Source organism: Myotis daubentonii, chromosome 17 (assembly GCF_963259705.1).
Source record: "Myotis daubentonii chromosome 17, mMyoDau2.1, whole genome shotgun sequence".
Lineage (NCBI taxonomy): Eukaryota > Metazoa > Chordata > Mammalia > Chiroptera > Vespertilionidae > Myotis > Myotis daubentonii.
Genome location: NC_081856.1, coordinates 23,163,488 through 23,307,666, shown reverse-complemented (window position 1 = coordinate 23,307,666; position 144,179 = coordinate 23,163,488). Strand labels below are relative to the sequence as shown.

The 144,179-nt window shown below is 41.9% G+C and overlaps 1 protein-coding gene and 1 pseudogene across 1 annotated transcript; both read left to right on the top strand.

Moving 5' to 3' along the window:
• The first annotated feature begins 64,400 nt into the window (after nucleotides 1-64,400).
• Nucleotides 64,401-135,566, top strand: RAB2A (RAB2A, member RAS oncogene family). Its single transcript, XM_059673116.1, has 8 exons — nucleotides 64,401-64,713; nucleotides 92,883-92,954; nucleotides 95,188-95,255; nucleotides 103,202-103,284; nucleotides 103,714-103,806; nucleotides 112,940-113,051; nucleotides 132,210-132,278; nucleotides 134,260-135,566. Exons 1-8 carry the CDS (start codon nucleotides 64,668-64,670, stop codon nucleotides 134,353-134,355), a joined length of 639 nt encoding a protein of 212 aa, XP_059529099.1. The 5' UTR covers nucleotides 64,401-64,667; the 3' UTR covers nucleotides 134,356-135,566.
• LOC132220162 (large ribosomal subunit protein eL29-like) lies at nucleotides 97,728-99,935 on the top strand (annotated as a pseudogene).
• Nucleotides 135,567-144,179: the final 8,613 nt, after the last annotated feature.

Here is a 144,179-nt window from a genome sequence, read left to right as displayed (position 1 = left end):
CCTTATGAGAGAAATAAGAGAAGACACAGACACCCAGACGTGGGGCAGGCCAGGTGGAGCTATATCACTACTCCCATGCAAAATCTATTTATCATGGTTATTGACTTTCTACCTAGTAATGTACAATCCACAGGAAGGCAGAGATTTTTTTATATCCGTTTTGTTCACCTCTGTATCCCAGAGTCTAGAGCAGTGCCTGGTTTCAGTATCTGTTTGTGTTCAATAAATACTTGTTAATTAGGAAAACAAACAGATGAATCAATGAATGAGTGACCGGCCTCCGAATGTTGTACCTGTGTGACTAGCAGAAGGACGAGTCTATTGATAAAAAGAGAGAGTAGAGAAAATGAATAAATTAGAATTGAGATGAAGGTAGCTAGATAAGTTTAATTTATGGCTTGGTGCCATTTTATTTAACATCATTAGAAATAGAAATGTCTACTCCCTCATTAATTTATAATTTCTTATCAAGTCAGCTCTAAAAGAATTTTGGAAGACTTACACTATTACTTTAATAAGATAACTAAAAAGACATAATAGGACAAAAACACTGTGATATTGAAGTTACAGAACTGATTTGGGGGTGAAATGTGTATTGAACGCACATGGATTAATGATTACATTTCAAATATAATCCTTTCTAAGTCCCATTTAAGCAGCCTCTCTTGAACCAGATGTTTTGGTATATGAAACGAAACTGATGTCTTGGTTGACTGAGGAATTGGTTTCACCTCCAATCTTTCCCCCTTCCTATGTACCGAGGCAACACGAGCGGTGAGGAAAACAGCCAGGATCCGGGCTATGTGATGGATAACGACATCTCTGGACAACTTCAGGGACCCAGAGGAGAAGCTGAAATCGCAGCTCCCACCAGCACTGGCCTGGCAGCAGCCCGTCCTCCCTAAAGAGGGGACCACCCAAGCCCCACTGAGGGAGGCAGACTGATAGTGGGCGCCCTCGACACAGGGGACCCCGTGCGTGCATGTGGGAAAGGGTGCGTGCCCAGCCTGGCCGTCTTATTTCCCTCATCTCTTCCTGTCCCATTTGATGAGGCACTTCCCTAGTGATATTTTCCAGAATGGTCTTTGCCATGCTCCCCTTGCTTGTTAAGAAGAAAGAAAAAAGGAAGGGAGGGAGGGGGAAAGGAAGGGCTACTCACAATTCTTCATAGACACTAAAAGTGGGATAGATCTCACTCACCTCACCTCCCTACACACCCATTTGAATTTTTATGACACCTTTCACCTGACAAAATGTTGGTGAGAAAGGTACATGTCAGAGTCAGTTTTCTTTATTTTCCAAGGTTTGAAGAGCCTCGGGGGTATTTTTTGCAGGGGCCACAGGGCCCAAGGGGTTAACATTTCATCAGCACCCTTCACAGATGCCGGCTGTGTGGCCACGTGGGGGCTCAGACCAACCTCGTCTTGGCGGCCCCAGGAGGCAGGCAGGTACCCTCCCCACTCAGGGTCATCAGTGTTTTTGAAAACATCAAAGTTGAAAAGTCCTCATAAAATCTGAGAAATTGGCTTCCTGGTGAACTCTGTATTTGGTATTGGCTTTTTAATGGGCACTGAGTACCAGATGCGTATTTTCTTGCAATCTGGTATGCACTGTATATCTCACTGCCCTGACACATATAATAAGCCATGCTCCTTTTTTTTTCTTTTTTGCTCCTGAGTTCATTTTAATTCTAAAATTAAAACAAACTGGAAAGCCTGAGTTATTCTAAAACATCCTGTTTTCACCATGCGTGCTAGATTGCACTTGCCCGTGTCACGTGCCTTTGGGCTACTTTGCCGTTATTAACATCTCCTCTGTGACAAAGATGTTAAGATGTTTTGATTGTGGAAGGGCCTACTGTGGAAGAGAGGTGACCTTTGGCATCGCAAAACATTTTTAGCTAAAAGTAGTCACTGTACCTCGCTGAAAAGACAGGAAGAATTACTTTGTACTACAACTAGCCACAGACTGGATGAGAAATAAGATCCCCTTAGGGTTGAATTGTAAGGATAATTTTTTCACTAAAAGCAGATATATCTACATTAATAAAAAGAAAAACATGCAATTTGGTGTCACTCCGCTACGGCCACCAGCCAATCAAATGAGTATGCAAATTAACCCAACAAAGATGGTAGTTAATTTGCATACGTAGGCGCCCAGCGGCCTAGGTCCCGGGAACATCATCAGCACCCAGGTCACTCTGAGGTAGGCCCCATGTGGGTTCTGAGCAGCCTAGGAAGGGCCTGAGCCAGGGGGCTCCTGGGCAGGGGCGGAGCCGGCGATCAGAGAGAGCTGGGGGTCCCCTGCCCAGGCCTAAAGCCTGGGCCAGAGGCGTTAGGCCTGGACGGGGGGCGGAGCTGGTGATCAGAGTGAACTACAGAGGAAACACCTTTTCTGACTGCTCATTGACTAAGCTTCCTGTATGCCACTGATAATATTCTTAGTAACTTGGGTAATAAGAATCCAAAAAGCTGATCTAGGGTTTTTCACCACACTCCTGGAGAAAAAAAACGAAGGTCCACTGCTGGAGGGCTAAGAAATGTCACATCCTGCCCTAGCTGGTTTGGCTCAGTGGATAATGCCTCGCCCTGCCGACAGCAGGGTCTGGGTCCAATTCTGACCAAGGGCATGTACCTAGGTTGCAGGCTCCTCCCTAGCCGGGCCCAGGTCAGGGCTCATGCAGGAGGCAACCAATCAAAGTGTTCCTCTCACTTTGATGTTTCTCTCTGTCTTTCCCTTTCTCTTCCACATTCCCTAAAAATCAATAAAAACATATTCTCGGGTGAGGATAAAAAATAGAAAGAAAGAAAGAAAGAAATGTCATAGCCTATGAAAGACACATCTTGAAAATGCCTAAATAAAGTTGTCATTTTTTCATGGTGAAGGGACTGGAGTCCGTGTTGATGAAAACACCTTGGTGGCTGTGGTGACTGGCAGTGGCTGCAGCAGCGGGGTGATGGGGCTGGTGCCTTCCCCTAATCAGCCCGGTCACCTCCCACAAAGGGAGGCCAGACTGCGGCTTAGGCCCACTCCCCAAGGGGAGCAGGGAGCGGGCCTAAGCTGTCAGTAGGACATCCCCTGAGGGCTCCCAGTATGTGAGAGGGGGCAGGCTGGGCTGAGGGACGCCCCCCCCCCAGTGCATGAATTTTGGGCACCAGGCCCCTAGGATGTCCCCCAAATATGTATATGCACTTTAACAGCTGATAGCTCAATTTTGAAAATGAAATGTATTTTAACAAACACTGCAATTATAATTATTCAAAGTGTGTGTTTACAATTTTGGGATATATATGGAAAATAATACAATAATTAATCAAGAATAAACTGTTTTGTGTACTCACAACTATAAACCTACTTTTGCCCCATCCCGTATATATTGAGAAAGACAGAGAGGTCTATATGCAATATAGATATTTCCTTTATAATAAGCCTTACTTCTCAGACCATATTTTTTAAATAAATTGTAATTTTATTATATATCTTCTCCATATACACAGATCTGAATTTTGAGAATTTTTTTCTAATAAAAATTATGCTTTTGGCCCACTGGAAAGCAAGACTGTGTGTTGGCAAGTCAACAAATCTTTGTAGAGAAGAGGCTACATGCAAAGCATTGAGAAAGACATACTCCAAGCCCCCAATGCCAGTGCTCAGGCGCCCCCACTGGGATTGATCCGGACCTGTGGACTGTGTGTTTCCTCCTTCTGGGCATTTGCTGAATCATTCATGGGTGACAACAGAAGTGTTATCTCTGCAGGGAATTTGTATTTTTTACTATTGGTGGATTTCTAATTGGCAGGAGAAAGGAATTCTCCAGCTGTTTGATCAGCCTAGAGGTGACCTGAGGGGCCCGGCCAACTCTAGTCCTCACTGGAGGCTTTCCTCCCTGACTTCAACACTGAGTCCGACAAGAGAAGCAGTGGCAGCCGCCCCGAGAGCTGCAGACCACCAGCTACCCTGACAAGGGGGGCACCACAAAGGGTCTACACCTCATTCTGGTTAAGTGGCTGGTTTAGAGCTTGGAGTTAGACTGATCTGGAATCAGTTTCCAGGTGACGGCCACTTACTAAATCAGTGGTTCTCAACCTTCTGGCCCTTTAAATACAGTTCCTCATGTTGTGACCCAACCATAAAATTATTTTCATTGCAACTTCATAACTGTAATGTTACTACTGTTATGAATCGTAATGTAAATATCTGATATGCAGGATGGTCTTAGGCGACCCCTGTGAAAGGGTCATTCGACCGCCAAAGGAGTCGTGACCCACAGGTTGAGAACCGCTGTACTAAACCTTAAATCTGTGCCATCAGACACATCTTTAATTTCTCTAGGTCCCCGTTTCCTCAGGTGTAAATGGGGATGATATTGGCGAGGGTTTTGTTAGAATTCAGAACAACAATGTCAAGATCTCAGCACAGAGCCTCAGACCCTGAAAATGTCCAATAAACGGTAGTTATTATCCTTTCACCTTACGACTTGAGACCAATGAGTTCTGGAGTCATGACATCTCAGACGGAGGGAACTTCCAGGTCCCCCAATCCCACCACGACTCGCCAGCACCCAGCCCAGCCACCGTCTTGGCAGGAGATCTTCCAAGATTCTCCACATCTGACCTAAAACCCTTTGGGGGGACTATTACCAAAAGGGGGAGGAGACAGGAAAGTGGCGTGGAGGCAACTTGCTAAAATGAGTTGTAAGAAAATACAACCTGGTGTGGGTCTTTTGTGTTTTTTTAAAAATATATTTTATTGATGTTTTACAGAGAGGAAGGGAGAGGGATAGAGTTAGAAACATCGATGAGAGAGAAACATCAATCAGCTGCCTCCTGCACACTCCCTACTGGGGATGTGCCCGCAACCAAGGTACATGCCCTTGACCGGAATCGAACCTGGGACCCTTGAGTCCATAGGCCAACGCTCTATCCACTGAGCTAAACCGGTCAGGGCTGGGTGTGTGTGTGTGTGTGTGTGTGTGTGTGTGTGTGTGTTTTCAAGTCTGGTTTTTCTGAGCACAGAAGTGTTGGAACAAAATGGAAACTCCAACCGAAGGAGACACTTTCTGAAAGGCACTTTGAAAACAAACCCCCCTCCCAAACCTCTTATAAGACACAGCTGTTAGAATCCAGCGGTACCCAGTCAGGTATTAGAGATTTCTTTCCAACACAACTAATAAATGAGAGGCTGCTCCGAAGGCCTCGGCGGGCATCACTGGAGCCTGGGAGTTGTGCTGTGACATTCAGCTGGTTCCTGGCACCGACGGAGATGATCACTGAAGCCGTGAAAGCTACGCCAGGAATCACAATATCGCCACCTGCATCCTGGCTGGGAATGACGAGCTGCCAGGGAAAGCCGGAGCGCACCTTGGGTGTCCAGCCCAGTGCCAGAGGCTGGGGGATACAATCCGCCGTCCGCTCCACCTCCCACCTGCCACCTGACCTTGGCCGTGACGCGTTGCTCTCCCAGAGCCTCGGCGTTGCACCTGCCAAGTCATGACAATTGTGACCACCTGCCTTCCTCACCTTATTAGTCGGGGCTTTCACGGATTTCATTTTCATAAAGTGTTTTTGTATCCTTGGTAGGACATCGCTACCCAGGGTAAGGAAAAAAGCCATTATCATTATTGACCTCAGAGCTCACAGAGACTTTTTCGGGCTTACTTGCTAATAAAGTGGTAGTATCTAATGTGTCTATACTGCTTTGCATCACACACACCCTTACAAGGTCATGATTTTGAAATGTGAATTTATTGTTGCCGTTGCTGTCTCTGAAAGGCACTGTGAGCTGCCCCGAAGATGCTCAGTTCAGATGGCCAGCGCCAGCCGCTGACTCCCCCTTCATGACACAGCCTCCCTTTGACCAACAGGCCCCTCATTGTAAGCAGCCCGGGCCTCGGCTGATGTCAAAGCCCCATTCTCTCCGGGATGAACTGTTCTCAGAAAGCGTGCCCCCATGCACTCTGCAGCAGGCAGGGACGGGCGAGCTCTGCAGATGGCACTGCCACCGCCCCTGTCCCTTTCCCCCTCACGCGATCGTGGGTCTCCTTCCAGACTTGCACAAAGCTCGATTCAGAGTTTGCCTTTGACCGGTGCACCCTCGGCCTGCAGATGGACGCGGGAGAGGAAAAGGCTCCCCAGTGTTCCTCCCCGCTCGCTTGGGAAAGCTTGGGAACTCCTGCCTGAGCTACCAGCTTCCACTCGGGCTGGACAACAGGTCAGCAAGTCGCCAATGGTTCCATTCACTCTTTCCAACCGGGTTAATGAGCCTCTGTGTGAAACCATCAATGCACAAAAGTCAGGAAATCCAAGGCCGCCGTTCCCACAGCCCAGGGAGGCCTTGCGCACACAGGTGACTCTGTGCCCCGGCCTGGGCCCGACTGCATCCTTGCCAGATGGCAGAGCCAAGGTGGAGGCCATCCCTGGGAGTCTGCCCGCCTCGGGGGTTTGGTCAAGGGGAAAACGGTCTCTACATTCATTACGTTACCATTTCTACTCTGAGGGTATTCATTTATTCTTCAGTCAACTATTTACCAACGTATCATAGATGGACTAAAAAGTGCACATTGTGGCAAACGCACGATAGCTTTTTACAGCACAAATGCACCCATGTCATGAACGTTCAGTTAGGAAATTGAGTGTTGCCAGCATCCCAGAAGCCCACGCCTCCTTCCAGGCTCTAATACGATGATCCATCTGATGATGAAAATTAACAAAGGAATGTGGTGTAAACAGACTCTGAGACGCCAGAGGAGACGAGGCGATCTTACTCAGCGGTATGTCCTGGCGTTGAGCTGGCCTCTGGCAGCACGGGCTGGCGCCCCCAGCACTGGCCTTTGCACCCAGCACAGCAGGATGAAGGATGTGGTTGCTATGAGACAGGCGCAGGCCCTGTCCTCAGAGATGGCCGTGGAGCACCCAGGGTCCTTCTTCCTGGAGGCAGGTACTCCTCGTCCGGGAAGCACACAACAGATGTTCTTATACAGGACGCACCTGAGGAGCCCTGTGCCGGGCTGAGTGAGTCCTGGGCCCTCCCCAGGCCCCTGAGTCCGAGCTTCTGACCCTCAGCTCCGGCCACGTACATCTCACAGACCTCCCAGGAGACAGCGAGGTGCAGCCCTCGGTGAGCACAACTCTTTCAAACTGTTGTTGTCCTCCTTCATGAAACAAGTACCTCTGAGCCCCTTCCCTCTGGCAATAGAAGGAAGAAGGCCAGCCCTGCTGGTGTATTTCACTGTGTGAGCGTGGACCTGTGAATCAGGAGGTCATGGCTGACTCCCGATCTGGCCACATGCCCGGGTCGCAGGCTCAATCTCTCATCATTGACGTTCCTATCTCTCTCTCACTCTCCCTTCCTCTCTGAAACCTATAAAAATATTTTTTTTAAATAAAGGAAGAAGTCCAGGAAGACACAGGAAGGGACAATGAGGGGGCTCAGGTACCTCCACATTCTGGTTTTATCTGGGCTGGTCCTGCCTCATCGGGTGCTGCGGCTGCAAACACCCACAGAGCCTGTCAGACTCCAAGCCTCTCTCTCCCTCCCCAGGCCTCCCAAGATCACTTCCTTCTTGTACGTAACTCCAGGCCTTCGCATGTACCTGAGATGCTCTCTTGCCCCTCATCCACACAGCAAACTCCTACACATTCTACAAGACCCAGACTGAACGCTCCCAACCCATATACATGTCCTGACTTGGGCCGTCTGTGCCCCTGACATCCCAGGGGGGCTCTCACCAAACCACACTGTAATCTCACGGTGATGCCTGGCCCACTGAATGGACTGAGACTTTTCCTCTTCCCACCGCTGCATTCTCGGCACCAAGAATGGAAGCCGGGCCCTGCCGAATGCATAAATAATGTATGGGTGGAGGGATGCATGGGTACTTGAAAATGCTTGGTAAAGTGCAAACTGTTCTATTTCCACTTCTTCCTTAACTACCGCACACGAATGTCTATCTGGAACTGAAACGCCCCTTTTTACCCAGACTCCCATCCTTCCCACCTTTCAAGCAGATAGTCAACCTTTGCCCTTTCAACAGCAACTAGAAACCCTACCCTCACCATGTCATTGTTAGCAAGACTTTATCTTTTCTTAGCATCATTATTCTTTCACACTCACTGCCAAAGTCCGACATCCGAATGTCCCTTCTGCCTCTCTCTCCTCTTTTTTTAACCCAAATACCAAACAAGGAGCAAAGAGAGCCCTTGGAAAGAACAACTCAAAAGCGTGTCTGAGCACTGCCCCCGAGGGTGCAATGGCAGTGAGGCCAGTTCCTCGTTGACGTCACCATCCCGCAGGTGGCTCAGTTCCCGCCAGGTGCGTATGCACAGCAACTGCTTTCCTGGGAAGAATAAACTACACACAACCAGGGCAGCGATGACAGGCTGAGCCCTTGGCACACGGTGGTCCCCAGGAGCTGGTCCTTTCCTCTGAAATGTGTTGGAACCACAGTCCCAGCACAGGAGGCACTGGCTACATTCCAGGAGCAGCCACGCGGCGAAAGCGTAGTCAAAACAGGGATATGGCCTGGCCAGTGTGGCTCAGTGGTTGAGCATTGACCTATGAACCAGGAGGTCAAGGTTTGATTTCCCGTCAGGGCACGTGCCTGGGTTGTGGGCTCGATCCCCAGTGTGGGACGTAGAAGAGACAGCCGAACAACGATTCTTTCTTATCATTGATGTTTCTATCTTTCTCTCCTCTCCCTTCCTCTCTGAAGTCAATAAAAATACTTTTTTTAAAAAAAGATAGGCATTTGAGTATGTGAAGCAAGTAGGGAAAAACTGTAAAGGTTAGAGGAAGAGAGAATTGAATGGCTGGAGATGGGGATGAGGGAGCCAGCATGGGACACAAGCAGTTCAACAGAGAAAGCATGTAAATCGCATCATGAACAGTGTATCGGAATGTCCGAATGGTGGATGGGTTCCAGAACTGGGCAGATATGACAGGCCACGCACACCAAACCCAACATCTTACATGTGAGGCCATGGATTTACCAAGACTAACAGTGAACAACGTTCCTGTCAGTGTCCACTAGTATAGTTCAATCTGCGTGCTGCCGGAAGACCCATCTACCTCACAATATTCCCACCTGGTGTTGGTGATGGTGTCTCATATACACCCACCATTGTTTCCTGTGAAGTTACTGTTTCCCAGAAAGGGCACACTGAACACAAACCTGTTTTCAAATTGAGGGGCAATCTACAAAATAAAGGGCCTCTACTCAAAAAGTGTCAAAGGCATGAATGGGGGGTGGGGGGATGGGGGGGGAAGGCTGAGGAATTGTCCCAGATGCAAAAGACTAGAGAGAGCCGACAGCTAAATGAAATGTGGGCCCAGGTTGGATCCTGGGCCAGAAAATAATTTTCCTTTCCTATAAAGCACATTGGTAATAGAGTTGGCAACATTTGAATAAAGTCTACAGATTAGATGTTGGTTAGACTCCTGATTATGATTACTTAACCCTGGTTCTGTAAGGGAACGTCCTTGTTTTTAGAAAACACACACGAATGGGGTAAGGAAGGATGTGTCTCGCACGTTAAAAATCATCCTCGTGAGTCTTGGCAGGAATGTTATAAGTACCTGCAAAGGACAGCGTGACCCAACCGGAGGCGCTGAGGAGCCCGGGTAATGCAGGGGCCGGATGTGCCCACCTGGATGTCCCCTTCACGATGGTACCTGGGGCGTTGAGCAAATCGCTTAACATCTCTGCTGTCCTTTGTTTCTTCATCTGAAGTTGCTAAGAAAAATACTAGCAACTTCTTCAAGGAGACCTGAACCTTGATCTGTGCCAAGCACTGTGTCAAGCACTTCACGTGTGTTAACAACAAGCCATGACAAATGACCAGACTGGGGCACAGAGAGTCAAGTAATTTGATCACGGTCACACAGCTGCATAGTAGTGGTGGCCCAAACGGAACTGCGACCTCATACCATCGTCTCGTCCACTGGTGTTTCTACGAGACCCAAGTGAGATCTGCCGCGCACTAACTTAGTGCCTGTGCCACGGGCAATGCTCACGTAGGGTTAACCCATCCCCGAATCAACCTCATCACCACCATCAACGACGCCCTGCAGTACACCTGCTTCTGCTGGACTCTCACTCATCCGCTCTTAGGTTCCTTTTTTCGAAATCTTTTGCGCAGTTTCATCAATAATGTGATCTATAAGGTAAACACCAGATATCCCTGAAGAGCTAGAGAGAAAGTAACGGTAACATAAGTGAAGATTTTTTTTTTCTCATGACAATTGTTAATTTGGTACCTTGGTTCCATAAATATTGGCTGTGTGATTCATTTAGACTGGAGGACATTTTTCACACTATGGTATTTGGAATCCTTCCATAGGATACCACAGAGCTGGGGGGCGGGGAGGAGAGGGGGAAGAGATTCATATTCAATCATAGCTGCGGTGTACATAGTTTGGGCATGTATTTGGGCTTTTCTCCAGAAATTATGCTCATATATCTTGTCTAGTAAGTGATACTGAATTCTTTCAAACCAGATGCTCCTTCACAAGTCACTTTCCCGTCTGTCTGTTTTTAAGATGTTTTAGTTCCTTACAGAGAGGCCTTTCACGGTGTTCATAGGTTGTGTTGAGACTGAATGGAGGGGCCATCCAGTCATGTCCCCTAAATTCAGGAGACCATTTTAGAGGCTAGGGCTGCCATGACCAAGTACCGCAGACTGTGTGGCTACAACAGCATGTACTTCCTCACAGCTGTGGGGCTGGAGCCGAGGTCAAGGTGTCGGCGGGGCTGGTTTCTCCCGAGGCCTCCTCCTTGCCTTGGGAGGGGCAACTTCTTGCTGTGTCCTCACACGGTTCTCCCTCTGCCCGTGTCTGTGTCCTAACTTCCTCTTCTTACAAAGACCCCGGTCATGTTGGACGAGGGACCACTCTAACGACCTCACGTTAACTGAATTACCTCTTTAAAGGCCCGATGTCCAGATAAAGTCACATTCTCAGGTACTGGCAAGGTAGGACTTCCACATATGAATTCTGGGGGAAAAGAATTCAGCCCTGACAGAGACTTAGAGAGCATGGCAGAGAGAGCCTCCATATAAAAGGCCCCTCCAGTTTAAGGCACCGCTATTCCTCGAAGCCCACTGTTTGTGAAACGCTAGGAGTCTGGCTTCTGATGCTGCCTGTCTCTTCAGTAGCAGCCTCCCTGGGAACGAATCCAATGGCGCTTCCACCCTCGCCAAGTTCCAGCGCCTGCTCTTGCATTTTCTCCTCCACACCCCACGCAGCAGACTCGGTCCCATCTCCAGTGTGAGTCTCGGTGCCCAGGAATCCAAAACTCCAAGCATAATATGCTGGCACCCGTGCTGGATTCAACGCCGCCAACACGGCTCTGCGCCTTGGAAATAATCCATTCTCTTAATAGCTGATATAATTTTAGTGCTTTATTTACTGCAAACATTGCATTTTGCCTTCAGGCCTCATAGAGAACAGCACTGACAACTTCCAGAAACATATTGAAATGCCTAACACGGGGCGCACGGCTGAGTAGAAACGTTCCCAGTGTGCTGAGGCAGGAACGAGGGGAAGGAGAGGGGGTGGGGCTCCAGGGCAACCCCGCCTCTCCCAGCCCCGCATCGGACTTCGGACTCAAGACCCAGAGGCCTGTAACCCTGACTCTGCAGAGACTTGCGGCCTCGCTCTCGGTTTCCACGTCAGTAAAAGAGAGATGAAAAGTAGACCATCCTCTTCGCTTCAAATTCCTATAAAAGTAAGAAAATGTGGTGAAACTTCAAATAACACTTGAGAAACGTCAAAATGGATTCAATAAATAGAACTTTCATTCTTAGCTGCTCAAAACCGATTTAAACCCACTACATTTGTTCTTTTTATCCTGGCATTGTCTATTAGTGTATGCTCGTTACCAGATCAAGACTGAACGGTTCCCACAGTAAAACTTCTGTCTTCAATCCCGTAAGGAGGTTTTAATCTATGCTTTTATTGCCCTTAATCTATCTTTGATTCTTCTTAGCTCAAGGCTTTCATACTGTGCAATAGAAGAAAGGAGAGCGGTTGTCATTTTACACTCCCGGGGGCTGGCTGCAGTATAATAGATGACCACCAGGGGGCAGCACAGACCAGGTGCTGCTTTAGGCTTTCTCCCTGGTGGGCCCACAGAACAGGTGTGGGTAAAGATAGCGGGCACGGGCATCAATACACAATATGCAGGCATCCAAGCCACCCAAATTTATGTTGGCGCCGAACTCAGTTTCCCAGGCTCTTTCTAAAGTGTCAGGGAGCGGAAGGAGCAGGCGTGGGGGGAGGGGAAACACCTGGGGCAGCTGCAGGAAAAAGAAAAAAAAAAATCCCAGACCAGGTCTGGAGAGAACAGGAGGTCCCACAGGCCTTAGGAAAGGTTATTAGTAAAGAGCCAACAAGGGTTTCTTATTTACATTATTTCGTATTTTCAACATGTTTCATCCTCACTCTTACTCATTATTAGCTAATAATTCCGGACCATCATGCTCATGTTATTGTTGAAAGGACGAAGCACGAGACATCAGCACTTGAAGCAGAAAGCAGTGAGATCAAAAGGAGAGCCCCGGACTTCTACCCTGTTTGTTGCTGAGTATCCGTAAGCACATCACCTCCAGCGGTTCAAAGAGAACTCCAACCTGGAACCAAGACACGAGTGGAGCCCTGCTGGCGAGGCTCCGTGGTTTAGTGTGACTCTGTGAACCAGAAGGTCACGGATCAATTCCCAGTCAGGGCGCATCCCTGGGTTGCGGGCTCCATCCCCGGTGTGGGGCGTGCAGGAGGCAACGGACCAATGATTCTCTCATCAATGACGTCTCTCTCTCTCTCTCTCTCTTTCTCTCTCTCTCTGAAATCAATAAATATATATATATTTTTTTAAAGGTGCAAGTGGAACCGGGTAGAGAGATGGTGTTACAACAGAAACAGAAACTTCGCACGCTGTCCCAACCGTGGGGCCCCTCTGAATTGTGTGGTAACCAGCATAACCTGTTCCGTCCCCCAAAGAGGAGGCCAGGCCACCAGGCGCCGAGGGAGCTAAGGAAGCATCCCAAGGATAGATGCGCGGTGACAAGGTCAGCGGGGCACTGCGTGTTCCCACACAAGGACTTCCCACCCGTCCCTGATGGATGCTCCAGCGGGGAACGCTGTCTGTGAGCTAATTATGGGGGTGACCTGCGGCCGCGGGACAGGAGTGGGTAAGTGGATCGTAGGTGAGAGCTGGCTATTCACAAGGGGGCAGGCTTTGATGCAAGAGGAGCAGAAAGTTTGGCCGAAACTCAACACCTCTCAGAAGCACAGATTAGCCAAGAGGAAGAAAGGAGAAGGCATTGTGGACGTTTTCAAGACGGGAACAAAGATGCCTGTGTTCCGTATCGCTCAGCTGCCTCAAGAAAATGTCCATTTGTTTTCCTTACACTCCTTTTACATTTTAAGTGGAATCGAGTGAATGTGTCTTTTCAGTGTTCCCAATTCCACCGTTTCCACTACACCTCATGTTGCCATTTTAATGAAGCATCGTTTTTCCAGAGGGTGTGGGAACAAAACTTATTTAATGACCTCTTGGAGCAAACACTGGGTTCTTCAAATGTTTCCCTGAATTAAGACTCCCCCTCCCACAATTCACTTCCTCTTTAAAATGCCAGTTTGCCAACTACTGCAGGCCACAGGGATCCCGAAGCGTCTCATGCCTGGGGAGTCCATGAGAAAGCCAGGGCTCCCAGGGCCGCGCCGAGGGCGGGAGCGCTCGGTGGCAGCAGCGGTCCCCTCACAGTCCTGCAGCACCCAGGTCAGGGGACTCAGCAGACACCGGGGATGACCTTAGAGATGACCTTGGACCTAGTCCAACCCCTCACTTCACAGATGAGGAAACTGAGGCTGGTTGGGAGAGGCACGCAGAGGATGCATAGGTGTCCCTGGGAGACGGAGATAAGCAAGATTCGCCCCTTATGGTTCCCTACCCCCTGCCCCAGCATCGCTTTGGGCAACTGTGCAAAGTGCATATTCCTGAGCCTCTCCCCAACCTGCTGCGCTGGCCTTCCTGGGGGCGGGGACTGGAAATGGACACTTCACCCCACCACCGCGGCTGTGATACACACTGGCTTTGGGAAGCACTAGGAGTAGAGGGACTAGGCGTGGGGGCAGACAGATCTGGGTTTGAATCCCATCCCTGCTGCTCCCTAGCTCTGCACATTTGCAAGCTGAAGTCTCCGAACTCCATCTCCTCAGCTGTAATGGAGGGGTGTGCTGCGAAAGCCATCTGGACGGTGCACAGAGGCACACTCGGGCCCAGGGCCCGGCCCCGGAACATAGTCAGTGTCACCTGTCCCCTGGAGGTTGCTGGGCTTGAGTCCCAGAACCCCTGTGCAAGGACAGCATGGGCTTGGGCACATCACTTGTCTCCACAGGGCCTCAACTTCCTTATCTGTACGTGAAGGTCATAATAGTACCTCCTCCCGGGGGTGTGGTGAAGGCTGAACATCACAGTGCAGCATGTTCCAGTCATGAAACACAACCACTCCAGGTCCTTCAAATAGTCAGAATTCGGGGAGGGGATTTGGTTCCACAGGGGATGGAAGAGCTAAGGAGCGGAACGGAATAAAGAGGCCACCCAGATATTAGCTGCTGAAAGGACAGAGGAAAAAGGGGGTTGTACAGGAGTCAGGGTGACTAGCATGAGCTAGGACCACCCACAGTCAGGGCAGGAGAGGCAGCGCCACACAAGGCAGCGGGAAGGAGGAGAAAGACCTTGGCTTCCCACCTCCCCCCACTGCAGTCTCCTGCCAGGACCTCTCCTGACCCAGAAGGTGTCAGAAGACAGGGTAACCTGGGAAGAGCACAGTTGGCCCTCTGTATCCACAGGTTTTGAATCTGTGGATTCAACCAATTGCACATCGAAAATATTTAGTGGGGGAGGGAGGCAGGAATCCCAGAAAGTTCCAAAGAGCAAAACTTGAATTTGCCACATACAAATAACACACAGTATTTATATTATACTAGAGACCCAGTGCACAAAATTCATGCACAGGTAGGGTCCCTACGCCTGGCCTGTGATCAGGGCCAATTGGGGACTTCCGGCTGCCAGCCAGGGCCTTCCTTTGGTCTGCGCTGCCCCCCTGGTGGCCAGCACATGTCATAGCAATCGATCAGTTTCCTGGTCGAACTCCCGTGGGGACAATTTGCATATTAGGCTTTTATATATACAGATTATTATTATTATTATCTGATTCTGATATTCACCAGGGAAGCTCCTGATTATTCTTTTACTGCCCAAGTACAGCTGCCAAGATAAAGATAATACGCTTGTCATATCTCAGTCAAAGGGATACTGAGTTCTCATTGCAAATACTGCCACTTTGATTTATACATCATTCTCCTGTTGTCTGGGTTAATGGGAGTCTGTCCCCTGAGATCTGGACCCAAACCAATTGTATTTAAAATTTTAAATATTTGAAGCTCCAAGGTGACAGCTTGACCTAGTATTGATAGTGTGGAATCTACAGAAAGTAAATGCCAATTGAGGAAACATGTGGGAACTGACAAAACCAACCTTCTTCAATAATATCCCAATATTGCTAAATGCCATCATTCAAATTTAAACAGATAGTAGTATTGAGTGTGCACGCATCAGGTCACCTGAAATGCTGCACAATGTAAAACAGCATGAATCCTGCAAAACTGGAGGAATTACTGTCGTGGTCCAGATCTGAGCTGCAGAAAAGGACTCAAGGTCTTTGACCTGTAAATAAATTCAGTAAAACTGGGCACTAAATAGCTAATGTCTACAGTTCAGCTACGGTGAGTCACAGGGGTCAGCACAGTGTTCTATGTCCCTCCAACGACATTTCCTCCAGAACGTCGCTTAGACACCTCTGAGACTTTGCCATTTCTTAGCAATTTAAATTGTGTGTAATAAAAACTAATAAAAATCAAATAGCACTCTGACCATAAACAAATAACCCATAATATCTGTATTAGAATCGGGACATCCTAAAAGTCAAGAAATAGGAGACAGTATAACTAAAGGAACTAACAAATTTGACCCATATAAAAGTTTCACATTTCTGTGAACATACCTGGCAATATTCATATTGTAAAGACAAATAACAGATTAGAAAGATGTTTGCAGCAACATGTCAATAAAGAGGGGGGTAAACATTTGATTTTGATGTATCCAAACTTTCTAATAAATAAATGAAAATGGGAAGAGAGAAATTCTATTATGCACCTATTTAAAAGTAAGCAAGAATACCTAGCAAAAATTAAGTAAAGTCGAGAAGAAAATAGATTCTCACACACTGCTGTTAACAGCACATATTTATACAATTCTTCTTGATTTCATTACACAGCAAGAGTAATGAGATCATTTAAAATTTTTTTCTTTTTTTTTTTAATTAAATCTTTATTGTTCAGATTATTACATTTGTTCCTCTTTTTTCCCCCCATAACTCCCCTCCTCCCAGTTCCCGCCCCACCCTCCGCCCTCACTCCCCACCCACTGTCCTCATCCATAGGTGCACGATTTTTGTCCAGTCTCTTCCCGCATCTCCCACACCCCTTTCCCCCCCAAGAAGAGTCAGTCCATTCCCTTTCTATGTCCCTGATTCTATTATGATCACCAGATTATTTATTCACTTGATTCTTAGATTCACTTGTTGATAGATGCATGTTTGTTGTTCATAATTTGTATCTTTACCTTTTTCTTCTTCTTCCTCTTCTTAAAGGATACCTTTCAGCATTTCATATAATACTGGTTTGGTGGTGATGAACTCCTTTAGCTTTTCCTTATCTGTGAAGCTCTTTATCTGACCTTCAGTTCTGAATGATAGCTTTGCTGGATAAAGTAATCTTAGTTGTAGGTTCTTGGTATTCATCACTTTGAATATTTCTTGCCACTCCCTTCTGGCCTGCAAAGTTTCTGTTGAGAAATCAGCTGACAGTCGTATGGGTATTCCCTTGTAGGTAACTGAATTTCTTTCTCTTGCTGCTTTTAAGATTCTCTCTTTGTCTTTTGCTCTTGGCATTTTAATTATGATGTGTCTTGGTGTGGTCCTCTATGGATTCCTTTTGTTTGTGGTTCTCTGCACTTCCTGGACCTGTAAGTCTATTTCTTTCACCAGGTGGGGGAAGTTTTCTGTCATTATTTCTTCAAATAGGTTTTCAATATCTTGGTCTCTCTCATCTTCTGGCACCCCTATAATTCTGATGTTGGTACGCTTGAAGCTGTCCCAGAGGCTCCTTACACTATCTTCGTATTTTCGGATTCTTTTTTCATTTTGCTTTTCTGGTTGGGTGTTTTTTGCTTCTTCGCATTTCAAATCTTTGCCTTGATTCTTGCGCTCCTCTGGTCTGCTGTTGGGAGTCTGTATAGTATTCGTTATTTCAGTCCGTGTATGCTTAATTTCTAGTTGGTTCTTTATCATAACATCAAGGGTCTCATTAGTTTTCTTGAGGATCTCACTACATTTATCAGCGGCTTCTAGACAGTTCTTAAGAGACCTTAAAAGTGTGGTTCTGAACTCAATAACCTCCATTGACAGTTTTGTCCTGTTTCTTTGTCTCCGCATTTTTTATGCTTTCTTGGTACACCCCCTAGTGGTCTTTGTGCGCAGTCTTGTTGCCTTTAAGCCTTGATTGTTGTCGGCAATACCAGGAGTGATTTGACCTCCAGGCTAACTGGCTATGAGAGTCTGCTGTGTCTGCAGTGGGAGAGCTTCTGTGCTGGATCTCTAGGGCGGTGCTAATCTAGCGTTTGCCTGAGGCTATCCGGCAAATGGCTCTGCGCAGGGCTTGGGCAGGGCGGGTCCCCTGGGATCTACAGGGCGAGCCGGAGCGAGCAGTTATGGCTGCTCTCAGTTCCGTCCCTAGGGGCTCTGCCTCACAGAGTCCCAGCAACCACTGCAAACCTCGGAGAGAAAGCTGCCTTCGAGTTCTGACTGAAGCCAGACAGTCCCGCTTCTCCCGTTTGAGTCTGGGTCCTTAGAGACTCGCCCGGATCTGGAGCTCAGAGTCTGAAACTCCCTCCCGATTGAAAACAACAACCGCGCCCTCAGCCACCAGCCCGCTCCGAGCGTGCACTCCCCACCTGAGTATTTCACTTCAGCACTGCGCCTCCTCTGTGTCTGGGTATGATATTCTCTTTCCTCCTAGTTGTAGAATTTCCACTCATCCAGCCTTCCTGTGGTTCTGGATGATGTCCACTCTGTCTTTAGTTGTTTTTTGAAGTGGTTGTTCGAGGCAGCAATCTCTGGCGTTAACCTATGCCGCCGTCTTGGTTTCTCTCCAGGCAGTGTTTTTCCATTTAAATTCTTTTATAATTAGTCTGATTTTAAAGTTTTTATCCTAAGGAGAGAAAAAATTTTAATGGAAAAAGCTACATGCATTAACATAACATAATCATACATAATAGAAAAATGGAAAACAACTTAAATTGCCAACAAGTGAGAAGCAGTCAAGCTGACTATTATACACAACTCAGTGGGGTGTGATACAGCCAGTTAAAATTCTAATGTTTAGTTCTGCATAATACTTTGGGGAAATATTTAGAACAAACTAAACAAAAATCTAAGTATCTGATTTTAAACCTGTCCCAGCTATGCTATTGCAATATGTGAGCATGTGGCCAAAGTCTGGGAGAGAACAGGAAACAAGGAAGCACTTGTGATGTATCTGAATCTCAGCTCTACCACATACTGGCTGCAAGGCACTGTGCCTCAGGCTTTCAGTCTGTAAAGTGGGGAGAATAATAATCCCTACTTAGCCCTGGCCAGCTTGGCTGAGTGGATAGAGTGCCAGACTGTGCATTGAAAGGTCCCAGGTTCGATTCCAGCCAAGGGCACATGCCTTTGTTGAGGGCTTGATCCCCAGTGGGGGGCGTGCAGGAGGCAGCCGATCAATGATTCTCTCTCATCATTGATGTTTCTCTCTCTCCTCCCTTCCTCCCTGAAATCAATAAATATATATTTTTAAAAATAATTCCTACTTAGTAAGGTCAGTACACAGATCGAATGAGTTACTGCTTAGAGAACTGTGTGTTTTGTGTAGAGCACAACAAATGCGTTATGCAAATGATTACCCTTAGTCATTAGAGTATTCTCCCATCATATGATTACCGTAGCCTTTATAATAAACAAAATTTAGAAAGGACACTTTAAAAATTTTCTCTCCCTGGCCAGTGTGGTTCAGTTGGTTGGCCGTCATCCCATGCACTGAAAGGTTGCTGGTTCCATTCCAGGTCAGGGCGAAACTGAAAGTACAGTAAACCCTTGCTTTTACGGACCTCGATTTAATGGACTTCTGATTTAATGGGCAAAACTGTCGGTCTGTATGTCATATGTGAAAATTATCACCCTGCCAATTTTACAATGTGTTTAACCAAGGTTTGCTTGTAATTAAATTAACAGGTTATGCTTTTTGTTGCTCATGCACTGTTATTTTTAACAAATTTTAGTGAACAGGCCATATGTTGGAAAAAAACACTGCACTAATTTCGCCAACAAATAAAGATTACATGTCTATAGCTACACTCTACCTGCTTAAATCGAGGAGTCACCGCTGGTCAACAACGCTGGGGGAATGATCAGCATGTGGTCACACTGCACCCTGAGTGGTAATGGCCCTGCTGTCCCGAGGGAAGACTTTCTACGGCAGCAGGCCGATGGGGAAGATGCTCCCACCAACTGAGCTACCGGCCAGGGCCTGCTTGTTACTTAATATTATGAAACGTGTACCCTGAAACAGGATGTGCTAAAACGAAAGGCGGATCGTGTTCCAGGAACTGCCTCTTACGGTGCCAACGCAATCCACAGATGAACGCCCCGAAGCGCCCCTCCTGTCTCAGCCACTGTGCAGTCCTGGCCGTGTTTGTGTGTAAGTAGGTTTGCTGCTGGTGTGTGCATTCGTTTGGGATTTTTTTTTAATTTTTTTATATGAAGAGAATATACATTAATGGTCATAACAATCTAAAATTAGAAATGGAAGCTACTGGGTATTCTTTTATACTTGACATAAGATTAAATATAGATATTTTTTCTGTTTTTTAAGTGCAATTAGAGATAAACTGACTGGAGAAAACGTTTATAAAAATACATTCATTTGAACAGAAAAAAAAAAAAAAGCAAAAGCCACGGTCCTTACTATGACCTCTCAGCGCCTGTCTGATCAGTGCCCCTGTATTTCTGCCCTCCCGCTCTCCCCATTCCTGCACCTCACTCCAGCACTAGCTCCCTGCTCTTCCTAGGACATGGCAGGCATGTTCTACCTTGTATCCTTTGGCCTAGCTGTTCCCTGGACTTGGGACTCTCTTCTCTCAGTTACTTGCTAGTTCCCTTGTCTTCTTAAATCTTCGATAAAATCTCAGCAGGAGGCTTATCAGGGCATATCCTTTAACACTGTGTACAGCCTGCCCCTGACACCAGCACTCCTAGTCCTTCTAACTCTGCTTCATTTGTCCCATTTCCCATATCCCTCTCACCTTCAAACATAGCATACACTTTACTTACTTGTGTTTGTTTGCTGTCTGTCTTCCTCTACCACACACACCGACAAACACATATACACTCATAGAAGGTAAGCTTGCTGGAGGCAGGGGTCTTTGTGTGTTTTGTCATTAATGTATCTCATGCTTCTAAAACAATGCTGGCCCTGGATGGGTAGCTCTGTTGGTTAGAGCGTCATCCTGATACGCCAGAGTTGCGGTTCAATCCCCTGTCAGGGCACACCCAAGAATTAACTAATAAACGCGTGAATTAGTGGAACACAAATCAGTGTTTTTCTCTCTCCTTCCTTCTCTCTCTAAAATCAATCAATCAATAAATTAAAAAATAAAATGAAAACAGTTCTGTTTTGTTTTGTTTTTTTAGAGCAAGGAAGGAGTGAGAGGGGGAAGAGGGAGAAAGAGAGAAACACTGATTTTTTCCACTTATTTATGCATTCATTGGTTGACTCTGGTATGTTCCATGACTGGGATTGAATCTGCAGCCTTGGCATATCTGAAAAATGCTCTAACCAACTGAGCTACCCAGCCAGGGTCTACCCCGTAGCCTTTAAATGTTTCCTTGCGTTTTGGCATAACAAAATGTCCTAGGCGTATCTTGCATATTTCTTGCTCCAGACTTGGAATCAGCGATTTCTCAGAGGAGCTCTGGTTTCTTTTATTGGGAAATAGCACTCACAGAATTCAAGCAGGACACCAGGGGTGCTCCTTGCCCCCGGACTGCCATTGCTTCTAGGACTTTCAATGGACAGAGCTACTGGTAAGAAATACGAATATTTTCAGAAATAGAAAATATTGCCTGCGCCCTCTCGCAATCCTGGACCCCTCGGGGGATGTCAGACTGCTGGTTTTGGCCTGATCCCCGCAGGCCAGGCAGAGGGACCCCACTGGTGCACGAATCCGGGCACAGGGCCTGTAGTATGCATATAAGATCTTTGGTTAATCTCTTCCTGCCCACCCCCCTCCCCCTGAGATTCATCGGTTTGTTCCATGTTTCCATGCCTGTGCATTGAGCGTCTGCCCCCTGGTGGTCAGTGCGCATCATAGCTACCATTTGGATGGTCGAACGGTTGACCAGTCAGCCGGTCTCTTAGGCTTTTATATGTATAGATACTGTCCATGCTGTACATTAACTCTCTCACAGTTACCTACTAGTATTGTATACCTGGAAGTCTGTAACTTTCGACCATCTTCACCCATTTTGCCCACTCCCTACTCTCCACCTCTAGCAACTTCCATATTTCCTTACACCTCAATATTTTCTTAACCACCCGACCGGACAGAAAAGCAACCTGATGCCTGTAAGTCAGAGAGCTGGTAAATGTTAGAACGAAAATGCAAACACTGGTGTTCTGATTACATATCTCAACTTTCCCACTAACCCATGAAAACCTTGCATTTCAATTCCATACTTTTAGAAGATTAACACCAGAATGCTTTGGGACTATGTGAAGCATTTTGAATCACAGATAACATTTTGGAAAAATTTAGTATTTTTTTTTTCATTTATTGATTGATGTTAGAGACAGAGAGGAAGAGAGAAAGATCAACTTGTTATTCCACTTATTTATATATTCATTGGTTGTGTGTGCCCTGGCAGGAGATCAAACCTGCAGCCTTAGCGTACTGGGATGACACTCTAATCAACTGAGCTACCTGGCCAGGGCTGGAAAAGTTTAATTGGAGTGATTCTGAGTTACCAGCTTGGAGGCAGGAAGTAAGAGGACAAATGCAGAAATGTGCACATGTGGTCCCAAACTATATTAGATATTTGCCAAGATTGTAATTGTTTTACTAAGAAGCAAGGAATAAGTGAAAACAGCTTATTCTTCACTGTCACAAATGAACATTCAAGCAATATGCAATTAATCACAAGCTGTTTCTTATGCAAATATTATTTCAATGTGAAGTCACTTCCATAAGTGCAACTGTGAAATCCTTCAGGAAATTGAAACAGAACACAGTTCAACTGTTACCAGCGAGCCATACTCTCTAGATATGTTTCCTAAATGAGCTGAATTTGCAAATCTAGCTTCTCATTGACTTTTATTACAAATTTAAAGATGCTTTTCCATTTTCTCAAGTAATATACATATTTTCCATTGCAGACTGTGTTACAATATGAATGAAACTGTTTGCCACTATATACAAAGGAACACAGCCTGACCCATTTTACAATTAAAGTCAAAAAACAGGGCAAGGTGCTTTTAATAGTGACTATTCTATGATGGCGATTAAATGTAAAAGTCACCCTAGCTCTGTGACTTTAGGTTATTTCAGCTCTCTAAGCCTTAATTTCCCTAACTGTAAAATGGGGATAATACCTACTTAATGGCATGATTGTGATTCTAACATGAAATGCCAGATGCAAGATGCTTCATCCAATAAGTGCTCAATAAGTAATAACAGTAGGACTAGGAGGGAGAATAGTAGCAATAGTGACTGTAGTAGTAATACAGCAGTAATGGTAGCAGTGACAGAAATCATCAGAATCGAGGAGACCACTGGCAAAAGGTGAGATCCTGAACTCAAGAGCAATGAGCGGAATCTGGGGGACTCTCCTGAGAGGAAGTGGGGAGAGGAAGGAAAGAGGAGGGATGAGAGAACAAGGCGAAGATCTGGGCTATTCAAGGGTAAAGGCGAATTGAGAAACCCCCTGTGGTGGGCCAAGCAAAGGACATTTAGAAACAAAATTTCTAATCTGTTTTCCTGCCGAATTTGGCCAAGCAGTATGCTCAGTGGGATCCCTCCTGGTGACCCCTAAATGCTAAAAAAAAGTTAAGTTCATAACAAATTCTTTGTGTGAGTAGATTTTTGTAGCAATGAAGGAAAGGGCAGAGCTTGACAGGGATGGCAGGCACCAACCCAAGGCCGGTCTCGGAGATGTTGAGGTAGACTTTGAACTTCTGCAGGATGTGGAATGGGCACCAGAGTTCATCCTAAAGAGATCTTAGCCGAAGGGAGACATAGCTGACATCTGTTAGACATTTGCTACCTAAATTCTTTTTAATTCCCATTCATCACCATCACCACCAACTCTAAATTCCCTTGGTTAGCTCCTTTTCACTGTTCTGATTGTTACTGGTCCAAAGTCCGTGTGTCCAACACTTTGAAAGACCAAAACTCAAAACGTCAGCGTTTTGGAGTAAGGAAATGTTTATTGATCAAGAGGGCGCCAACTGAGGAGATGAGAGGCCTAATGGTGCCTCGAATCCAGCTGCAGAAAAGACAGAGTTCGGGCTCCTTTCATGTCAAGGGAAGGGAAAATGGGAGGGGCAAGAGATGATTGACAACCACAGACATCTGGGCATCAGCAGGGGTCTGAGGAAGAAATCTCCAAATCTCTTTGTTCCCTGTAGGTTCCCTCCAGCTGATCTGAGTCTGGGCTTGTGGCTCCTGCAACTCTTTGATAAACAATCATTATTTTGGTATATATTCTCCCCTCCCCCCTGGAGTGACACCTTCCAGAGAAGGGCTGTTTTTGTGAAAACTCAAGCTGCAACAGAATTCCTCTAAGGATTCGCCTATCTGTATGTAAGAACACAGCAAGCTTGAAGAAGATGGGAGTCAGAGAGGCTAAGCATTTCACTCTGTTACAAGATCTCAATTTTCAAGCTACGGAAGGTCCTTCCTGACCCTCCTATGTCCAGGTTAGGTATCTCTGCTGAGCTCTATGATAGCACCCTATATCCTTACCCTGGCATAGCACCTTCCACCTTTATAATACGCGAGTCATTGACTCTCCCCCCAAATAGACTTTAAACTCTATGAAGACAAGAGCCGTATCTTTTTGTGTACCTCATCCTCTTCCCAGCACAGAGCACTGAGCTCAGTAGGAACTCAGTACATCTTTAAAAGGGAAAACAAGTTGAAGAGGGAAGAAGGGAGCTAACACCATTGTAATAATCTAGTTGTAAATAACTGGGAAGGAACAAAGGGAAGGCCAACGAGGATAGCCATACCATTTGTGCAGCTCTGCAGGAAGCTGCAGTTTAACACTCCCCAGGGTCCCACAGGTTTGTCCCCTGCAGGGGGAGGGGACTAGACAGGGGAAGAACAGACACGTGCCCAGTGAAGTCTGGGTGACATAGGGAAGGTACTTGTTTGTCAGTCACACCTGGGAACAGGTCATTGGCCGGAGTAGGTGTGGCCACTGCAAGCATGGGAGATTGGATGATGTAAAATTAAGGAAGTTCCCCCTCCAAGGCCCCGTCTCTGTCTGTCCCACCATGAAAGAAGTCCAATCTTGTCTTTACCAGGGCTAGAATTAAGGCCGCTGCCCAGAATTTCTGCTCCATGTTCAAGTCTAGTCCAGTCCAGCATCTGGCTAGCTTAGATTGTGTTCCCAGCTGCAGGTTATTGTCTGTGGGGTCCACATGGCCCATGGCTGCTGAAAGCCTCATGGCTATAGAGAGAACACAGGAGACCACACAGGCAAGAGCAGGTCACAGAGCAAGAGAGAAAAGGGGGGAGGGAACTCTTTGGGGATTTTAACTTTCCAAGATTTTTCGAGTTTCTGATGGGGTCTACCCCCAGCCAATCCATTGTTCGCAGGCTAGACCAATAGGCAAGCACCTTCCCTGCGTCATCCCGACTTCACTGTACATGCGCCCTTCTCCCTCTTTGCTTGGACCCTTCCCCCAGGGATATGCAGGGAATGGATTGGTAGTTTCCTGGGAAGCGGGAAGCTGTAGCTTCCTGGTGAAGCTGCCCAGGTGACCACGCTTACAATGTCTAGTCTCCCCTTGGCTCTCTTCCTATTATTGATATTAATCAACTAGTTAATCATGATGATAACGAAAGTGGGTCTCAATTTCCCCCCAGACTCCCTTCCTTAGTGCTTACATGAGAAATGGGTGAGATTTTGATGGCCAGGAATAGACAGCTTGGGTGCCCTGCAGCCATACACCCCAGTAAGCTCTTCATCGACCTTCTGAGCAAGTCTGCCTGCTTCAGAACTGGATTTTAGGAGCGATGCTGGTACACGGGAGAAAGCAGCCCAGGAAATTTAGCCTGGGGAGACTGCAGATGTAATCTTGAAGCAGCACGGAACACGGGAACCCGGAGCGCTTGTGAGACAGCCAGTGAAGAAGGGAAAATTAGATGCCTTCAAAAACATGAAAGGCAGAGAGATGCTCTCATTTCTTGCCTGGAAAGGTGGCTCTGAAGCAAAAGGAGACAACTGGGCGGGAAAATCACTACCACTGCCTGGCACCTGGGAAGACAGGCGTCACGGGAAGGATTCAGCCTCTCGGTAGTGTGACCTGAAATGTTTGTACCTTTCGACCATCTTCACCCATTTTGCCCACTCCCTACTCTCCACCTCTAGCAACTTCCCTATGGAAGTTGTGAAGCGCTGGAAGAGGAATTCATTCGTGTGTGTAAGGTGTCATTCTTCCACCCCTCCCCCCCGGCCCCTCCCATCCTTAGAGTGAAGAGACCAATTCAGACAAGAAAAATGTGAGGAATTCCTGTGCTGCGTCTGATGAGGTCAGCATCTGCCTACTGTTCAACATGGCGGAAAACCTGCTTGATCTTTATCAAGTGATGCGATAAACAATTGTATAGTATCTGTAGGTTTCCTTTTTATTTGGGGGATGTTTTTGTTTGTTTTATTCTATTTATTTTATTTGTTATTGTACACTTCCTTCGAAAATAATTTTAATTTAGTAATTGTATATCAAAAGAGCTAGGGAAGTTTAATTACTGAGGTACAGAGCATTTTAAAAATAATTTTGATGAGGTTATTACAAATTTGAGAAATTGAGGGAGTATAGATGTGGAAGTATTAAGTAATAACCATTTTTTTGATTCGCGGTAAAAATGAAATAAATAAAAATGAGTCAAAATTAATTACAAAATTAAAATTAGATTTTTTTTAAACATTGCCTATAGATATGTAATACTAAAATTGAAATACAAATATGCATGGGCCTTCAAAATGATTTCCATCTATTTATTTATTTTAAATATATTTTTATTGATTTCAGAGAAGAAGGGAGAGGAAGAAAGAGATAGAAACATCACTGATGAGAGAGAATCATCGATTGGCTTCTCCTGCACCCTTCCTGCCCCCTACTGGGGGATAGAGCCTGCAACCCAAGCATGTGCCGTGACTAGGAATTGAACCTTGACCTTCTGATTCACAGGTTGATGCTCAATCACTGAGCCATGCTGGTAGGGCTATTTCCATCTATTTACCTGATAAATACTGACTCAAGAAATTGCTATGTTGAATTCAATCAATTACCTTTAGGTCCTCTAGTGACAGCTTAATTATCCTTGTGTAGCTTTGGTTTTTTTGGTGCAAACACTATACTCAGTTTCCCACACACAGTACACCACTAACATATGGTGCCATGCATGATTTACTACTAAAACCTGCTTGCAAAGGAGGTCTGCAAATGAAGATTTCTCAGACGTCTGTGAGGATTCTTCTGCTCCTGCTGTTAAAACATATTTTGTAGATTTAAAATATATTTATGGAATCAGGTCTTCTGACTTTTCATCATCTATGACTGGATTTCTCGGTGTGCCAAGTATTTTTTGTATGTTGCTCATTTTAGTAAACCTTTTTGTATCCCCTGAGTCCTCAATACAATGACACCCTGCCCATCTGTTCGTCCGTCTCTCTCCTCTGTAAGTCCCCTGCTATGTTGCCAAGGCAACATTACCTGCTACGACATCATAACGAATGGTTGTCCCTTCACTAGACTTCTGATACCAAATGCAGCTCTTGGCTTTCAAAACCCATGGCATTTCATCCTCAGGGTTAAGGTTTCTTCTCTGGCAGATATATCTGCGTAGGGAGGCTGGAGGCCTTGTCAGGGGTCATCTTCCCACTGTTTCCTTAGCCAGGAGCTTCCTTTCACAGTTAGGACGCCAATACCATCCCATCTTTCACCCTAGCAGACTCAGTTACCCACAAAAGCATCTAGAATTTCTGGGGATAAAACAAACCACTGGCAGGAATGGCCTATTTCACAGAACAAATAATCCAAAAATTTATATCAAACCAAAAAAAACCCCTAATAGCCACAGCAATCTTGAGAAAGAAGAACAAAGTTGGAGGAATCATGCTATCTGATATCAAACTATACAACATGGCCATAGTAACCAAAGCAACATGATACTGGCATAAAAACTGAAATATAAATCAATGGAACAGAATAGAGAGCCCAGAGATAAGCCCACGCCTTTATGGTCAATTAATCTTGGACACAGAGGACAAAAACATTCAATGGGGTAAAGATAGTCTATTCAACAAATGGTGTTCAGAAAACTGGACAGATATGTGCCCCCCCCAAAAAAAAATGGAAGAAAAGAAACTAGACCACCTTCTTGCACCATCCACAAGAATAAACTCCGGCATGTTCTCTCTCCCAGAAGCAGGCCCATGCCTTTCCCTTCCCCCTCTTCTTTCCCCACAGGCATGCATCTCCTAAACTCTAAGGGACCCCACAAGACTTCAGGGGAGCGATGGGAAGCAGCAGCTCGTCCTAAGCTAACCTCCCCGAACCTGTTTCCAGGGCCTCTTTTCCCTAATTTTCCAGCGAACTGACAGCAGCGCCACCTGGGCTGGCTTCTTTCACTGTGGCTCCTATTTCTCAGTGAGCCGGAGCAGCCCCGCCTCGGCTCTCTCCTGTTGCATCTTCTGTCCTAACCCCTTCCTTATGCCATTGCCCCTGGCTTTAATAAATGTTCTCGCAAATAATAATAGTAACTACTATTATTACACATAAACTCCAAGTAGATTAAAGACTTAAATGTTAGACTTGAAACCATAAAAATCCTGAAGAAAACCTAGGCATAAAATCTCAGGCATTTCTAGTAGCAATACCTTTTCTGCTATATCTCCTCGGGCAAGGGAAACAAAAGAAAAAATAAACAAATGGTTTCTTTTGCACAGCAAAGGAAACCATCAACAAAATGAAAAGACAACCTACTAAATGGGGGAGCATATTTGCCAAAGATACATCTGATTAGGGGTTAAAATTTATAAAAACAGCAAAAAATATATATAATCCAATTAAAAATGGGCAAAGGACCTGAACAGACACTTCTCCAAAGAGGACCAGAGATGGCCAACAGACATGAAAGATGCTCAACATCACTAATCATCAAATAAATGCAAATTAAAACCACAATGAGATATCACCTCCCACTGTCAGAATGGCTATCATCAAGAAAACAACAAACCATAAGTGTTGACAAGGATGTGGAGAAAAGGGAACCCTAGTGCACTGTTGGTGGAAATGCAGATTGGTGTAGCCACTATGGAAAGCAGTGTGGAGTTTCCTCAAAAAATTAAAAATGGCACTGCCTTATGATACAGCAATTCCACTCCTGGGAATATATCCAAAGAAACCCAAATCACAAATTTGAAACATATATACACCCCTATGTTCGTTGCAGCATTATTTACAATAACCAAGATTTGGAAGCAGCCCAATCGTCCATCAGTAGATGAGTGGATAAAAAAAAGTGATGGTACATTCAGACAATGGAATACTACTTGGCCAGAAAAAAAAGAAGGAACTCTTACCCTTTGCAACTGCATGGAATGGAATGGATCTGGACAGTGTTATGCTAAGTGAAAGAGGCCAGTCAGAGAAAGACAAATACCATATGATGTCACTTACATGTGGGATGTACTAAACAAAATAAACTAGCAAACAAAATAGAACAGACTCAGAGATACAGAGAACAGGCAGACAGCTGTCAGAGGGAGAGGTGTTGGGTGAAAAAGGTGAAGAGATTAAGCAAAACAAAACAAAACAACAAAAACAAAAACTCATAGACAGAGACAACAGTATGGTGATTACCAGAGGGCAGGGGGTTAGGGAGAGGTAGAAGAGGGTAAATGGGGGTAAATGGTGATAGAAGACTTGACTTGGAATGGTAAATACACAATATAATATACAGATAATGTATTATAGAATTATATACCTGAAACCTATGTAATTTTATTAACCAACTAGAGGCCCGGTGCACAAATTCATGCATGGGTGGGGCCCTTAGGCCTGGAGGGCAATCAGGGCCGATCAGGGCTGGCTGGCCAGGGAGGGACCGTGGGAGGGCTCCAGGGCATGTCCAGCCCTCTCACCCAGTCCCCGTTGGCCAGGCCCCAGCAGCAAGCTAACCTACTGGGGTGAGCGTCTGCCTCCTGGTGGTTAGTGTCCATCATAGCAAGTGGTCGAGCGGTCAATGGAATGATCGACCAATCAGTTGGACACTTAGCATATTATGTTTTTTTTTATATAGGATGTCACCCCAATAAATTAAATTTAAAAAGAGAAAAAAGAAAATCACTGGCAGGAACTCATACCAGTGGTTTTTAAACTTCAATGTGACTTGGAATACCCCAGGCTGCGTGTTAACCATATAACCACTGTAATCTGCTCTGCCTTGATTCTCATTTTCTTTTCCATAAGCTCCTAGGTAGATGTACAACAGAGCTTAGGGAAAGTGTCCTGGATTTCCTAACTCAGGGAGCCACAGACTCAGATAATTAGGTGATGTTTGTGTGTGCATAGGACTTGAGTTACCTGTGTCAGCTTTGCTGGGATATTTTATTTAAAATGCAGATTCCTGGATCTCACCTCCTAAATCAGAATCTGGGCATAGGGTCCGGATATCTGCATTTTAACAAGCATGAGATGCCATTGTGATGACACTAGAGAAACCAACCAGACCTAGATCCAAATCCCAGCTCTGCCCCCTGGGTAATTGTAACACATTAAAAAAAAATTCTCTGTATCTGTTTTATCTGTAAAAATGAGGGTGTATTATAGAAGGCCAAGAGACATATGAAAACATGCTCAAAGTCACTAACCATCCAAGAGGTGCAAGTCAAAACGACAACGAGGTACCATCTCACACCTGTCAGAATGGCTATCATTAACAAATCAACAAACAACAAGTACTGGAGAGGATGTGGAGAAAAAGGAACCCTCGTGCACTGCTGGTGGGAATGCAGACTGGTGCAGCCACTGTGGAAAACAGTATGGAGTTTCCTCAAAAAGTTAAAAATGGAACTCCCATTTGACCCAGTGATCCCACTTCTAGGAATATATCCCAAGAAACTAGAAACACCAATCAGAAAGGATACATGCACCCCTATGTTCATAGCAGCACAATTCACCATAGCTAAGATCTGGAATCAGGCTAAGTGCCCATCAGCAGATGGGTGGATTAAAAAACTGTGGTACATCTACACAATGGAATACTATGCTGCTGTAAAACAGAAGGAACTCTTAGCATTGGCAACAGCATGGATAGACCTGGAGAGCATTATGCTAAGTGAAATAAGCCAGTCGGAGAAAGATAAATATCATAAGATCTCACTCATTTGTGGAATATAATGAACAACATAAACTGATGAGCAAAAATAGATCCAGAGACAGAAGCATCGAACAGACCGTCAAACCTCAGAGGGAAGGCAGGGGAGCGTGGGGGTAAATGGCAGAGATCAACCAAAAGTTATGCTTTGGACACAGACACCAGCAGGGTGAGGGCATGTGCTGGGAGGTGGGGGTGGCTGGGGAGAGGTCAATGGGGGGGGGAAAGGACACATATATAATACTGCAAACAACAAAGAATTTTAAAAAATAAAGAAAAAAAAACAGGTTTTTTTTTTTTTTTTAAATATATTTTTTTTATTTTTTACAGAGAGGAAGGGAGAGAGATAGAGAGTTAGAAACATCGATGAGAGAGAAACATCGATCAGCTGCCTCCTGCACACTCCCCACTGGGGAAGTGCCTGCAACCCAGATACATGCCCTTGACCGGAATCGAACCTGGGACCTTTCAGTCCGTAGGCCGACGCTCTATCCACTGAGCCAAACCGGCTTTGGCAAAAACAGGTTTTTTTAACAAGAAAAAAATGAGGGTGATAATATCTATCTTAGAAAGGGATTGTGCACACGAAATAATGAGAAGCTGTGCGTTGGGGCTATTTCTGAATCGGGCCTGGTGCAGCTAGAGAGGATATTGCCTAGAGTTGGGCAAAAACACCGTCTAGGCTGGTCATTAGTTCTGAGTAATGATGGAGTCTTTTTAAGGACAACACTCCCCCCACCCCTGGCGCGGAGGGGGTACTTTCTTCCAACCAAAAGCCATGCTATGAAACTCCAGCCCAGTTTTGAGGGACAGAGCAAAGGGCCACAGAAGTGAAGAATGTAATTTCAATCATTTCAAGAACCTACCGATCCAGAAAATATTTCTGTATTTGATAAAAACCTGGATATGGGACAGTGTTGCATATATATGATCCCAGGAGGGAGAAAGTTAAAGAACCGCCTTGTAGAATGGTGCTTGGACAGGTCCTCTTCCCCTCTGTGCTGCTCCCCCAGCAGGAAATTTCCTGTATTGAAGAGAAAGAACTGCTTCTCTCTACCTGACTCTTGTTTCCTGAGTCAAGTTAAAGGTCTTTCTCCAGCAGTCACCGCCCTTCCAGGTTTCCCAGACACTTTTATAAGGATGTATCCATCATGAAGGATGACCATTATTTCCTGGAGGTTTGCGTTGGCCATCTCACAGATTTGGGGGTGCAAAGTCAAGGGTACCTGGAGTGAGGGTAGAAGCAAAGCTGTGACATGCTGATTCCTCTGCTTCCAATGTCAGTGTGGCAGGGTCCTGCTCAGCTGAAGGTTGCTGTTCATTTCTAAACGGCCCTCTGAAAATAAACAGCTCCCAGAAAAAAAGAAAAAAAAAGACGCCTCCAAAGTAGCAGTGGTGACCTTAAGCACCCATAACCCTTCCCAGTGACCAGCCTCCTCCGTTCGAGGTGGATGGAGAACAGAGGGCCTGATGTTGAGAGTAACACTGGGTAGGCAATTAAATAATTGGAAAATAAAAGCTTTGGGGAAGGGCTAAAGGAAATAAGATATTTAGCCTGAAGAAGAGAAGGCTGAGAAAAGACCTAATTACAGGCTTCAAGTACATGAAGAATTAATCTACTCCAGATGGTGACCAGCTGTTTTCAATTCCCATTGAATACAGTACAACAGAAAATTGGCTTAGAGGGTTAAAATGAAGGATTTAGGATAGATAAAAGAAGGAATTTACTGGCTTGTGAGGGTCACAGAGGTTAAGAGCAGATAGGCTCTATTACTTAGGGAGATGACAGCCACTCCTCCCTTGAGTTTCCTGGATTGGGTTGGTTTGTTGAAGAGCACTGAGGGGGAAAGAGAGCTTTCTTCCTTTTGGTGAAGGCCAGGCCCGTTCTGCAGTGGCTCGTCACACCTGTGCATTTCACCTTTCTACCTTCGTCTGCTTGTATTTTTGTCATCAAGTGCCACGTGTGTGCCAGGCATGGTGAAAGAAAGCTACATAGATTCCACTCCTTACCCTTCCAACATTTGCCATTGGATGGCTACATGCATTTATTATTACCCTCTGAGTGTCAGGCACACTGTTTCAAGAATAGGGGCCTATCCAGATTAATAAAATGGTTTTTCTCAACAGCAGTGGAAAGTGTGTGTGTGTGTGTGTGTGTGTGTGTGTGTGTGTGTGTGTGTGTGTGTTCGCAGCAAGGGAGGCAACTTACAATCAGGAATTTTAAAAAAACACACACACAAATGACATGCCTTTAGTGGCATATCATTCTGACACATTCTACCAAATCATAGTCATCACCTGCAATTTGATAATCCCCCCCTTTTTTTTTTTACTACAAAATGTAATAAGAAATACATTTTAAATTGTGAAACAGTGTACACTCACATAGACATATACATCTACATTCATAGACACACAGCTGAAAAGAAATGTCACAGAATAGTACTTTACTGCCACTTTTATCTTTTATTCGTTTTTTTATGTTGGTCAACTTCAATACATTGATTTTATAACTCTCTAATTGGTTATGACCCAGAGTTTGGAAAACACTAATATGGGAAAGTTTGCTAAAACCTGGGGGACAATAACTCACATTTTTATTACCACGGGGACTTTTGTCCCCATACCCATTCACCTTGGTGACTTGGACTGGAACATATATACCCTTTTAGTTTAAGGTTTGGAGAGGAGTGGAAGACCCTTGGCTTATTTCTCTTATTTCTCTACATTTCGCCCTATAAGTGAGCCATAAAAGTATAAGATATTGAGCCAAAAAGAAAAAGAGAGAAAAAACTCATGGACACTGACTGTGGCAGGGAGAGGGGTTAGGTGGAAGTGGAAGAGGGTACAGGGGGGATAAATGGTGATGGAAAAAAGATAAGGGGAAAAAAAGATACAGAGAACATTTTGACAGTTGCCAGATGGGAGAAAAGTTGGAGGGGGTGGTAAAAAAGGTGAAGGGGGCCCTAGCTGGTCTGACTCAGTGGATAGAGCGTCAGACTGTGGACTGAAGGGTCTCGAGTTTGATTCCAGTCAAGGGCACATGTCCAGGTTGTGGGCTCAATCCCCGGTAGGGGGTGGGCAAGAGGCAGCCAATCAATGATTCTCATCATTGATGTTTCTCTCTCTCTCTCTCCCCTCTCCCTTCCTCTCTGAAATCAATAAAAATATATATATTTTAAAAAGGTGAAGGGATTAAGAAGTACAAACGGGTTATTACTTAACAGTCATGGGGTTGTTAAGTGCAGCACAGGGAATATAGTAAATAATATTCTAATAACTATGCATGGTATCAGATGGGTATAAGATCAGGATGATCACATAGTAAGTTAAATAATGTCTAATCACTGGGGTTGTACACCTGAAACTAATATAATATTGTATGTCAACTGTAACTGAAAAATAAAAAAATGTTAAATAGCTTTAAAAAACCACAGAAACAAAAAGAAATGTGTTGCATAATTTTGGTTGTCAGATGTCTTACTGCATAGCTGACAAGCAACAGAAATTTATTTGTCACAGTTCTGGAAGCTGGAAGTCTAAGATCAGAGTGACAGCATGACCGGGTAGGACTCTCTCCTAGTCACAGACTTCTCACTGTGTGTTTATGTGGCAAAGGAACTAGGGAGCTCTGCTAGGCCTCTACTAAATGTTTAAGGAAACAAGAATACCAATTCTACAGAAACTCCTTCGGAATTTTTTAAGTGAAGGAAATGCTTACTCTATGAGGTCAGTATTAATTACCTTGATAACAAAATCAGACATAGACATTATGAATAAGGAAAACTATAGACCAGTATTCTTCATGACTGTATGTACAAAAATTCTTAACAAAATTTTAGCAAATTAAATCTAGCAATATAAAAAAAATTCAACTGTCTTTATTCACAGATGACATCATTTAGGTGTAAAATTCAATAAAACTTACTAGGAAAAGCTACTAGAACTAATAAGTGAATGGAGCAAGGTTGCAAGATATAAGATCAATACACAATATAATGGTATTTTAATTTTAGCAACAGTCTGAAATCGAATACCATTTACAAAGCATCAAAAAATATGAAATACTTAGGGATAAAAAAATATAAAAGATCTACAAAAGTTATGGAAGAGTTACATAGTGAAAACTACAAATCATTACAGTGAGAATTATAGAAAACCAAATAAATGGAGAGAAATACCTTGTTCATGAATGGAAAATTAATGTGAAGATAGCAATTCTACCCCAAATTGATCTATAGATTCAAACAATGCCAATCAAACCCAGCAGCCTTTTTTTTTTTTTTTTTTTGGCACAAATTAAAAAGCCGATTCTAAAATGCATATGGAAATGCAAACCACCTAGGAGAGCAAAGGCAATTTTTAAAAAAAAAACACCCACAAATTTTGAGAACTAATCCCATGTGATTTCAAGGCTTACAATAAAACTATATTAGTCCAGACGGTGTGCTATTGACATAAAGATAAATAAGCAGATCAATGAAATGGAACAGGAATTCAAGAAATAGACCTACATATATAGGAACAACTGATTTTTTACAAAGGTGCAAAGGCACTTGTTTTATGGTAAATTTCAGTACGTATTTGTAGCAGTAGTAATAGTACCTTGCACTTCTATGCAGTTGTGAAGGAGTAAGTAAAACACGGCTGTGCCCACAGACACCCGCTCGTTAGCTAGGTGCATGCCGCTTTGCGAGGGAGAGGTCACAGGCAAGGCAGCTCTCCCGGCAGCGGGGACACAGATCCCTCTTCCTCAAGCAAGCTGGGCCAGCGCGTCAGAGATCACCACAGGGCACCCCAGCAACGGCAGGGTGACAAAAGGCTTTGTGCCAGACCCCCTGCTTGTAGAGGGCACACCACATCAATGGTTTTATAAATGTTATACCTAATCAGGAAGCATGGCTAGTTAAAATCACAAAGTTGACTTGAGAGAAGTTTGGTCCTTTTAGCCCGAGTGCCAAAACGGCTGGCTAGCGCTCTGCTTGAAGGCAATTCTTGTGGTTGTATCCTGTGGGAATCCTGAGTGAGTCAGAGACGGCAGCGATCTGGGACCTGGCTACCATTTCTGAGGGGATAAAGATGAGCCAAGCTGGAGGTATTTATGATTCCCAAGGCTGCGGAGGAATAGCCAGTCCTTAGGGCATGTGGGTCCTTCCCGCTGAATTGTCTTTATGTGGATGGACAAGTGTTTAGATAGACAATGAGCTTAATCTTTCTCTGCAACTTACAGATCTTGGGAGTTCAACAGAAAACAGTCAGGTATCCTCACAGCATGGAGCTGGAGGTGGGAGGGATGATACCGGAAGTCTAGTGTGGAAACAACCTCACCAAGGTAAAATAAGAATGTCTTTCCTTCACCTTCCAGGCTTGTCAGTACCCATGAATCACAGCAGTTGGCAGTGAAAGATTATTAATCACATGAACAATTTTTAAAAGCACTTGGTAGGAGACAGGGCTCAGAAGGAATGAACTTGTATGGGTAGAGAATTTCCAGCATTATCACTGGAAATATGTGAAGGAGTGATTGGTCAGAACCATAGGTGGGGAAAATATTCAGCTGGTGAGCAAGTAAGACACACAGTGAATAATGCTTAAGACTTTCAGAGTTCATGCATTAAATCTCTAACTGAAAAAGGTGTTTGGAAGTGGATTGCACATTAGAAGTAAAAAAAAAAAAAAAAAAATTCACCAGATGACTCATAAAACCATGAACCTGTGGCTTCAACATTTGGAATGCGTTTATTTTACAATAGCGTTTCTTTTTTTTTTTTAATATATTTTATTGATTTTTCAGAGAGCAACTACAAATCTGATTTCTATTTCTATAGTTTTATCTTTTCCAGAATGTCATATAAATGAAATTATACAATATGTAGTCTTTTGTGAATGTATATCTAGGTTCTTTAGATATATATAATTGAAGTTTGCTGAGAATAGAACTTAAATGTTCCCTAACACACACAAAGCATGTATAAATATGTGAGGTGATGGATGTATTAATTAACTAGCTGAAAGGAATTCTTTCACAATGTATACATATATCAAATTATCACGATGTACACTTTAAATATCTTATAATTTTCGTTATCAATAACATCTCAATAAAACTAGAGAAAAAGAAAAAAAATTGTTCTAGGAGTTTAATTACATGAGTACTCCTGGCTCAACCTGGAGTTAATTTACCTTGGACAAGTCATTAACCTTCTTGCAGTTCATGTTGCTTTGGGATTTGCTGGAAAAGAAGTAGTGAAAATAGCAAATGATGACAGAATTGGCATGTGGATTATACTGTGACTGTCATGAGCCTCTCCAAAAAATATTTGTTATTAATATTTATTTTCTTTTTATTTTCAAAAGTTTATTGATGAGAGAGAGAGAGAGAGAGAACCATTGATTTGTTGTTCCACTTATTTATGTGTTCATTGGTTAATTCTTGTATGTGCCCTGACTGAGGATTGAACCCACAACCTTGGGGTATCAGGACGATGCTCCAACCAACTGAGCTACCTGGCCAGAGCTAGAAAAATATTTAATGACATAGAATGATGACCATGTGATATTACTAAAGAAAGAAAGCAGATTATAAAATAATCTATATTCATTTTTATAGGTCAAGCATTTTATGTAAAAATCGATAATACATAAATTCATGTACAGAGGAAAGAACATACACCAGTATTTCAACTATAGTTGCTTTGGAGACTCATGGGGTGGATTTTAATTTTATATTTTTGGGCATATGCATTTTCTAAATTTTCTTTAATAGGTACATATCCTCCTATCTAATAAAAGAGAAACATGGTAATTGGCGTACGACCGATACCCTTTTCATTGGCTAATCAGGGCGATATGCAAATTAACTATCAGCCAAGATGGCGGCCGGCAGCCAGGCAGCTTGAAACTAACATGAGGCTTGGTTGCCTCAGTGACGGAGGAAACCAACATTCCCCGCCTGCCGCTGCCTCTGAGCCAGCAGTTTAAGAAACATTGTAACAAATACCGCCAGACTTCAGCCAGCAGATTCGCAACATTGTAAGCAAAGGCCAGAAACCTACTTTCAGCAGCGGAGGCCTAAGAGCTGGAGCCAAGCCTCAAGCTAAAGCTGGCCCAGAATTAAAAAAAAAAAAAAAAAAAGGAAAAAAGGAGCAGTTGGGAGCTTCAGTCACCCCCAGCCTGAAAACAGCCCTCAGCCCCTCACCCAGACTGGCCAGGCACCCCAGTGGGGGACCTTCACCCTGATCCAGGACACCCTTCAGGGCAAACCAGGCGGCCCCACCCATGCACCAGGCCTCTATGCTATATAGTAAAAGGGTAATGTGCCTCCCAGCACCGGGATCAGCGGAGCCATGAGGCCTCCCGGCACCGGGATCAGCGTGACAGGGGGCAGCGCCCAAACCCCCTGATCGCCCTGCGGCTCTGTGTGTGACAGGGGGTGGGGCCACAACCTCCCTATCCACCCTGCTCTGTGCCTGATAGGGGGGAGCTCCCCCCCCACGGGCCCTGCTCTGTGTGTGACAGGATGTGGCGCCCCAACCCCCCCGCCCCCGGCCCTGCTCTGTGTGTGACGGGGTAGAGCCATAACCTCCCCATCAGCCCTGCCCTGAGTGTGAGAGTGGCGGCGCCCCAACCCCCTGATCCGCCCTGCTCTGTGGGTGATAGAGGGCAGCACCCCAACCCCCTGATCCGCCCTGCTCTGTGTGTGACAGGGGGCAGCGCCCCAACGCCCATATTGGCCCTGCTCTGTGCGTGACAGGGGGTTGCTCCACAACCTCCCCATCGACCCTGCCTTGAGTGTGACAGGGGACGGCGCCCCAACTCCCCAATCGGCCCTGCTCTGAGCCCGACCAGGGGCTGCACCTAGGGATTGGGCCTGCCCTCTGCCACCCGGGAGCAGGCCTAAGCCAGCAGGTCGTTATCTCCCGAGGGGTCCCAGACTGCTAGAGGGCACAGGCCAGGCTGAGGGGCCCCCCCTCCCCCCCGAGTGCACAAATTTTTGTGCACCGGGCCTCTAGTATCATATAATTTTTTAAGTGTATTTTTGTTGATGGTGGTGGGGTTGAGGGTTTTTAAAGAACCTATGAGAAGTGGGGGATCCAGACACAGAGATTCTAGCCTGTCCTGACAGGCATGGCTATTTAGGGAGTTGTGAGAGACTCAGCTCAAGGGAATCATTTTTGTTTTGTTTTTCCTTTTTGAAAAAAACGGTACTTTTCTGTCTGGGAAGAGTGAGAACAAGATGCCCGGGCAGCCGAGCACTGACATGACACCCCCTGGGAGACACAGCCAGGAGACAGTGCTGGGAGCAAGACTCAGTTATGCTCCAAAGCCTTGATGACTCACCTCTCCCCAAATAATGCTTTCGTTTCCCTGGTACCCACCCACATATACAGTCCTCTGTGTTCTCACCAAGAGTTTACTCAGCACTCCCAACCACAGCCTGAACTCCTGCTCCATGCCTCCACTCTGTTCCTTCATCTGGAATGCTCTCACCTCCCTCTCTCCTCAAATGGGAAGCAGCAGTTATTGCCCTAACCAGTTTGGCTCAGTGGAGAAGCAACAGTTATCCCCATGCACTCTACAAGAGGCCTGTACCTGACACTGTAACCTAGCTATACTGTCTCACCGTTGTCCGTGACTCCTCTCCCCCTCATTAATCTTAGCTTCTTAGGCTCTTTATAGCCTCCACAACATGGAGCACATAAATGTGCTTTATAAATGTTTCTTGACTTTCATTGAAGATGGCATCAGATTGAGGGCACCATATGATGGTACATCCATAAACTGAAATGCTTATATAATGAACAAGTTCTATTCCACAGCGATTAGCAAAAAATAAATAAATAAATAAATAAATAAATAAATAAAGATCTGTTTTCATGGGTCTTAGAGTCTATTGAGAGAGAGAAAATAACACATAAAATATAGAATTGCAAACAGTGATGAGTACTATGAAGGAAAGTGTCACTGGATGTGGTAGACTTTGGTGGGGCCCAGTGGACCATGCCTCCTGATATTTTGCCCTTTTGGGGATTACTGGTTGGCCATATAATTAATTTTGACTATTGGGACATTACATATGTGGCTCAAGCAAAGGCTTGATGAACACTTGCGCAACACGACTCGACCTCCTCGAATGCACTTTCTCAGAATCCAGTTATCATTCTGTGAAGAAGCTCACCAGCCACGTGGTCCATGTGGAGGATAACAAAGGGCCCTGGCCAATGACCCCAGATGAGCCTCCAGCAGGTGGCCAGCATGGTATGCCAGCCTTGTGGCCTTCCAGCTATCTCAGCACTTCAGTGAAGACCATGTAAAGCAGAACCACATGATCAAGCAAAAAAAAAAATCATGGTAAATAATAGCATTAGTATTTAAACCACTGAATTTTGGAGTGGTTTGTAACACTGCAATACTGGTAGACAGCAAAAACACAAGGCTATTAGAACAAAAACAAAAAGTCCTATCCAGGCTGGAAAACGGAGAGGCCTTTCCAGAGAAATTGATGATTTGCATGGACTCTGAAAAAAAAAAAGTAGGAGTTATCCTCCCAACAGAGTACAGTATGCACAAAGGTTTGTGTTTGAAGGGAAGAAAATGCATTTAAAACCAGAATGAAGGTAATTTTCTTATGAACCTTTGCCTAATTATGAAACATATAGAAAGGCAAACATATGTGTGCATACATATTTATATTTTATACAGAAATAGTACATTTAAAAAGGAGATGAACGCCCAAAGCTAAAACTGATCTGCCGATTCTTGTTATTACTCCAGACCTGCTATTATGAACCATCTGGGACATGAACACTTCGTGCAGGGACCATCTGTAATGTTCCTAATCTAATGGTTTAAATGGTTGCTCATGCTATCATTAGAAGATATTAGCACCTCCAAAAACATTTGTTGGAAATAGCAAGGTACTGATCCCTTCAGATCCTACCAAGTGGCTACACTGTAAACTAATGCACAAAAGAGCAGGAAGAAAGGAACCCAGCACTCATTGAGACCCTTCTATGGACCAGGCCATTTATATTGTCTCATTCACCCTCTCAGTAATCTCATGAGGTAGGTATTTTTATTCTCTGTTTACTTATCAAACAAAATAAGGCCTTTTAAGGTTCATTAACTTACTCAAGATCACACAGCTCCAAAGTGGCAGAGCCAGGATTTAAACCGCAGGCTCTCTGCTTCTAAGATCTGTATCTAGCTGTTGTTGGCTGTCTCCCCTGTACCCACTTGTCCCTGACTTCCAGAATTTTGTTCATTTTTCCCCAAACCTCCAAGCAGTTCTCCAATTCTCAGTGTACATCAACTGTGTGTCCTACAAATTTAACTCAATTCTGACACCATCTGCTTGGAGATAGCATCAGGTCCAAAGCATCAGGGCTCAGTCCCAGAGACTGCTCCCACTTCAGACGACAATCACAAGTCCAAGGGGCCACCTGTACTGCTTGCTGACGGACTGGCTATAAATTGGAGTTCCCAGGACCCTCATCTCAGGTCTGAGAATTTGCTAGACCAGTGATGGCAAACCTTTTGAGCTTGGCGTGTCAGCATTTTGAAAAACCCTAACTTAACTCTGGTGCCGTGTCACATATAGAAATTTTTTGATATTTGCAACCATAATAAACAAAGACTTATATTTTTGATATTTATTTCATATATTTAAATGCCATTTAACAAAGAAAAATCAACCAAAAAATGAGTTTGCGTGTCATCTCTGACACGCGTGTCATAAGTTTGTCATCACTGTGCTAGACTGTCTCACAAAGCTCAGGGAGATATTTACTTAATATTTGCCTGTTTATTATAAAAGGATACTACTCAGGAGCAGCCAGATGGAAGAGAAGCAGTCTCCAGGCACACCACCCTCCCAGCTCCTCCATGTGTTCACCAATCAAGAAGTTCATCAAATCTCTCATTGTCCAAGAATCTTGTTGTTGTTGTTTTATGTTTATACTAGAGGCCCGGTGCACAGATTCATGCACTGGTGGGGCCCCTCAGCGTGGCCTGTGGAAATTGGGCTGAAACTGGCAGTCCAGTGCCACCTGCTACTCCTGCCAGCCACTCCCGCTCATCCCAGCCTCACGGCAGGCTAGTCAGTCCCAATCAGGAGAGTCAGTCCCAGCCGTGAGCCCTGCCTCTGGTGCCCATCGGTCAGCTGAGTGGCACTCCTGCATTGAGCATCTGCCCCCTGGTGGTCAGTGTGCATCATAGTGACCAGTCAACTGGTTGTTCGGTCGCTTAGGCTTTTATATATATAAATTGATTTCACAGAGAGGAAGGGAGAGGGAGAGAGACAGAACTGGCATTTTAGACTGGCCAATTCTTTTGCTCTGTAAGAAACTGTTATCTGATTTATGCCCCCACCTTAAGTCACCTCATTAGCATAAATTCAGGTGTGATAAAAGAAAAAAGCAGGGGCTCCTTATGAATAACAAAAGAACTCCTATCACTCAGGAATTCTGTAATGAAACTGAAAGAATAAAAGAATGTTACAAACTGCACAGGCCCAGCTGCCAGGCCTAGCTGCCTGTTTTATCTCAACTCCCTAGGCTTCCCCCACTAGAGATAGGAACAGAGGGAATGACGCCCTCCCCAAGGCTATTACAGGAGATAGCCCCAACAAAGGATGGGTTGAGTAAACCCAGCTTCAATCAACCTTGAGAGGAACAGACTGTAAGGAGTGCCTTATCCCTATCAAGACACAAACAATTTCTTTCTCCTCTTACCCTCCTGCATGCAACCCCTCCCTGATGTGTGATTTTAGCATATAATTAGCTGAAAAACTCCTTGCTGGGGGCACAACTCCTCTGCTCTTGTGTGAGTACGGGTTGGGCCCCAGCGCGCTGGAATGAAGAATAAAGCCTCTTGCGTTTTGCATCAAGTGACGTCTCCTGCGGTTGATTGGGGTCGCCGTCGATCTGTGGGACAGAGTGAGGGTCCCGCTTCGGGGGTCTCACATTTGGGGGCTCGTCCGGGATTAGACGACCACCCCTCATCCGCGGAGCCGACCTTGGAGGTAAGAAGGAGTACCCCGAGTTGTTTGTCTCTGTCTTGTGTTTGTCAAGCGGTCTGGATTTGAGTGCGCGCTTTCGGTTTGGCAGCCGTTCGGCAACTCGTGAGAGTGGCCGAACAGTGGTCGGTAGACGTGCCTGGAGGACCACAGGTTGCAGCCCTGGGGGACGCCCCAAGGGTAGAGGAGGAGTCAAGGGATGCCTTGAGCCCCCATTTGGGGGGGTGTAAAAGCCCCCATTTGCTTTGTTTTCAGTTTTTCTTCCGCGGGGTCGGAAGGCTGTTTTTAGGTGTCTTTGTTTGTTTGGTGTCTGTGTTCTTTTGTTTGATTTTGTGGACTCACTGGACGGACTCTATGGGACAGACTCAAACTACTCCTTTAAGCATTATGGTCATTTTAAAGTCAAGGGCTGGGTCAAACCTGCTTGCCAGCCTCAGGTGTGGTTTTCCAGAACTGCTGAGAACTTAGGACCTTGAAGCTTAAAAATGTTACTGATTGAGAAAAACTGTGTGTTGTGATAGCTAAATGCCTTTGCTGAATGAATGTCTGGTGAAAGTGTGCATGTGTGGAGGGAGGGGGCCTGCCCTCTCCTCTCCTTTGTGTGGCTCCAAAACTTTGGTCAGGCGGGTACCTGAGAAAAAATCTAGGAGGGAGAGCAGCTGAGGAAATGGTTAATACAGAAAAGAGGGGGGCCGTCGGCAGGGAAAGCAGACCAGAAGTTTTGTTGATTTTTACTTATCTGCTGGACTCAAGGCCGCAAGCTGCTAAGCTCAGTAAGTTTCTCTCTGCCCCGTTTTGTTCTCTTTAACCCTTCCAAGACTAAATTAGACGAATACAGTATACTTGAAATTGCATAAGGATGGAAGCACCTGGTTTTAGTAATCTAAGAAATACTGGCTGTTTACTTTATGGTAATCATTAAAGGATTGAGGTTTCTAAGAATAAGGAATTACTGAGTAGAAGGTCTGAGGCATGGTTATGCATTTTTTTAAGGACATAGAAAGAAGGTTTAAAGGATAATTTGAAAGTATGAAATTTAAAAAGGTTGTGTATGTGATAAGAAGGAGAAGAGAAATGTTGAAAGAAAATTAATCAAATGATACAGGCCAGTAGGTCAGAAAGAGTAAATAACTTACATTCTGCCTCCCTAAACAGAGGGTAAATAGTTATGCCAAAGTACTTAGGAAGAATGATAAAAGAAATCTAACAGTTACAAGGAAAATCAGAAGATGTTAAGGCAGGTCAGTGGCTTTTTCTCCTTATGTAATTCCTCCGAAATTTGGCAATGACAGTAGATAAATTGATCTTGATTTGGCTTTTTGATAGCCATAGAGGAGTTTTAAGGAGAAAAATCCTATTTCAACAGAGGTTATTAAAACTGAAATGTTTTCTTTCCCTCCCACCAGACCATTTGTTACAGTTTGTCTCTGCCAGGTCACAAGCCCACCTCCTTCTGTGCCCAGGCCTCATCGTCCCTAAGCAGTTAGACAGACATGAGCAGAGAAAGGACGATGGGTCAACTGGCACTGACTCCCCAGAAGCAGGAGGGAACTAGGCTGCAGACAAAGCAGCCCAGGAGGCTGCCCTAAAACCAGTGGGGCCTTTACAGATTCTAGTGACTCTTCCAGACCCTGTACTACTCATCTCACCAGTTTACTCAAGTTCTTTCAGGTTTTACAGTCTACCCAGCAAGCAGACCAGAAGCACGTCCAAGATGATCTGCCTGCATCCGGTTCATCCCTTCCAACCTGGTGACACTGTTTGGGTAAAGAAATTTGCCACCCAAGGACTGAAAGGACCACCCCCACGGCGGTCAGGTCGACGGGATCCCGACGTGGCTTCATCACACCTGGCTTAAGACAGCCCAGGCAAAATAGAGAAGTCTAGGACTCAGTGGACCCTCATATCCACCCTTATGGGTCCTCTTATTATATTGCTTTTAATTCTTACTTTTGGGCCCTGTATCTTAAACCAACTGGTCACCTTTCAAGTACTAGTGCTCAGGCAGCAATACCAGTCTCTCCGCCAGAGAGATAGTTTCGAAGAGGAATGTCTAGAGACAGAAGTTCCATGATTAGAACTTACCAAAAAGCAAATGGGGGAATGAAAGAATAAAAGAATGTTACAAACTGCACAGGCCCAGCTGCCAGGCCTAGCTGCCTGTTTTATCTCAACTCCCTAGGCTTCCCCCACTAGAGATAGGAACAGAGGGAATGACGCCCTCCCCAAGGCTATTACAGGAGATAGCCCCAACAAAGGATGGGTTGAGTAAACCCAGCTTCAATCAACCTTGAGAGGAACAGACTGTAAGGAGTGCCTTATCCCTATCAAGACACAAACAATTTCTTTCTCCTCTTACCCTCCTGCATGCAACCCCTCCCTGATGTGTGATTTTAGCATATAATTAGCTGAAAAACTCCTTGCTGGGGGCACAACTCCTCTGCTCTTGTGTGAGTACGGGTTGGGCCCCAGCGCGCTGGAATGAAGAATAAAGCCTCTTGCGTTTTGCATCAAGTGACGTCTCCTGCGGTTGATTGGGGTCGCCGTCGATCTGTGGGACAGAGTGAGGGTCCCGCTTCGGGGGTCTCACAAAACTGCATTGGCAATCTTCACTAATTAACACCTAAATGATAAATCCAATAGGCATTTTCATCTTTAGAATTTATAGTCATTCTGTTAAGTGGGTTAATCAAGTCTTCCTTCAAAAATTCTCTTTTCTTTTGGTGTCTGGACTACCACCCACTGATGCACAGAGAACCTATCTGGAGTTCAGGACCACCTAGATATGGATGGGGTGGGGAAACTGCTTCAAAACCACATATGACAGTACAGTCACTGGATTTTAGAGCAAAGGTTCACCTAAGGACTTGGAAATAAGTTTCTACCCTGAAAGTTTATTTTAAAACTCAATACATAATGACATGTGGTAATCCTATATAATAAAACCCTAATATGCAAATCGATCGAATGGCGGAACGACCAGTCACTATGATGCGCACTGACCACCAGGAGGCAGATGCTCAACGCAGGAGCTGCACCCTAGTGGTCAGTGTGCTCCCATAGGGGGACTGCTGCTCAGACAGAAGCAGGCTCACGACGCGAGCGCAGTGGTAGTGGCGGGAGCCGTTCCCACCTCCACTGCAGGCAGGTGGTAAGGAGTGAGGGGTCCCGGACTGTGAGAGGGATGTCCGACTGCCGGCTTAGGCCCACTCCTCAGGCAGACATCCCCTGAGGGGTCTCAGGCTGCAAGAGGGCACAGATCAGGCTGAGGGACCTGCCTGCCCCCAAGTGCACGAAATTTTGTGCACTGGGCCTCTAGCAATAACATAATTTACTGTAAGCTTCGCACATCCTCGGCACTATATGGTAACCCTATGACTCTGACATTATCTTCCCATTTTACACATTAAGAAACTGAAGTGCAGATGGAACCAGTGGCTTAGCTAAGTCATATAGTCAGAAATTAATGAGAGAGAGGTCATAAAATACTGCAAAATGAAGTTACAGGAGTGACCTAAAGATCCAGATTGGGGAACCAAGATGGCGGCATAGGTTAACGCCGGAGTTTGCTGCTTTGAACAACTACTTCAAAAGTGAAACCAAAAAACGGAAGGGACATCACCCAGAACCACAGGAACGCTGGCTGAGTGGAAGTCCTACAACTAGGAGGAAAGAGAAACGCATACGGACACTCAGAGGAGGCGCAGTGCTGAAGTCAAATTCTGAGGTGCGGAGTGCGCGGAGCGGGCTGGCGGCGGAGGGCGCGGTTGTTGTTTTCAATCGGGAGGGAGTCGCAGACTCTGAGCACCAGATCCGGGCGAGTCTTTAGGGACCCAGACTCAAACAGGAGAAGCGGGACTGTCTAGCTTCGGTCAGAGCGAGTGCAGCTTTCTCTCCCAGCTTTGCAGCGGGTGCTGGGACTCAGAGAGGCAGAGCCCCTTGGGACAGGACTGAGAGCCGCCATAACTGCTCTCTCCGGCCCACCCTGTTGATCCTGTGCGACCCGCCCCGCCCAAGCCCTGCACAGAGGCATTTGCCAGATAGCCTCAGGCAAAGGCTAGATTAGCACCTCCCTAGAGGACAGAAGTTCTCTCACTGCTGACACAGCTGATTCTCATAGCCACTTGGCCTGGAGGTCAAACCCTCCCTGGAATTAGCTACAACAATCAAGATTTATCTATAAGACTGCGAACAAAGACCACTAGGGGGTGCACCAAGGAAGCATAACAAAATGCGGAGACAAAGAAACAGGACAAAATTGTCAATGGAAGAAATAGAGTTCAGAACCACACTTTTAAGGTCTCTCAAGAACTGTTTAGAAGCTGCCGATAAACTTAATGAGATCTACATGAAAACTAATAAGACCCTCGATCTTATATTGGGGAACCAACTAGAAATTAAGCACACACAGACTGAAATAACGAATATTATACAGACGCCCGACAGCAGACCAGAGGAGCACAAGAATCAAGTCAATGATTTGAAATGCGAGGAAGCAAAAAACATCCAACCGGAAAAGCAAAATGAAAAAAGAATCCAAAAATGCGAGGATAGTGTAAGAAGCCTCTGGGACAGCTTCAAGCGTACCAACATCAGAATTATAGGGGTGCCAGAAGATGAGAGAGAGCAAGATATTGAAAACCTATTCGAAGAAATAATGACAGAAAACTTCCCCCACCTGGTGAAAGAAATGGACTTACAGGTCCAAGAAGCTCGGAGAACCCCAAACAAAAGGAATCCAAAGAGGACCACACCAAGACACATCATCATTAAAATGCCAAGAGCAAAAGATAAAGAGAGAATCTTAAAAACAGCAAGAGAAAGAAACTCAGTTACCTACAAGGGAATACCCATACGACTGTCAGCTGATTTCTCAACAGAAACTTTGCAGGCCAGAAGGGAGTGGCAAGAAATATTCAAAGTGATGAATACCAAGAACCTACAACCAAGATTACTTTATCCAGCAAAGCTGTCATTCAGAATTGAAGGTCAGATAAAGAGCTTCACAGATAAGGAAAAGCTAAAGGAGTTCATCACCACCAAACCAGGATTATATGAAATGCTGAAAGGTATCCTTTAAGAAGAGGAAGAGGAAGAAAAAGGTAAAGATACAAATTATGAACAACAAATATGCATCTATCAACAAGTGAATCTAAGAATCAAGTGAATAAATAATCTGATGAACAGAATGAACTGTTGATTATAATAGAATCAGGGACATAGAAAGGGAATGGACTGACTATTCTTGGGGGGGAAAGGGGTGTGGGAGATGTGGGAAGAGACTGGACAAAAATCGTGCACCTATGGATGAGGACAATGGGTAGGGAGTGAGGGCAGAGGGTGGGGCGGGAACTGGGAGGAGGGGAGTTATGGGGGAAAAAAAAAAAGGAACAAATGTAATAATCTGAACAATAAAGATTTAATTAAAAAAATAAATAAATAAATTAAAAAAAAAAAGATCCAGATTGGATCCCAGGGCCAGAAATTGATGGTAATTTGAATTTGTCAAGGTATCAGAAGCAATTGTCCATCCAAAGGAGGGTTGGTCAGCTTTAGAAGCTCAAAAACTGAAAGATCTCTGAGAGAGAAAAAAAAACTGGCATTCTCTATTGAAAAACTACTCAGAGAAGGTTTTTCACTCATCAGAGTATTTGGTACTTGGTTAAGGCTATTGGGCCAGGCTTAGAAATGCCTTCAGAGGCCACACAGATATGTCATGCAGCTCAGAGCGAGACAACAGCGTGTGGGCAGACTGATGAAATGAGAGAGTGAATGAGATGACAAAAGGCACTGGGAGTTACAGATTTTCTTCCCTGGAAAGATTATCTCAAAAGTGAGATGGGAGCTTCATGTTCTCTTAGCTTGAAGTCATTAAATATTTCCACACATTTTACATTTTGTCCAGGATAAGAAAAAGCGAATTGCATTGATTTTACATGTTCCTGTCTCTTGAACAGTGATTTCTCACTGCAATCTGCTTTTAAAAATCGGACTCATAAACTAGGTGAGTGCAAGTCCATTCCTGAAAGATGGGTTCACTCCTGCTGTAAAGACGAATCTGGTTTCTACTAGTAAGCCTGAATTACTATATATACCATCCTGTGAGTTCCCTTGGGAGACTCAATACATCCTTCCTGCATGAACATGAAGTGTCTATCACTTCCTGTTGGAGGATAGCTACATTTTTCTTATGTGTTACAGGCTGATGACGTCTACGTTTATATGTGGAGGTCAAAACTCTCATTAGACCCATGTATCCAGCTTCCAGCACTGCCAGGTAGCTGTCATAACATGAGAAATTATTTAATCTCTTTAAGCCTCAGATTCCCTCTCTATAAAATAAAGATTTTAAACGTAAAAATAACTGTATCAGATTTGTTGTGAAGTTTAGGTGATTTGGAGTAGTCTGTTACATATTTTAATCTTGTGAGATGCTGAATAGAGAACCCATTCACACCATGACAGACTTCTGCCCTGAAGGTTAGTGAGATAAAAAATGGGCGACACAAAATAACAAAACAAAAACCTCATAGACACAAACAACAGTATGGTAATTACCAGAGGGAAAGTGGTGGGGAGGAAAGGGTAGGTTGAAGAAGGTATAGAGGGGATAAATGGTGATGGAAGGAGACTTGACTTAGGGTTGTGAACACACAGTACAATATACAGATGATGTATTCTAGAATTGTATACCAGAAACCTACATAACTTTATTAACCAATGTCACCCTGTCGGAGCAAGTTCCTCCTTGATCCTGCTTGACTATGCTAACTGTGGGAGCACAGGTTCCCCTGCCAGGAACTGGACCTTCATGGATGCCAGATATTAGATACAGAAGATATGAGAAGTCATCATCCTATACAATAAAAGGCTAATATGCAAATAGACCGAATGGTAGAACAACCAAACAACTGAACAACCAGTCGCTGTGATGTGCGCTGACCACCAGGGGGTGCACACAGAACATGGCTGGCATCGACAGCAGGCAGCAGAGCGTGGAATATGGTGGGCATTGGCCATGGCAGGATGGTGGAGCAGGTGAGCGGGGGCGCCAAACCAAGGTGGGGTGCCGGTTGCTGTCATCAGGGTGAGCCTCTGGTGGTCACTGAAAATTCTTTGCTCCCATGCGCCGTGGTCCCACCCGGTGTTTGCACCTGCTGCCGGCACCAGCCCCACTCTCACCCACTACCAGCGCCGGCCCCGCTTGCACCCGCAGCCGGTGCCATCAGTGGGTGTGAGCAGTAGCTGCTGGCCCCAATCGTCCCTGAGGGCTTCTCCACCTCCCCCTGCTACCAGGGGGCAATCAGGGCAGCAGCCGCTGCTCCCACCCACTGACAGCACCAGCCCCACTCGCACCCCACCTGCTGCTGGCACCAGCCCCAATTGCTCTGCACCATCAGCAGGTGCAAGCGGGGCCAGCGCCATCAGCGAGTGGGAGCAGCGGTGGCGGGAGTGGGGCTGCCGGCAGACGGGAACTGGCACCGTGACCGGAAGGGCCGGGTGGGGGCACGGAGGATGGGCCAAGACCCACCCCTGTGCCCATGGCAGCCTCGCGGCCCACAGTTCCTTTAAAGGTGCACAAATTCGTGCACTGGGCCCCTAGTTAGGTATATAAGAGAGACTTTATTGCACACCATGTAGCCATTGCTACCAAGTAGCCATCAGACAAAACAGTTCTTCAAAGTAGCTTCATAAAGTAGCTGTTCAAACATAGCAGCTATTGCTAATAAAGTAGCCCAAGTAGCTGCAGTAAACATAGGAGCCATTACACAAAGTAGTCCGGCACCAGCTGGTCAGTAACACATCTTTATACCAACTTAGACAAAAGAGGCTTCTGGCCAAATAGCGACATCAGCATTTGGGTTATAGAAAGGAACGCCTGAGCAGTGTACACAGTATAATCACTGTGTCCTTGCTCAGAATGGCCTGGAGCATCTGGCGTACTCTGGACAGGGCCCCCACACCCCCAATAAATTTAATTAAAAAGCAAAAAAACCCACATTGTTTTCAATTAAAAAATGTGGGGTTTTTTTGTTTGGTTTTTTTTGGGTTTTTTTTGCCCCTAAGTCTGTGGTATTTTGTTATGCAGCAATAGAACCCTAACCCAGGAGGACATGCTTACACTGAGATATGACCTCTACACCATATGATGTAGTGTGAGTCAGCACAGAAGGGATTGTGGCACTCCTGGAAGCCTTTTCTACACTGACAACTTGCAATAATTCAACTACACACAAGAGCGACTGAATAAATACTTATTTTCTTTTTCTTTTTCCTTTTTTTTCCATACAAGGAATTTTACCTATTGTACAAAGAGAGGATTATTGGCTCCCCGGAAGGTTCTGGGCTCCATTAAGACTGTCCATTTCACAATTCTAGCACCAGTTCTTCTTAGAAATTAAGAAAGAGATCCAAAGGCCTACAATCATGGGCACTGATGAGGGCAGCCCACCCTTTGGCTCCAGTTATATGTCTGATGCTTGAGGAGTCTGCCAGCTGTGGATGCTTGCCCCCCGGGCCTGCCGCACTCCTGAAGTAGCTGGTTTAGGAGTGTGTAAGGTTGCTGCAGGTGGGAGGCAGTTCCCTTTAGTCTAGACTCTAGATCACTGCTTTCTTGGCCTGATCCTGCTGATTCTGATTTGGGACCTGCAGCATTCTCGTGTAGCCCCCATTCTGACCTTTGTCAGTACTTGAAACAACTTTGGGATCAAGTCTTTCTCTGAGTCAGAAGTCAGTCATGCATATGGCTCTTCCATACACACCCTTGACACCTCAAAGCATTCGTGTGGCCCCACACGCCGGTTGAGCAATAGTGGGTTTCAGGGCCAAGACCCAGCTGGCAGAATAGGTGGCCATGGGAGAAGGTGGCAGTGACCAACAGCAGCATGTTGCATAAATATTTCTTTTTTTATGTTTCATTTATTTATTTTAAATATATTTGTATTGATTTAAGAGAGGAGGGGAAAGGGAGAGAGAGATAGAAGCATCAATGATGAGAGAGAATCATTGATCGGCTGCCTCCTGCACGCCCCATACTGGGGATCAAGCCCGGAATCAGGGCGGATGGCCTGACTGGGAATTGAACCAGTGACCTCTCGGTTCATATGTCGATGCTCAACCACTGAACCACGCCAGCCAGGCTGCATAAATATTTCTTATGAAGCTAAATGTGTCCCCAACTCAACTCTTCCTTAATAAATACCAAAAAAATATCTGTGGACACTCACCTCCCAACACAAGGGGAAGTGTAACAGATAGGAAGTCTGAGTAGAGAGAAAGAACAGCATTCATAAATTAAGGTTTAAATATTTAACTTTTGCAGAATTTACCAAAAAAAAAAAGAAGAAGAAGAAGAGAGAAAAGAAAAGAAAAGAAAAGAAAACTGACTATATGAATACATTTGCCTTGGGAAAGATTCATGCAAGTGAGGGACCCTGAGTTTAAGCTTCATTAGCTTCATGGCAAATCCTTAGCACCTGGCACATGACTGGTAGGTCTCAATTCTTTCTTATACCCTCCATTACATTAATCATTGAATAGTGGTTTATTTCGGTGATTTGCTGACTTCAAAAATTTTTAAGTGAATTAATGTTAATGAGGGATGCCTAGATAGTGAGTCCACTTTCAATTAAAAAATGGGTCACTTCCTAGTATAATAACATGTATTATATATTTGTTTCCTCATCTCTGCTTGTCTCCAAGAAAGAGAAGGTAAATAATTCAGTTTTTGTGTTTCAAATAGTAATTCAAGAACCTCCGCCTGTTCTTTTATAAATAAGCAAAATAGCTTATCTCAGGGTTCCGATGAGACGATCTCACATTTGGTGTTTGCATTTAGTGCCTTTTGGAGTGAAGTGAAAGGAGAGCCTTCCAGAAGTGCAGTCAATTCAAAGAGAGGAAGCAGGATCTAGTTCTAAAGAGGTTTTTGTCTATAATTGGTCTTTCTAAAGGAAAAGTTAACAGAAAGTATAGTATATCGATGCTGAATAATCTGCTCTCTCTAACAGACACTTTTGTATTATAATTTGTGTCAAATGTGGTATCAAGAAAATTAAAATATCCATTTACTAAGAGTAACAAATGTTCTCCATTAAGTCTAGTAATGAAAACTTCAAGATAAATTTCTAAAAATGGCATAAGCCGGCAGTTCTTCTACTAAAGATTACTACACTGTGGTACCAGAAAAGACTACTTCTAGGGAATAAGATGATAGTCAAACTTCTACTTGTTTGTACCTTAAACTTGCTTAATTAAAGGCAGTACTCCCTCTACCTCTATTTAATATAGATTTTTTAACCTGAAACTTATATTGCATAACCAACTATTATAATATTTTGATATAAGAGTTTTTATAGGTAAGAAAATATTGAGGTCCCATAAAAGTATTTTTTAAAGTTGATGAAAAAGTAGAAATAAGTTGCTTACTCTGTTGAATCACATGAATTCTTAAGAACTTAGGATGGAAACAAACACCTCTCTTAAAATTTTTTTAGAACAAATATCCTCACCTGAAGATATGCTTATTGATGAGAGAGAGAGAGAGAGAGAGAGAGAGAGAGAGAGAGAGAGAGAGAAAGAGAGAGAGAGAGAGAGGGAGAGAGAAAGAGAGAGATCGGTTACCTTCCATACGCACCCAACTAGAGTTTGAACCTTTTTGGTGCATGGGATGATGCCCAACCTATTGACTCACCTGGGATGATGCCCAACCTATTGACTCACCTGACTGGGGCCTTTAAAAAAATTCTTTTAAGGAGCTCCATTGCCATTGTATTCTATCCTCAAAATAAGTGCTTTGAAGTATAATTTCTAAAAACTGAAAAATGTTTTCTTTACCTTTTCCAACTACAAAATAATTATTTTTCAGGTCACTTATCTAAAATATTTTAGACATACACATAACTAAAACTACCTTTTTTTTTTCAATCCTTACCTAAGGATGTGTTTTCATTGATTTTTAGAGAGACAGAAAGGGGGAGGGAAGAGAGAGAAAGAGGCAGAGACAGAGAGAGAGAGAAAAACATCAATGTGAGAGAGAAACATCAATCCAATTGGTTGCCTCCTGTACACCCCCGACCAAGGATCGAACCTGCACTCTAGGTACTAGTATATAACCTGACCAGGAATGGAACCTGCAACTTTTTGGTGTAGGGGATGGAACCACCCAGCCAGGGCACACAATAAGCTTCTTCTTCTTCTTTTTTTTTTTTATTTATCTCAGAGAGAGGAAGGAACTGGGAGGGAGGGAGACAGAGAGAGAAAAACTTAAATGTGAGAGAGAAACATGGATTGGCTGCCTCCTTCAAGTGCCCTGACCTGGAATAGAACCCGCAACTTGGGTATGTTCTCTGACCAGGAATCAAACCCACCATCCTTTGGTGTAGGGGAGGACACTCCAACCAAGTGGGCTATATTGGCTAGGGCACAACAGGCTTCTTTATAGACTAACCTATTTATAGTAAATTTGTATTATAACAGGTTAAGTGAACCTGACTTGACCCAAAATGTATCTAATTTCAGGTGGTTAGACATTTATTAGATCTCTGTTTTTACTTCTTGATCTCTTCAGGTTGTGGAAGCCAGCTTCTAAGATGATCCCCAATGATCCCTGCCTCTGGTATTAATGCCCTTGAGTAGTCCCTTCCTACATTTTACCATAGTGGGTCTATGGGACCAAAAGAATGCAGAAGTGATGGGACATGACTTCCAAGACTAGATCATAAAAGACTTCGAGGTCTGGCCTTGTACTTTCTCTCATATCACTTATTCTGGGAGAAATCAGCTTCCATGTCCTCAGGATACTCAAGCAGCCCATGTGGTCAAGAACTAAGGCCTTCACCAACAGCCATGTGGATGAGCCATCCTGGAAGTGGATCCTCCGGCCCCAGTCAAGCCTTCACATGACTGCAGCCCTTGCTGAAAGATTAACTACAACCTCATGAGAGACCTCAAGCCAAAACCACCCAGCTAAATTGCTCCTAGATTTTTGATGCACAAAAATTATGTAAGAATAAATGATGATTGTTTTAAGGCTGTACTATCCTGTCTCATAATCTGTTTATTTGAAGAAGTTCTTGAGAATTGATTGTCAGATTCCTTAAATTGAGAAATTTAAAAGAGCGGCAGAAGTGTGAAACAATTCTTGAAACAAATCTAAATTAGCCTTGCAGATTTTTAAATGTGAGCCTTCAGGTGTAACCTTAAATTTTTTTAAAATAAATTTTTATTGATTTATTTAGAGAAAGAGGAATGGAGAGGGAGAGAGAGAGAGACAGAAACATTGATGAGAGAGTGAAACATTCTTCGGCTGCCTCCTGCAGGCTCCCTACAGGGGATGGAGCCCGCAGCCTTGGCATATTCCCTTACCTGGAAATGAACCGGCAACTTTTCAGTGCACAGGACAATGCTCAACCAACTGAGTCACACAGGCCAGGGCTGTCATCTCAATTTTTGAAGAACAGATTTATTCTTTTAATAAATTTTTTAATATATTTTTATTGACTTCAGAGAGGAAATGAGAGAGAAAGAGAGATAGAAACATCAATGATGAAAGAGAATCATTGATTGGCTGCCTCCTACACAACCCACACAGGAATCGAGCCCGCAACCTGGGCATGTGCCCTGACTGGGAATCGAACCATGACCTCCTGGTTCAGAGGTCAGTGCTCAATCACTGAGCCACACTAGCTGAGCAATACTTTAATTTTTTAAAATAAGAAAATTTGAGCCCTGGCTGGTATGGCTCAGTTGCTTGAGTGTAGTCCAATGCACCAAGAGGTCACTGGTTCAATCCCTGGTCAGGGCACATGCCTGGGTTACAGGCTTGATAGGGAGCATGCAGGAGGCAGCGAATCGATGTTTCTCTCTTCCTCTCCCTTCCTCTGTCTATAAATTAAAAACATTTTTAAAAAAAGAAAATTTGGGAAAACAGACTCCTATTTTCTCCATATTAAAAGTGAAATGTGAGAACCAAGATGGCGGCATAGGTTAACGCCGGAGTTTGCTACTTTGAACAACTACTTCAAAAGTGAAACCAAAAAACGGAAGGGACATCACCCAGAACCACAGGAACGCTGGCTGAGTGGAAGTCCTACAACTAGGAGGAAAGAGAAACGCACACGGACACTCAGAGGAGGCGCAGTGCTGAAGTCAAATTCTGAGGTGCGGAGCGCGCGGAGTGGGCTGGCGGCGGAGGGCGCGGTTGGCGTTTTCAATCGGGAGGGAGTCGCAGACTCTGAGCTCCAGGTACAGGCGAGTCTTTAGGGACCCAGACTCAAACGGGAGAAGCGGGACTGTCTGGCTTCGGTCAGAGCGAGTGCAGCTTTCTCTCCAAGCTTTGCAGCGGGTGCTGGGACTCAGAGAGGCAGAGCCCCTGGGGACAGGACTGAGAGCCGCCATAACTGCTCTCTCCGGCCCACCCTGTTGATCCTGTGCGACCCGCCCTGCCCAAGCCCTGCACAGAGGCATTTGCCGGATAGCCTCAGGCAAAGGCTAGATTAGCTCCTCCCTAGAGGACAGAAGTTCTCTCACTGCTGACACAGCTGATTCTCATAGCCACTTGGCCTGGAGGTCAAACCCTCCCTGGAATTAGCTACAACAATCAAGATTTAACTATAAGACTGCGAACAAAGACCACTAGGGGGTGCAGCAAGGAAGCATAACAAAATGCGGAGACAAAGAAACAGGACAAAATTGTCAATGGAAGATATAGAGTTCAGAACCACATTTTTAAGGTCTCTCAAGAACTGTTTAGAAGCTGCCGATAAACTTAATGAGATCTACATGAAAACTAATAAGACCCTCGATCTTATATTGGGGAACCAACTAGAAATTAAGCATACACGGACTGAAATAACGAATATTATACAGATGCCCGACAGCAGACCAGAGGATCCCAAGAATCAAGTCAATGATTTGAAATGCGAGGAAGCAAAAAACATCCAACTGGAAAAGCAAAATGAAAAAAGAATCCAAAAATGCGAGGATAGTGTAAGGAGCCTCTGGGACAGCTTCAAGCGTACCAACATCAGAATTATAGGGGTGCCAGAAGATGAGAGAGACCAAGATATTGAAAACCTATTTGAAGAAATAATGACAGAAAACTTCCCCCACCTGGTGAAAGAAATGGACTTACAGGTCCAAGAAGCGCGGAGAACCCCAAACAAAAGGAATCCAAAGAGGACCACACCAAGACACATCATCATTAAAATGCCAAGAGCAAAAGATAAAGAGAGAATCTTAAAAACAGCAAGAGAAAGAAACTCAGTTACCTACAAGGGAATACCCATACGACTGTCAGCTGATTTCTCAACAGAAACTTTGCAGGCCAGAAGGGAGTGGCAAGAAATTTTCAAAGTGATGAATACCAAGAACCTACAACCAAGATTTCTTTATCCAGCAAAGCTATCATTCAGAATTGAAGGTCAGATAAAGAGCTTCACAGATAAGGAAAAGCTAAAGGAGTTCATCACCACCAAACCAGGATTATATGAAATGCTGAAAGGTACCCTTTAAGAAGAGGAAGAGGAAGAAAAAGGTAAAGATACAAATTATGAACAACAAATATGCATCTATCAACAAGTGAATCTAAGAATCAAGTGAATAAATAATCTGATGAACAGAATGAACTGGTGATTATAATAGAATCAGGGACATAGAAAGGGAATGGACTGACTATTCTTGGGGGGGAAAGGGGTGTGGGAGATGTGGGAAGAGACTGGACAAAAATCGTGCACCTATGGATGAGGACAGTGGGTGGGGAGTGAGGGCGGAGGGTGGGGCAGGAACTGGGAGGAGGGGAGTTATGGGGGGGAAAAAAAAGAGGAACAAATGTAATAATCTGAACAATAAAGATTTAATTAAAAAAAAGTGAAATGTGATTATGTGGTGGTCATTTTCTTCTGACTCACTCCACATGTTGAAAATTCTGATAATGAGATTGTTAGAAGTAAAAGTAAAAATGAGATAGGAGAGAGAGGACACAGAAGGTTGAAATGAGCTCTCACAATTCCCTGCACCACTTATTTTCTAAGATCCTGTCTTACACAAAAGATAGTGACAGGAGGCTTTCTCTCTCTATACCTCCTAATGGGACAGAACTAGCTTACTATTTCCTCAAAAAGAAAGAGAAAACGCAAAATTTAAAGACCTGTGAGAGTAAAGATTAAAATAAATTGAAGCACTTACGGAAGTTGTAAAGGGTTCTCTCTTCAGCACAGTTTTAAGAATGCTCCTCAATGCAACGCTATTCTCATTCCAATCCCAACTTTTTCAAAACAAGGAACACCTATCAATTAACACAAGACATAGAACACATCAAAGATAAATGGAGAGTAGGGTTTGAAGCAATTGCATGGTGTAGTCTCTGCTGACACACACACAAAAAGCAGATAATAAAATATTACTGATGTTAAATGGTTGGCCTTTTAATATACTTAGATACACGTGCAGAAAATCGTTCACCCACAATTTAGTATACGTACCCTCTCCTAGTAATAATGTACTTTTCAGAGTGCTTTCATATCTACCTCCCAGCAATTCTATTATATAAGCCACCAGAGTTATTACCTATTGAACATATGACAAGAAGTTTGAAGATAATTTTCTCAAGGTCAGCGAGGTAGTGGCAGGGAAGAAACTATAACTCAGGCCTTATGGAATCCAATATTGGGCCTTTCTCCACACCACTTTCTCTGCTGAAAGCATTATGCAAATGTTAAAGACTTAGAAAAGTAGTTAATGTAAAAAAACTGCTCTGGTTTTTTACTTTTCAGTTTTTGTTTTTTTTTAAATATATTTTATTGATTTTTTACAGAGAGGAAGGGAGAGGGATAGAGAGTTAGAAACATCGATGAGCGAGAAACATCGATCAGCTGCCCCCTGCACACTCTCCACTGGGGATGTGCCCGCAACCAAGGTACATGCCCTTGACCGGAATCGAACCTGGGGCCCTTGAGTCCGCAGGCCGATGCTCTATCCGCTGAGCCAAACCAGTCAGGGCCAACTTTTCAATTTTTTATTAATTCAAAATATTTTATGTATTCATATTTTTAATCCACTTTTTTATAAAATAAGCTATTATTATTCCAATATTCACTGTTTCGCTGGTCCATGAACTCATGTAAGTCCCTTGTATTACTAATGATCAGTCTATTGGTAAAAAGAATAGCCTACACATAAGAGAAAGTTTCTTCAGCCATCTATATACACAATGACTAAGTATATGAATATGTGATCACTCACTTTTGACTCTTCAATAAGCTTGTGAATGATGAGCAGAATGGAAGAGAGAAAACAGGCATATCTGGCTTTGACAAGTGGCCAAAAATAGGTTATGCATAGAAAAGTAAAGCAGGGAATACCAGGTGGGTTACCCAACTAGAATAGAAACGGCAGGTCAGGTGGATAAGGTGAACAATGTACAATGGAGAGGGCTGAAGCAATTGGCATGACTAGGTTAAAGCAATAACCATGAAAGATTAATGCCCTTAAAGGCTCAGTTTGAATAGGTCTCCTTCCATAAAATCGACTCTCATTTCCCAAAACAAAATTCTGTCCTCTAAAATAACACTGGCCCTCTCCTGTAGCCTTCCCAGGCCCAAGCCACTCATGACTCAGCAAAAGGAGATTCTAATCTCCTTTCAGGCAGGGTCTTTACTGGCTTCATTTAACTCCCACTGTCCTTAGTGACAAGTTGGAAGTGGAGAACAAGGAGTGTATGAAAGGAAGGGGGAGATAACTTGGATGTTTATTTAATGTCTACTTAGTAAGCTTGACATTGTGCTAGATGCTTTACTTATGTCATCTCATGAAATAAGGCTTAGAGAGTTTAGTAATTTATTCAAGATCACTCAACTGATAGGTGGTAAATTCAGGATTTGAAATTAGTTATATCTTCCTCCAAATTTGGAATTTAGCTTATTAGTATTTGCTGAAAAATTAGTCCTGTCATGGTATTCAGAAACGGATAAAGAGGGCCTTTCGCTGTGATTCTTAATTATTTCTGGGTCATGGACTCATGCAAGAATCTTTCCCATAAAATTACAAGTATGCAAATATATACAACAGTTTGCATACCATTCCTGGAGGATCTGGGTTCCCAGAGTTCAAGAACTGGCTAAGGAAACCATGGAAACCAAAGTAAGAACCTATGGATTACAGTATTCCAAGTCACTCTTCTCCCATCCCATCCCTACCTTTCTTCCCACATCTCAGAGCAATCAAAAGCAGAGAAAATGTAAACACATGATAAGTTTGGCTGAGCAGTAAATGCCAAGTTCCAATATTCTACTGTACTTTAAAATGTCATGGACCCCGGCTGGCATGGCTCAGTGATTGAGCATCGACCTACGAACCCAGAGGTCATGGTTCGATTCATGGTCAGCCCGTATGCCCTGATTGCAGGCTCGACCCCAATGTGGGCCTGGCAGGAGGCAGTCGATCAATGACTCTCTCTCATCATTGATGTTTCTATCCCTCTATCCCTCTTCCTTCCTCTCTGAAATCAATAAAAACATATACTTTTAAAAAAAGTTATAGAGAACTTGAATAAGAAGACCTTGGAGAATGTAGTCTTACAATTTTTACATTTCAGTTATGACCTTCACACCATATATGATGTAAGACTAAGAGATGAGGTTATTGGAATTCATACCCAAGGGGGTAAAAAAGCTAAAAATCAAACTGAATGGAAAATCCTAGGAATTACTCTACCGCTTAAGGGAAGAGAGGTTTATTTCTGTCATTTTGCCTGAGGAATTTTTCTTGAAAATTATTTCTGAATATTTGGGGTAAATGTTTTAAATGAAATTTCTGTGGTTACCCTGTATTGTTTCAAAAAGGATTTAAGAGAGAATATAGGCTTAGAGGAAATATTATGGAGTACATGTAGGAAAAAAATAGACATAATATAGAGATAGGAATGGAGCTGGTTTAAAACATGAATTTATATTGTGACTAGGTCTTCACTCCCTCAATGTACTGTAACTTTTTTAAAAAAAAATTTGCAGCACTAAGTTTTATGTATTAAGCATATATTTTTCATAATTTTCAAAATATCTTCATATACATTCTCTCATTTGATCCTAAATTGATTTTGTGAGGCAGTTATTATCGACATTTTCCAGATAAGGAAAATGAGGATCAGGGAAGGACTTAGAAATCAAGCTCTTGCTCTTTTGAGATTACACTGACCATTACAGTTCCTGTGCACAAGTAAGTAACGCATCTCAGTTCTGTGCAAAAACAATATACATTGGACGCCTGTGGCCCTGACATTTAAATTAGAGGATTATGACCTATTTTACATATGCTTTAGGCCTGGAGGTTGGGTAGACATCAAATTAAAGGACGTCAGACTTGAACAACCCTTAGGTAACACTTAACTCCTTCACTTTACAGAAGGGGACCCTGCTCTTGGAGGCCAAATCATTTGTCACAATCATCCAATGTTAGTGGTAGGACCAAGATTAAAAGTAAGGTTTCCTAAGTTCTTTACTTTTTTATTGAATTTATTGGGTGACAGTGGTTAATAAAATTATATAGGCTTCAGGCATACAATTCCATAATATATCATCTGTATATTGTATTATGTGTTCACTAACCCATTCTTTTCTCTTTTTTTAATTTTTTAATATTTTTTTTTATTGTTGGTAGGATTACAGATATCTCCCATTTTCCCCTTTTCTGCTCCCCGCCTCCTCCCAGCCATTACCCATCCACCCCCCAGGTCTTCACTACCCTAATTGCCTGTGTCCACGGGCTGTGCGTCTAAGTATATAAGTTCTTTGGTTTATCTCTTCTCATCCCCTCAACCCCCACATCAAGGTATGTCAGTCTGTTCCATGTCTCCATGCTTCGGGCCTTATTTTGTTAGTCAATTCATTTTGTTGATTAGATTCCACAAATAAGTGAGATCATGTGATACCCTATTCTTTTCTCTCTTTTTTTTTAAATCTTTATTGTTCAGAGTATTACAGTTGTTCCTCTTTTTTCCCCCCATAGCTCCCCTCCACCCGGTTCCCACCCCACCCTCTGCCTTTACCCCACCCCCCCCCACTGTCCTCATCCATAGGTGTATGATTTTTGTCCAGTCTCTTCCCGTACCCCCACACCCCTTTCCCCCCGAGACTCTATTCTTTTCTTTACATACCATTGCTTCTATAGCATTATGCCCATTTCTATGACTTCTTATACATCCAATTCTGACCTTTCTCTTCAGTGTTCCTTGTGTCCACTGGGTAAAGTTCTATATGCATACTGACATGGCTACAAGACCCTGCAAGACCTGGCACCGGTGACTTCTCCAGCTATGCACCTCCTCTAACAGTATGGGAATGTTCCTGAGTTGTAAGGATGCTAGGTTTTTGTGTAATATCCTGATAGAGTTGTCCTATCGGGGTGATGAGTAAAGGCAACAGCTTTCAGAGTAGTAGGAAATTGGGTTTCTCCTGGAAGGAGGGAACATGCTTGATGTCTATCACCAGAAAAGACTGAGGGAAGCACTCAGATCGGAGGGACAAATGGGCTCTGCAACCTGGAGGCCTTGGGCAGGGACCTCCCCTCCCTCAGGGGAAGGATAAGTGAACCAGATTATGCAATTCCAGGTAACTTTTTTTTAAAATCCTCACGTGAGGATATACCTGAGGACATTTTTCCCACTGATCTTTTTTTTTCACTGATATATATATTTTTTATTTTTTACTAGAGACTCAGTGCATAAAATTCATGCCTGGGTAGGGTCCCTAGGCCTGGTCGGTCATCAGGGCCGACATGTGGGGCAACTGGCAGGGCGATTGGGGGGGCCCTTGCTGGCACCCACTTTGGCTGGCCTAGGGCTTAAGGGCAGCTCTTGCATTGAGCATCTGCCTGCTGGTGGTTAGTACATGTCCTGGCGACCAGTCGGTCGTTCTGCTGTTTGGTCAATTTGCATATTAGGCTTTTATTATATAGGATTTTTCTATCACTGATCTTTAGAGAGAGAGTGAAAGGGAGGGAGAAGAGGGAGAGAGAGAAAAACATCTATGTGAGACACATCAACTGGTTGCCTACCTCACGGGCCCTGACCGGGACTAGGATTGAGCCTGCAATCGAGGTTCATGTCCTTGACTGGAAATCGAACCCAAGACCATTCAGTCTGAGGGCCGATGATCTAACCACTGAGATAAATTGGCCAGGGCCCAGATAACATTTCATTTCAAATTCTTGTATGCTGAACCTTTAATAAAGTCCCCTCCAAATATTCCAGAAAAAGTCCTGTTAGTTCACACTTTGCAAGGCCACTCAAATCAAGTAGGAACCAAGCACAGCCAGCCCAGCATGAAGGTGTTAATAGAATTACATCGTGAGAGATCCCAAAAGGGAGAGGAGAATATTAGGCAACAGGAACCAGGCCACCAAATTCCAGTCACTTCTCCCCCTTACACAACTTTAAATTCCCAGAACAGATCCATGAACTTTGCACATTTTGTTTCTTGGGCCTAAAACTTCAGTTCCTTCCCCTAAACTTTTATCCTTTTGACAAATTCTTACTCATAATTCATATGCCTGGTTCAGACATCATCGTCTAGTTTTGGGTAACCTGTCCTGACACTAACTCTCTCTCCTATTCCCGCCTCCAAAATTTGTGCTTCTTTCCAACAGGATCTGCCTTTAGTTGCAATTCCTAGGTGTGCAGGAAACAAAAGATGTACTCACTAAGGATTAGCCGAATGGACAAAAAGTTATTTGTCCAGTCCCTTAACTGTGTTTTCAACTAGGTAATGTGTGAGCACTGCAAAAATTTCAAACCACACATGAGTAATTCAGTGCAACATGGCTCTTTCCTCCAATCACACCCCTCCCTTGGTGCAAGTTGTGTTTCCTTTCAGATGGACTATATACATATGGGCATTGAAGTATATTCCTGTTGTTTATTTACACAATGGTAAAAATATGCATTTATATTAACACAATAAAACATAACTTATGTGTCATTTATTACATATTATAAGTAATCATTACATATCACGTGTGAATGTATCTAATATATACATTTATACACTGAGTCTTGTGCTTTGTTTTCGCTTACCATAAATCAGGCTTTTTATATTTTTTAGTTAAGGGCCGTGGAGTATTCCAACGTAGGGGCATGCCATCCTATACTTCCCATTCCCTCACTTACGGTCTCGAATATACAAATAGTTCATTTTCACGGTCAAGCCCTAGTCTCCAAATTCAGAAAGGTCCCCGCACTCCAGCCCAGCTCATGTAGATGCCTGCATTTTCAAACACCTTCCCACCACGTGTCCCGCGCCCCCGCGCGCAGCGACGACAGAACCGAACCTCCCCTCACCTCCCCCAGCTGCTCCGGACCGGACCGCAGGGATCGCCCGCTTCAAGGCGCCGGATCCACTGGCGCCCGGGCTGGCCCGGGTCGGGTGGGACTGGGTGCGGCTCGCTGGGCGCTGTGTGGGCGGGGCTAGGCCCTGTGTGGGCGGGGCTAGGCCCTGTGTGGGCGGGGCTCGGGCCGACGGGCGCCGCCGTCGTGCGGGCTCCTCCCCTTTACTCCGGCGACGCTGGCGGCCGAAGCCCTTCCGGGTCGGAGCGGAGGCGGGGCGGGGACGCCACGGCAGCTGTTATTGTTCGACTGGGCTCGGCTGGGCGCTGTCTCTCTCGGCTCCTCGGGTGTCAGTTTGTCCCGCTTCTTCTCAGCTCCTCACTCTTGGCTGCGGACGGCGACGGGCGGGCCTGGCGTTGGGAGGCCCTGCGGCGGCAGGTTGAGGGGCGCGGAGGAGGAGGAGGAGGAGCAGTAGCAGGAGGAGGAGCCGTGTGCCCTGGCACCGAGCGGCCGCGGCCATGGCGTACGCGTACCTCTTCAAGTACATCATCATCGGCGACACAGGTGAGGGTCCCGGGCCTCCGGGGCCTCCCGGGCGGGTGTCGGCGGCCTGCGGGCCGGGACAGAGGGGCTGACGGCGCCTGGCCCGGGCGCGGGCGCCGCCGCCGCCGGGCGCCTCCCTCCGGGCCGCGGCGCTCCATTTCCGCAGTGCTAGCGCTGGTGACGTGGGCACTGCGAGCGCCGCGGCCTGGGGCCCGGTGCGCGGCCGCCGCCCGGAGCGCGCTGCAGCCGGGGCCGGGGCGTGCAGCCGGGGCCGGGCCGTGCAGCCGAGGCCGGAGCGTGCAGCCGGGGCCGGGGCTGCCGTGTGCGATGCTCGGCCTGGGCAGTGTCTGACAGGAGGGGCCGCAGCCCAGGGCCGCCAGGGCCCGGCTTCGATGGTTGCACCCCTCGCCGGCGCTGCTCACTTTGGGGCCTCTTGGCCGCCCCCCCCCCCCCCCCCCCGAGAAAGGAGAGAGGAGGCAGAGGAGAGCAGCAGGTGATGGGTGGGAGGAGGGTCTTGGGTTTGCTGAAGAGTCCCCCCTTCTCTGACCTACATGCATCTGTCTGCCTAGGCCTGGGCACAGCGCTCCCTGGTGTGGGACAGCCAGCTGAGGAGGAGAGGAGACCTCTAAAAAAATTGTGGGTTTGTTTTTTTCCAAGGCCTACAAATACTAAAAAAAAAAAATTATTGTTTACCTTTTCTAACACCGTCACTTATCAAGTCAGAATAAATCAGCTCCCATTACTTGACGGCTGAGGAATCCCTTTCGGGGTCGTTAAAGCACGAAATAGTTCTGTAGACTTTTGCCACGTGTAAACTGGGGTGGTTTGATAGCAATGCCAGGCCTCCGGTGCTGTGTGTGTGTGTGTGTGTGTGTGTGTGTGTGTGTGTGTTGGGGACATTGATTTTTTTCCGTGTATCAAATCTGGGTCACAACTGCTAATTTTCGAGCTGACCTGATGTCTATCTGAAGCAGAAAGAAACTCAGTCTCGCTTTAAATGACATCCGAGTGTATTTCACAAGTAAGTGAACAGACACGCAAAATAATTCCTCAAAACCGGTGATTTTGGAATTATGTGGGATCTTAGATAATACAACTGAGGCTTCTTTAGGTGTTATAACTATTAATATACCGGAGTCTGGTTTCACTGGCGACTCTTGCACAATTTTGGACGCTTTACACAACTTTGGAAATGTAAGGTGCAGCTGTGGTCGCCCTAGTGCTGAAGCAGATTCAGTAAGAAACGCGAGGAGGATGGTGATTGCTGCCGAAAAGAAAAACTTTCTGCCCTGAGGGAGGTTTTTCAGCTAGGCTTTTTGGGTGTGTGTGTCTGTATGGAAACTGGATGATTTTCTACAGAAAATCCCAGTGGTTTGCAGATATTTCGTTGCAAATTTATATACTGTTCAAAACGCTGTGGCATATTTTGAAGGAAAACGAAGTGGGGTTCTAAAACCTACTGACACAATGTTGATTTAGGCTGTAAGTCCAAGACTGGAGAGGGACTTCACCTTAGGAGTAATAGGAAAGGTTTTGAAAAGTAGAGAGAGAAGTGATTGTGGACATATGCAAGTTCCCTCTCCCAGCTCATTTATTGAGCATGTACTGTGGGTAAGGCATGGTGTTGGGCGTGGAGGGCTGCAAATGTCAACCTGGTGGTGCTGTTCTCCCGGAGTTTGCTCTCATGTAAACACAGTCCCCAGGCGGTTCTTGCTGTTGCTGCTGTTCCCGAGTTCACGCACTGGGTATTTGACACCGATGCTCTACTGCAGTACTTCTCCCCACACCAGTTCAGCCTGTACAGTTTACTGTCCGATTAATCTTACTGGAACGTCACTGTTAGGAGGCTGTGCCTCTGCCCACGTTTTGTTTGACCTGGAAGGAACTCCATATTTTAGCCCCGTTTGCTGGTCATTATTCCTGACCTGGCTTCTGCCTGTGGCCCAGTGGCTTTTTTTCTGGTCCCTGTGGATCCCTCTGCTTGGAGTGCCTTCTCTGTGGAAATTTGATTAGTCTTTCTTTCAGAGCCTAACCTGGGTCTTCCATAATGCTTTCAGAGTCAACATATATTAAGCTCTTTAAATGTGTCAGGCTTTTCCTGGTAGCTGGCTGAAAGTGATTGCTCCTTACCTGGATGCTATCTCATTTTGTATCATCTTTCTGTTACACCGCCCCCCCCCAGGGGGTACAACACTGGGTGGATGCTTGGAGTGGAAGCTCCTGTCCCATCTCCCTGCTCCAAAAGTCCATTTAATATATTGTCCTCAAGTGTAGATACCTGTTTTATCAGTTTCATATATAATCTTAGCCAGAAGACTGAGAAGTGATTCATCTTTCTGATATTAATTCCAGAATGTTTTGTAGGTACTTGTGTAGACATCTATATTTGATTATGTACTTCTTGAGGGCAGAAAAGGTGTTTTGTATGGTTTTGTATTTCAGGAAGAACCTAGTAGAAAGTAGACCTTATACATTTAATTAAGTTAATGAAAGAATAGCCAAACAGGCTACTGTGTAACTATTATTGTACATTAATAACTTTGACAGCAGAATATTTTAGCCTGATTCTGTCACTTTCTTACTGTTAACTTTGGTTGAAATGCTTTACCATACTTCCTTAATTCAAAGTATACCCATGGTTATAAAATACACTTAATGTGACCCTCCCCACAGAAGATGATATTAAATTAGTAGTGTGAGACCCATCTTGATTTTTTTTTTAAAGTCATAGTGTGAAAAATATACATCTTAGAATGAAGGAAATCACTACTTTTCCTGTTTCACTTTCTCTAGCCTATAAAATAGTCATTAGCCTTCCCTCCTCTCAGTAGTGAGATAAAATGTGGACAAATGTGAAAGTAACAGGCTCATTTTCCTTTTCAGAACCCCCTTTCATAGAAGAAGGGTGTGTGGCTTGTCTTTTGTTTTTAACCTAGAGAGTATGTTATTAAAGTTGGGGACAGTGGAAAAAGGAAGGGCCTAGGATAGAAACAACAGGAGAGAGACTAGGTGGGACTGCTTTGGCTCCCTAGAAACGTTATTGGAAAGAAGTGAGCCAAGGTGGGGCTGCTGTCAGCTCACTGGAGAGTCATTGAAAAAGGGGGCCTTGGGAACGGGTTCAGGGGTTTAGCCCAGGACTAGCTGCCACTGCCCATTGCTCCCCTGGTTACAAGTCTCGTGGGTTCCTTTAGAGTTTAAGAGATGAATGCGTGGGTAGGGAGTAGGGGGTGGGGGGGCATAAGGGGGAAAGGAAAGGTTAGGTCAGAACTTTTTACCTGACCAACTCCTATTCATCCATTCTTTTAAGATAATAACAAACCCAATACTCCTTATTGCATTTTATTGGTCTCCTTCACTCTTCATTCTTTTGAGGATAGTGCTATATAAGAAAATAAACAAGACCAGCCTGGTTATACATTATTATATAATCTGAATATATTTTTTAAATTGAGATAGAATTGCCATATAACATTGTATTAGTTTCAGGTGTACATAATGGTTTGATATATGTATATATTGCAAAATGATTACCACAGTAAATTTAGTTAACATTTATTGCCACAAAATACAAAATTTTTTTCTTGCCATGAGAAATTTTATTTTAATGATTTTAGAGACAGAAAGTTAGAGAGAGAGAGAGAGAGAGAGAGAGAGAGAGACATCAATCTGTTGCCTCCCCCACGCACCCCAACCTGGGATTGAACCCACAACCTGGATATGTGTGTCCCCTCACCAGGATTCAAATCTGCCACCTTTTGGTGTACAGGATGATGCTCCAACCAGCTGAGCCATACCATCATGGGTGCTATGAGAACTTTTAAAAATTTATTCTTGCCCTAGCTGGTTTTGCTCAGTGGATAGAGTGTCGCCCTGTGGACTGAAGGGTCCCAGGTTCAATCCCATTCAAGGGCAAATGGCCCGGATTGCGGGCTCAATCTTCAGTGAGGGGCATGCAGGAGGCAGCTGATCAATGATTCTCTCTCATCATTGATGTTTCTATCTACCTCTCCCTTCCTCTCTGAAATCAATAAAAATATATTTTTTAAAAATTTATTCTTATCAACTTCCTGCTATACAGTATAGTATTGTTAACTATATTCTACATGTTGTTCTTTACATTCCCAAGATTTACTTTTCTTATAACTGGAAGTTTGTACTTTTGACTACCTTCTCCACAGACATTCTAAATAATCTTATTTTTTGTTGCTTGTCTGGAAAGCTTTTGACTTTGTCTTAAATGTAAAGGTAGGCCTTTCAATGTCAGAAATTTTTAATAGATAATTGATGAGCCCTTGAGGGGAGATGTAGCAAGGCTTTACCTGGAAGGTGATATTTAAACTGAAATCGGAATGGTGAGTAGGGATTTGTCAGTGGAAATGAATGGGAGATAGTTGGAAGTTCGTACCTGTTTACGGCTCAGTGAATCAATCTCACCATTTGTGGTTTTAAAACAAGAGATACTGGGAAGTTAAAAGTAGAGCCATTTTATTGAAACCTTTGAGTGTGAAAGAGAAGGAAACAGTGAGAGTTGGTTGTAAGATCAGGTTGACTAGGGTGTGTGTGTTAAGTTAGGGCACACTTGAAGTTGAAAGGTTGAAAATACAAGAGAGAGAGAGAGCAGGAGCAAAATCCTAGAGGATTCTCTAGTGCTTTAGAGGGGTGGGGAACCTTTTTACTGCGAAAGGTCATTTGGATATTTATAAGATCACTTGCTGGTCATACAAAATTATCAGCTTAAAAATTAACTTCCTATGTTTGGTCACATTTATTTAACTCACCCCTGATGCTTTGGCAGGGCCAGACCGAATGACTTCTCAGACCTTCTCAGGCTGGATGTTCCCCACCCCTACTTTAAAGCTATAATAGCCCTGACCGGTTTGGCTCAGTGGATTGAGCATCAGCCTGTGGACTCAGGGGTCCCAGGTTTGATTCCAGTCAAGGGCATGTACCTTGGTTGCGGGCATATACCCAGTGGGGAGTGTGCAGGACGCAGCTGATCGATGTTTCTCTCTCATCGATGTTTCTAACTCTCTATTCCTCTCTCTTCCTCTCTGTAAAGAATTAATAAAATATATTTTTTTAAAGAAATAAAGCTATAATAAAAGGAAGCCCTCTTCCTGTGAGAGACTCAAATTTGAGTTTCTTTAAATTCTTGTGAATCACCTAGAGTGTTTTGTGTGTTTTTTGTTTTTGTTTTTAAGGATTCAGAGATTTTGAAAAGTTCGTTAGATTATTTTTAGAAAATAAGCAGTGGAAAAAACAAACTGGCAACTACCCGACCTAGAGAGTATTATGCTGAGTGAAATAATTCAGACAGAGAAAGACAGATACCATATGATTTCACTTAAATGTGAAGAAACAAACAAAATCATAGATACAGAGAACATATTTATGGTTGCCAGATGTGAGGAGGGGTTGGGCGAATGGATGAAAAAGGAAGAAATTAAGATGTATACATTGTCTTGTATAAAAACAGCCATGGGGATGTAAAGTACAGTATAGGAAATATAGTCAGTAATCTATATACTAGTATATAAAAGCCTAAGTGACCGAACGACTGGTCGACCAGCAGTTATGACACACACTGGCCACCAGCGGGCAGATGCTCAATGCAGGAGCTGCCCCTGGTGGTCAGTGTGCTCCCACAGCAGGAGCACCGCTCAGCCAGAAGCTGGGCTCACAGCTGGCGAGCGCAGCTACAGCAGAGCAAGCCTCTCCCGCCTCTGCAGCAGGGCTACCGAAGGCTGCCGCAAGTGCCGTGGGGTCGGGATAAGCGGGAGCGGCACCGGGTCCCAACTCGAGCTCCTCCCCAGCCGCCTGCCGCTTCACACACTGCTACATCCCTGTGGGGATCAGGCCTAAACTGGCAGTCTGACATCCCCTGAAAGATCCTGGGTTGCAAGAGGACACAGGCCAGGCTGAGGGACCCCACCAGTACACGAATCCGTGCACCGGGCCTCTAGTATTGTAATAAGTACATTGGTGTCATGGATACTAGACTTACTTGTTACTAGATTTATTGGGGTGATCACTTCATAAGTTATATAAATGTCTAATCACTATGTTGCACACGTGAAACTAATATAATAGTGTATGTCAACTGTAAATGAAAAATTAAAAAAATCTTAATAAACATTTTTAAGCCCTGGCCAGGTAGCTTAGTTGGTCAGAGCATCGTCCCGACATGCTAAGATTGCAGGTTTGATCTTCCATCAGGGTACATACAAGAATCAACAAATGAATGCATAAATAAGTACAATAGGTCCATGTTTCTCTCTCTCTCTCTCATCCTCCCTCTTCCTCTCCCCTTCCTTCCTATTTCTCTAAAAACCAACAAATAAAATTTACAAAATAAAATTTTTTTTAAAAGAAAAGCCAGAATTCAGAGGTAGAAAAATTCCATTAAAGTTTTTAGCTATGAAATATGAATATTTTAGTTATATAAGTATTCATAATTTAATAGTTTTGAAGAATAGCACTAACTCAAGCACCCATGCTAAAGAAATACAGATCCTCATCACAAACCTCTCTCTCTCCCAGGCTTCCACTAGCCTGAAGTCTGTAATAACCTTCCCTTCATTGTGTCACTTATGCACCTCTGAACTATATTGTTTAGTTTGTCTGTTTTAAATTTTTTTAGTAATTTTATTAAAGGAGAGAGCTACCAAAAAAAAAAAAAAAAGCCGAGGGGGCAGGGCGGGGCCAAAAAATAAATAAATAAATAAATAAATAAATAAATAAATAAATAAATAAAGGAGAGAGCTAAAACATGTCTGAAACATACCTTTTAACATCATCTGAAATTTAGACAATATACTTTTTTTGTTTTGGTAATCCTCACTCGATATTTTCCCATTGATTTGTAGAGAGAGTGGAAGGAAGGGGGAGAGACAGAGAGAGAAACATTGATGTGAGAGAGAGAGACATCAATTGGTTGCCTTCCACACACGCCCCGACCAGGTCCAGGATGGAACCTGCAGCCAAGGTAGGTATGTGCCCTTGACTAGAATTGAATCTGGGACCCTCAAACCAGTTAGGACAACAATATACTTTTATTATACTTAAAATTTGCTTTATGCATGTTACATGTAGTCTTTCAAGATTTTTGACCAGCCTTTTCCTTTTCTTTTCTTTGCTACTTGCTTCCCCTAATATTTATATTGCTCCTAAGACTTTATATTGAACCATAGTGAGCTTGACCCTGTGTTTTCATTCTTTTTTTCTTTCTTCCCTTTCCTAGTGAACATACCTACTCATCTCAAATAATACCCCTCTCTGCTTTCTCAGTGTTTTTGTCCTTTTTATCCCCACTCCATTCCTGCTCCTGCTCCGGGCTTCTTTATCATCCCCACTGCTTCCCCACCAGTTTATCTTGCTAGCTCCCCTTTTGCTGTCGCCAGTAATTTTGCTGTTTTATTTGAGCTGATCCTAATTTTGCCAGCTCAGCTGTTTTCCCCTCTCACTCTGGCCCAGCTGTGCTTGCTCCATTTTGTTTTGCTCATCCTTGGGTCTGTGAGGCTGTGTCCTTTGCTACAATAGATGCAGCCACATCCTGACCTCCTTTGCCCCCCTTTCTAGCTTTTCACTTTTTACATGAAACTTTCCCTTTTGATTCCATCAACCTCAGTTATTTGCAAGATTTTAAACACTCTACATTCAACTTGTAAATGAAGGACGCCTGGCAAGAAGATTCTGGATTCCTTCTGCTATCATAGATGCATAGTCACCCCTCCCCTTTAATTCCTGCAGTGTTTGTTAACTCAAATGACTTGGGTCTCATCCTTGGAGGTGCTGTTTTAGTAGAGCTGAAGTGAGTCCTGGACATCTTTTTCTTTTTTAAAGCATTGTTCGTACTATGACATTCCCCTCTACTGGTCAGTCTTGGGCCTTTCTTGCTTGCCTAATTTTCTAAAATTGATTTTTTCTTTTCATTGCCAGATTTTCTGCTTTCTGGGATTTTATGGATATGCCTAAGACATATTCAGGCTGAATTTATATAGAATTCTGTATCACATTAGCTTTTGGCACTATGTGTATGTAGTAGATTCTTACGAGGAATTCTCTACATTTTTTGTAGTTCATACACAATATCAAAAGCTGTTTGTTTGTTTTTTAATCCTTCAACAGATATATGAAGTTACCATTTTATAGATAAAGAAATTGAGCTATGTCATTTGGGACATATTATTTACTTCTTCCCTCTTCTTACCCCCACCTATCAAGTTTTTAGTTTTCATAGCTATGATGTGATGTAGCTCTTTAAGTTTCTCCCAGTTTTCTCTTCGAAATCTTCCTATTTTCAGGTGTAGCTGACAATTAACTGTGTTTCTGGTCAAATCTGAGGGAGAAAGGAAGAAAATTCATTGCATATGCTGCAGCAAAATTCTTGAAAACAAGACCATGCCTGGCACAGAGTTAGTACATCAGAGAGCCATGGATGTGTGCTAGGTACCCTCTGCTGGGTAGGCTAAATGCACAAACCAATTTATTTTCCCTGCTCAAGAAAAATTAAGGACACATATATATTTTTTAAAAGTACAGTTTTTTTTAATGCAAATGAGAGAAAAGGTGTATTCATTTTGTGTTGCTACCATAAACTACCACACCCTTAGCAGCTCAAACAACACAACTTTATCTTACAGTTCTGAAGTTCTACATAAGTTCATGTACATATCTAAAGTATTGCATGTGTCTCACCAGGCTAATGTCAAGGTTTTAGCAGGGCTGGGTTCCCTTGTGGAGGGTCCTTGCTCATTCACGATATTGGTAGAATATTGGTTCCTTGCAGCTGTAGGGCTGATGATTCCATTTTTTTGCTGTCATCTGATGGCTGTTCCCCACTTTCTAGAGTCCACCCATATACCCACATTCCTTGGCATGTGACTCCCTTTCTCCATCTTCAAAGCTAATAACAAGGACTCAAGTCCTTCTAGTGTCAAATCTGTCTGACTCATCGCATCTCTCTTACTGAAGCTGGAAAAGGTTTTCTGCTTTTAAAGACTCGATTAAATTGGGTTTGTCTGGATAATCCAGGATAATATCATCTCAAAGTCTGTAATCTTAATCACATCTGCAAAGTCCCTTTGCCTCCTAGGGCAGCATAGTCACAGGTTCTGGGGATTAGGCATGTATATCTTTGTGTGGTGATGGTAGGGGCTGGGGAAGACAACATTATTTTGCCTACTACAGAGGGCGAGGGAGAAACACAAGATACAGTAAGTTGAAGTCAGAAGCAGCATTAATACTTGACAGTGGCTGTTGTGTACACCTTTTAGGTTGCGTATTTTTTGTGTTAACTTTTATTGATTGAGAAAGAGTAAGAGAGAAACATCGATTTGTTGTTCCACTTATTTGCATTCATTGGCTGATGCTTGTATGTGCCCTGACTGGGGATCGAACCCGCAACCTTGGTGTATCAGGACAACGCTTAGTGTAACTGAGCTACCTGGCCAGTGCCATGTGTATACCTTTTAGAAGTGGGCACTGTATTTAGCACTAAGCAGTGTAAACAGAAAACCCTGCTCATTTTCCCTAATTATATTATCTGTTGCTTTTTTAAGTATGTGCATTCATGTACTTAATTATAACTGATAATGGGTCTTAACATAGGGTAATGTAGTGAAGAATGTAAATAGACAACTGGTATATTTTATACTACAAATAATGGCCTTTTCTAATAGTCCAACTCATTGAATCTTATTAGTAATATCCACAGGAAGGCTACGTGTTACGAATGAGGAAAGGGAGACTAATCACATCACACAGCTAATAGCTGACCAAGCTGGAATTTGAGACTAGGTCTTTCTGACTCCAAAGTCCATCTCTCTCTTCCATATCATACATATCTCTTGATTTCCTCAAATTCCATATCAGACCTCGTCTATTGGCTTACTGCTGCTTTGTCAGTTCCCTTTACTAAAACAGATAACCACCTCCACTCATGGAAAATAGGGTTAAAGTCCTATAACACAGGATAAAGTCCTTTCTCTGCTCCTTAGTAGCTGTGTGAGCTTGAGCAACCTCTTGAATCTCCCTGAGTCTCAGTGTCCTCATCTGTAAACATGGAATGAATGCATGAGATAATGTATAACACTTGTCATGAATAAGAAATGGTTAATATTTCATCTTTACTTTTTGTCCTGCTTCTTTTAAAAAATATACTTTTTATTGATTTCAGAGAAAAAGTGTGAGAGAGAGAAAATCGATGATGAGAATCCTTGATTGACTGCCTCCTGCACTCCCCCTACTGGGGATCGAGCCCAAAACACGGGACTGCTCGAGCTCTGACTGGGAATCGAACTGTGACCTCTTGGTTCATAGGCTGATGCTCAACCAGCTCAACCACTGAGAAAAGCCAGTAGGGCCATCCTGCTTCTTTGAATGTTTCTATACTTTCTCCATATGCATTTAAAAAACTAACCCATACTTGATCAGTATTGTATAGTAATGCTGTTCATAGCAAAAATTATTTCTTTTGCCCCCCATGTGTCCTACTAATGTTGATTTCCACTCTCCCTCTGCCTCCCATCCCTGCTTACCTTGCTTACTTTGAGCCAGCTGCTACTTTGAGGAATCTGCTATACTTGACTCTAATTGTTTCCTAGCTTATGTTGGTGTTTTCTTGTATTAGCATGTTTGTTTGCATCTAGATGTTTTATGGGAAGTTCTGTAGTTTATCAGCATTTTTTAACAAGAATCAAAATTGTTTATCAAGATTTCTTTTATTCTAGGTATACATATGCAGCATTGCTTTGTTTAGTCTAAATGACCATCCATCTACACTAAGGAGTTAGAAAGACTGTAGGATTAAAAAAAAATAATTAGCCCAGCCGACATGGCTCAGTGGTTGTGTTGACTTATGTATGAATCAGGAGGTCATGGTTTGATTCCTGGTCAGGGTACATGCCCGGTTTTCGGGCTCCATCCCCAGTGGGGGGCATGCAGGAGGCAGCCGATCAATGATTCTCTCTCATCATTGATGTTTCTATCCCCATCTTCCTCTCTGAAATCAATTAAAAATATTAAAAAATATAAATTTTTTTTTTAAAAAAATTAAAAATGCAAAGCCTCTAGGGATTTATCTAGGAAGGACCTGTTTTATTATAAGGAACAGAAACCTATTCCAACTAGCTCACAAAAAGAGTTTTTTTGTGTGGGTTTTTTTATTTGTTTTTAAGTGTAAGAGAGTTTATTAGTGAAACTGAGACTGAGAGAGTGGCTCCTTCACAGGCATAGCAGCCATGAAAAGAGGTTTTGATAATAATTTAAAGAGTGTTCAAAGGAACCCCAGTGGGGGGGAAAAACACCTGTAAACAAGTCTTGGGGAACCGGCCACTCTGAAATCTTTGTTTTCTTCTCAGAGCTTCTCTTTCAACCCTAAAGGTAATTAGGACTGTGTGTTTTGGATTTTAAGCATTTTTTTTGTGGGTTTGTTTTTTGTGTGTCTATTTTTATTGATTTCAGAGAGAAAAGGCGAGGGAGAGAGAGATAGAATCAGTGATAAGAGAGAATCATCGATCGGCTTCCTCCTGCATGCCCCCCACTGACGATTGAGACACAACCTGGGCATATGCCCTTGAACAGAATCGAACCTGGGACCCTTCAGTGCAGTCCGCAGGCTGATGTTCTATTCACTGAGCCAAACTAGCTAGGGCTCTTTTCTTTTTTATTTATTTTTTTTAGACAATCTTTTTATTAATGGTTTCTGATTTTATGTCATTTAGGTATGAGAACATAGACTATGTGTATTGATTCTTCAGTATTTGAGACTAATTTTGTAGCCAAGTACTTGATGATCATTTATACATATTCCATGTATGCTTGAAAAGTGTTTTATGTACATGCAGGGTTCCATACATGTCCATTAGATTAGACTTGCTATTTGTGTGTCATGTCTTCTGTATTAATAGTCTTGAGTTTGGGGATTAGATTTTTTTTTTTTTTTAAGTAACAGCGGCTTTTTTTTAAAGATCCCCACATGATTCTAATACTCAACCAAAGCTGAGGTCCACTGGTTTAGATTTTGAGGTCTTCTTCTTTTTTTCTCAAATATATTTTATTGATTTTTTACAGAGAGGAAGGGAGAGAGATAGAGAGTTAGAAACATCGATGAGAGAGAAACATCGATCAGCTGCCTCCTGCACATCTCCTACTGGGGAAGTGCCTGCAACCCAGGTACATGCCCTTGACCGGAATCGAACCTGGAACCTTTCAGTCCACAGGCCGACACTCCATCCACTGAGCCAAACCGGTTTCGGCTGGGGGTTAGATATTGACATCTATTATGATAATGGATTTTTTTTTGGTTAGTTTTGTCATATTGAATCCCCCCCCCCCCCCCCAATAAATTTGAGTGCTCATTTGTAAGGTGTAAATGGACTCAGGTCTTTACATCTTGCTGAAGAGTTATTCTTTTGTTACTGAGTTACCTTGCACTTTTTATATATTTGGTAGTGTAGTTTCTGGTATTCCGGTGTTAATATTACTTTTTGAATATTAACTTTTGGTTCATATTTGCCTAATAGTATGTACTTTTTTCTTTTAATCCTCACCCAAGGATATGTTTTTATTGATTTTAGAGAGAGAGGAAGGGAGAGGAAGAGAGAGAAACATTGATTGCCTCCCATATACATTATGACTGGGGATTGAACCCGAGACCTTTCAGTGTACTCTCCAACTGAGACAAATCGGCCAGGGTGCCTAGCATGTACGTTTTCAGCCTCTCCTTTTTTCTTAGAATCAGGTGTGGGGGTTTTTTTGTTTTTTTATTTTGTTTTGTTTTGTTTTAGGAAACAAAAATTACAGATACATTTGAAGCCCCTTATATACCCTTTTACCTTTCACCTCTTCATCCCTGGAGGTATCCCTCTCCTGAATTTGGTATTTATTATTCCTATGAAAGTTTCCAAGTGACTACTACATATGCATGTATTTGTAAACAATGTACAATATTTTATGTAATTTATTTCAACTTTATGTTAATGGAATTGTGCTTGCTCTGAAACTTTTTTGTTCAACATTATTTTCAGGGACTTATCTGTGTTAATATGTTTTGCTCAGTTTTGTTGATATTAGTTGTTGGATTGGTTTAATTTTAATTATGCTCTATTTTCTGGCTATACTATAATTTTCCCATTCTTTTTACTTAAGGAAATTTTAGGGTGGGTTGTTTGTTGTATTGTAAAAGATGGTATTGCAGGGATTATTCATGTGCCTGCCTACTTGAACACATATGCTAGAGTTCTGGAGGTATATCTTGAAGTGGAATTGTGGGTGGAAAGTATACACATCTTCAGTGTTATCAGCTAATCTGAATCATTTTCTAGAGTAATTATCAGTTAACTTTCATTCTTGTTCTTTTTTTAAAAATATATTTTATTGATTTTTTACAGAGAGGAAGGGAGAGGGATAGAGAGTGAAAAACATCGATGAGAGAGAAACATCGATCAGCTGCCTCCTGCACACCCCCCACCGGGGATGGGCCCACAACCAAGGTACATGCCCTTGACCGGAATCCAACCTGGGGCCCTTGAGTCGCAGGCTGATGCTCTATCCACTGAGCCAAACCGGTTAGGGCCATTCTTGTTCTTTCAGCCCCTATATCTCCCCCCCTTTTTTAAGGCCTGCACTTTTTATATAGCCCATTACTGTATTTTTAAAAAATTCAATATAACAGGCTGTCTTTTACCAGGGGAATTTAATTATAGATAAATTTGAATTTATTTCTGTCAGATATCACCTTGGTTCAATCACATGGGGAGGGATCAAGGCATGGATTACAGGTATGTCCATTTGCCATGGCTTTTGGGTAAGGCAGGCACACAGCAATATAGTGGTCATGTTTCCCAAATATATATAATGTCACATGTTCTATGTAGGACAATGTAGAAAGACTAATGGAAAAAAGATATCTTCTCCTAACTCTTGTTTTTTTGCAAATTATCAATTAATTTAAATCGCTAAGTTTTCTATTTATAAAATGTGTATAGTACTAGTATAGTGCTCCCTATAGTGTTGTTCATCAGTTAGGTTCTTTCTGGTTATTGCAGCTTAGCACACTTGAAAATTTTCCAAGAGCCTGCTATTTGTAATTAGAATATCTTGATTAGTGTGGTGGGTGCTCTGCTTACTTGTTACTTTGGTAAAGTTCAAATCACTTCAACTTCCATTTTCTCATCTAGAAAAAAAGCAGTAGAAGTGTCTGGCTTATCTTAACTCAGGATTTTTGTGAGTTTGAAGTAAGCAATGTATGCAGGTGCCTTCTTAGTTGCAAAGGATATGCTAATTGATTTTAGGGAGAGGGCAAGGGAGAGACAGACAGGGCGACACATTTATGTGAGAGAGAACATCAATTGGTTGCCTTTTGTATGTGCCCCAACGGGGAATCAAACCCACAACCTTTAGGTATATGGGACAGTGCTCCAACCAACTGAGCTCTATATTTACTTTTAAAAACAACCATACAAATACAAGATAGAGGTCAGCTGATTAAATAGCAGCACATTTTCTAAAAACTTAGTTTGACATGACATGGTTCAGTTTGAGTCAGATGAGTGGTAAAGCTAACAAAGGAATAATTGTGCTACTGGGTTGTTAAAAGTAAAACATACAAGGCAGGTAATAGTTCTATTCTTGTCAGGACTCAACTATAAGTCAGTTATGGAAACACTTCAAAAAAAATTTTTTTAATACGTTTTCATTTATTTTTCAGAGAGGGAGAGAAGATAGAAATAGGAACATTGCCCTGGCCAGTTTTGCTCAGTGGATAGAGCAGCCGTGGGCAAACTACGGCCCGCGGGCCGGATCCGGCCCATTTGAAATGAATAAAACTAAAAAAGAAAAAAGACCATACCCTTTTATGTAATGATGTTTACTTTGAATTTATATTAGTTCACACAAACACTCCATCCATGCTTTTGTTCCGGCCCTCCGGTCCAGTTTAAGAACCCATTGTGGCCCTCGAGTCAAAAAGTTTGCCCACCCCTGGGATAGAGCGTTGGTCTGCGGACTGAAGGGTCCCAGGTTCGATTCTGGTCAAGGCCACATGCCCAGGTTGCGTACTTGATCCCCAGTGGGGGCATGCAGGAGTCAGCTGATCAATGATTCTCACTCATTGATGTTTCTATCTCTCTCTCCCTCTCCCTTCCTCTCTGAAATCAATAAAAATATATTTAAAAAAAATAAAAGAAATAGAACATTGATCAGCTGCTTCCTGCACGCCCCCTACTGGGTTTAGATGCCACAACCAGGGCATATGCCCAGAATGAGGCTCGATCCACTGAGCCATGCCAGCCAAGCAGTTATGGAAACTCTTGTTACACATTGGAGTCTATGCTCAGGAGACTGGTCAGGGTGGTATATGAAAGCTCTATCAACCATGACATTTTAATAACAATTGAAATAATGGAAACATTTTAACCTAAAGAAGACTTAAAGAATATCAACACTAATAAAAGAGAAAAATGGTAATTGGCGTACGAGCTACCCTTTCCATTGGCTAATCAGGGCTATATGCAAATTAACTGCCAACTAAGATTGGCAGTTAACTGCCAACAAGATGGCGGTTAATTTGCATACATAGGCACAATGCAGGGAGGCGAAAGGGAAAGCAGGAAGAAGCCCCCTGCCACTGACAGTGATCGGAAACCCAGGGGGGAGCTAAGAGCTGGGGGGCAGGGCAAAGGCGGCCCTGGGGCCGCCTTTGCCCTGCCCCCCAGCCATGATTGGAGAATCAGGTGCCTTTTCCGCCCTGGCCAGTGATAGCAGGAAGTAGGGGTGGAGCCAGCAATGGGAGCTGGGCACGGTCGAAGCTGGCAGTCCCAGGAGCTAGGGGTCCCTTGCCTGGGCCTAAAGCGGAGCCCACGATCGCGGGGCCGCTGCAGCTGCGGGTCCCCACTGCCCGGGCCGGACGCCTAGGCCAGAGGCGTCAGGCCTGGGCAAGGGGCCGATCCTGCGATTGGAGGGTGATGGGGGTCAACGCCTGAGGGCTCCCAGTATGTGAGAGGGGGCAGGCTGGGCTGAGGGACACTCCCCCCCCCCCACACACACACCCAGTGCACGAATTTCGTGCACCGGGCCCCTAGTAATAATTAATAATGACTTATAAATACTTAGGTGACTCTCATATAAAAGAGGGCTTAAACAGCCTTTTGTGGCTTTTCACTGACAGAACTAGGACCATGAGTAGAAAAGAGATAGATTTGGACCCTCTATGAAATGGAAAGAGCTTGTTAAATGGTGAGTTGGTTTGTTACTGGAGCTGTTCTAGCAGGGGTTTGATTGATTTGTGTTGGGGCTTGGATGATGGAATGTTTGCAAAGAGTAGATGATTGGATTGAGTTTTTATTGAATTTTTTTTTGAGAGAGAGAGAGAGAGAGAGAGAGAGAGAGAGAGGAAGTGGGGAGGGTAGAGATCAATGTGAGAAACATCAATTGGTTGGCCTCCTGTATGCACCTGGACTGGGGATCGACTGGGGATGGAACCCAAAACCTGGGTATGTGCCCTGACTGGAGATCAAACCCAAGACTCTTCAGTGCTTGGACGACACTCCAACCAATTGAACCATACCGGCCAAGGCAGATTTTTTTTAAGTTTAAGGTGCCCTGACTGGTTTGGCTCAGTGGATAGAGCGACGGCCCGCAGACTGAAAGGTCCCTAGTTCGATTCCGGCCAAGGGCACGTACCTTGGTTGCGGGCACATCCCCAGTGGGGGGGTGTGCAAGAGGCAGCTGATCAATGTTTCTCTCCCATCGATGGGAGAGGAAGGAAGAGGGAGAGTTAGAAACATCGATGGGAGAGAAATGGTGAAAGTGGTAAGTGCTCATGATAAAAAATGAAGATTAAATTCTCTACCACTTTACATAAATATGGTAAACAATGGGTTGTGTATCCTTCCAGAAATTTTCTATACATCTGTCTTTGTGCGTGTGTGTTCCAATCCCACCAGTAGGGATTATACAATTAGTACTGTTTGTCCTATGCATTTGTTTTTTCACTTAAGGATGAATCTTGGGTATATTAAAATATCATCACATATAAAACCTCTCTCATTGTTTTTAAGCACCTGCATAGCTGAACCACAGTTTAATCAGTTCCTGATTCTGTTAGTCTTGGTCTGTGGTTCCAAATAGTAGAAATCTACTATAGCTTAATTAAGCATAAGATTTTATTGGGATGATTAGAAGTCCATAGAATTGATAGGAAGGCAGTATTATCAAGCTTGAAAATGGCAAAACCAAGGAAGGCACAAGGCACAGCCAAATTTCTGCTGTCAGTACAGCCTTCTGAAGAAGATGCTGGGCACATGCCAGTATCTCTCACCTCCACTGTCGCTACCATGGAGTCTCTGATCCTGGAGCACTTCTTCAAGAATCTAGATTATGGACATTAGCATCTGATTGGCTCATCCTATGTCACACGTCTATGCCCTAGCTGCCAGGGAGTTCAAAGAAGGGTTCTGTGATGCTAGGTTGCCAAAACCCACAAACGTCCAGGACATTTTTGATAAATATTATACACAGTTCTGTGGTATGCATTCTTGTGCATTTGTGTAACAAATTTGTGGGTCAAATAGGATATACATTTTACATTTTGATAAATACTGCCAAATCACTTTCCATTAAACATAAATATTTAATTTTGAGCTTGCTATATATTTCATGTACTTAAATTCAGCAGGCTACTCTCAACATTGTATTGACTGATGCTTCGTCTACTAGTATGTTTGGGAGTTTAACAGTTTGACTTAGTTACTGTTAACATGTACTGGTACTTCTTGGGCTCTTATTAGTTTAATCTGGCAACTGCATAAAATAGTTCTTTTTGCTTACAGCCTTAACTTTGATCCCATTTCTATCATAACATACTACTTAGACATCATGTACAGTAAAATTTTTTCACAATTATTATAATGTACATTCAAGCTCCTTCTTTCCGTAGCATTCTGAAAAAATATTCTCTTCAAGCTACTTAATTCAAATATATTTCTGAGATGTGCACTTCTTAATTGGCATCTTTGCTTTTGAAAAAAAACTTGGAAATTCTCAGATTAGTGTACATTTAATATACCTGTTATTAATTAACTGGATCATTGTTTGGGATAAAGTCAGTATCAAAGAAATAGTATTAATTTTTTAAAACTTCATTAAATTTCTGCCTTGTTCGGGTCATTTAGCTTCTGAATATTTTCTCCTCCTTCTTAATATTGCTACTAATACCTGGGAAATGTGATAACATTCTTTTTAGTTAAGAGAGCTATTGGATGCAAATAGTAATATTTATCTAAGAGGAACAAATTCAGGAGATTGGGTGGTGTAATGGAATATATGATTTAGAATCAAAACACCCAATTTTGATTTTCAATTCTGCCTCTTATTTTATTAACTTGAGACATAACACTTGCCTGAGTTCATCTTTAAAATAAGGTAGTTATGCCAACGTTACTGATTTCATTGACTTACTGTTATGGTGAGATAAGATTGTGGTAGAAGAGGGAGCGTATTTTCACCTTCTTATTGTCAAAGGCCATGCAGATATTTTACTAGTAAATAACACAAGTACATTAGTATAAACTTGGTTTATAGGGCTTCATAGATACAATAAAAAGAAATGTCCACATTGAAGTGGTTCTTTGAATATTTGGCAGATAGCATGTAGTCCAGCTATTTTAAACTGGGTAATTGCCAAAGATAGTAAGTCGAAACGAAAATCATGTTTTAAACTTAATCTGTACTATGGTGAAATATATCTCCAGCATTTTCAGTTATTTAGCTGTTACACTTAGCATGTAATAGCTTCAGATTGGTTGTAGTTGGAAAACTAAACTGAAAAGGATTGGACAGTGAAACTACTAGCATTTTATTTATCATTTATTATTATTTTTTTCACTGTGAAGAAACTACTAGCATTTTAGTTGGATGTGTCTAGGGTAGTGGTCCTCAAACTTGACTGTACATCAGAATCACCTGGAGAGCTTGGTAAACCACAGTTTGTGATTTAGTAAGTCTGGGATGGTGCTAATTGCATTCTAACAAGTTTCCAGATAATGCTGATACTCCTGGGTAGGTGTTTTAGGGACACCATATAGTTTATATCTTCCAAGCTGATCCATACTTTATCAGAACAAGAGGAATAACTGAGCCTGCCCCTAGTAAACCAGGATAATATAAGGTCATCCTAATTTTACCTAATGGAAAAATCGTTTTACAAAGAGGTTTATGTAATAGAATTGTCACCTGGTGGATGACTCATGTTACCCAAGTTGTATTTATTATGTTAAATTGCCAACAGATGATTCAGTCAGATTTCTCCCTTGATTCCTGTCCTTATAAATGTTAGTTAAAAGATAATAGAAGTATTCTAGATTCTTTAGCTAATTTATTTTGCCATGAATACTAGCAAAATTATTGTAGATGGGTTCTTTCATTAGATGTGTGGCTGGATTAGATACTAGAAAGTAATTTCCAAGTTTGTTTGTTTTTGTTAATCCTCGCCCAAAGATTTTTTTCCATTGATTTTTTTTTTTTTTTTTTTTAGAGAGAGAGAGTGAAAGGAAGGGAGAGAGAAAAACATCTAAGTGAGAGAGATACATCGATTGTTTGCCTCCTGCATGCACCTAGACCAGGCGAGGATTGAGCCTGCAACAGAGGTATATACCCTTGACCAGAATGGAACCCACGACCCTTCAGTCTGTGGGCAAACCTCTAACCACTTAGCAAAACTGACCAGGGCCCAAGTTTGTTTTTTATAAGCCCCAATGATAGATACATATTATGTTGCAACCCAATGTTCATATATGTTCTAAAACAAAAGTTTCCAAACAGTACTATCCTAATCTTGTATAGTACTAGTATATACAGTCTAATATTTATTACCAGAGGCCTGGTGCACGAAATTCGTGCATGGGGGGGGGAGTCCCCTCACCCCTCACCGTCTCCAATCCAGGACCCCTCGAGGGATGTCCGACAGCCTCTTGCAATCTGGAACCGCTGGCTCCTAACTGCTCACCTGTCTGCCTGTCTGGCTCCTAACTGCTCCCCTGCTAGCCTGATCTCCCCTAATCACCTCTGCCTTGCTCTGCACCCGGGACCCAGGATTACCTCCTCCGGCCGGTTGTAGGCACCCAGGACCCACGTTTCCCTCCCTCTAGCCAGCCACAGGCACACAGGACCCAGACCAGCTTCGCCCAGGCTGCAGCCGCGGGCGCTGGCGCCCAGGACCATGGGGTGGTGGCTTGTCCTCTCCTGGGCCGCAGCCCCAGCCACTGGCGCCCAGGCCGCAGGCACAGGTGCAGCCACTGGCGCCTGGGACTGTGGGGCGGGCAGCTTGTCCCTCTCCCTGGCTGCAGGTGCAGACGCAGCCACTGGTGCCTGGGACCATGGGGCATGTGGCTTGGCCCTCTCCCGGGCTGCAGCCTGGCTGGTCCCCGTTCCTCTCTTGCAAGCTCATTTGTGTCTGGCTGGTCCCCATTCCTCTCTCACGAGCTCATTTGTGCCTGACTGGTCCCCATTCTTCTGTCCCCAGTGTTGAGTGTCTGAGCCATTACAACATTATGGCATGAGGGTGTGATGACCATTTGCATATTAGCTCTTTATTATATAGGATATATAGGATTTTGTCCTAGTCATTTTTTAATGCTAGTTGTGACCTAAATGGTTATAGTCTACTGTTTAAAAATCACTGCACAGCCAGGCCGGTATGGTTTAGGTTGAGCGTCGACTCAGGAACAAAGAGGTCACTGGTTTGATTTCCAGTCAGGACACATGCCAGGTTTGTGGGCTCAATCCCCAGGGAGGGTCGTGTAGGAGACAGCTGATAGATCAGGGGTCCTCAAACTTTTTAAACGGGGCCAGTTCACTATCCCTCAGACCGTTGGAGGGCCAGACTATAGTTTTAAAAAAAAAACTATGAACAAATTCCTATGCACACTGCACATAATCTTATTTTGAAGTAAAAAAACAAAACGGGAACAAATACAATATTTGTATTTGCATGTGGCCCGCAGGCCGTAGTTTGAGGACCCCTGTGATAGATGATGTTTCTTTCTCATCGATGTTTCTATCTCACTATCCCTCTCCCTTCTTCTCTCTTGAAAAATCATAAAAACATTTTTAAAATCACTGCGCAAAGGACCTCTGATTTCAACAAACTGTGACATTCTAAGATTCTGAAAGGTAGGTAGTTATACTTGGCTTTTCTCTACTCTGATTCTTCTCAAACATTCTAGCCATTCTCCACCATTACAATAAACTAATAGGAGAAGATCTCAGGAGTTGGGAAAGAAAGGAAAATGATGCTATTTTTACCACATTCTGCTACCTGTCTTGCTATTAGCTTTAATAGTCTGTCATTTATTCCCTATGAAAATTGGCATGTGCTCCATTTTATTTTCTAATTTTTAAAAGTTTAAATTGCATCTAGCTTTGTATTTGTGAAAAAATTGCACTAAAAAAAGGCAAATGAGGTCTTTGCTAAGAAAATCTAAGCTCAGCTTATATTCAGAAACCTTCAACTTCACCAAAATAAATTTGACTTATCTTAATAAAGGATGTGTTAATCATACTAGTTGTATCAGTCAGTGTCCAGCTAGGAGACAGAAACCACCCAGGAGTTTGAACAGGGAAAGTCTAATGTAAAGAATCATTAACTATAATGTGGAATTAGAGTAATGAAAAATTGATTAAGAAGTAAAGAGAACACTAAAGAATACACTAACAGCAGATAGAGGGCATAGCTACAGCCCGTAAGACTGAGGGAGAGCATGGAAGGAAGGAACAAATCTGGCATCCAGACCTCCTTGGAGGGGCATGGTTGAGGCCCACTGGATGGCAGCGAATTTCACTGAGAGGCCAAAAATACTACATGGAAAATTCTGGAGAGAATTCAGTAAACAATTCATAAATTTTAAATTGTATGCAGATCTGAGTAGTGTGATGATATCTCATGCTGTCCCACTGTATCCTGCCCAGACATGAATCCCTTTGTCCAGTGTCTCCACATTGTAGACGCTTGCCGCCAATTTGTCCCTCAGTAGCCATCTGGATTATCAGATCAGCTGTGGTGGTATTGCAGTGCTTGTGTTCAGGTCACCTTATTTTACTTACTAATGGCCCCAAAGCGCGAGTAGTGATGCTGACAATTCGGATATGCCACAAAGAAGCCATAAAGTGTTTTCTTTAAGTGAAATGTGAGCATTCTGGACTTAATACGGAAAAAAAAAGAAATCATATTCTGAGGTTGCTAAGATCTATGGTAAGAACAAATCTATCTGTGAAATTGTGAAATGTGAAAGTCATGCTAGTTTTGCTCTGCCTCAAACTGTGTTAAGTTATAGGTACAGTTCATAAGTGCTTAGTTAATGTAGAAAAGGCATTAAGTTTGTGGACGGAAGATATGAACAGAAAATGCGTTCCTATTGACAGCAGTGTGTTGCACCAGAAAGCATTGTGCCTTTAGGAAGATTTCAGCAAGGTATCGTCTGAAATGAGTGATCACGTTCAGATAACCTTTATTCCAGTATGTTGTTACAATGTTTCTATTTATTATTTATTGTTAATTTCTTACTGTGCCTAATTTATAAATTAAACTTTATCATAGGTATGTACATATAGGAAAAATCATAGTATAAATGGGGTTTAGTACTATTTGCAGTTTCAGGCATTCACTGAGGGTCTTAGTATACTCCCAGATAAGGGAGACTGCTGTGCAAAAAGGTGAATATTACTGCTTTTAAAGAAGGAAGATAGATGTATGAACTGACAAAGTATAATATGATACGTGCTTAATAAAGTATATATAGAATATTCTGGCCTTGGCATGGGATAAAGTGTTAGCCTGCCTTTAGGCATTGGGGAACAAAAGAGAAGCAGATACAGTATCTCCTTTATTCTCCACATGCTAGCTCTTGTATTCCTTACAATACTGTTATGAATAAGGTAGGTGGTAGTATGATAACCATCCTATCTAATAAAAGAGAAACATGGTAATTAGCATACAACCGCTACCCTTCCCATTGGCTAATCAGGGCGATATGCAAATTAACTGCCAGCCAAGATGTTGGCCGGCAGCCAGGCAGCTTGAAACTAACATGAGGCTTGCTTGCTTCAGTGACTGGAGGAAACCAACGTTCCCCGCCTGCCTTGCCGGCCTCTGAGCCTGCAGTTTGAAACATTGTAATAAATATAGAAGCTAAACAAAACCCCAGAAACCTGCTTTCAGCGAGCCAGGATCTCAGAGCTGGAGTTATACATTGTTTCGATTATAGAACCCAAACAAACCAGATACCTGCTTTCAGCAGCAGAGGTGGAGCCAGAGCTAAAGCTGGCCCAGAATAAAAAAAAGAAAAAGAAAAAAAGGAGCATTTGGGAGCTTCAGTCACCTGCGAGCCTGAAAACAGCCCTCAACCCCTCACCCAGACTGGCCAGGCACCCCAGTGGGGACCCCCACCCTGAAGCGTGTGTGACCAGCTGCAAACAGCCATCATCCCCTCACCCAGGCTGGCCAGGCACCCCAGTGGGGACCCCCACCCTGAAGGGGGTGTGACCAGCTGCAGACAGCCATCATCCCCTCACTCAGGCTGGCCAGGCACTCCAGTGGGGACCCCCACCCTGGTCCAGGACACCCTTCAGGCTAAACCAGCCAGCCCCACCCATGCACCAGGCCTCTATCCTATATAGTAAAAGGGTAATATGCCTCCCAGCACCGGGATCAGCGGAGCCGCGAGGCCTCCCGGCACTGGGATCAGTGTGACAGGGGGCAGCCCCCAAACCCCCTGATCGTCCTGCGGCTCTGTGTGTGACAGGGGGCAGGGCCACAACCTCCCTATCCGCCCTGCTCTGTTCCTGACAGGGGAAGGTGCCCCAACCTCCTGATCAGCCCTGCTCTGTGCCTGATACGGGGGAGCTCCCCAACCCCCTGATCGCCGTGCGGCTCTGTGTGTGACGGTGCAGCGCTCCAACCCGCTGATCGGCCCTGCTCTGCGTGTGACAGGGTGCGGCGCCCCCAACCCCCCACCCCACGGGCCCTGCTCTGTGTGTGACAGGGTAGAGCCATAACCTCCCCATCGGCCCTGCCCTGAGTGTGACAGTGGCGGCGCCCCAACCCCCTGATCGGCCCTGCTCTGTGGGTGACAGGGGGCGGTGCCCCAACTCCCCTATCAGCCCTACTCTGTGAGTGACAGGGGGGAGCTCCTCAACCCCCTGATGGGCCCTGCTCTGTGCGTGACAGGGGGGAGCTTCCCAACCCCCTGATCGACCCTGCTCTGTGCGTGACAGGGTAAGGAGCCCCAACCCCCTGATGGGCCCTGCTCTGTGCATGACAGGGGGTGGCGCCTCAACCTCCCCATCGACCCTGCCTTGAGTGTGACAGGGGGCGGTGCCCCAAACCCCCAATTGGCCCTACCCTGAGCGTGACTGAGGGTGGCATTGCAACCTCCCAATCCGCCCTGCTCTGTGAATGACAGGGGGCGGCGCCCCAACTTCCCAATCGGCCCTGCTCTGAGCCCGACCAGGGGCTACACCTAGGGATTGGGCCTGCCCTCTGCCACCCAGGAGCAGGCCTAAGCAAGCAGGGCGTTATCTCCTGAGGAGTCCCAGACTGCGAGAGGGCACAGGCCAGGCTGAGGGACCCCTCCTTCCCCCCACCGAGTGCACAAATTTTTGTGCACCGAGCCTCTAATCTATATAATAAAAGCCTAAGCGACCATTACGGCAGAATGACCGGTTGCTATGATGCGCACCGGAGCTGCCCCCTGGTGGTCAGTGCGCTCCCACAGGGGGAGCCTGGTCAGCCAGAAGCCGGGCTCACTGCTGGTGAGCGCAGCGGGCAGTGGCAGGAGCCTCTCCCGCCTCCGCGGCAGCGCTAAGGAGCAGCAAAAAGGCGGGCGATAAGGAGCAAGGGGTCCCGGATTGTGAGAGGGTGCAGGCCAGGCTGAGGGGACACCCCCAACCCCAGTGCATGAATTTTGTGCACTGGGCCTCTAGTTACATAAATAAACAGACAAGGCCTAGAGACCCGAAACAACTTTTTCTACCAGTATCATACACAGGATTCAAATTTAATCCAGTATATTTGTTATCTGTTAAATTGGTGTTGTACTTGAAATGCAGAAAGCTACAATAGTAAAAGTTGACCAAATGTAAAGCACAGGACTAGGTATTACTATGAGGGATTTAAAAAGTGGCTCCAGCTGGTGTGGCTCAGTGGTTGAACATCTACCTATAAACCAGGAGGTCACAGTTAGATTCCTGGCCAGGGCACATGCCTGGGTTGTGGGCTCAATCCCCAGTAGGTGGCATGCAGGAGGTAGCTGATGTTTCTCTTTCTCCCTCTCTCTTCCTCTCTCTAAAATCAATAAAAACATATTTTAAACAAAAATAAAGCACTGGAAGGGCAGAAGATTGGGTGTTGTGGATGAGGCTGAAAGATGACATCACAAAAAGAAACAAACAGTTCAAGGGAAAAGGAGAGGTTAAAGCTTAGGTAAGGCCCTCTACCCAAAGGATTGGGCTACACAGTGACTTCCTTCAAAGAGTATATATGTGATATATAGAAAGGGAAGGGAAAAAAGTTATTTTGTGGTAGAGAAACTTGGCAAGCTACCTCAGCCAGGTGATCAAGGTTAACATCAGTAGTAATCAGTCAGTTGATAGTATGTACCCTTATTTTGATGTGATAAAAATTATATGCTGTGATCTTCCTCCCAAACACCCATAATTACAGTTAATCATGGGAGAAAAAAATCAGACAAAACCCAATTAAGGGACATTCTACAATATACCTGACCAATACTCCTTAAAACTGTTAAGGTCATCAGAAACAAAGAAAGTGAGAAACTATCACAGCCAAGAGGAACCTAAGGACACATGACATTCAAATGTAATATGGTATCCTGGTTGGGATCATGGCAGAAAAGGGGCATTAGGTAAAAACAAAGAGGTTTCCTAAAGAATGCAGGCTAAGTAATGAACTATTCAAGTTAAGGCTTCTCCACTCACTGCTGTGTCTATAGGTGCTCAGCAAATAGTAAAAAGAGAACTCATTAAAAATGTTAAAAACTCTAAGTGATAGAACCATCAGATCTAAATGGTAGAGTTAGAAAGGAATATCTATCATCATTTTCTGGCTCAATTCTCAGCACATTTAGTACAAATCAAATTGGTAATCTCTCTCAGGCAGCTATCTTCCTGAGGTAGTGGGGAAAATTCAGAATTAGCTACATGTGCAAATTTACTCTTTTTTAAAATTTTGTGTAAGAGTTTATTTAGGCCAAACTGATGACAATGTCCAGGAAGCAAGATCTCAAATGTTTTTCTCTCCTTTTTTAATAGACAGCTAAGACAATTTTTGTAGTAAGATAGGAAGGAAAGAAAGAGACTTTATAACACTTGCTTTGTATCCATATGTGCTGGAGATACATTCTTGAATGTGGCCTCTATCTTAATGGAGCTTGTGTTCTGTTGGTGGTCACATTCTGTTGTGGCAGAGCCAATCATTCAGCATAATTAAGTGCCTTATCTCTCATAAGACAGCAAGTGACAAGATGTTCATTGTCCTTCTCTCATGAGTTTATAATCTAGAAGACATTGAACAACTTAGTTTAAGTGTCACTTCCTCAGAAAGACCTCTATCCCTTCAGTCTAAATTAAATCTCTTCTGTTACTCGCCCTAATAACACTTTATTCTCTCCTTTCAAATGGTGATTATTATAATTATTTCAAATTACAATTCATACAAATTATTTGGGCATTCATCCTGTTTAATTTCTCTACCTGTATTAGACTCTAAGGATGGAAGCATAACAGTTTTCCACACAATTATATTTTCAAGTCCCTGGTGCAGTGCATAGTTAGCATTCAACAAAGACTTTTTGAGTGAATGAATGAATGAATGAATGGAAATGAATGAATGATGACTGCCTTTAGTGTTTTGTAGAAGTGCAGGATGCTATCAAGTAAGCAGACTTGGTCTAATGTGAGGATAAGTGCCTGGAAATGAATAGGAAGATGGTGGGTGGTATTGATGTTCAATATATAATTCTGATTAGAAGGCAAGTAGGACGAATATAGAAAATAGGTCTTCAATTTAGGAATGTAGGAGTTATTTATAACCTTAATGCGGTGAAATTTGGAGGTAGAGTGAAGGAATGCAATTCAGATTAGAGTTCATCCTGAAATGAATTAGAAGATACAAGAGCTTTTTCCAGAAAAGTTGATCCAAACACTGCTAGCTTATTTATTTACTAGAGGCCCAGTGCACGAATTTGTGCATGGGTGGGGTCCCTTGGGGTGGCCTGTGGGGATTGGGCCCTAGCTTGCTCCCCCAGCCTCGCCGCCCCCTAACCCCACCTGGCACCCCACTGTGGCCTGGCGCCACCCGCTCACCTGCTCCACCATCCTGCCGTGATCCCGCTCTCTCAGCTGCCTCCACCTGCTGCCTGCACCATGTCGCTGACGCCCACCATGTTCTACGCTGCCCCCTGGTGGTCAGTGCACATCATAGCAAGCGGTTGAACTCGCGGTTGAACAATTTGCATATTTAGGATAGAAAAGAAGATAAACTACAAAAAGAGGAAATTTTTTTTAGATATTTTTACTATTACACAAAAAAGGAAACGTGAACACTTAATAGCATGAGTACTGTGGTAGAGGCTACTGGGAGGACCTCAGTTATCTTCTGGGAGTTATTCCCACTTTCATCTTTCATATTGAAATGTTGAATGAATAAGAAAGTATAAAAGGATGTTTTGGATTGGTTAACATCTTCTATCTAAATTCTCAGTCCTCTAATTTCTTTCTTCCTTTCTTTCTTTCTTTTTTAATCCTTACCTGAGGATATTTTTCTGTTGCTTTTTAGAGAGAGTGGGAAGAGAGAGGGAAAGACAAGAGAAATATCGATGTGAGAGAAACACATCGATTGGCTGCCTCCTGCACAAGGCCCGACCAGGGTCCAGGCCAGGGAAGAACCTGCAACTGAGGTACTTGCCCTTTATTGAAATCAAACCCGGGACCCATTGGTCTGCAGGCCAACGCTCTATAGCCCTTTACTCTCTTAGGAAATGAGAGCACTGAGAAATCATGGTAGATTGTTCACAGGGCACCAGAAACCCTGGCTGCCTGTTTTCCATGTGCTTTTGTAAAATTTCTTAATTTCTGTGAGTTTGGTGTCTTAATGTTGTTGTTTTTTTAACTTTCAGGTGTTGGTAAATCATGTTTATTGCTGCAGTTTACAGACAAGAGGTTTCAACCAGTGCATGACCTTACTATTGGTAAGTTTTATAAAAAAGATGAGAAGCATTTGAAAGTTTTGGGTAGTGGAAATGGAAGATGCTTTCAATTGGGAACAACTAGGGTCTAATTAAATAGTTATGAGTCAAAAAAAAATCAGTGAAACTCGGTTTGTTGCTGTGCAGAGTTCAGTCTCCATCACTTTTAAAAAATATAATTAATAATGCTAATTTTGTAAAAGTGATTGAAATGCAGAGGACATTAATACTTGTTTTTTAACCTTGATTGTTGAAAGTATTACATATATCCCCCTTTTTCCCCCCATTGACCCCTTCTGGCCTTCTCCTGCCCCCCACCCCAGGCCTTCCCCACACTATTCTCTGTGTACATGGGTTATGCATATATGCATACAAGGTTTTTGGTTAGTCTCTTCCCACCCATCCAAGATATTAATAATATTTTTTATTGTATTTAATGATTAAACAAATGAGAAACAATATAGCATAGGGGTCAGAAGCACCTTAGAGCCCTGGAAACAGCAACTGTACAGTGGTCCTGCAGCAGAGGTGGTCTTAGCCGGTCAGTTTCAGTATCTTCATCCCTCTACCCCAGATGTCAGTCCCAGAGAAGCAGAATCTGCCTGCCTTGCCTGGCCACCCTTGATAACAGTAAAGGGCCTGTTTCTAGTTTGCAGTTGTTTTTTGTCAAATTTAACATTGTGCATTGGATTAAAGACATCTTTTTTTTTTTAAATATATTTTTATTGATTTCAGAGAGAAAGGGAGAGGGAGAGAGGGAGAGAAACATCAGTGATGAGAGAGAATCATTGATTGGCTGCCTCCTGCACCCCCCTACTGGGGATTGAGTCTGCAACCTAGGCATGTGCTCTTGACTGGAATCGAACCCGGAACTCTTCAGTCCATGGGCCGATGCTCTATCCACTGAGCCAAGCTGGCTAGAGTGGATTAAAGAAATCATGAATTCCAAGGAGCAATGCACTTTTTTCTTTTTTTATTGTGGTTAAAAGCCCATTTATGACAATAGATTCATGAAAAGGCTTCAATTTTGTCAAATATCTTAGTGATATATAGTATTTTGTACTTTTGTACATTCCTTTTAAATATATTTCCTAGAACATTTGTACCACTTTTTTCCCTCAACTCCTCTCATTTTTATGTCATTAATGGTAAGCTGATGATGGTTGTGTTGTGTGTCCTCTCCCCTTGTAACATAGGATATATATGAATATATATATATATATATATATATATATATATATATATATATATATATACAAAAATATACAGTGTGTCCCCAAAATATGTATACACACTTTAACATCTGATAACTCAAATTTAAAAATGAAATGTATTTTAATAAACACCACTCTTCTGAAATCATCTCCTTTTTTTCTCCTTACTTTTTGATAATTAAATGAGTACTTTCAAACGTGATGATAAATGCAAGGAGAAAGGCCAAGTAGTAAACTTGTAAGTGTAAAGTTTGTATTCTCTTTCACTTGCAATTTGCCTAAAACCATAATCATAAATTGAAAATGTACACAGAAAAGTTTCATATTTATTACTGGCAAAGATATTTGCCATGGAATAAAGCTTATGACATATTGACTGAAAAGCAAATGCAGAACAGCATTTATATGTTCCCATTTACATAAAACTATGTACTTATTCTGTGCATATATATATTCATGGAGCAGTGTCTGGAAATATGTTTTAACAGTGGTTATCTCTAGTTGATAGCAATTACTGGGAACCAAGTCTATGATGTTGAAATTCTTCTATCCCTTTCAGTGATTTTTATATGACATTAGTCATTTTTAAGAAATGTTAATATTCGTTACTAATAATTGTGGTGTTTTTTAAAATATATTTTTATTGATTTCAGAGAGGAAGAGAGAGAGAGATAGAAACATCAATGATGAGGAAGAATCATTGATTGGCTGCCTCCTGCATGCCCCCTACTGGGGATCGAGCCTGCAACCCCGGCATATGCCCTTGATAGGGATCGAGCCCAGGACCCTTTAGTCCGCAGGCCAACACTCTATTTATTCACTGAGCCAAACCGGCCAGGGCAGCTTAAGCCTTATTAGCACCTCTACCTTACTAAGGATAGGAGCTGTATTTGTAAAAATTCTTCTGTATATCACCTGGCATAGCATGTCCTCCAACTAAATGTCTTTTTTTTTTTTTTATCCTTAAATGTGAAATAGATTCCCACTACATTATGTAACAAATCGTTTTCTACTCTATTCAGGTGTAGAGTTCGGTGCTCGAATGATAACTATTGATGGGAAACAAATAAAACTTCAGATATGGGATACGGTAAGTATAGCAAAAATACATTGTATGACTTCAGGAAAGTTGTTCTATAAAAGTACATTGTGTGTTTATTTTGTTTTCATGTTATTTTATGCCTGTTATGATTTGTTAAACACACACACCCTTACAGCCATGAGATGAAATGTGGTACCAGGAAAGATTAGTTTTTCTTCTTCTTTTTTTTAATCCTCACCTGAGAATATGTTTGTTTATTTTAGAGAGAGGGGAAGATGGGGGGAGGGAGAGGAGAGAGAGAGATAGAGAGAAACATCCACGTTAGAGAGAAACATTGATCAGTTGCCTCCCATACATGCCCTGACTAGGAATCAAACCCTCAACCGTTCAACCCACTAAGCCACACTGGCCAGGGCAAGATTAGTTATGCATTATTTTCAACAGGTGTACCCCAGCTATTAGATGTTGGTGAACATGAATGCTCAGGCTGTGGTCTAAACATAAATACTACAGAAACTATGTTTTTAAGAAAAACAAGCAGCATGTCTGAAATACACATGTAAGGTAAAATATGAATGCCAACACTGTAGAGTCTTGATCTGACAGTGTATTAATTTTACAAGTTTGATTTAGTCCCAACCACTTGAAGCCACCTTGCTTTCAATCCTAATTCTATCATTTACATTTACTGACTGCCTATTACTTCCTATATAATTTTTAAAAACCTTTTTATTGAATTTATTGGAGTGACATTGGTTAATAAAATTATATAGGTTTCATGCCCGGCCAGCGTGGCTCAATGGTTGAGCATTGACCTATGAACCAGGAGGTCACGGTTCGATTCCAGGTCAGGGCATATGCCCAGGTTGAGAGCTCGATTCCCAGTAGTGGGTGTGCAGGAGGCAGCTGATTAATGATTCTCTCTCATTATTGGTGTTTCTGTCTATCCTTCTCCCTTCCTGTCTGAAATTAATAAAAATATATTTTTAAAAATTACATATTTTCAGGTGTGCAATTTTATAATACACCATCTGTATATTGTATTGTTTTTACCATCACGAGTCACATCTCCTTTCATCACCATTTATCTTTCTCTTTACCCTCTTCTAACCTTCCCGAGCCCCCTTTTCCCTCTGGTAATCACCATACTGTTGTCTGTGTCTATGAGTTCTTTTCCCTTTGCTTAATCTCCTTGACCTTTTTCATCTAGCCCCTCTCCTCTGATAGCTGTTAGTCTGTTGTTCTTTGTATCTATGAGTCTGTTTTCTATTTTGCTTGTTAGTTTATTTTGTTCATTAGATTCCACATGTAAGTGAAATCTTAAGGTATTTGTCTTTCTCTGATTGGCTTATTTCACTTAGCATAATACTCTCCAGGTCTATTCATGCTGTCACAAAAGGGAAAGATTTCCCTTTTTTTGGTCCGATTTCATTGTGCAAATGTACCACAGCTTTTTTATCCACTCATTTACTGATGGACACTTGGACTTTTCCAAATCTTGGCTATTGTAAATAACGCTGCAATGAACATAAGGGTGCATATATTCTTTCGAATTAATATATTGGGTTTCTTCCGGTATATTCACAGAAGTGGAATCGCTGGGTCATAAGGCAGTTCCAGTTTTAATTTTTTGAGGTAACTCCATACTGCACCAATCTGCATTCCCACCAACAGTGCACAAAGGTTTCCTTTTCTCCACATCCTCGCCAACATTTGTTTGTTGATTTTTTGATGATAGTCATTCTGTGATGTGATATCTCATTGTGGTTTTAATTTGCAACTCTGATGATTAGTGACATTGAGCATCTTTTCATATGTCCGATGATTAGTGACATTGAGCATCTTTTCATATGTCCATTGGCCATCTATTGGTCCTCTTTGTAGAAGTGTCTATTCAGGTCCTTTGCCCATTTTTTAATTGGATTGTTTACCTTCCTGGTGTTGAGTTTTATAAGTTCTTTATACATTTTGGATATTGGTTGGCAAATATATTCTCCCATTCAGTGGGTTTTCATTTGTTGATGGTTTCCTTTGCTGTGCAAAAACTTTTTAGATAGATGTAGTTCTATTTGTTTATTTTTTCTCTTGTTTCCCTTGCCTAAGGCTAAGTATCAGAAAAATTAAGTGGTAGTTTTCTTTCCTGTGTCTAAAAGGGTGGTGCCTTTGAAGACATCATGACCCCGCTCCCCCAAAGAATTCCAGGGCTTTCACCTGGAGGGTGCTAGGACCCAGTGGCTTGTTCCAGAACTTAAGGAATGTTTAAAAAAACTTCTTTTAAAAGTTGTTTTCTGAATGTCTGCCTTATAGATTTTTCTCTTATTGTCATTGGTTTTCTTCCTTTCATACCTGATTTCCAAAACTCTTTACTGTACGTTATCTGACAAATATTAAGGTTGGTTCCACACTTAGTTTATATCTGAGTGAAACAATTTCCCATATTGTTGTTTTGTAGTTTCTTTATACCCTGGATAGGAAGCTACACTTTAAGTAAGAATAAAAAAAAAAAAAAAAAAAAAGAATCATGTCTATTCCTGGCCCAAGACATTTACAAAATTATTCTAGAATCCTTCAGGGAAAATTTTGCTAAATCTTATGGTTAATTGTGCCAGCTTTAAAGAAATGATTCCCCCTCCCCCCCAATGACTAAGTCTCAATATCTTAATATATTTGTCATCCATTGTGTATTCATTTCCAGTTTCAAAAATAAAAGTAAGGCGTTTTCCTTGAAAATATCCACATCTGCCATCTATGCTTTCTTTTGAAAATAGTAAGTCCAGCTACCAGCAGATACCTCTGGAGGCCTTGCTGGCAGCAGATCACCGCCTCCCTTAAAGCACTCTTCCTTGGCCCTGTGTCACTTTTTATCTTTTATCAGAAGTCAGCTGTGTGATACTCTTTGTCTCTGTTACAGTAAGTCAGTGACGGAACATAAGTTGCACCCAGTTCCTGTTCATTGACCCGTGACAGAGGGGCTTAAGTCTTAGTCTCACTAGTAGACCCTCATCTAGCCTTTATCCACTCGTTTTTCTATTCTTACTCATCATTTGCTTTTTGTCAGTTTGTCATTCACCTTCCAAATAAATTTTATTCTCACCCAAAATTTGTAATATGGATGTTTTACATCTGTATATCTACTCAATTTCCCTAGAAATATTTTTATTTTATATTTACAAATATGTTACATCATGTAAAAGTTAGTGAAACTATGTAAAAAAAATCATGTGAAATGTACATGCTAAAAATACCTTTTCAGAAAATCACAGACATTTTTTTCAGTCCTTTATAAAATATGTCAGTTTATACCCAGCTCCTCACCCCGAAAAATGAGTATTTTTGTGTATCAATGAAGCAGTAAGAATGGATGACCAGAATTCGGTGGGGCTAGGCGAAGGGCCTGGAACCAAGCACTGGGAACAATCCTGCCTCTGTCACTCCTGTCTGCTCCCATCCCCCCATCTCCCAGAATTGAGAGGCTTTGGGAGGCCCAACTATTTTGCCTCCTTCTCCAGCTGTTCATCAACTTTTTCTTGATGTTTCTATCTCTCTCTGAAATCAATAAAAATATTTTAAAAAATAACATCTCGGCCTCTCCCTCCAGGGAGCATGCTTTTCCCTTCCCTTCCTTTCCTTTTCCCTTCCCCCTTCCTCTCCGGGGCGGGGGGGGGGGGGGGGGGATAATATCTCTAGTGGGCTTCAGTGTCAATATGACCAAGTCCAAGAACCACACCAAAAGAAAATGGCACAGAAATGGTATCAAGAAACCCTGACCACAAAGATAATCTCTTACGAGTGTAGACCCCAAGTTCCTAAGGAACAAGTACAATAAGAAGGGCCTGAAGAAGATGCAGGCTAACAACACCAAGGCCATGAGTGCACCTGCCAAGGTTATCAAGGCCCTCATAAAGCCCAAAGAGGTCAAGCCCAAGATCCCAGCAGCTGCAAACTCAGCCAGCTTACCTGCATTGCTCACCCTAAGCTTGGAAAATGTGCTTATGCCCGCGTTGCCAAGGGTCTCAGGTTCTGCCAGCCAAAGTCCAAGGACAAGGCTCAAACCAAGCGCCAGGCTGCTGCTGCAGCATAGGCTCTAGCTCAGACTCCCAAAGGTACCCAGGCCCCCACGAAGGCTCCACAATAGAGGCCTTTGTCTGTCAATGTGAGGTCAGAAGGACTGTTGTGACTCCTGGGCTGCTGTCTGCATGGAGTTGGTTTCCCCCTGTGTACATTTATTGTGCAAATAAATCTAAGGCAGAGGGAAAAAATCTCTATTTCCTAAGTTGGTATTCTTTTTCATTTAAAACACTATAGGTCAATCACAGTTTGGACAAGTTTATGTAAGTGTTTTTTTAAAACTAGATTACTTAACCATTGGGCTAGCTTTATGCAGTTAGCTGTTGCTTGTTTATAGTTGGACTAGAGGCCTGGTGCACAAATTTTGTACACTTGGTGGGGGGAGGGGGGGCGCTCAGCCTGGCCTGCGCCCTCTCGTACTCTGGGACCCCTCACTTCTTACCGCCTGGCTGTAGTGGAGGCGGGAGAGGCTCCCGCCACCACCACTGCGCTCACCAGCCGTGAGCCCGGCTTCTGGCTGAGCAGTGCTCCCCCTGTGGGAGTGCACTAACCACCAGGGGGAAGCTCCTGCATTGAGCATCTGCCCCCTGGTGGTCAGTGCGCGTAATAGTGACCGGTCGTTCCACTATTTGGTCGACTTGCATATTAGGGTTTTATTATATAGGACTAGAGGCCCGGTGCACAAAAATTTGTGCACTCAGGGTGGGGAGAGGAGGTCCCTCATCCCGGCCTGTGCCCTCTCGCAGTCTGGGACCCCTCGGGAGATAACGACCTGCTGGCTTAGGCCTGCTCCCAGGTGGCAGAGGGCAGGCCCAATCCCTAGGTGCAGCCCCTGGTTGGGCTCAGAGCAGGGCCGATTGGGGGGTTGGGGCACTGCCCCCTGTCACACTCAAGGCAGGGTCGATAGGGAGGTTGCAGCGCCACCCCCTGTCATGCACAGAGCAGGGCCCATCAGGGGGGTTGGGGCTCCGTACCCTGTCACACACAGAGCAGGGTCGATCAGGGGGTTGGGGAGCTCCCCCCTGTCACACACAGAGCAGGGCCGATCAGAGGGTTGGGGCTCCGCACCCTGTCACACCCAGAGCCCGCAGGGCGGTCAGGGGTTTGGTCGCTGTCCCCTGTCACACTGATCCCGGTGCTGGGAGGCCTCGCTGCTCCGCTGATCCAGGGGCCAGGACACCTATCAGCTCCGCTGATCCCGGGCCAGGAGGCCTCGTGGCTCCGCTGATCCCAGGGTCCTGAGGCCTCTCGGCTCTGCTGATCCCAGGGTCCTGAGGCCTCTCAGCTCCGCTGATCGCGGGGCTGGGTCGTCTCTCGGCTCAGCTGATCCGGGGGCCCGGAGGCCTCTCGGCTCCGCTGATCCCGGGGTCCTGAGGCCTCTCTGCCCTGCCGCTTCAGGGCTGTTTGGCTTCACTCTGCTTGGAGCCTGAGTATGCAAATTAACCGCCATCTTTTAGCTTCTATAATTGAAACATTGTATCTTTTGGAGTTGTTGCTTCAGGAGCTCAGAGCCCCCGCAGCTGCAGATGGGGAACCTTGGCTTCCTCCATCGCTGGGGCAACCAAGCCTCCTGTTCTCAGCTGCCTGGCTGCCGGCCGCCATCTTGGCTGAAAGTTAATTTGCATATCTCGCTGATTAGCCAATGGGAAGGGTATCGGTCGTACGCCAATTACCATGTTTCTCTTTTATTAGTGTAGATAAGCCATAGTAAAACATTTACTTGAGCAAAATCTTTTTTGGCTACTAGTGCCATTAACTAGGCCAGAGTGTAGGGTATTTTCCTACAAGTCAGCTCTCAAGAATTTGGAAACTATCCTGAATACTGGTCTTTGATTATTATGTAATCAGAGATTTTTAAGATACATTTGACATTCATAGTCCTCACTTGGAATGTGTGGGGGGTTTTAATTGCATTTTGTTTGATTTTTATAATGGTGGGCAAAGTCCTGATTCAGTGGATTCAGTATAAGGTGTGTATATGTTATTCCCATATTGCAACATGTTTGTTTCTGGTAAAATAATTAGGGAGGAATGGGAATAGTATATGGATATGTGCTTTTCTCCTTTTCCTGAACTATTTTCCCTTTTATTATTTCTTATCTGGGCTGTAAACATGGAAGTTTTAGATCTGTAGTGGTGTTCCTCTAGTAGTATATTTATTTTAACTCGTCCCACCGAATGTTCCAGCAAGATTGTTTTAAAGGACTTTCACCTTACTCAGTGTTTAGGTGTGGCAGATACTAGAACTCTAAAACTGATTTTTATTTTAAACTAATAGAACGTTTATCTTTTTTTGTGTTATTTACCACAGACTTGGGTACATATTATTCACGGTGAAATGAATCTCTTAAAAATCTAGTCCTTAGTTTTTCCATACTAAACAATTAAAGGAGAAATTCCCATAATGCTTGCAATTTTGAACTTGAATTTGAAACTTGAATTTGAAAGGTCTTTTTTGAAAGATACATCCCAATAAATTATATTAACATAATTGTAATTAATTTCATGCTTCCATCTAGTAACAGCTAGTGTTTTTACCTCAATCTATGTGAAATGAGTTGGCTATTTTTACAGCCCTTTTATATGTGGCTTTCTCAGTATCTAATTTAGCATGACATTATTCTAAGTGCCAGAATTGCACATGAGGGTCTAATCTTTAGTTTACACATAGAAGTTATTTTACTGAATCTTAGCATGCTATGATTTACTGGCATGTATATTTATTTAGGTGGGATGCACTATGACACCAGGATTCATTCTTTCACTCAACAGGCTTTGTCTAAATGTTGTTGTGTGCCAGATCCGGGCTGGGCACTGGGTGTGGGGGCATGGGAAGGAGGGAGTGTGGTGGGAGGACCAAAAAGAACAGGAATTATAAAGTATTGAGTGTTAGAACAGGGCAGAACTTGAGCTGTCTGTGTGCTTACTGAGAGTAAGAAGGGCTTAATATTCGCCTTAGAACATCAGAATTCAGAACATGCAAACATAAATATGTTTCAAGAAGTTAGTAGGTTTTGAATACAAAAATTCTGAAAACTGGCTTTATGGTTACTTAATTTACATACTTTTTCTCAAAGGTAGAAAAAGTATTTTTAATAAGAACTGTCTCAATTTTAATCTTAAAGGAAATAGGCATATCCCTTACCATCCTTTCTTGAAAAACAGAACATTAGTGCCAACAGTAAAAGAGAAATTAACTAATTTTGCATAATCTCTGAAGTCTGTTTTCACAAGTGGATATAAAGATGACTTTTACATCCTGTTGCCTTTTGACAGCATTATATATCAAATACAGAGAAAATTGATTAAGTGTGGAGAAAAATTATATAAATTAAATTCAGAACCATTTTCTGTTTTTCATAATAAAATGATTGCTCAAAGAATTCCATCTGATGACTGTTGAAAGCTCACTGCAGTTTGTGATATAACTGATAAAATCTGCATCCTTGGCCTTCCAACAACCTTTATACCAGCAGATGGTGGGCGTAAAGATGTCATTCATCATTTATTTACAATGGACTTTATTTATTCTAGTGTCAACAGCTGCCCCAGGGAGTGGGTTATTGAATTCAAATGTGAGGCTCTGGGTTATTTGCTTCCTTTCAAATTTGTCTTCAGAGCTTAGTTGCTAGGAGTCCATTCTGTGCTCTAATAATGATTCATGTATTGTGAAGCCATTCAGTAAATTGGGTTGTCAGGGATTGCCAAAGAGGTCTTGGGGGTAGGGAGGTTGCATGTGCATCTGGTTGTCTGGTTGACTTGAGCAATAGTAGTAGTATGTGACTTTTTCCTAAGATTGGTGAAGTTAGGTCCCTTCTTTCCTTTATGCGCTCATTCCCTACCTGCCCATATTCTACATATGAATAATAAGGAAATGAAGAGGACAATTTATTAAAGGAAACTCTCAACCTTTTCTTTCCTCACAGGCAGGGCAAGAGTCCTTTCGTTCCATCACAAGGTCATATTACAGAGGTGCAGCGGGGGCTTTACTAGTATATGACATTACAAGGTGAGAACTTAGAAATTTTTCAGTTCAGTGGTCAATGCAAAGAATTTTTCTAAATAAATGTCGTTATAGTAATAAAAGTATAGCATTGCCTTTAAGCCCTGGCTATTTGCCTTTAAACTTGTATGTCTTAATTGAAATATAAATTTACTACAGAAATTTGTAACTAAATTATTTTCTTATATAAAAAAGTACCCCCAGATTGATCAATTTGGTAATATTATTTATATATTGAAATTTAATAAAGTGCTACTATACTTAATTTCTAAACGGAACTGTAATCACTGGATTTTAAATCCAAATATGTATTTGAAATCTGTTGTCATTACATAAGTGGATGTGGCTAAAAATAATTATCCTTAATAAGTGTTCATTGTACACTGCGAGGGGAAATCCTTTGACAATAGTAATAAAATTATCATTTATATTTAGGAGAGATACATTCAACCACTTGACAACCTGGTTAGAAGATGCCCGCCAGCATTCCAATTCCAACATGGTCATTATGCTTATTGGAAATAAAAGGTAAAGGGAATAATTTAAAGCTCTTTTGTATTAATTATGAAGACTGGATAGTTGTTTATGTGATCACTGTTGAAGTGCTTATCATGTAAGTCAGTGGTTTCTTAAATTATAAAATTTTGAAAATCCTAAGATGTTTTCTTTTAATTAAAATGAGGTGACATTGTTTAATAGGATCATATAAGTTTCAAGTGTATGTTTTTATGATATATGATCTGTATATTGCATTGTGTGCCCACCACCCAGCGTCAAATCATCTTTCGTCACCATATATTTGACCCCCTTTACTACCCTTATCCCCATTCCCTTCCCTCTGGTAACCACCATGCTGTTGTCTGTGTGTATGAATTTCAGTTTTATATTCCACATATAAGTGAAAAAAATTGGTTTTTAAAATACAGAAAATAAACTTGCTTGGAAATTATTATTTCAAGTAGTTTTTTGTTCTTAAAATCCTGAAATACTTTAAAAATTGTTTAGTAGATATTACATTAGTACTTTTAAACTTACCTGTAAGGCTTTATATTGGTGTCATATTAATGTTTTTTTCTTTCAAACTTTATATTTCTAGGGAGCATTATCTGCAACAAATGTCCTTGTGCTTTACATTTAAAAAGGTAGTACATGGGAAAACGTTCTTTCCCGTAGTTTCTGTAAACTTGCAAGAGTGTGGGAAAGTCACCACTAATTTTAGTAGAAAATGAAATTAGTATTTCTAAAATGCTAGACACAGTTCATTCGTTCTTTAGGTTTATAAAGTAGTGTTAAAAGTTAATGTTTTTAGAAAGGTAAAATCATGATTCTCAAATGATAGTGACCACAGCAAAGCTTTTATTTATCTCATTGATTAATAAGGGAACCAGTAAGATATTAAAGTTTATTTAAAAGAGAACACAGAGTATCATATTTATAATCAAATAAGGAATTGCCTACATGAATTTACAGATGGATACAAAACTGAGCAATATCCATAGGATGATAATATTCATAGAGGCATAGTCTGAATTGCTGTGAACCACATTATTTGCAATATTATCTGCTTTACAGAAGTTATTTTCTATCTTTTGCAATCTTTGAAAATTTGTGGGATGCAGTAAAAGCAGTGCTTAAAGGGAGATTATAACTAATACTTACATTAGGAAAATGTTTCAAATCAATAACCTAAATTTTCACTTTAAGACTAAAAACTAAAACAATAAGAGCAGATTAAATCCAAGGTAAGAAAAAAAGGAAGTAATAAAAAAAACCAATGAAATCAAAGTTAATTCTTGAGAAGATAAATAAAATAATATTGATTATGAAAAAGACACATTACCAATATCAGGAAGTGCTTATCTTCTACAGATACCACTACAGATACTTTAGATATTATAGGGATAATAAGAGACTATTGTAAACAAAATCACCAGATTGGAGAGACGTTGGTCAAAGGGTGCAAATTTATAATTAGAAAATGAATGAGTTCTGGAGATCTAATGCACAGCATTATGATTGTGGTTACCAATTATATACTTCAAAGATCCTAAGAGACTAGATCAGTGATGGCGAACCTATGACACGTGTCAGAGGTGACACGCGAACTCATTTTTTTGGTTGATTTTTCTTTGTTAAATGGCATTTAAATATATACAATAAATATCAAAAATATAAATCTTTGTTTTACTGTGGTTGCAAATATCAAAAAATTTCTATATGTGACACAACACCAGAGTTAAGTTAGGGTTTTTCAAAATGCTCACACCCCGAGCTCAAAAGGCTCACCATCACAGACTAGATCTTTTTTTTTTTTTAAATATATATTTTATTGATTTTTTACAGAGAAGAAGGGAGAGGGAGAGGGAGTTAGAAACATCGATGAGAGAGATTGATCAGTTGCCTCCTGCACGTCCCCCAGTGGGGATGTGCTTGCAACCAAGATACACGCCCTTGACTGGAATCGAACCTGGGACCCTTCAGTCCACAGTCCCACGCTCTATCCACTGAGCCAAACCAGTTCGGCAGATCTTAAATGTTTTTAACACAGAATGAAATAATGTGTGACATGGTGGAGGTGTTAGTTAATGTTACGTTGGTAATCATACTGTGATGTAAATGTATCAATAAGATTATACACCTTAAACTTACACGGATTATATGTCAGTTATATCTCAACCAAAAATAAATGATTCCTAAATAATTTTTTAAGAACTATTTTCTTCATAGCTATTTGATTTCTAAATTCAAAGCTATAGTTAACTTTAGTCTTCCTAAAATTCCTATACTAGATGACTACATCTTTAGAGTTCTTAAGTCCAAGAAAAAAAGAAACAAACAAACAAAAAAAACCCCTAAATAAATGGAGAGAGAGAGAGTGTGTTTGTGGATAGAAAACTAAATATTTTTAAGATTGATTTAAAGACTCATTGTAATCACAAGATGCATCAAAATTTTTTTTAGGAGGTAGAAATTGGCCAGCTAATTTTACTTTTATTTTTTTGTTAATACTCACCTGAAGATATTTTTCCATTGATTTTTAGAGAGAGTGGAAGGGAGAGGGAGAGACATAGAGAGAGAAAAACATTGATGTGAGAGACACACATTAATTGGTTGCCTTTGGCACATGTCCTGACTAGGGTTGGGGAACGAGCCTGCAACTGAAATAAGTGCCCTTGACTGTAATCAACCCAGGATCCTTCAGTCCGTGGGCCAATGCTCTATCCACTGAGCCAAACTGATTTTAAAATTTGTATGAAAATAAAATTTGGAGGATTCACTTGTTTCACTAATATTGATTTCAAGATTTATTATGCTACTGTAATCAGTTTAGTCTGATAATGGCATTCACAGACAAATCAATGGAACAGAGGGAGAGGTCCAGACATAGATCCATACATTATATGGTCAAGTAATTTTTTTACTAAGGTACTAAGGCAGTTCAGTGGGGGAAAGGATAATCAATCTTTTCATCATATGGTGGTGTAACACTTGAATAGCTATGTGCCAAAAAATGAACCCTGGACCCTTACAGCACTGACTGCCGAGGGGGCTGCGGATCAGGCCCTGAGAGAGGCCCGAAGAGAGAGGCAGGGTCTGATCCACAGCCTCCGTGGCAGCTATTGGTCAGCCATTGCCTTTCTCTTTCTCTCCGGGTTTTGCCAGCAGCTGCACCTCTCTTTCTCTCTCGGGCCTCCATGGGGGGCTGCTGATCAGCCCCGCCCCGCTGATCAGTCCCAGAGATAGGCCCAGAGATGCTGACTGGCATGGAAACCGACCAATCAGAACCAAATCTGGGTGAAGTGTGAGGAGCCAATGGCTGCCTAGGAGGCGGAGATTTTGATGCTGACTGGCATAGAAACCAACCAATCAGAACCTAATCTGGCTGAACTGCAAAGGCAGAACGTAAGGTGGGGGCTGAGGCAGGGTTTTAAGGGCAACAGCTGTTTGGTGTAAGGCAGAAGTTCTCAACCTGCGGGTCAAGACCCCTTTGGGGGTCGAACGACCCTTTCACAGGGGTCACCTAAGACCATTGGAAAACACATATATAATTACATATTGTTTTTGTGATTAATCACTATGCTTTAATTATGTTCAATTTGTAACAATGAAATTGGGAGTCACCACAACATGAGGAACTGTATTAAAGGGTTGCGGCATTAGGAATGTTGAGAACCACTGGTGTATGGTGTAAGAAAGCAGTTCAATTTTTTAATGACTGGTTTGGCAGTATAGTGCATATGGCTGACTATCAGCCCAGATATAGGGATTATGTATTTTTGTCTGCCAAGAGCATCTCCTCCTGCGGAAAAAGGCTTCCCCCCCACCCCCCATTTAAGCAATCTTATCCTATATAATCTATCTATACTAATAATCTATACTAATAAAAGGGTAATATGCTAATTAGACCGGTTTGACTGGCCATCTTCTAGACGTCCAACTTCCTTCGGATAAAGCCATGGTGGTGGGGGGCCGAGGCAGAGAGGCCAGTTGGGGGTGAGATCAGGCCGGCAGGGGAGGGCAGTTAGGGGTGATCAGGCAGGCAGAGGCAGTTAGGGCCTAAATTGGCAGTCAGACATCCTTCAAGGGGTCCCTAATTGGAGAGGGTGCAGGCTGGGCTGAGAGAACCCCCCCACCCCCATGCACAAATTTTGTGCACCAGGCCACTAGTTCATTAATAAAAAGACAACCCAGTTTTTAAAAAGATCTGAACTAGCACTTCACCAAAGAAGACATATATAAGGCAAGTAAGCACATGAAAAATATTTAACACTACTAATCATGAGGGAAATGCAGATCAAAACCTCAATGATACACTATTGCACACTCACTGAAATGGCTAAAATTAAAAAGATTAACATAGTAAGTGTTAGCAAAGAATAAAGGCACTGCAACTCATATACAGCTGGTGGTGATATAACTTTTAAAACAATTTGGTAGTTCCCTTACAAAGTAAACATGCATCTGCCATACCAACTAGCCATTTCACGCCTAGGTTTTTACCCAATATACACGTTTCATATGTCCACACAAAAAAATTATACTCCAGTTTTCATAGCAGCTTTATTTGTAGCATTCCAAAACTGGAAACAACCTACATTTTTAATTAACTGGTGAATGAATAAAGCCATATAATGAATACCACGTAGTAATGAAGAATGAGCTATTGGTATGTACAACAAAGTAGATGAATCTCATAATGATTATGCTGAGTGAAAAACAGACAAAAAAGAAGACCTAGTGTGTGATCCTATTTATATAACCTAGAAAATGCAGACTAATCTATAGTGGCAGAAAGCAGATCATTAGTTGCTTAGGGTACAGGTGGAAGAGAGGATATATTACAATGGCGTATGAGGAAACATTGGGGAAACTGATGGCTTCACATATGTCAAACTATATTAAATGTACAGTTTTTTTATATTGTGCTGTTAAAAAGAAAGATAACAAATAACAGTATATTGTATAGATTTGATTGTAGAAAGTATTGTTTTAATAGAAATCTAGGTTTGCTGTTAAAATATTTACTTAAGCAATATACTTAAGCAATACTTCCATTGTAAAAGGCTAATTTTTTATATTGTAACTAGATGTATGTATTATCTTGGCTTTCCTCAAGGGCTTTCGTGCTTATCCTTTCCTCGTTTAAATCGCCTCACTAAACCATTTAAGATTAAGATTGTTGGAAGGAAGTTTTAATCTTTGTAATATGGAAGTATTTATACTGTCATTCAATGGTGATGTGTGAAATAATATTCGGAATATTGGAGAAGAAAGGGAATTTTTATATATTTATCTCCAGTGTTTTCCTTGCGTCTGAAACATGATGGGTGGCTTAAGTTTGGTTGCTGCCCATGATGAGCTTATAGTATATACAATAGGTGTTTCTAATGACAATGGATGGGTGGCCCATATAATTAGGGATATAGTAGCTATGGAAAGTCATTTTAAGGAAGAAGCTAGAAGAAAGGAAAAAAGAATGTATGACATGCAAAGAGTGAATGGGAATGAGCAGAGATAAATGAGGTGATTGTTATTAGATGAGATGAATTGGGGTAGACATGGAAACAGGGAATAAGCAATTTTTGAATTAGATGCATTAAGCACTAGGGAGCCAATGAAGAGATTTGAGAAGGGCAGTGACCTAGTCAGAGTGACAGATAACACTGATTTTTCTTACTGTGGCATTTTAAATTTGTTATACAAGAAATAGAAAGTAAAATCTACAAAGATGAAAGTTTTTAATAGCTAAAGGATTAGCATACAAACCTTAAACAAAAAGAGGGCATAGTAAGAGAATGATTTAGGAAAGAAAGATTTAAGTAATGAAAGCAATTTAAATGGGACTAATGGGGATGAAAAGTCAAAGACAATATGATTTTAAGCCTGGAAAACTGAGGAAGTGACCAAAGTAGAATGATAAAACAGAAGAAGACCATGAATAGTAAAGTGTCGCTTCCTCTTTGAATAATCCCTCAAACATCCATGTTCTTAACCCTCTTTGCTAAGATAACATTTCAAAACATAATCAGATACTGGTAGTGGAAAACTGGGAATAACTTTAAATATCCCCATAATAAGAGATTGTTTCAACAAAACATGGCATATGTATAAAATGGGGGAAAGGGTAGTAAGGGAGAGGTATTTTCTTGAACATTTCGTGTAATTCAAAGCCAGTTTTCCCTTAAGAATGATTGTAAGATAAATGGGCTGAATTCAGAAGCATGTATCCCTGCCCCTGTCACTTCCTCCCCACCCCCAAGTTTTTAATTCCTACTAGAGCAGTGGTTACCAACCGGTGGTCCATGGACCACCGAAAGGTTGGCCACCACTGTACTAGAGTGTAAGCTCCATGAGTCCGGGGGAGGGGGGAGGGTGTTGGATTTTTGTCTATTTTGTTGAGTAATTTGTTCTGGGATCCAGGAAGAGTCTTGACTCACAGGAGGCCCTCAGATTATAGTTGGATAAATTATCCTTGCCTACTTAATGCTATAATATTTGCAAACTTAATTTGCCTGTTTTTTAAGTTCTCATCTTACCATTAATATTTTATAGTACGGTCACTTTTATGCTTGCTGTTATCTTTATAGTATCTTGCTAGAGGCCTGGAGCACGAAATTCATGTGCGGGTACAGTCCCTAGGCCTGGCCTGTGATCAGGGCCATCTTCCCCAGCTGCCCGCAACCGGCCCCACTCCCCACCCCCGGTTCCCCATTGGGCATCGGTGATTGGTGCCTGATGACTGGGGGAAGGGACCGAGAGGTCAGCTGTTCCCACACACTTGCCAGCCCCGCCCCCACCACGGGTGGCCATAAGGTGATCGGAGCCTGCCAGCCAGGGAAAGGGACTAAAAGGTGATCAGTGTTGTATTATATATATTGACTGGTCCTCATAGTGACTAGTCCAGCTGTTGTTCTGGTCGTTCTGCTGTTAGGGTCAATTTGCATATTGCCCTTTTATTATATAGGATATCACACCTTCCAACATTTCAGGTGTGTGTTTGTGTGGCTTAAAACGACACAAGTGTATAATCTGACAGTTGTGGTCAGAAGTCTGAAATGAATTTTATGGGGCTAAAATCAAGATGTTAAAAAAACTGTTTCTCTCTGGAGACTAGGGGGAAATCCATTTGTTGTCTCAGCTTCTAAGGGCTGCCTACATTCCTTGGCTTAGCGCTGCATCACTTCCCTCTCTGCTTCCATCATCACATTGCCTTCTATTTCTGATTTTTAGGAGTGTTTTATCAGCACTTGTTATACTGAATGAATGCTTAGATGGCATTTAATAAATCATGAAATATTTCTAAAGCGTAACAACCTGTGAAGGTTACAAAAGAGTCACCAGAATCACTCAGAGAAGTTGCAATCACAGAAACGACAGTGACTGATATGGCAACTTTGTAAGCATAATGGACAGCTTACCCAGCCAGCCAGCTTTGAGGTTATGAAGTTCCTGCTGAATTTTTTTAAAGTTGAAACACTGACATTGCTTAACATTAGGTGAATGAGACTTTAACGTCTTTGTTTTGTTTGTATTATTCTTAACTTGTGCAATGTAGATTTGCATAAAATATACTGCCAATCTTTACTGTGTACTTGGTAAAAATAATATTGTAAAAGACTGCAGAAATGACATGGGAAAATGATCCACAATGTAGTCAATGGGAAAAAATCAAATTACAATGAATAGTGAATACTAGTATATTCTGGTAGGGAAAACCAAAATGAGTTATATGGAATTGTATTCACCAAGATGTTAGTTACTTGGGGAAAGTAAAATTATGGCTATTTTTTTCTTTGTATTTTTCCTTAATTGACAAAAGTTCTTCAGTATAATTGGTTATCAGAAAAGGTAATCATTAAAAAATGTTTTAATGATGTAATATAAATATAGCACAGGGGTCTGGATGGAATCACTCTACTAGCTCCTCCTAGAGTGTGAGCTTGGATGTTTTACTTAACCCCTTTGTGCCTCAGTCCCCTGATCGTCAAGTGAATTAAATGAAATTTTAAATAACTTTGTCAGTGGAGAATGAAAAATTAATTGTTGCATTCATTCAATAAAATATATATAATACAACAGTAAAAAATTAAGAAACTAGACCTACATACATTATGTATATAAATCTGAAAAACATAATGACCAAAATTAACAAGTTATAGAATGATGGCTACATCTAAATTTTTTAAAAATATGTAAAAACAAAAACAAACAAAAAATCCTTCTTTACATGAGTATAAATATAAAAGTACCCTGAGAATTAAAATGCCAAATATAGAGTGCTGGTTACTTTTTGAGGTAAGAGAAGATAATAAGAACAGGAACAGACAGAAACATGGGAGGCAGTTGAGCTGTGTAACTACTGATTTTATTTCTCAACAGAAAAACTGATATACATCAAAATACTGTGTCAAGGCTAAATGGATATTATATTATTCTCTATACTTTTCTATGTGCTTAAAATATTTTATAATAGTAAAGTTTTAAACTTTTTACAGTAGAACACACTTGAAGTAGACTGACTTTCCCCCTCTGCCTTACTAATACAGTTCTGGTATGATAAAAATGAATACCATGCTTTTGTTCCAGATTTCTAGCTTAGACTTTTGTTTCTCTTTTTCTATTAACAGCTTTACTGGGAATTAGGACAACATGGATTAATAATCTAATTAATATATTTTCTTATATATTCCATCCCCAATGTGTACTTTGGAATTTAATAAGCAATTTCCTTTAGCTTCTGAGAATTGTGTGACTTATTTTTAATCACGTTCATAGAAAGTCAGTCTGGCTGAAGGATGAAGAAACTAGTGTAGTTCTGCTCTCAAATTATTACTTGAGTAAAATGGTTCCTTCTTTGGGAATCCACTATACTCAAAGGCAGGGTGTTGGGCTAGATGTTCCCTTTAGATTTCTCTTAGTTTTGGCATTATAGGGCTGTAATTCAGAATATTCTGTTTGATCATTAGTTCTTTGAAACTAAGCAGTGTTTCTAAACACTTTGACTCTCATAATACCCAGCATAATTCAGTTGCTTATTATGTATTAAAAATTAATTGAAAGAATGGTCAGTACAACTTTGAAACTCTTGGTACATTTTCTACAGATGCCTCTATTTGTCCTGTGTTCATTAATAACACGGTGCTTTCTTTCCTGTGTTTAGTGATTTAGAATCTAGAAGAGAAGTAAAAAAAGAAGAAGGTGAAGCTTTTGCACGAGAACATGGACTTATCTTCATGGAAACTTCTGCTAAGACTGCTTCCAATGTAGAAGAGGTAAATAAGGGGTCCTTTTAAATGTTTATTATCTTTTTGCTTAATACACTTGTTTTATATAATTTAATATTTATTAGTATATCTTCCATAAGCTTTTTAATCACTGATAGTTTTTGAATATCATAAAGTAGGAAAATTTCTTTCCTTTGAAATGCCTTGTAACATTCATCTTAGATCAGACTTTTGACTTATATTCTGAGCCTTCTCTTAAAGCCACAATGCTTTAACACATCTTTGTATACATTTTCCCTAAAATCTTTTTTTATGTTGCATAAGAGGGAGAAAAAGGGACACTAATGAAGTTTGGAAATGTTTCAAGACGCTGAACATTTGTAGCTTATTTATAGCCACTTTTGATTAAATAGGTAAAGTGTTATATTACTGCTGTATAATATTATACAAAGCATGGGAATTCTGCCATCTTTAATAGATAAAATTTGCAGTATCTCAATTATTTCCATTAATCAACTTGAACTCTTGGAAGTTACCTGAACATATTTTCTTTTATGCTGTATGTGTCTGAATATGGTGTTGGTATAGTGTACATAGATGAGTAGACAGTTAAGCCTCTAGTCCAGCGGTTCTCAACCTGGGGGTCACGACCTCTTTGGCGGTTGAACGACCCTTTCACAGGGGTCGCCTAAGACCTTCCTGCCTATCAGATATTTACATTATGATTCATAACAGTAGCAACATTACAGTTATAAAGTAGCAACGAAAATAATTTTATGGTTGGGTCACAACATGAGGAACTGTATTTAAAGGACCAGAAGGTTGAGAACCACTGCTCTAGTCTATAAGGTATATATGTTGTTACATTCTGTTTTAGAAAAAGTCGGAATGAGGCTAAAAAATAAGTAATAAGTAGTTTGCCTAGAATAATGCTATACTTCCACCTTCTGGGTTAGACTCTTAACACATTGCGGACCAGTAGTTTTATTGCCAGCTTTACCCAGTGGCCAGATAAGTTTCTATTGAACGAGTACAAAAAATGTTTTACATAAATGTTAAAGGCATGCTTTAAAATTAAATACCCATTGCATTTTGAAGTTATTTATTACATGTTCTTACCAGTTAATATCTTCTTAAAGTATTATTGCCATAAGACTTAGAACAGAAAACACGAGAATCCATCCCCAATGTGTTAAAATCAACTGCCAGAAGGGATTCTAGAAAACAAATGATTAAAGAATCTCATTGTTCTAAGGATAGTAGAGGATGAGGTCATAGGCAGCACTTAGCACTGTGCCTTGGACATAGTAAACAGTGAGTAAATATTTATTAAGAATGATACTTGGAGTTCTCATTAACCCTTGAACCCAGAAATTGACTATAGTAATTGAACCGTATTGGTATTCACTGAAGAATTCTTTCTTAGGTAAGATATTATACTTATCTATACTTGATGAAATGCTCTTGATTGTCCTTATTGGCATTTCCCATATGCACCAACTAATGCTTTACCTGTTATTGCCAATAATTTCAGCTTGATAACATACAAGAGCAATGTCTCACTTCATACAGCAAATCCAGAGAGAAATCTGTTCCATCCCTTTGTTCAACTTATAATAGACATGTAAATCTACCTGCTTCAGAAAGGGACTCCTTTATTACAGGTGTTGTATTTGAAACCATAGGGCCAACATGTTATAGGAGTTTCAAGAAATATGAAACATGTCCTTATTAATTATTAACAATGGATTTTGTTGGTTTTGCAAACCACATGGAAAATTGTGTGCATTTTAATATGGTACCATACTATGGAGTCAGATAACAAGGTGTCAACTACCTATAATAAAGCATAATATGCAAATCGAATGGCCGAACAGCAGAACGACTATCTGGACGACCACTGGCGCCAGACCAGCCAAGGCGGGTGCGATGCGATTGGTCGGGGGCCCAGCCATCGCCCCATGATCACCCTGCAGAGGAAGGCCCAGGCCACCAGCTGGCGGGGCGATCAATTGGGGGGCTCCACAATTGCCCCAAAGAGGGAGGCCCAGGCTACCTGGCCGTTGGTGGCACTGCGGCAGGTGGGTGGGGCCTCCCTCTGCAGAGTGATTGATCATGGGTCCCTGGACTGTGAGAGGGTACAGGCCAGTTTGAGGGGACCCTCCTGACCCCATGCACAAGTTTCGTGCACCGGGCCTCTAGTTGGAAAGTAATCCTAGATTTCTAGTTCTATCTCTAATGCCTGTGTGTGCATTTCTCTTACTCTTAACAAGTAATAGGAGGTGTTTGTTTATAAGTAGCAAATTACTGTTGTCATTTAAATGAAATACAGGTATCCCCTCCACTTTTAATAGTACCCAATACATCACTTTGCTTTATTGTACTAATGTAAGTCTTTGGTAAAAGCAAAGTGACATAATGTGAACTTTCAAGAAAGTAGAGGATGATACTCTTCACTTTGTGCCATTTCAGCTTAGGAAAGGTTTCATAGGAACACTGTACTTCAGTTAGTGGTAGAAACCTGGTTATTCCATTCATGTTTTGGCAGCACTTGTTACAAACATTCTTTATCTGTGGTTAATAATAAAAATAATTGTTTAAATTTGATCTGGGCAGGAATTCCTCATACTCATGAGAGAACAGCATTTTATTTATTCATGTAAATTAATTTGCCTCAGAAGCTAAGAACTTAAGAAATAATCGTTTTAATTTTTTTCTTTAATATATTTTTATTGATTTCAGAGAGGAAGAGAGAAGGGAGAGAGAGGGAAATATCAGTGAGAGAAAATCATTGGCCAGCTGCCTCCTGCACAACCCCTACTGGGGATCGAACCCACAGCCCAGGGATGTGCCGTGACTGGAAATCGAACCATGACCTCCTAGTCCAGTGATGGCGAACCTATGACACGCGTGTCAGAGGTGACACGCGTGTCAGAGGTGACACGCGAACTCATTTATTTGGTTGATTTTTCTTTGTTAAATGGCATTTAAATATATAAAATAAATATCAAAAATATAAGTCTTTGTTTTACTATGGTTGCAAATATAAAAAAATTTCTATATGTGACACGACACCAGAGTTAAGTTAGGGTTTTTCAAAATGCTGACACGCTGAGCTCAAAAGGTTCACCATCACTGTGCTAGTCCATAGGTGGACACTCAACCACTGAGCCACACCGGTTGGGCAGAAATAATCTTTATAAATCTATTTTTAAAGGAATCATAGATAAACATTACATAATAAAATCATCCCTGAAATTTTACCTAAAAGCTGAAAATATTTTATGATAAAGTGTTAAGAAGATGGTGGACTATACAAAAGGGTGAAAACAAACCTGAATCTCCTTACACAATTTAGGAACTGACTGAACATGAAAATAGTAACCAGAGACTTCTGCATCTTGAAAGATGGAGTAGACTTACTTTCACCTGTTCCTCCTGCTAAGAACAACTAAAACTGTAAACATTATATACAAAACAATTATAAGACAACTTTTAAAGGTGGAGGGAAGAAAGGTGACCAGTTAGAGACCTTGGGACCTGAGAAATGAGACAGCAGTGATTTCCCTTGGTTTTCTTTTTGCCTCATATATCTCAGATTGGGTGCTAGAGAAACTGATGATCTAGGAAAGCTAACAGGAGCAGGGGAGCGGAAAGCTTATTCTGTAGCCAAAGGATCAGGAAAGGCACTGCCTAGCAAGACAGAAAGCTTTTATAAAAGCAGTGTACTGCCCAGCTGGCATGGCTCAGTGGTTGAGCGTTGACCTATGAGCCAAGAGGTCAAGGTTCGATTCCCGGTCCAGGCACATGCCTGGGATCCCCAATAGGGCGTGCAGGAGGCAGCCGATTAATGATTCTCTCTCATCATTGATGTTTCTATCTCTCTCCCTTTCTTTCTGAAATCAATAAAACTATATTTAAAAAAAAAAAAAAGGAATATCGTTCTACAGCTAAACAGAAAAAAATGAGTGCTGCTTTCACTATCAGCTGACTGTAATGACGTTCTTCCATGCTCATCGTTTCCCCGTGGGAGCAGTGTCAGAAGAAGCCATATAAAGTATAGATTTAAAAAGACCCAGTAGCAATAAAACAGTACTCAAAATGTCAAATTTTCAATAAAAAGTCACTCTTCCCATCTAAGAACCAGGAAGATCTCAAACTAAATGGAAAATAAAAAAGGTAAATAGATGCCAACAAGATGACAGATGTTAGAATTATCTGACAAAGATTTTGTTTTTAGACAGCCATTATAACAGTGCTCAACAAACAATTAGAAGCTTGCTTGAAACACATGAAAAAGAAATACAAGGTAGAAAGAAGAACCAGATAGAAATTTTAAAGCTGGAAAATATAATAATTGAAATTAAAAACTCCATGGATAAGATCAGCAAAATGAAAGGAACAGCCCTAGTTGGTTTGGCTCAGTAGATAGAGTGTCGGCCTGCAGAATGAAGGGTCCTGGGTTTGATTCCGGTCAAGGGCACATGCCTGGGTTTCAGGCTCAATCCCCAGTAAGGGGCATGCAAGAGGCAGCTGATCAGTGATTCCCTCTCATCATTGATCTTTCTATGTCTCTCTGTCTTCCTTCCTCTCTGAAATCAATAAAAATGTATTTAAAAAAAAGAAAGAGAAAGGAACAGAGGAAAGAAATAGTGAACTGGATGATAGAAACAACTCAGTCTAAACTACAGAGAGAAAATAGATGGAAAAATTTACAGTACCCCAGAGACAGTAACAAACGCTCTAACATTGTGTTATCAGAAATCTAAAAGGGGAGAGAAAGAAGATATTTCTGAGAAAGAACTCACAGAAATAATGATTGTGATAAGTTTTATGTTTACAATTTAATACCTGGAGCAACTTAAAATATTCAGTGAGATACACTAAAAAACCAACAGATAAATCAATATAGAATTCTAAAAAATGTTCATTTGTCCCTCAGAAAGCAGAAAAGCAGGGAGGAAAACCAAAAAATAGCACATAAAAATAAAATGGCAGACATAAGCCCTAATAATTACATGACATGTAAATGATCTAACTACAACAAAAGACAGAGATTGGCAAAGAGGTGTCTGCAAGAAACTCACTTCAAATATAAACAATATAGGCAAGTTGAAAATAAAATGGTAAAAGACATATCACACAATAATCAAAAGAAAGCAGGAGTGGTTCTAGTAGTATAACATAAAGTAGTCTTAAGAGCAAAGAAAATTGCCAGAGACAGTAAGACATAAAATAAAAGAAGAATCCATCAGGAAGACCTAGCAATCTTAAATTTGTATACACCAAACAAAAGAGCTGAAAGATATGTGAAGCAAAAACCAATAGAATTAAACTAGACAGTGAAATTAAACTAGAAATCAGAGACAGTCTCTAATGATAATTATGATTTTGTCTATTTCTCCTTTCAGCTCTCTTGGTTCCAGTTATTAATAACAGATAATTGGAAAAGTTTCCAGAGACTTGGGAACTAGACAGTACACTTCTAAATAATATAGGTGTCAAAGAAGAAGTCTCAAATGAAATTTTAAAAACATTGAACTTCATGAAAATGAAAATACAATGTATTAGAATTTGTGGGAAACACAAAATGCAGAGAGGGAAATTTATAGCATTAAATGCATACATTGGAAAGAAGAAAAGTCTCCAATGAATATAGGAATCTTAGTTCCTAAGTCAAGAACCCAAAGCAAATACAAGGCATGAAATAATAAAGATAAGAGCAGAAATCGGCAAAATTGAAAACAGGAAAGCAATCGAGAAAATTAATAAGAACAGAAGCTAGGTTTTATTTTGTTTTTAACATTTTTTTTTTTTATTTTAAAGAGGAAGGGAAAAGGAGAGAGATGGAGAGAAACATCAATGGTGAGAGAGAATCATTGATTGGCTGCTTCTTGCAAGCCCCTTACTCTGGGGATTGAGCCCGGAACCATGAGCATGTGCCCTTGATCAGAATTGAACCCGTCAGTCTGCAGGCCGACACTCTCTCCACTGAGCCAAACCAGCTAGAGCAGAAGCTAGTTTTTTAAAGGCCGCTAAAATTGACAGATTTTTGACAAAACTGACAAAGAGACAGAGAAGGCACATATTACCACTATCATGAAGAAAACAAGATACAGCTAGACCCTGCAGACATCAAAGGAATAATATATAAATATGATAAAATAGACCAAAAACCCCACAAACTGCCACAACTCACCTAGTATGAAACAGATTATTTGGAATAGTCCTATAACTATTAAGGAAATTGAATTAATAATTTTTAAATTTTCCCAAAAGAAATCTCTAGGCTTTGATAGTTTCACTGGAGTTTACCAAACATTTAAAGAAAAATTGAGCAGCAATTCTACACTGTCTTTTCCAGAAAGTAGAAGAGATAGAACATTTACTAATTTATTTTATGAAGCTAATATTATCCAGATACCAAGACCAAAGGAAGTACAAAAAACAGAAAGTACAGACTGATAGCTTTTATTAATATATAAACAAAAATTCTCAGCAAAATATAAGCAGATAGAATTCCAATAATAAATGAAATAATACATAGGCACATAAAATATATACATCGTGGCCGAATGAGATTTGTGTCAGACACGCAAGGCTCGTTCAGATTCAAAAGCCAGGCCGTATACCCACCATTTTAACGGGGTAAGAAGAAACCCACATTCTAGCAGTCAGTGCTGAAAAAGCATTTGACAAAATTAAACACTCACATAGTTTTAAAATTCTCAAAAAAGCGGAGGGGGCGGATGAAAAGGACTTGCTCAGCTTCCTAAAGAGCATCTACAAGAAATCTACAGCTGACATTATATTTAATGGTGAAAGGCTGAATGCTTTAGCCTTAAGATCAGGAACAAGACCCGAATGTCTGCTCTCACCATTCATTTAACATATTGGTGGAAGTCCTAGCCAGTGCAATAAAGCAAGTAAATAAAGGCACACAACTCAGAAAGGAAGAGATAAAACTGTATCTGTGTATGATACGATTGGCTGTATAGGAAATCCCAAGGAACACACACACACTGAAAAGTGGGTTCAGCAAAGTTACAGACTACAAGACAAATACAGTCAAACCTTGTTTCTCGACCATCTCCCATCTTGAACAGTTCAGTTCTCAACCAAGTTGTTCACAGAAAAAATGTCTCATGTTTTCGACTTGAAAACCTTTTTATGCTGATATCTCAGCATGACAAAAAACATCTCTCAGGCAATAAACAAAGGAGAGAATGCTTTTGTTGCTTGAGAAATATATGATAAGCACCATTTTAAAACATAAAGAGGCCATCAAGAGTGCTAATGTTGCTAAGGGTGTGAAAGAAACAGTGATCACAGGCAATTGAAGAGGTAGAAAAACTTGTTGATTTGAATAAACAAAAAGCAGTTAGCCTGTGACATAGCTAAAACTAGATCTTACAGAGATAAGAGTTTCTGAGACAAGTTCTATTGATAGTTTTATGTTTATAAAATTATGTAACATTAATACCACCCACACACATATATGCACATAAAAACATTTATCATATACAAACACAACTCTTTATTCATATAAAACCTCTGCCTTAGCAAAGTAATATGGTACATAAATGTTATGTTTAAGTATATTTGTTTTCACACTATAACGTTATCATTTCCAAATTACAAGTTATAATAAGGGAAATCATTCTTTTTATGAAGTGGATTTTAATCAATTTTATACAACTTTGATGGCTCCAAATGTGCTGTTTATTATCATTTGTCCTTTTTATAACTCACTGAGGAAATATACTCATAAATGTGATAAAGTACACCCTAGAGTTCATCTCCTAAATATTGATGAAATTAAAAAGCCAATTTTAACCGAATAGTCTTGCCTATATGGTATTCCCATAGTAATTGGAGATCAGAACTGATTTTTTCCATTTTCAATTTCCATTCTGACTTTTCAAACATAATATTTGGATGCTGTACACATTTGAGTGCATAGTATATGGGGGGAAACCCTTTATTTAGTTGCCTATCACTTACTCAACTAATATTTATGCTCAATGTGCAGAACATTTATATTGTCATCACTTTTTATATTAGGAAAATGAGGTTTAGGCTCTTTACCTCTAGTTGAAAAAAATTATTTTGAACTTCATTTTACTAAAGATTTTGCTGATTAGCAAATAAGAATCGACTGTGTGGCCAGCGATAATGAGGACACCAAGATATCATGTCTGCTGGTAACTGTCCTGGCTTCCCATCAGGTTCACAGCTCCTCACCCGCTGGCAGTTCATTCCAGAACCACAACTTTGTTTAGTGTCCTGCTCTGTAGGGCTCCAGGGAGATCTGACCCTGTGGTGTCTCCTGTGACAGACTGAGGAGATGGTATGAAGATGACGAGCCCCTTCTCCTGTCCCTGGAACCCAGTGATCTCTATTGCACACGCTGTTATCAGCATTTACAAGAGTGGAACATTTCTTTCAGAAGTGTTTTCAAATGATTGAAACATGTCAAGTAGCTGAAATAATAATGCTGTTGTATATTGGTACGGCACATTGTCAAAGTTCTTTACGTACGTTATCTCCATTTTCTCTAGAGGACTCAGCCCCAGGAGTTTCAGTTCCCCATCCATTCCCCTTTATGTTGTGCTACACAGCGGAGAGTAGCAGGACTGAAGGTTATTCTCTCCTTTGAGGAGTGTTCATTAAAATGATCACTTCTACATAGTCAAACCAGTTTAGGAGGAGCTGGAGATACCTTCCCCCTTTTTAAAAAAATACAAAACAGGATTTACAACAGTATATTAGTTTTTGAGAACCCATTGTTGAGAAACTTGTTGACTTTTATGTAACCCAGAGATTTCCAAGTGTGATTTAGTCATTCCCCGCCCCCCCCCCCAAAAAAAAATAAAGAAATTAGGGGTGGGGACACACAACATATAAGGGATTAGTGTCTCTTTTATTTTGCTTATTCTCTTCAGGGTAACATACAGATTGCAGTGGAGGATGTGGACACTATTTTGAAGCTCAGAATATATTGTAAAAAAAAAATTTCCCAAATAAGTTAGTTGTATTTGGAGCAGTCCTTCTCAAACATTAATATGCATTCAAGTCACCTAGGAATCCTGTTACAATGCGGATTATGATTCAGTAGGTCTGGGATGTGGCCTGAAAGTCTGCTTTTGGATCCAGTTCTCAAGTGATGTTGATGCTGCTGATCATGGATTCACTCTGAGGAGTATGGAAACTGCGGAATCTGGCAGAGTTGTTTCCCATCTCCTCAGAGACATTCCTTCAAAATGTCTCATCATCTTCATCCTCTCTTTTTCTACCGGTTCTTGGCTCTCCGCGTGTAGTTACATAATCACCTTTAGCTATCTTAAAAATCTGTCATTTTCAGTTCTGGATATGTTCTCTTCTAGCTTGTAGTAAGACCCATGTCCATTTCCTCATTCTGCTTCACATCTCAGTGACTTCCTCTGCCATGCATGGCCAAGGTCACACTGGAACTCCTAATTGCTTCACCTAACAAATGCTTTTCTGTCCTTACTTTAATCCCTTGGGGTTCTTTGACTTCTCTTCTATAAATGTTTTCCTTAGCTCCAGTACCATTTTCTCCTCTTTGTGCCTTTGAGCCTTCCCAGACCCTTTTCCAGCTTTTCTTTCATGTTGAAATGTCACCTAGATCCATGATTTCAAATACCCTTCTTAGGGTGTGTGTTCAGCTCCACATTGATCACTGCTACCTGGACATCTCTGCATGAGTGGCTCTTGGACCTTCCACACGCACTGAACTGATAACTCTTCTCTGGTCTGCAGATCTTCAGTATCCTAGAGCAGTCCCTTTCTCCAACCGCTTTAGTCATTTATTCAGTCACCAGGTATCATTTTCCACTTGTGTCTTGTTATTTCTACCTGTTAAATATCTCTCCAAATTGTCCTCTTCCTTCAAATGAGGCGTCCCGCATTCCTCATTTATTTGGCCTTTGTTAGCCTTTGAGTTTGACATGCTTGCTCTCCACTGTTGCCTGTGAGATCTTTCTAAAAATGAAAATTGAATGTCACACCCCAATTTTATTAAATCATGTGGTTCACCACAGCTTCAGAATCAAATGTCCTTTGCTTGTAATACAAGCCTGTTTTTCTGCCCACTCCCCACAATGTGTTCTCCATATTAAACTAAGAGCCAGCAGCTGGGTAGTGCTCTTGACCCTCCACAGAAAGTGTTCTCTGTACTTGAAATGCCCTCTTTCCTGCTTGATCCTTCAAAGATAGAGTCAAGTCTGATGCCTCCTCTGGGAATGATACATAGCATCACTTCCCTGTTCCCCTACACCACCACACACAAGCACACAGAGTCAGGATTTATATGCTCTTTTCTCTGCATTCATTCATTTATCATCCCTGAGCATGAATTTATTTTAGCACTCTATGACAATGTATGTGTGTGGTGTGTGTCTGTGAAAAATTGAGGCAAAAGTCTGGTAATTAAAAATATCTTAAAACTGTTGAAAAATCAGCACTGGACATTCTTGGCTTAGCTGTTAAAGTGCTAAAGATAGAGCTGAGATGAAAATCCAGCCAGCTGACCCTGAAACAGATTGCAGAAACCTGCCATCTAAACTGACATCAGATAGGTGGATTTCTATGTCAGGGGAAAACACATGACTTGATAAGACTTCAGTAACTAAGAAGACCAATTTCAAGGTCCCTTGCTAAGACTTGTGTCCTGTTCCTGTACTTGAAAATCCACAGACTTAATTTGATTGAGGACACATCCTACTTGCCTTGGGCTGTGTTGTCAGGACTTTCCACTCGAAATCTGACCTGACTCTGTATCAGGCTTGAGGAGAGTTTAGTTTAATAAATATTTACTACTCTCTTGCACAAATTGGAAGATTTTGCTAATTAGCATCAGCTTCTCTATCCTTATTTAGCCATCACCCTAGGGAACTTTAAGGATGATCCAAAGCACACTAACTTAAGAAAGTTACATTCATCTTCTCTACTTTTAAACCAGGATAGCTAAACTTTACTGAAGAAAATCATGCTGATGTGTGCAGATCACACACTTACACACACGCACATTGATCTGTAGTATATATTCATAGGCTCACAGTTTATAGATAGATCACCAACTACCAAGATTTTCCCACCTGTATATGACATAAGCATTAGAATTCCATGTATAAAATAACTCTTCATTCCATCCTTGAAACCTGATTTTCTTCCTTTTTTATTCACGGCATACCCTTCCATCTCAGTCACTTAAGTCAAAAGTGGAGTCCTCCTTAAACACCTTACCATTCTTACCCTACTTAAGAAGTCCTGCTAATTTCTCCAAAATAGATACTAAGTGACTCCTTACTGGTCTCCCTCTTGCCAATTTTACCTCCTTATAATTCATCCTTTTAACTAGAGGTGGGGAACCTTTATTCTGTCAAGGGCCATTTGGATATTTATAACATCGTTCATGAGCCATACAAAATATCAACCTAAAAATTAGCCTGCTAGGCCCTAGCCAGTTTGGCTCAGTGGATAGAACGTTGGCCTGTGGACTAAAGGTTCCCCATTTCAATTCTGGTCAAGGGCACATGTCCATGTTGGGGGCTTGATCCCCAGTAAGGGGCGTGTAAGAGGCAGCCAATCGATGATTCTCTCTCAAATCAATAAAAATGCTTTTTTTAAAAATTAGCTTGCTATATTTGTTCAAACATTTCATTAACTCCTAATTCCTTGGCAGGCCAGACAAAATGCTTTCATGAGCCTTATACGGCCCACGGGTTGGACGTTCCCCACCCCTGCTAAACTATCCTCTGATACTGTCTCCCACCTGTTTCCTACCTTTTCAGGGTTTCTTGATGTCTAGTGGGCCACTTCTAGACATGTCTGTCTGACCTCAGCTTCCAACTGAGCTTAAAATCCGCCCCTCTGTCCAGAATGCTCTTTCCTCCCCTCAATTTTCCTAATAAATGAATAGGAGCTTGCTTATTGCTCAGGCCTTCACTCACAGGGCTTTTTCTCTTGACAGTGTTTTCCATCAGCTGTTCATGCCATATTTTCCCTATTGTGGAAGTTTCCACGCTGTTTCAGTTTTGAATTACATCTATCCTGTACCATACCCTTGAGGTTAAAGAAACTCGTAATTTACCTGAGTATGCTCGGTGCTTGGTGCTAATCAAGTACTCAGTAAATGCCTGTTTAATGGAAGAAATAAATTACTAAGGAGTTAAACATATCTGTGTGTTGTCTCTGACAGAAAATAGGAATAGGTAATTCTTAAATACTATAATCTCCCAAACCCTTCTAACATAAATATTCCAGTTCCTTCCCACCTTTATTTTCCTGGTCAAGATTTGTTTAGGCCACCTCCTGTCATCCTTAATAAATATTTACTGGTGCTGTTAATTTTTGTAAAGGGAAGGAAAGATACAAAGGATGAAAATAATCACGAATATTAAGTACTTCTCAAAACAATCCTAGAAATCCAAAATAATTTTTAACTAGAAGCTTTTTAAAGGATGTGAGAAGTGTGTTTTTTAAATCAAATATAGCAGTGGTCCTCTTTTAATGGAACACAAGAAACTCAGTATGAAAGAAATAAAAGTAGACTGTGTTTGCTTTGGAATTGGAGATGGGATGCTGTGGGAAATGAGCAGGGAAGATGAGAAAATGGTCTCCCTTCACTGGGCTCTGCCTGCTTACTACCTCATCCCCAAGGGTGGCCCTTGCAGGATTTCCATGAAATACAATTTGAAAGCTACTATATTGGATGATGTATGTATGAGTCCTCTCCCACTGCAGCTAAACCAAATAAAGTCAGAACATTTTAAAGTAGCAGAATTTGTATTTAAACTGCCCAATCTTGAATTCTATCTAATGTCCTTTTCCCAAAACTTTCCTATCTTTAAGTCTGATCTCAATATATTTTATTCTTTAGGGCTCACTGAACACATTATGTGTTGCCAATTTACTTTTTAAGTGTTTAGCTTTTTAAAAAAATATATTTTTTTATTGATTTCAGAGAGGAAGGGAGAAGGTGAAAGAAATAGAAACATCAATGATGAGAGAGAATCATTGATTGGCTGCCTCCTGTACGCCCCCTACTGGGGATCAAGCCCACAACCAGGCATGTGCCCTTGACCGGAATCGAACCCGGGACCCTTCAGTCCACGGGCCAACACTCTATCCACTGAGCCAAACCGGCCAGGGCTTAAGTGTTTAGCTTTATTTAATCAAGAACTACTTTCAATTCACTGAAGAGCGTTGATCACTGTTTCTCTCCTTTAGTCTACAGTGTTTCAGGGAACATTCACATCTAGCACCTGTGCCCTCTTCTGTCGTTCCCCACATGTCACCACACTCAAATATTCATGATGAGAAAAGCTAGTGTGCATCAAGTGCTACATGGCAAGCACTGTTTTCATTGTGTTATATTCATGAATGTGTTACATTCATCCTCCCAACAATTAATATGAAATAGGCACCATTATTATCCTGTTTACAGGAGGTTAAGCAGTGAGTCCAAAGCAACACACGAGGTTTGAACCTAGAAAGTCTGGTTCTAGAGCCCTACTCTTAACCATTTTGCTAATCTTATAGTAGGTATAAATACCTTCATCCCACAAACAGATTTTCTTTTATTTTTTTAAAATATATTTTTATTGATTTCAGAAAGGAAGGGAGAGGAAGACAGAAACATCAATGATGAGAGAGAATCATTGATTGGCTGCCTCCTGCACGCCCCCTACTGAGGATCCAGCCCACAACTTGGGCATGTGCCCTTGACTGGAATTGAACCCAGGACCCATCAGTCCACAGGCCCATGCTCTATCCACTGAGCCAAACCAGCTAGGGCACAACCAGATTTTCTTGAAAGCAAATGAAAGAAAATTAATTTCCTGCCGAAACCGGTTTGGCTCAGTGGATAGAGCGTCGGCCTGCGGACTGAAAGGTCCCAGGTTCGATTCCGGTCAAGGGCATGTACCTGGGTTGCGGGCACATCCCCAGTGGGAGGTGTGCAGGAGGCAGCTGATCGATGTTCCTCTCTCATCGATGTTTCCAACTCTCTATCTCTCTCCCTTCCTCTCTGTAAAAAATCAATAAAATATATTTTTAAAAAAAATTAATTTCCTTATTTTTATACATACTTTTTTTCTTCAGAAATAATAAACACCTATATAAATCATTTAGAATAGTGACTGGCCTGTAGTAAGCACTTAGTCAATACTGGTTGTTAGTAGCTTCGGCAAATGGACACCTGTAACATCTGTAGCATTGTGAGCAATTGAGAAGAAAAGTAAACAGCAGTTTAGTTATTTTGTGTTTTCTTCTAGGACATGGTTCTCAACCTTGGCTACACATTAGAATCACCAGGGAATCTTTTTGAAATCCTGATTTCTGGGCCTCATCCTCCAGAAATTCTTTTTCTTTGTTACCAATGTTGTGGCCCCATCCCATAACAAAGAAACAGAATTTCCGGAGGATGAGGCCCAGAAATCAGGATTTTAAAAAGATTCCCAGATGATTCTAATATGCAGCCAAGGTTGAGAACCACTGTTCTAGGAGAAAACTAAAGAGTCGCTTATTTTACAGGGTACTTTGTCTCTAGCATTTGTTCAAGATGTTTAAATAAAACAGATACTTTGATTTATTTTGAATTCTTACCTAACAGGCACTGTAATTTTTATCTTTCCACCAGGTGGCAGCATGTTACATAAGGAAATAGTTTAAGTGTTAATCTGTTGTAGAGAATTTATTTTCAGTATTTTGCCTTTAAAACTGTTAAACCATAATAAAAATATAGTTTTGCCTTTATTCTCTCTCGTCAGCTGTGAAGGCCCTCTTAGCACATTGTGCACGGCCTGCAGCCAAACCTGCCTCAGTCCTGCCCTGCACACGTTCTCCCTATGCCACTCAGCACAGAACGTTTTTTTCCCCGCATCTTCAACAGATTTAAGCCTTGTGCTTAGATTCTCCCAACTAAATTGTTTATTTCAGCAACCATAGGAACTACATCCTCTTCCTGTATCTTCCATAGTGCCTAGAGAAGTGTTGACCTATGGTAACAATATAATAGATGCCCTTGGGTAAATGACAAATGTTAAAGGTAGGGTTGTTAGTGTGTTTGCCGAATAGGTATTTGAATCATAATGCATTTATAGTTTTGCCGTACATTTACTTTGATTTGTGCTATAAAAGTCCCTGAAAATTTACTTAACACATTGAGCATCAGTAGTTTTATTGCTAGCTTTACCCAGTGGCCAGATAAGTTTCTATTGAACAAGTACAAAAAGTGTTTTACAAAGTATCATACTTTAAAAAGAGATTAGCTTGTAAAAACATGTAATAGTAACTTCAAAATACAATGGGTATTCAGTTTTAAGGCGTGCCTTTAACATTTATGTAAAACACTGTATAATATGAAAACATGAGAATGCTCGTGATCTGCCCGCGATGTATTAAGTTTAGATATTATCAGGACCATTCAGATAATACTGCCAAGGGTTGAAAGATTAGTGTATGAGGTGGAAGGCAATTAATGGCTAATGAAGGTAAAGGACTGAACATGGCAGTTAATCAAAGTAGGGCAAAGGGGGAGAGCTAATGGTAAAATGAAGAGAGTCAGGCTCCTGATACTGAAGTGGAGCATTGCATGGGAGAGCAAGAGGCTCGCCAAATTAAGTTGGCTGCAAGGAAATCTGTTTATACTTCATAATCATGAATCTGCCTAGATGATGTTTGTTTCACAGGGTTGATAATGCAATCCTTTGACACGAGTATCTCAGCAAATACTTTTTCCTGTTCCATAACCTGTTACTATTTGGATTAACTATATGTGAAATGTGAAGTATATATGAACATAATGTTCTTACTTATGTGTCACAAAACCTGTAATGATCTTTAAGATGTCATGTTTCACAAGTATTGTGTTAACTAATGTTAAAATTTTTCTGTAGGTATGCCATCAGCTTGCTCATTTTTCTGATATTAAGGAAATAAATGTTCCACATAGATTTTTAATCTCACCCTTGTAAACATCAAGCTTGTAAGAATAATGATAAAAGTTCTTAAAAACATATTTTCTATTTCTTATGTTAAACGGGAAATACTGAGCCTCCCTCTCCTGGATGACTTGGACCATCGTCATTAACACTTGTACTCTGCCGTCAGGAGCTATCTGCACAAGTCTGTTGCTGCCACAGCTGCTGTGGAGTGCAAGTGTCGTCCCCCCCCCCCCCTCCCCCCCCGTACCCCTTCCCCTAATGCTACACATGCTCTTCCCCACTTACCAGGTGCACAGACACACCCCTCACGCCTGCTCTCTTTATTTCTTCTCCCCTGCCTCAGAATTTGCTTCTGTAGCCTGGGAAATAGAAAAGGTAAAACTGGTTAAAATTCTAAAATGGAAAGGAAGTTTAAGTTAAGGCTGTCTTGTTAAAGCATGAGCTTTTAAAGTAAAGCCTTTGTATTATCTATTTAACTTGTTGCTAATTTCCTCATTTTTTTTCCTGATTCCTAAAGATATTTCAGAATGTTACATTTCTACCTTGAAAAATATATATGGGGCTTGATTTTTAGTGACCAGAGTGAAATGAGAAATTAAAGAAAATGTTGGCCAATTATTGCAATAATTATGTATCTCTTGTCTTTCCAAGTTCTTGAGATGCTTTGCAGCTTTAGTGGACAGATATTGTCTGTGACACCCAAGACTCTTACCTTAAAAGTTTCATTTGAGCTCTAAGCCTTAATGTTCATTGTATTTAAAAACTGGATAATTTCCGTTTATAGCCACACATTTTTAAAGCAGGTACACTAATGTCTACATTTGTCACATTGGGTTTTAAACTCTGAGGACTCATTAAAATTGATCAGTAATTAATCACTTAATAATATTATATTTTTCACTGTGATATAGGTAAACAATCCACTTATCTAGTATCTGCTCTATAATAAGTACTATTTAGCAATAGAATTAGTGATTAGGAAATTTTATGTAGCGTAGCTTTCTTAAGGTAGGTTTTATTTTTTTCTTAAGGCAGTTTTTGAAGTGATTCATCAACTCCTTAGCAAAAAGTCAATTTGTTAAATTGCACATTTAATATTGACTTTTATAACATAAGTGTTTATATAAAGTTATAACTCACTTATAGGACCTTGTAGCTCTGTGTAACGTTCTACTGAAATGTACTCATATGGGTGCCCCTGTAAGGAATTCCAGCCCTGTGAATTTATGAATCTGTTGACTTCAGTATTTAGTCAGCCTGGTTTCTGAAGCCATCACCATAATTGCCATGTTATTGGGAATAAAGTTAAATTTTTCCTGATTTATCAGGATAACTTCAATTTTGAGGAATATAAATCAATTCATAGCTGGCTGAAAGCCCGTTTCTCCTTCCCTTTAACTCCAGCACACACATGAAAGGTGCACTCACTTCCCAAGTGCCTTATGAATCTGCAGTGATTAATTCTCCTCATTATTTTGCTGCAAATTCTCATGACCCTCTCTGATGATTCGATCAGCCACTTAGAGTTTATGCATATTCATATCTCTCTGTTCCTGCCGCAGTCGTTCATGTCTCCTTCCCTGACTGGTGTGTTCTTGGTGCAGTAATTGAGCTGCAGTAGATTGATTACTCTGGGGAGCTGTAAGGCCTTTAAAGGTGAAAACATATCAGTCCTGTTAATTAGGAAACAAAAGCTCTGGTGGCAAGTTCAGCAGTCAGATATTTCCAGTGTGGAAAAGACGAAAGGTGTGATTTGTTCCTTTCTATGAACGCTGTTTACTTTTCAAAATTTGAATTAAGTCTGTCTCAGTGGTAGTAAAGAAAAGATATCTTTATGAATTTTTATAGAATGCTAAAGAGGACCTGTCGTCTTAATACTGTTTTTTGTGATCTCTCAAATCTTAAAATTTAGAAACACCTTCCATAGCATTGGCAATGCTTGCATACAATGTTTCAATATTTTGCATAACTATAGAATGTTTGTGGATTAATGTTGGTATTTAGTAGTGTGCTGTATGAAAAAAGGGTGAAACTTGGATCAACATGGCATGAGCTGCCTTTTCATCTCTGTATGATAAGCATACTTTGATTTTTCTGTCTCTAACTGAATATTAAGTAATACATTGTCCTGGCCAAAAGGATGTTGTGTGGAACAGTAACCTCCAGAAGTAAGCTAGTGTCAACATGGACGTAATGTAGTTTATATAGTTGACGTGTTTTTCTCCTGTGTGCTGTTAAAGGGTATAATTCAATGGGTTTTAGCATATTCACAAAGTTGTGCAACCATTACCACTAATTTCAGAAGTTTCATCACCCTAACCTGAACCCCATATTCATTAGCAGTTGTTCTCCATTTCCCCCTTCTCTTAACCCCTAACAACCAATAATCCACTTTCTCTCTCTCTAGATTGACCTCCTCAAACATTTCATATATATGGAATCAAATTAAATGTGTTCTTTTATGTCTGGCTTCTTTTACTTGGCATAATGTTTTTAAGTTTCATCCATATTTAGCATGAAGCAGTACTTCATTCTTTATGGCTGAATACAGTTCCATTATATGGCTATACCACATTTTGGGCTTCATTCGTCAGTCGAACATTTGTGTTGTTTTCACCTTTTGGCTATTGCTGCTAATAATACTAATGAATGTTCATATACATTTTTTGCTCTCTTCTTTTTTAAAAATATTTTTTTATTGATTTCAGAGAGGAAGGGAGCGAGAGATAGAAACATCAGTGATGAGAGAATCATTGATTGGCTGCCTCCTGAATGCCCCCTAATTGGGGATGGAGCCCACAACCCAGGCATGTGCCTTACCAGGAATTGAACCGTGACCTGGTTCATAGATCAACACTCAACCACTGAACCACACTAGCTGGGCTCTTGATCTGTTGTTGATCTTAGGGAGAAAGCTTTCAGCCTTCTCCACCGGATGCAGTGTTAGTTATCGGTTTTTCTTAGATGCTGTTTATCAGGTTAAGGAATTTTCCTCCTAGTCCTACTTCGTTGAGTGTTTTTACCATGAAAGATTGTTGGATTTTGTCAAATGCTTCTTCTGCATCTATTGACATTAGTATATGATTTTTGTCCTTTATTCTATTACTGTAATGTATGACTAATTGGTTGATTTTCTTATGTTGAACTTTATGATATTCTATATAGCTTTCATATAATAACCTTTTTCTATGTGGTTTTAAATAATTTGAACCAATTTTTCTACCTTATATTTCAGGCATTTATTAATACAGCAAAAGAAATTTATGAAAAAATCCAAGAAGGAGTCTTTGACATTAATAATGAGGTATATACATATTAAAATTATTGGTTAATATTAATTTATTTGTATGTGTGGTTTTTTTTTCAAGTACAGTTTACATCTACTGTTTGTATTAGTTTCGGGTGTACAGCATAGTGGTTAAATAATCATATACTTAAATTAATTTAAAACTGAATTTTAATTACTACTTGGATTTATGATTTTATATTTTTTAATTCCTAAAATGGATATGTGGTGCCATTTAATACTGTAGTTTATAATCATATAACTGAAAATTGTTGGATATTGTAAAATAGTTAAATGTTTGTGTTCTAGTAGAGCATCACCCTATATGTGGAAATGGATTAAAATCAGTGACCCTATCCATTTGTTGTAAGCAATGCAAAATAATATAAATCCTCCAAAGAGAGAAGAAAAATCCACTTTCATCCACATGTCCATATGGTGTCATCTGCTTTGGGGAATAATTTTCTAGTTGTGTAAATGCATGTACTATGTCACTAATGCGAGATGATGCTCTCCCTGTTGTTTGATATGAAAGTGGGAAATACCTAACTTGGAAATTATTTTTAGTATAGCATAGCATATTTTCAGGAAACTAAATTAATATATGTAATTGGCCATTGGCACTGGTTTGTTTTTCTTGGGGGTTTTGTGTTTGTTTTTTATTCAACGTGATTAGGATAAAATGTAAAGCTATGAAGCGTATAATTCAGAGTGTTTACCAAAGGTCTTCATTTTGACCTAAATCCCCACTTTATGGCTCTAGCAAATTATTTACTGTTACATAAACATATTTGCCATTCTATATGAAGACTTTTTGTTTCCAAGCGAGAAACTCTTATTCCTCACCCAGGTACAGATAGGAAAGCGCTATACTAGAAAGCCATTGCATATGTGTCTCTTGGCCTATACATAAATGAGACTCTTTATTATTTGCCTCAGTATTCTTTGCCGAAACCACAGTTTACCTAAATTTTCTAAAAAGTACTTGATTTTCTCATTTGTTTTAATTTGGAATATTATGGTTCCTAAATCCTATCTTCTAGGTTTATATGGCAATAGATCTTGTGTTAATTTAAAGGCAACACCATTCAGAGACTAATGCCATATAAATTGAACAGTAATTGAGCCTCTCTGTAAAAGTGCACGTTCATTGTTTCTGTCTGGTTTCATATAGTAGCTGACTGCTGCACTGTGCCTGGTGCAGCTTTGATTGTAATGTGCTGTCAGGAGCCAACAGGCCATGCGATTTATTTGGCCAAATGCCAAATCTGACTCCTTGATTCCTCAAGAAGTTGCTACCAGCCCAGAGGGGGCAAAACCAATGAGCCATAGGGCATGCTTTTTATTAAAGAGGAGTCAAAAGAGCGAAAAGAAACCACATCAGCTGCTGTCAATACTGAGCTAGTGCCAGAAACCCCAAGGCTACTACTGTTGCAGAACAACTGCCAAGCACTATAAATCTGAGATTTACTGTGACGTAAAGTTTCCTTAAGAGCTTAATTTCTGAAGCTACTGTATTACTTTTCTCAAAGTGTTGTATTTTTAGGTAAAATCCACTTGAGGGAGTGAGGGTTAAGACATAAGTGTGAGTTTGATGAATGAAAGAACTGCTCTGTGTGTGGGTTCTTGGCAAGCTGCCATGTCTTTGGGGATCATAGAAATTATTGATGACACAGAACACTCTTATGCCCTTAGCCTGTACAGCTGATTCAACATGGAAGAGAAATGCTGTTCAGAGAGAAGATTTGACATTGTTTTAGAGCAGCATAGGCTTTACATAGTTTTATCTTTTAAAGATGACTTGCAATAATTGTTTTCAGAAATATTTCCACAATATTGTTCCTAAAAGGAAGAAACAGCCCCTGAGAGAGATGGTTTTAATTGTTGTAAAAATCTCCTTAATATTTTTCTGAGTTGTTTGGTAAAATTCTATCATTAAGAAAGCAATGGATTTTTATTGGATCCAGTTATATGTATTATTCTTTGTCTTTTATTTCAGGCAAATGGCATTAAAATTGGCCCTCAGCATGCTGCTACCAACGCCACGCTTGCAGGCAATCAGGGAGGACAGCAGGCCGGAGGAGGCTGCTGTTGAGTCTGTTTTTACCGTCGCGCTGCCCAAATGGGGCTACTCACTGCTCTTTCACCCTCTCCTACTCAGCTGCGACATGAAACTGTTTGAAATGGCTTTATGTCACAGAAGACTTTACTCTTTCAAATTCTTGTATAACTTTGAATAAATGGTTAATGTTCACTTAAAAAGACAGATTTTGGAGATTGTATTCATATCTATTTGCATTTGATTTCTAGGTCAATTGATGTGATTATTTTTGTTAAATGTTGTCTTGTGCCCTTACCTACGAACTGAATTGTATTAAACACTACAAAGTCATCTTGAGTATTTTAAATCAGTTTGTGTAGTTAGGTTTCCCAACACCTGTGGTTACCTAATGCTTAATATTAATAGAACTGTCCTCAAAAAGTTTGTCAATTTTCAAGGCTATAAGGAAAAACAGAAGGATTCTTTTAATTCTATATTTATCAGTTACTTTCTGTATATATAGTTTAATAACCTGCTTGGGTGTAATTTGCCAAGCTTGAATTCATTAATGCATTTGCATAAATTCTAAACTGTTTAGAGCTTAAAGCATTGTTAGGAATTGCTTGGACACTGAATTTTAAACTTTTTGACATTGTTAGCAAGCATGTTCATCTTCTCTTGTCACTAGTCCAAGAAAAATATGCTTAATGTACATTATAAAGGCTATGTATGTGTTAACCTGTTTTAATGCCAAAAGTTTGCTGTTTGTCCACAATTTCTTTAAGGCCTCCTCAGAAAAGGATTTGTTTGCCTTAATGAATGCTGTTGGGTAAAAACACAGTATAATGAGTGAAATGGGCAGAAGCAAGAACTTCCTACACCTAAGCGACTCCAAGAAGAATGAATGTCCACATTTAGGTGGCACATTATGAGGACTTCAATTTTTTCCTTAAACACAATAACTTTTCTTTATTCACATGATTTCTAAGTATATTTTCCATGCAGGATAGTTTTTCAACTTTGATGTACAGTGACTGTGTAAAATTTTTCTTTCAGTGGTAACCTATAATCTTTTAAATATGGTAATTCTTGTCTGTTTTGAAGGGGATATGACAATAAATCTACCAGATGGAAGATCCCTGTTAAAAAGTAGAAAAGCTTTAGTAACTTACTCAGTATGATGGTTTTATCCTTTTTTTTTCTTTTCTTCCCTAGTCTATAATGAAATTGTTATAGCAGTGCAAAATAAAATCCTATGTATAAAAGTGTTCTTTTTTTATTATGACCACATCAGTTTTTAAAAATCTTTTTTTTTTTTTTTTTAGTCCATCCACAGCTTTTACATGTATCTAAGCATATTGTTTAAAGGGTCAGAATGTTTAATGCCCTTTTTAAAAAATGTGCTAAAATGTTAAAAAAAAACAACTCTTCACAATATTGAAATTCTTTTGGTTATTGATGATGTAAGCAATATTTTCTTCTCAACCAGCACAAAAGCACATTTAAACTACAAGAAATACTTATAAACAAGTTCTAAATATGAAACTTAACCTTCAGTTCACTCATGATTTCACCTTTTTTTCTAGGTCTTCCCTGAATGTTCAGCAATGCCCTGTTAAAACTATAGTATTACTCTTGGGGGATGTCACCTATCTTAGTTTTGTTTTAACCAGCTCCTGGAGGGCAGGGCTAAGGGGAGAGGACATGGAGTTTCTTGAGTATTTTTATTGCAAACTATTTTTCCCTAAAAGTGGTCATACCCAGAATCATTGATTGTACCATTCAGTCTCTCTCGTGATGAGGGAAAAAGTTAAGGCAACTAGGAATTGTTCCACTCCACACCAAGAAGAGGATCATTCTTTGGATATTATTTTTAAAATTGCTGTGAGGTTTTTCAGAAGTTTAATGTGTTCCTTTTTCATGCTGTCTAGACTAATTCTTTTATAAATCAAGTATAAGAGAGCAACTAATGGTTAAGTAAATAAAAGCAGCACATGTACTTTAATACCCTAAGAAAAGATACAGCCCTCAAATACAGCTCCTACCACAGCAACCTTAACCTGCCTCAGGCCTGGGCTTCAGAGGTGAGTAGTGAGTGGACTTCTCTAGTTCATTACCACTTTCTCTGTATCTCACCTACTTAGTCAATTGATAAAGTAATGTTACTGTCTGCTTTCTACTCTTTGCTCGTTTTATCATCCCTATCATAGGTAATGTAATAGTGGCACCTGTAATTGAATCTTTAATACTGTAATTGAGTCTTTTATCTTTGATTAGTTTTTATAGCATCCTATGGACCTGTTTTAAGAGCTAGAAAACCAGTCACTAAAAAGATAAATACAACTTTTAAAGTCTCAACATGTAACATTCCAAAATTGCAATTTTCATAAAGGTAGTGTTACTATTTCTCTTTTGAATTTAAGACAACTGAATGGAGAGCAATTTTTGGAAGAGTAGCATAAATTAGGCATATGATTCAACAATACAAGGTGGAGCAAGTGTAGGTTTACAGTTGTGAGTATGGGAAACAGGTTATTCCTGTATTGTTATTTTCTGTACAACTGTAAACCTACTTTTGCCACACTTTGTGTATGGGAACTAAAGTGAATCTTCATACAGTTTTTGTGTGTATGTGTGTTTTAATTTTAATATACCCTATTAACTGGAAAATTGTCTCTTTATCTCCTAATAGTCAATAGGGTAGGAGTGTAAATGATACCAAAATATGTCTAATTACTCAAAAAATAATTTATATCTGGCTTTGGAACATTAAGTACTGATTTTTCTCATAAGTGAAGCTCCATCTGAGCTAAGTAATAAAGTTGGCAGAATAGGGTTTGACTATATGAGCTAAAAAATAATATAAGAAGAAAACCTTAATAATGAAAGAAGATAACCCTGTTTCATAATAATAAGAATTGACTATACAAATAGACAAACCAACATATCTACTTGTGTTCCTTAGAGTTTACATGTGCTTGGGGGTTCAAATGAAAATAGGACCTAACTTATAGGAGAGCATCTCATATTGCATTGGGATAGATACCAGATTATATATGTGTGTGTGTATATATATATACGATGGTACCTACTTGGTTGAAGTCATGATGGGAAACTTTAAAGTGCCAGTGTATATATTCAGTGTTCATTAGCTTTACAGAATCATGAGGCAAACTCAAAAATTTAAGGGCAAAGGACCGAACACCTGATAGAAAAAAAAAAAACACAAAAAAAAACCCAGAAAAAGACAGTAGATTCACAAAAAAAGCTATAAAATATATATTTTAAAAAACATTTGGAAAAATGCAAATTAAAACAAATACCAAAATATATTTTCACTGGGAGACATGTTTTTATTGATTTTTAGAGAGGAATGGAGAGAGAAAAATCAATCAGTTGCCTCCCCATAGCTGCACTGACTGAAGACCAAACCTGCAACTCAGGTATGTGCCCTTGACTGAGAATCGAGCCTACAGCCTCTTGATATACAGGACAGTGCTCCAAGCAACTGAGCCACCTGGCGGGATTCTTGCCAAAAATATATAGCCTCAACTAATCATTAGGAAACCTCAGACAACCCCAAATTGAACATCCTGCAAAGTAAGTGGCCAGTGCTCGTCAAAAATATCAAGGCTATAAAAGATAAAGAATGGGGAACTGCCCTGGCTGGGTAGCTCAGTTGATTAGAGCATTGTCCCAATACGCCATGGTTGCAGGTTCAATTCCCTTTCAGGGCACATGCAAGAATCAACCAATGAATGCATAAGTAAGTGGAACAACAAACTGATGTCTCTCCCACCTCCCTCTCTCTAAAATCAATAAATAAAAAAATTTAAAAAGAATGAGGAACACATGGGAGGAGACTTTGACATGACAGCTAAATGCAATGTGGGATGCTGGGTGGATCTAGAGGGTTTTGACGAAGGAAGGGCACCCGGGCCTTCTCTGGTAGCAACAGTGGGGGTTACATGGGTTTTGCTTTATAATATACTAGAGGCCTGGTGCACAAAGTACACACACTGGGGAGGGGGGGAGGGTCCCTCAGCCGGGCCTGTGCCCTCTCGCAGTCCAGGAGCCCTTAGGGGATGTCCGACTGATAGCGCTGCTGCGGAGGCAGGAGAGGCTCCGGCTACCGCCGCTGCACTCGCCAGCCATGAGCCAGGCTTCTGGCTGAACAGCGCTCCCCCTGTGGGAGCTCACTGACACTAGGGGGCAGCTCCTGCATTGAGCATCTGCCCCCTGGTAGTCAGTACACATCATAGCAACTGGTCGACTGCCCCCTGCTGGTCATTGTACATCTTAGCGAGCGGTTGAGCGGCCTTAGCATATCATTATCATTAGCATGTTATCCTTTGTTTGAACAGATGACCATATGACCGTACTAGCATATTAAGGCTTTTATTATATAGGATGCACATTTGCTTTATGCACTTTCTTGTAAATAGGATTTTGTCTCCATTAAACAAAAATGCTGCCTTATGAGTTGCCCTCAAAACTTAAGTGTGTGGCAAAGCCAGTGTGGTTGAGTGTTGACCCATGAACCAATAGGTCACTGGTTCGATTCCCAGCCTGGGTTATGGGCTCGATCCCCAGGAGGGGGCATGCAGGAGGCAGGCAATCAATGATGTTTCTCTCACTAATGTTTTTCTCCCTCCTTTTCTCTCTAAAAATAAAAACTAAAAAAGCAAATAAATATGTGAAGTTTACCTTACTCCCTTGATACGAGTTGAATTGTGATTCTCCCTCCCCATGGGAAAAAAAAAATGCTGATGTCCTAACTCAGGATCTCAGAATTTGTCTTTATTTGGAAATAGGACTGTTGCAGATGCGATCAGTTAAGATGAAGTCCTATTGATGTCCTAAGAAGACAGCAGGTGAAGACAGACACACCGGGAGGCCACGTGACGACAAGGTCAGAGCTTGACATTAGGCAGCCTCAACCAAGGACACGAAAGATGGCCAGCAAGCCACCAGAGAGGATGAGGCAAGGAAAGAGTCACCTACAGGTTTCAGAGGGAGTCGGGCCTGCTGACATCTGGACTTCAATCTTTTACCCTTCAAAACTGAAAGAATAAGTTTCTGTTGTTTTAAGCCACCCAGTTTTTTTTTTTTGGCACTTTGTTACAATCACCCTAGAAAGTGACTATATCCCTTCTAGTCTATGGATGAAGACATTTTTTTATAGGTTGTCTGTATCTTCAGTGAAAGGTCATGTTGAAGCCATGGGTTTAAGGAAGGGTAACAACTGCTTCACTGCTCAGCACATTTGAGCTAGCTCATCCTGAGAGAAGCGAAATTAATCTCTAGAAATACTATGTTTACATCTTCCTGCTTCAGAGTAATTTAATTCATACATCAGGATGACATTCAGAATATGAAATTTTTTTATGTAGAGATTTCATGAGAAATAGATGCTGCACATAGGACCTTCTGGATATGACATTAAAAATAAGATTTTTAGAATTCGGTTTAAAATTGAAGCATGTGTCAAATGTATACAAAGTGTGATCCTATGATGAAAATGAAAGTGAAGATATAACAAATGCTAGGAATGGTGTCCCTCCTGTTGTGGAAGTAAGAAAGTAGGGACAATGAAAAAGTAGGGCAAGCTGACCACGAGGGGTTGTGTTTGGGTTTGAAATAATTTATGATCATTTGTGAGTATGATGCTAAGCAAGTACAGAGCATGAGGACAAGAGTGAAGGCGACCAGCTGGAGGGTGAGGGAATCACTAGGGAGGAAGCCATGGCAATCTTCTAGTTGACAATTACTTTTGCACTAAAATGGTCACATTCCAGTTCCCATGAGCTGCTGCTGCACAGAAGCTGCGTGTACAAGAATGTGGTACACAACCACAAAGCCTGCCCTCCGCTGCGTCTTTTCCTAAGTGCCTGTGCACTCTATTTTCATAAACGATGGCATTACAGAACAAATACGGGGCATGGGGTATATGGCAACCTGATTTGTGATGAACCTAAAATTGTTCTTTAAAATAAAGTCTATTTGTTGGCCCTGGCCAGGTAGTTCAGTTGGTTAGAGCATTGTCCTGATACACCAAGGTTGCAGGTTCAATCCCTAGTCAGGGCACATGCACAAATCAACCAATGAACACCTAACTAAGTGAAAAAACTCTCTCTCTCTCTCTCTTCCCCACCCCAGCCCCCCCCCCCTCTCTCTCTCTCAGCAATCAATAGTTTTTAAAAATTATTTTTATTGATTTTTTTTTTAGAGAGGGGGGGGGAGAGAAAAACATTTGATCGGCTGCCTCCTGTATGCCCTGATTGAGCCCACAACCTGGGTATGTGCCCTGACTGGGAAATGAACCAGTAACTTTTTGGTGCATGGGCAATGCCCAACCAACTGAGACACACTGGCCAGGGCAATTTTTTTTAAGATGATGTCCTTCCTACGTCTTTGGTGCTAAATGGCTTTTCTCAAGTAATAATGGTTGCCTCTGTGGGAGGGACATTTACTTTTACTGTCATCCTTCCTAGCTTTTGGTATTACATATCCAAAAATAAACAAATGCATATTTAAAATAAAACAATTTCAGTCCTTGCTTTTATGATGGCAATTTTTAAATGTCCATAACTGGAAAAATAAGTTTTAAATTGCAATGTTATATTAATTTCCTGAAGTTATTTAACATTTTTTTCTTTCTTTTTTTTTCACTAATAGCAATACCCCAAATCCCAAAGCACTGAGTACAGTGTCTTGCATATACTTGGCACTCAAGTATTTGATGAATGAATGAAGCATCTTTAGTTTTTTGTTGGTTTGTTTGATTTGTTTTTTATTGATTTCAAAGAGGAAGGGAGAAGGAGAGATAGAAACATCAATGATGAGAATCATTGATCAGCTGCCTCCTGCACGCCCCCTAGTGGGGACCGAGCCCGAAACCCGGGCATGTGCCCTTGACTGGAATTGAACCCGGGACCCTCCAGTCTGCCGCAGGCCAAAGCTTTATCCACTGAGCCAAACCAGCTAGGGCGAAGCGTCTCTAGTTTTAAACGCTTGAGCTTAGTGTATGAACTTTACAAATTAAAAAAAAAGTCTCCTTCTTGACGTCTTTAAGGGCCCTTATCACCTGTCACTGTACTCTAACAACGAACTCCTCTAACTGCTTCCTCCAGGACTCATTTCCCACTCCCCCTATTGTCTGTCTGCAAGCACATGTGGGGTCCAGGCAGGGTGAGGGTGAAGGCTGGGAGGGGTGGGGACTTCCAAGGGCTCCTGATGCCGACCGAGGTGGGTTTCAAGTGAGGCTGTGTGTGCATCAGGAGCGCATCGAGCTTGTTACAAACACAGATCCCAGGGCCACAGAATGTAAATGAAAGTGGGGGTGGGAGGGTAGCCTGAAGTCTGGTTGGAAAGACACCCTGTGAGACCCTCCTGCAGCCCTGCCCTCCTCTCCTGATCCCGACCTCCCCCTCCTCCTCCTCCTCCTCCTCCTCCTCCTCCTCCTCCTCCTCCTCCTCCTCCTCCTCCTCCTCCTCCTCCTCTGGCATCCCGGGGTCTAGCAGAATGTGACCTTATATGGAAGTAACATCCTTGCAGGTGAGGTCATACTGGAGTTGGAGGAGAGGGGACCTAATCCAATATGACTGGTTTCCCCACAGGAAGAAAAAAACAGCGTGTTGGAGGGGGACACCCAAGGACAGTGCCATGTGTCAACCAGGACCGAGCAGCTGCTGGCCAGGGACTGCCAGGAGCCAGGAAGAGGAGGGAAGGATGTGTCTCAGAGGGACCATGGCCCTGCCTACACCTGGATTCTGGACTTCCAGCCTCCAGAACGAGAGAATACATTTCTGTTGTCACTTAGTGTGTACTTCTTTGGTACAGCAGCCCTAAGAAAGAACTATTTTAAGGGTAATTCTGGCCCACTGAGTGGCACTCTCACCCACCACCAGTTTTTGTTTTGTTTTTATTTTGAAGGTGATAATATAAATTGAGTGGTCTGTATTGATCGAGCTCTGTGAGATAAGGATTCCCTTTTTATCCACCCCCCCCGCAAGTCTTTCTATTCCCCAGAAACACAGGCTAAAATGACATACATGACATAAAGGGGGTCCCACTTCCACAGCTGTGGCCACTCTGGGTTCATCCCCACTCAGGTATGTTCTAGGCCTGGCTTATCACCGTGATGCGGCCACGGCCCCCCAAGGATCTGGTTAAGCACAGATTTGGATTCTGAAAGCTCAGGGGACAGCCTGGGCTTCTGCATTGCCAGGCAGGTCTTCGGTCCTAAGAGGCTGCTGGACCTCAGACATGTGTGGAGCAGCAAGACTTTTAGTTCACAGCACATTCACGTCCGTGGGCACCTTTTATTTTAATTTTCTTTTTTTTTAAGTATTTTTTTTTTATCGATTTCAGAGCAGAAGGGGGAGGGGGGAAAGAGGGGGGGGGGAGACATCACTGATGAGAGAATCATTGATTGGCTGCCTCCTGCACACTCCCTACTGGGGATGGAGCCCACAACCCAGGCTTGTGCCTTGACCCAGAATCGAATCATTGAATCATGATCTCCTGGTGCCTGGGTCAATGCTCAACCACTGAGCCACCCTGAGCAGGCTGTGGGCACCTTTTAGAAGACAGCAAGGGCTGACCTGGGAAAAGGACGAAGCAGGTTTCTCAAATAGGGGTGTGATTCTGGGGAGAGAGTCCTGCCAGTTCGGGATGCCCATGCCAACAGTGATGCAGGCAGGGCACAGCATCCCTTTACCAGGGTTCTTTATTTTTATTGCCAAGGACTTACCTTTTTTTATATATATATATAGGATTTATCTTTTGGATTCCAATTTACTGATGGAGAAATGGTTAAAATGCTTTGCATGAAATCATAGAGACTTTGTTATCAGCTCACAGTTTCCTGCTTGTCAGTGTCTCTGATTTCTCTCTGGAATTTTTAAGTTCTTCATAAATCCAGATGCCCTGAACACTTAAAGGTGCTTTAGTGGTTCCAGTCAAGATGGCAGTGTAGGTAAATGTCATTCTGGATTCCTCCCACAACCACATCAAAATTACAACTAAACTACAGAACAAACATCATTCAGAACTGTCTGCTATCTAGCTGAACAGAAGTCCTATAATGAAGTATATAAAGAAAAAGCCATATTGAGACTAGCAAGAGGGGTGGAGAAGTGGACTGGGCTGGATAAAAATCAGGAGGAATATCTCAGCTGCAGAGGACCCCAGTGAGGAGGGAGTGGGCCCAGCCCCACACCAGGCCCCCAAGCCCAGGGTTCCAGTGCTAGGAAGAGAAGTCCCCATAACTTCTGGCCATAAAAACTCGTGTGGCCAAAACCGGTTTGGCTCAGTGGATAGAGCGTCGGCCTGCGGACTGAAAGGTCCCAGGTTCGATTCCGGTCAAGGGCATGTACCTGGGTTGCAGGCATATCCCCAGTGGGAGATGTGCAGGAGGCAGCTGATCGATGTTTCTTTCTCATCGATGTTTCTAACTCTCTATCTCTCTCCCTTCCTCTCTGTAAAAAATCAATAAAATATATTTTAAAAAAAACAAAAAAAACCCCGTGTGGATTGAAGCTGAGGGAGACAGGCTGCTGGAATCCCAGAAAGTTCCTCTTAAAGGACTTGCTCAGACTCATTCCCTCTTAGCTTCAGCACTGGGAATGCAGGTCAAAGGCACCAGGGACATAATAGGGAGGAATTGAATTGCCCAGCATCAGGGTGAGATCTGGAAGGGCAGATTTCCCCTAGACAGAAGTATTGTCAGGGGCCATTGTTCCTTTTCTGAGACCTCTTCACACTCACAGAGCAGGTAGGTGGGCACCATACCTGAGTCTCCATCAAGCTGACTCACACTTTTTTCCCTACTCTAGTAATTCCCCAAGACTCTGGCACACCCAACTTGCAGGCCC

Coding starts and splice junctions, on each gene's coding strand:
- RAB2A (XM_059673116.1), top strand. CDS start 64,668: ATGGCGTACGCGTACCTCTTCAAGTACATCATCATCGGCGACACAG. Junction 64,714..92,882: donor CATCATCATCGGCGACACAG/GTGAGGGTCCCG, acceptor TTTAACTTTCAG/GTGTTGGTAAATCATGTTTA. Junction 92,955..95,187: donor AGTGCATGACCTTACTATTG/GTAAGTTTTATA, acceptor TACTCTATTCAG/GTGTAGAGTTCGGTGCTCGA.